Source organism: Falco biarmicus, chromosome 18, assembly GCF_023638135.1.
Source record: "Falco biarmicus isolate bFalBia1 chromosome 18, bFalBia1.pri, whole genome shotgun sequence".
Lineage (NCBI taxonomy): Eukaryota > Metazoa > Chordata > Aves > Falconiformes > Falconidae > Falco > Falco biarmicus.
Window position 1 is genome coordinate 5,902,635 of NC_079305.1, and position 143,719 is coordinate 6,046,353.

General features: G+C 50.7%; 2 protein-coding genes across 4 annotated transcripts in view; both read right to left on the bottom strand.

The window, feature by feature from the left end:
- Window positions 1–16,347: 16,347 nt before the first annotated feature.
- ZMAT4 (zinc finger matrin-type 4) lies at window positions 16,348–83,368 on the bottom strand. 3 transcript variants are annotated; one of them, XM_056321704.1, is made up of 7 exons: window positions 83,120–83,368; window positions 64,572–64,673; window positions 50,101–50,190; window positions 42,179–42,335; window positions 33,667–33,894; window positions 25,045–25,141; window positions 16,348–16,787 (listed from the first exon to the last, which is right to left on the bottom strand). In XM_056321704.1, exons 2-7 carry the CDS (start codon window positions 64,671–64,673, stop codon window positions 16,772–16,774), a joined length of 690 nt encoding a protein of 229 aa, XP_056177679.1. In that variant the 5' UTR covers window positions 83,120–83,368; the 3' UTR covers window positions 16,348–16,771. The 3 variants fall into 3 exon arrangements, with proteins under 3 accessions (XP_056177679.1, XP_056177678.1, XP_056177680.1); XM_056321703.1 differs by having other exon boundaries at window positions 83,172–83,366; XM_056321705.1 differs by lacking the exon at window positions 50,101–50,190 and having other exon boundaries at window positions 83,172–83,368.
- Window positions 83,369–130,173: 46,805 nt separating this feature from the next.
- SFRP1 (secreted frizzled related protein 1) overlaps window positions 130,174–143,719 on the bottom strand; it is an 18,445-nt gene continuing 4,899 nt past the window's right edge. The window contains exons 2-3 of the mRNA XM_056363102.1: window positions 141,513–141,590; window positions 130,174–132,253 (exon numbers count right to left, since the gene is read on the bottom strand). Of these exons, the coding sequence (XP_056219077.1) occupies window positions 131,931–132,253; window positions 141,513–141,590 (401 nt within the window). The 3' untranslated portion in view covers window positions 130,174–131,930. The remainder of the gene's footprint in view (window positions 132,254–141,512; window positions 141,591–143,719) is intronic.

Genomic DNA, 143,719 nt, shown 5'->3' on the forward strand with positions numbered 1-143,719 from the left:
CGCCTGACCTTACACAGGCTCTCATCTCACTCTTTATACCCCTACCAACAGACACCACCTCTCCTCCTTCCTCTCATTGGGTTCCAGTACTCTGCTGCTGAAATGCCCTTGACAGTCTGTTTCTCTGTAGACCATTAATATTTACATTAATGTTATAATAGGAACTTGGATACTGACTAGGTAATAAAGCAGAGTTGCTTAAGAGGTGCACAGCAGGTAACAAAGTTCTGGAGACAGGTCCCCTTTATTTCTATCATAAATCACCAGCTCCCTGACTCCTGCTGGTGCCAGCCCCAGAAGCTGCACCATACCCCAGTGCCCAGGTCACCTGGAAACATTGGGGCATCTGCCACCGGGCAGGACCGTGTGCAGGTGCCCATGCTGCGGCTCCCCACAGACAGACACTGCGCTAGGGAGGGTGACTCACCTCCCGGGACCAGTGCCACCCCCAAGGGTGATGCTGGTGCTGCCTGTGAGCTCACACAGACCAGGCAGAACCCAAGTCAGTTCCTGCTTTTTTGCTCAGTGAGTAGGAGGGAGCAACAACCTGGCGACCTGTTACGGTGCAGAGGAGCCACAGAGCATCCCTCTGCAAGTTGTATATATTCTTTAACTGTGTGTTTAATTAAATAGAATACTTGTGCTTTATACTAAAATTGCACAGAGCTGACTATTTAAAACACATATACTGAAGGCAGCCAACAGGGGAATGGCTCCAGAGCTGTTCAACTTCTGAGAGAAAACACTGCTAAATTTCTCTGAGGTCTTTCCAAATGACCCTCCCGGGACCGACAGCCTGGTGTTGCTATGCAAAGAGAAATGGGTCAGAGCCATCAGTTTTGAATTTAAAATATTACTTTATTGCTCACTGTGAATATACGGAGGCTACTGGCAAAGCGAGGGGTGGCGGGGCTGGGCAGAGGGGTTGCTGTCTCAGGGTGTTTGCCACGGTGCCCTCAGCGCTGGGAGGGCAGTGGATTATTTCTGAGCTCCACTTGCTATTCCCAGCACTGCCTTCCCCTCTCTCCTCCTGCCGTGGGCTCTGCCCTTGCCAGACAGTGACTCACTGAGCTGCCTGCGCGCTGCCGGCCCCTGGCACCGGGCTGTGCCTCGGTGGGCGCTGGCTGGTGCCGTGGCACTGCTGAGCCCTGCGCCAGGTCTGGTGGCTGGTAGGAGCCCACTGCTCCCACTCCCCACACAGACGCTGAGGCTGTGGCTGCGGCCCTGGCTGAAATCAGCTCCCTGACACCACAGACCTCAGCTGCTGCCACGTCCTATGTACCTGCGGAGCCTCTGCTCTCTCTGGAGATAAAACCCACCCCAACCTAAAATACATGTTGGGAGCAAAAGGTACCGGCTAGGCTTGGTGCTGCAGCAGTTCACGAGGTGGCCAGAGCATCGCGCAGCACAAAGCAGCAGTGCGGTGCTGGGGTCGTGGTCTTGGTGCTGACGGTGCCCCCGGCAGTGCCACAGTGAGGCAGCCCATGAGGGAAGCACCGGGGTAGTCTGGTCACGGTTTTCGTCTTCCAGCCCTCCAAGCAACTGCTGGGTCCATCAGAATGGTGAATGGGACCCGTGATAAGCCCTGTGTTAAACCCCAGCAGGGTAAGCAGGTCCAAAGGAAGGTGCTGTCGGCAGAGGGGGTGATGCTGGAGCCTGGGTGGGGTGTCTCTCATTTGTGGGTGAACTGGGGCTGGAAGATTAACGTGCTTTTCCAAATTGCTTTTCTTTTGACCTGTGCTAGCACTGTGAAGTTCAGAGGGAATGGCACAGGTTTGTTTTGCTGTTCTGGCAGGAGGCGAGGCGCGTTCATAGAGCGGGTGCGAATGCCAAAGGGCACGGAGTGTGGAGGGTGCCCAGGGAAGGCATCTCAGCTGGTGGGCGCGCACGGAGCTGGTGGGTGAAACTGCCTGGGCCCATCAGGGAGGTGCCAGCCCCAGTTCACACTGGTCACCCCCCTGCACCTCCCACCCCAGGCACTGCTCCCTGCTCCCAGACCCCAGCCCCGTGCCGGGGATGCTGTGCGACATCACCCAGAGCACAAAGGGGCTCCTTGGGCATGAGGCACCCGGCTGCGCAGGGGATAGACTGCTCCTCTGCCCAACACGAGTCCCACGGGCAGGGCTTTCTCCATTCTCCTGTCACATATTCCCTCCAGAGCTGGGACAGGTGCAGGTGACACAAGTGGAGTTCCCATTTTAATCACAGAGGAAACATGGGAGAGGTGCGGGTGGGAGAGGGCAAGGCTGGAGGCTACAAGGCGTCTGTGTGAACCAACCAGACATCCCACTGCCCCAGAGCATCTCCTAGGTGAACAATGTTTGGCTGGTGAAAAAAAAATGGCAACTGAAATAAATCCTAAAAAAAAAAAATAATACAAAACCATCCAACTATATAGCACAGATTTCAAGTAATTTATTTTTAACATTCCTTTTGAAATACACGTCTATGATTGTGCTCACTTTAGAAATGGTACATACACAAATGTCCTGTTCTCAGAACAGAAATTACTGGGTTAGGCACTCATGTACAAAACACACAATGCTGAATGGCAACAGAGAGGATTGTACAAAACCCCCTAAACACAAACCACAACAAGTGCGATTCACATCTGTCAAGTGACAGTTCCAATTTTCTGTCCAATGCAAAATAATAAATTTATTTCAAATCCTGTGAAATTAGGTGATGGCTGTAACACTATTTAAAGCTCTCAAATTTGAAATATTACATAGGGTTTATACTACTTAATTTTACAGGTGCTTACTACCTTTCTCCTCCAAAATGTCTAATTTCTTGCCATAATTACGTTAAACTGAAGCTGAAATTCTTTCCAGTCTGCATCTAGCTTGAAGCTTCTTGTTCCTATTTCAGACCCAGAAGAATCTGTGTGCCCTAAAGCTTGTCTGTTTTCTGACTATATTGGATAGTCTAATAAAAAAGCAGTACATTTCACTACAAACTTTAATTAGCCTATATCCTTAGATCACCACTACTACAACACTAAATCACATAGAACCGATTACGAAGGTGAAAGTCAACAGGAACTCTAACAGGCATCACTATTGCTAAGATTACAGCCAGAAAGAAATCAGTGAGTAGAAACCTGTGTCCCAAAGGCAGCTGCGTGTCTGCCAGCCAGCACCGAGCCCCTCGCTGCGTGGCAGGGACCATGGGACAGCTGGCCGTGGGAGGCTGGTGCTGACTTTATTTCTGTGCTCTGCTGTGGAGGCCCTTGGCTCTGCATCCCTCACAGGTCATTTCTAGCAGGTTACCAGTGGAACTAGTGCAAGAGCATGAGCAGATCTGACCCGGAGCTAGTATGAGGCAGCTGGGTCTTTGGAAGCATCCCGGCTGCACAAGTGCACGCAGTGTTTTTAGTTAGCAGGAGGAGCAGGCTTTCTGCATAGCAGCCTGTTCCCAAGCTGAGCGTGGTGCCACAAGCATGAATAATCACCAGCTGGTGCCTTCCCTGCCACTGGCCACCAACCTGCACGCAGCTGAGCGCCGGGATGCAGCGGTAGGCAGCCCCCCACCCCAACCCATGCCAGCCATGGGGGCTGCCCCCACCCCACGGCAGGGCCGCCTGCCGGGACCCGACTCTGTCCTGCCGGCACCACCCCTCGCGTGACTGCACAGTCCAGGCTCAGAGGGCTTCACATTGGAGTCCCAGAAAGAAACGCTCAGCATCTGATGCTGCTGTTGTTTCACTTGTGCTGCGCTCACCACATTGCATTTGATTATGTCGCTGCCCTTCTCCAGAAGCAGTACCAAAAATGACTGGGGCAGATGCCGCAGCCAAAGTCAAGTGTGAAATAACAGAGATCCTGTGGGCAACATCTTTGGATCAAGCAGTGTTAGTGTATTGTCCTCTTAAACAAAATGAAAGACCCTGCCCAGCACAGAAGCCAGGAGGGCTTCCTCAACCAGTCCCAGCTCTGCCAGGCCACAGAAGGGTTGAGGCTGGAAGGGACCTTCACCTTGTCCAACCCCTGCTCAGACAGGGCCACCTAGAGCCGGCTGCCCCGAGGGCTTCTGAACATCTCCAGGGATGGAGGCTCCGCCAGCTGCCAGCTCCCCGGGCAACCTGTGTTATCGCTGAGTGTGGGTTTTGTGGTGGGAGTCACAGCTGCTCTCCAAGGCCGGGATGCCTTCATTCACCAGCATCTTTCAACAGAAAAGCACTATACAAATGCAAAGCATTACTTACTGTTCCTGTCCTGCAGGGCGCTGGCAGCACACGTGGATGTGCTGCGGAAGGGTGCTGGGCCAGTCCCCTGTCCCTGCCCCGGGGACTGCAGTGGCTTTGTCAGTGGGGCTGGGGCAGCATTGCATCGGAGAGCATGGAGGAATGCACAGAGGAGTGCACGGAGGGGTGCACGGGCTGCCTAGCCCTCCGCAGAGCTCACTCCTAGAAAACATTAGCAGTGTCCCACCCAAGAAGTGTTGGGGAAAAGCTGAAGCTGGGGTATTTGGAGAAGGAAAGAAACAGGCCTTTGGTCACAAGAGCAGAAAGTCTGTGATTTTGCCTTCTTGTTTTCAGAGCTTGTAGGCACTTACTGGTAAGTGGCCATAGATGTAATGTTCAGGAAAACATACAAAATAAAAATGTTTTACCAAAGTGCTGGTTCATGCTGGTAAAGCAGGGCTTGTCTGCTTTTCTCATACAAATGATTTAATAGCTTGGCTTAAGGAGCTTTCCAGGTCACTTCAGTGCATGCTGAGTTGTATCAGAGACTCTGCTGATTTATGCTGCCCTGCTTACCAACGGTGCTTCACTGCCCACTGAGTAAAATCGCTAGAAAAGAGCATGTCATCTCGCCTTTTAGCTCAGTCCGTAAGGTCTTAGCACAGTGGTGATTTTGGTTTCCTCTACAAGTTGCTTTGCTTTAGCTCTTGCCAGCCAAGAAGGCATACATGTCCTCACTTTTACATTGCCTTTTCCCATTTGATTCAGTGGAGTAACAGACCACAAATCATCTAATTCCATCAGTGCTAAAGCAAAACACGGTGGCCATTCAGTCACCTTTCGGTCTCGTTCCAGACCATGGATCTTGAAGTCAGCACAGCGCCAACAGACATACAGTCCTCAGGGCTGGACAGGGTGGCACAGCGAGCACCAGCTGACAGCTCAAGCAATTGCAGCCTAATGCAGTGAACCTCCAGCCAGGGGAGTCCCTCCTGCCACCAGTCTGGGCAGCAGCCCCTGGCTCAGCATTCAGAAGCCATTTGGCTGCACCAAGCTCCAGCCGGGATCTGGACACAATTTTGCAGAACATTGGCCCTTCCCTCTGCCCAAGCCAAGGCAAAACCAAGCCCGAGAATGTGTGTCTGTGTGTGGAAATTATTTGCTTTTTTTCTTAAATTAGAATCGCCTTTTTACCGAGATTCATTTTAATGCATCACTGCACTAATGAACTAAAAATCTGCATTAGGAAGTGACTCATATGGGGTGGGGAGCAATCAAGACAGCACTCCTGGTGATTTAAAGATGCATGATCTAAGATGGACTCAGGCCAGACCTCTCTAAAGGTACACACTGCTTAAACCTGCAGCAAGGGTGGAAGGCATAGATGTGAGCAGTCTGTGCCTCACACCGCTATCAAGGGCAGGGTCAAGCAATAATACGCAGCGGCACCTATTAAAACCAGAGCCTCCCTCCTGGCACCCTAAACCAGAATGCCCAGTGGCACCAGCATCTTTGTCTTCGCACTCTGCCAGGCCAGCCATAAAGGAAGCATCCTCACAGAGCCCATCTGAGGGCCCCTCTCATCTCTGGCACTGCACCATCGTATTCCTGGCACTAGCAAAGTTACTTTTTCATTATTTAATACTGTGCACCTGCTAGATTCCACATTCCCTAACAAAGATAATAATTTGCTCATTAAGAGAAGGAAGCTATTGAATCAATAGCACAGAGCTGTGAGTGAATTGAGGTCATTTGTCTGTTAAGACCAGCACCAGTCTCATTAAAGTGTATGTGTGAGCGGGACTTTACAGGGGATGCTATTCTGAACCAGCTTTTCACTATTTCTTCCTTTCTGGACGGAAAGGCTTGCTCTGATCTATTTCTGAACACCAGCTATCTCCAGGCCTTTTAAACCTACCCACCCCCACCCGCCCTTCCAAGCCCAATGCATTCATCTCACCTCACAGAGCCATGTTTTTCTGCCACAGCCCACCTGCACAGGGCCTGGAGACCGCGGCAGGGGGGGCATTGTGCTCCAGCAAAGGGAGCAGCCCCCACCCCAGCAGAGCACAGACAGACAGCATGGGGTCTGCTGTACTCTGCACCAGGAGATGCTGCTGCAGTGGCTCTGCAGACACCCTGGCTGGTGTGTGGGGCTGCTTTACCTGCCCCCCGCCTCACACGGCCCGGGTCCCACTTCCAGCACCCACGGAGGCGCAGAGTGGGAATCTGGATGGACACTGAAGTCCCCATCAGACCGGACCCAAGGCAAACCTCTGCTAGCAACTGTGGGGTCTGCTCTCCTGCAGACGGTGCTAATTAGAAAGGATGCTTCCTCAGCCAGGTGAGGTGGGTTGTGGCTGTGACACCAGTCTTGGATGCCGCTGAGGGCTGCCACATGCTATAAAAAATAAATTAAGGTTAGCCTGGATATTTGTTGCTTTGGGCTGACAAGGTACAAAACAGCTTTTTTTGTATTTTCACCATAACGTTATTGCTATTGTTACAGGCTATAAGCGATGCACTAAGAGGCAACCTGCCAAACTGTCACATTTTTTGATTCAAGTAATTTCTTAAAACATGAACTTGTAGGAGGCTTTATGCTTTGGAGACTATAGCCCTCATTTCCAAGAGTGAGAAAAATCACAAAATATGTGCTTAACTAAATGCCTGAATGGTTGTTTAAAACATTATTGGATTGTCTGATAAAACAAAGGCTTTCCGCAAGAATTCAGTGTGTATTCACAAAGAGCCAGTGTTGTCAAATACTAAATCTGAACTCATTCAGTTATTTACATTTACTATGATAACAACTATGATTATATAAATGGATTGAAGCCCTGGAGTGAAACATCCATCCCACACCTTTCCTTGGTCTCATTCCTCCAGCCACTTTCCTTACAGCAAATGCTCACAGGCTTTTTTTCTACCTCATACTGTTCCTTTTGTCCCGCACAGTCTGCAGTGGGTGGCTGCAGAAGCTGCAGACTGATTTCAGATCAGCAGCCACGCTTCTTTTCTTCTGGAGCTGGTGTGATTGAAAACCCCTAATTCCGCACTGCCTCCCTGCTCACAGATCGCTGAAAGGTTTCTCTTTCAAAATATTGTCACTCAATATTTATATAGCGCTCACACGAGCAGTGCCTATTCTGGTCTCCAGTCACATGCCTGCTGCTGTCATTTTGCACAGCAAACAGGGATGCTCCAGAGAGGACTGACAGTGGCTTTCCCCATCTTCTACTCTGCTCTTCCCAGAGCAATAGGAGGCAGAAGCAGGAAACAAGGTTTTCTTCCTTGTTTCCTGCTGCAGGAGCCTGTTGTCCCCCCTTGCTACTTATCAGGACCAGCAAGGGCAGCTTTGCTGGCAGAGGAGAATGGAGAGAAAAGAGATACATATACATCTCCCCTGCTCTCCTTTCCAAATGCCCTTTACTGTCTGTGTCCTTTGATCCCGGATTAGGAAAGCACACTTAAAATTTAGTGATGCTAAACTTGAACTTGTGCCCCCAGCAGCACTCGGCATGCTCCCCTACCACCCACCCTCGCTGGCCAGCAAGCGTTGCTTTTCCTCCAGCCCCCTTCTCTGGCAGGGAGCTAGGTAGGCAATTAGTGGAGCCAGGCTGGTGGCCATGTGCTTTTCCCTCTGGATTTTTTTTTTTCCCCGTTTCCTATTTCTTTAGTTTCTCTTCTCATCTCTCCCCTTTCAGTCTTGGCTTTTTGCCTCCGGGCCATTTTCCTGCCGAGACACGGGGGAGGGAAGGTGGAGCGTAAAAGCAGAGGACAGAAAATCACCTCCCAAAGCTGAAAGCGGGGAGAGCCCCGGGAAGTGGCTGTGCTGAAGGTCTGAGCATATGGAACAGCAGGGAAGAGTCAAGGAAGGGGCTAGAAAAGGCAGAAAGAAAACAAGAGAATCAACCTCCTCATGCTGTGATCTGCAGAACAGCTGGGGGGGGATTTGGGATTAAGCATGGACAGTGGGGGAGGAGAGTCGGAAGCCTGTGGCGCTCCGGAACATTGTCCCTCTCCCCAGCCTGAGGACCTGGGAGAAGAACATTGCGGCTTGTACAAGGTGAAGGTGTAGGAAACGCTGCCAACACCAGGACCTCGTAGTCAGGGCTTGTTGTGAGCCATTCCAGGAGGCCTCGCTGGCCGCAATGCCCCCACGGCCGTGGGACTGTCACAGGCGGCTCCGGCGCCACATCGCAGCTGCTGGCACCCGGCTTCGGCGCCTACGGAGTGGTGAAGTGCTGAAGCCTGGAGAGTGAGCGGTGCCATTATTCATTACTGGCATTTTAATTGTTCTGCCAGGGTCAGCTGCAATAAATGGATTCCTAGACTGGGTCAACCTTTTGCCATTTTACAAGTCAAAAATGCCCAGCAAAAATGCGATATTTAGGCTAGCTTCGAGCTGTCACAACAGGCACAAAATCCTCTCTTACTCCGCTGTTAAATGATCCTTGTTCTAAGGAAAGAAAAAGAGATTAATGAATGCATCCATATGTGCTATTAAGAGAAAAATAAAGGCAGAGATAAAGAAAGATAGAGGCAGAGAATGGTAGATCCTAAAACATGTGTTTTCTGCAATTTCATTTTTTATACAATAGATGCAGTTTCTTTCCCCAGACTGCAAAGATAGGCTTGACAACCATCTCAACAACAGCAGTGTATAATAACATCTCCTTGCTATTAATATGCAAATTGAAATGCACACACTGATTAAAAAATATTAGACAAAGGCTATTGTCAAAGACCCGTGAGCACACTACAAAGCTCGGTTAGTGAGCAGTGGCCCACGGAGGGGACGCTGCTTCAGCTGCTCCCTTTCAAGCACTAGCATGGCAAGCCCGGCTCACACCACTGAGGCAAGCGAGTGGTTACTGTCACTGCTGTACCAGCATAAGCAAAGCCTCCAGGAAAGTATCTGCAAATATAGTCTTCCTGTCCGGGCTTCTTACAGAGACCGACAAAAACTCACCGAGCTCTGCCTCTGAGCTCCGGTCCTGCTGGCAGGACCTGCCGCAACCACCAGCCCTGCCTGGGGACTGTCTCTGCGGGAGATGATGCCACCCCTCCTGCGCAGCCGGGTGCCTGCAGCCCCCTCTGGTTCCTTCCTGGGGAGCAGCCTGGCTCCAGTAGCTCCCAGCCGTTGGCTCGAGGAAGGGCTGGGAGGGCAGATGGACCTTAAATGCAGCTCCAGGGCCAACAGGCTGGGGATGCGTGGGGGCTGGGGGTCCAGGTGAGGCTGGCTGGGGCAATTAAGGACCCTGGTGCATTTGGGGCATGTTGTATTGATGACATCAAGCACAGTGTGTGATAATAGCCCCACCAAAGACAAGATGGAATTAATGTGTTTTACATCTAAGGCTTGGCACTTGTGGTCACCACATCAAAGTGGGGGTGAAAGAGGACAAGACCATCATGGAGAGATATCCTGGACAACTGTTCAGCATCAGCTGCTCGCGTTGGGCCCTGTGCCTTTAGCAAAACCCTGATCTGCAACCCCTCTATTGAAGGGTATGAAACAAGGTTCTGGCAAGAATACAAGCCTTCTGCACTCAGAGATGATTTTTAGTATTACTGGCAGGATTATGAGATGCACAAAGGTGCTGGGAAAATGAGGATATGATATAGAGAAATAATTTTACAGAGTTTGCTTTAGCTCTCCTGTGACTTAGGGTATGAGTAATATGTAAGAGAGCAGTATAAAAGTGCAATGCATTGCTCTGGCTTGAAGAGTTCTGCAGCCGTCTCCTGACCCTGCTCCCCAAAGCCAGCAGAACACGCTTAGCGAAGATAAACATCACCGAGTTGACAGAACCAGCTCCATCATCCCTATTCTGACACTGGAAACAGAAATTAGACTAGAAAATTTATCCTAAAGTCTTGCAGTTGAGCTCCGTGCAGTAATTGAAGCAAAGAACACTTTGCAATGTTAACGGGTATTTGCTTTGTCTTGAGATCCTAAATGTTTAACCACCAAATTGGCTCCTCCCCGTCTTGCAGATCTGCAACAGATCTGGAGGTTCCCAACAGCCTTTCATGGGTGGGAGAGGACTTTCAGCTGGTCCCACGCGTGAGGAGTTCAAATGAATCCAGACAAGAGCAGAAAGCTGCTGGCACAGCCAGGAGGAGATACGCAGACTTTCACATACATAATTTGAAGATTATGGAAGGTGATTTTAAAGGTCAGGACTTGCTAATTAAGTTGATGCAATAGGAAGTTAACAAAGAAAGCACCACTTACGTTACTAGGAGCATTCTTCTCCTGTGATTAATTTCTTTGTATTAAGTAGCATGTCTCAGGGTAGAGTCACTTTACACACTGTTACCATAGAGCTCTATGGCCTTCGCACAAGGAGCCAGTTAAAAAACATGTATTATTTCGTGCTGTATTATGTCTGAGCATAAAACACCACAGAAAATTAGTGTCTCGCCTCCCGAAACATAACCTAATGCATTTGCACCAGAGCCTAAAGAACTATATTAGTATGTGCTGCAACACTCCAATGAAACATGTCTAAAAGAATATGGTTTTGGTGTTAATAATTGCATTTTGACCTGTCTCCCAGTGCCAGCGGTATTCCAGTGCCAGTGACATTCCAGTTAGCACTGCCCATTAGAAGTGTGTGTGTGGCAAGACACAACCAAACTGACAAATATGGAGATTTACGTTCTTTACAGAGTACCTTGCACCGAATTTTAAGTTGGGAAAATGTTTGGCCAGAACAGACAAAATTAAATTTTGTAACGTATAGATGTTCTGCATGAGAACATGCAGACTATGTTTTGGGGTTTTTTTAAATGAAGAAAATATATGCAAATGTTTTCACCCTTTCAATTTAAAGTAACCTTGGGGGATGCAATTACTGCACTGCATCCATTTTCAAAGATCTTTAATATATCTGCACACAGCATTTGAGCCTGGGGTGGTGTACTACTCTCAACATCAGAGAAGAGCCATGCAATCTGGAGGCATTTCTGCAGGGATCGCTGACTTACCGCTAGAAGATTTGTCTTTTTATGTCTTTCTTTGAAGACCTAATGAACTTAGGAAAAGCAAGAGATTAGAAGGATTTATGGACCAAAGCCTGATTGACTGGACCAGGACAATATTGGCAACAAATGCAAATATTGCACTGCTTTAGTTTCTCTGGTTTGCAACAGAACAGGGCAGGGGGATGTGATGGGGCATCTCATTCTCGCCTCGCACACCTCTTGCTCACCAGAGCCGGGTGGCATGGGACACGGCAACCTCACCTGCAGCACTGACCCTCCTGCTCTTGCACGTGTACATCTTTGCATCACCCCTGCAGTGTCATGGGAGAAACCATCCACACGAACGCTGCCAGAGTGGCATAAAAATCTAGATTTTTCTAAACGAGAGACAGGCCCTCTGTCTGTGGTCATTCTTGTAGACCAAGTAAGTCACCAGCTGCAGGCCAAGCCAGACAGCCAGGGGAAAAGGGCAGACAGACTCGTACGGGCTGAGTATTGGAGGCTGAGTTCAACCCCGCTCACTGCAGCACCATCAGAGCTGTCTACACACCTGCCTAGGGAAAGAAATTGTGTTTGTGCTGTAATTAATTTGCTGCAATTAGCTTGTAGCGATTACTTGAGCACACAACTTAGAAGGGTTTTTTTTCTCTCCTGACAGAATCACCTCTGCAGCACCCTGGGTGCAGCTTGGAGGAAGGTGCATGGGCTGCGGGAGGGAAGAATCTGAGGGAAAGGAGGCTCAGAAAAGTCAGGCTGCACATGCATGAATGATGTGCCCTGTTTCTGTAAATCATTCTCTCTGTAAAGAGGCAGTTTAGCTTCAGAAACCCTGCCATCTTATGTTACTACCCAAAACACAATAAACAAAACAGCCCCACAGCTACGAAACCTAAGGGGATGCTTACTCATCTGTGAACAAGCCATTCTCCTCCACACATGAAAGGCATCGATGCAAGAGCACAAATTAATCATACAGAGCATCTTCAGGATCTGTTATTGCCCCCAGAGAGTAAACAATTAGGTCCTGCAGTGCATCTGACCCTTCCCTTCGCAAGGCTGGAGGCACAAGCACATCCTGCAGCCCAGCCGGGGCTCCCAGTGAGCAGAGCTCCAACAGGCACTGGGATGCAGAGAGCAAAGGTCTCTCTTCCAACTCGGCTCCTTCTCTCTGTTTACACCCCCTCAGCGAGGCCGAAGAAATGAGATGCACTGCAAAGCACAGCACAGGGGCTGACTCCATTTTGCAGGCACCTTCCCTCTGCCACGAGCTTTCAAACGGGAGAAAGCTGCTGGTGCAGGAGCCTCTGAGCACAACTGCCATGTCGTATACACAAAAACAACACAAGTGTGAGCATATGCAAAGAGAGGCACACAAGCTACCCCACTTGGATACACAACGGTTTTTAAGCATGTAGAAGGAAATTAGCAAGAGCTGGTGAAGAGGCGAGAGCACTGAAGGGACGAGGCATTGCGATGAGCTCCACAGATTCCCACTCTTCCCCCCCAGCAACGTAAGGGAGCAGGGTGAAAGGAAAAATCACCTCCACACAGACTGTACACTAGAAGCATTCACAAATTACTTCACTTGTCCCTTTTGTAAGCAGAAGATATTCTCCAAGCACATAGCAGCACCCTGTATGGCTACTTGAAACAAACCCCAGCACCTGAGTCGGTGCCTGCTGCTCTCAGGTGGCACCCAGGGCGTTAAGCATCCCCAGGGCCACGAAGTGCCACTGCTCACCCCACAGGTGAGCGGGGAGAGCTGTAAAAGCATTAAGTGCTGACTTCAAATAGGACTGGTGCTTCTCTCTCTTTCCATGTGCCACTTCAGCTAAATCAAACTAAGCACAAACAAAATGCAACAGGAAAGACTCTCAAAGCAGACAAAGACAGGCAAACTTTAAAATTCAATGTGAGTTTTGCATCTATGTCTCCTGCCTATCACAGCTCAAACATACTAGTCAGGGTCTTTGTCCCACATTGTCTGTAACCTCTGTCACTGCACATGATGAGATTCATGTTCATTTCACCAAATATGAAGATGAGCAATAGCATCACTCTGTTCTGTCAAGTCAATTAGCCCAGGTATTATACAGATGTGGCACGTCCCTTTGATTAAATGCCAAATGAAGATAAAGCACTGAACATTGCCTATTAAGTATATTTGCCAACAAATTTCATATGTTATGGCAAAAAAAACCCCCGAACCCAAGTCACTGGAGTCTCATTTCTTCCTAGACTAGAAGGGGTCTATTTAATCTTCACTGCTGGCAGGCAACATAACACAGGGTTCAGTGGAGCAACATTTATTATCGATCTTCCTCCTTATTTAGGAGAATTATTTCTCTTCTCTCCTGAAGGTTTGGAAAGAGTCTTTTAAAAATAAATCTATTCAATTTGGGCTTTTAATTGCCTTTGCAAGGTAACAGAGTCACTTCCACCGATAAAAATAGGTTTGTTTTCATTAAAAGGGTGACCCTAGCAGCGAGGTAGTGAGGGATTTCAGAGTCCCAGATGAGGTGGCAATCAAGAAGCCAGTTACACAACGTTATCATTGCAAAAGAAAGCCAAAAGCAGCTTTCTGTGGCACTGCTCCCTGCAGCACGCATCCCAGAGCTGCAGCAGGAACACCCTGCAGCTGCCTGCAGCCCATGCTCCGCACCAGCCAGCCACCGGAGATGAACTTCTTCCCACAGCAGGGAAAGATATGAAAAACAGAACCCTGTGAGCAGCAGACTAAGACTATTTTTCTTCCTCTGGCATCACAAGGTCCCCTCCACAAAAAGCCTGCTCCCACTTCATCCCACGGGCTCATTTGCAAGTAGAATTGCTTGTACTGACAGCGTCCTACAGGTACCAGCACTGGCTTCAGGACAATTACTTCTTAGCATGTGCTACCTTGTGACTTAATGACTTTATAAATATTGCCTTTCCTCCAAATATGGTTCAGCCCAGGCTGACAATGAAGCTGCCTTGATTTCACATGCACATCTGCCACTCAAGCCTGCTCTGCTGTACAAACCCTTCAGGTATTGCTTCCCTCAAAGGGAGACAGATCAAGGTTACTGAGCAGTGCCTACAGCATCCGCTGCTACTGAACCTGGTTATCCTATGGGCTACCATATTACAAATATACAATAGTAATAATTCTATGAACATATAAAGTGACATTTGCATCACAACTGCAGTTTTCCAAGTGACGTGCCCAAATGTGTCCCATCTGAGACACAGAGCACTACTTAACAGCAAAATGCAGAGCAACACACCTCGCTTTGCTTTGGCTTATTAAGGTGCAGAGAAGCAGACGGAGGACGCAGACTAATCATCTACGTACAATTTGTTCACTCGGCAGAAAATTCACAAACCTGCAGGCCACAGTGGTGAGCTGTGGATTAAATTAAAAGTTTCTGCGATGCAGAGCCAGCAGCAGCAGGTCACTGCTCTTCCTTGAGACGCTGGCGAAGTGGACGTGCACGTTGCTGGGATTCCTGGTAAATGAACTGATGGATCCGCACACATCACTGCTCCCTTCCAAAGACACAAGAGAGCCTCTAGCCAAGTGTGCACAACAAGGAAATGTCAGAGCCTGTTATTTCGGAGTTGCAGAACCAGGGAAATGGCCACAGCCTCAGAAGAATTGTGTTACTACACACACATAAACCAACCAGATTGCGCTTTAAAGAAGTGGTGCTTAATCTCTAGCAGCATGCACAAGACAGGTTCTCTGCATGCAAAGTGCACTCACCGAGTTTGTCTAACAGGGCACAGCGCTGTTTGTTTTGCATTGCTTGTAGTACCTATGTGAAACCGGACCATGTTTATTGCAGCTCTTTTTGCATTGCAGCGGGTTGGGTAAGAAGCCTGGTCTCTTTGTGCTGACTGTAGTAGGAAAACTAAAATCTTCATGAGCTCCCTCCTTCCAGTGGACAGAGTTACTTTTGTTTCCACTCCCCCCAAAGCCAGTAAGGAATAAACACCTTCCTTATGGCCAAGCACCGAACGGCTGCAGACTGGGACCCGGCTGGGGTCTGCACAAACACTGATCCTTTGGGACAGTTAAGGCTGGTTTTCTGTTAATTTTTTCTTCCTTCAAATCCTTTGAGTTTTCTCCTCCCTGTGAGCACGGACCCCCACGAGCCACAGTCTGCCACGGAGCTGCTGGCGGCGGTGCTGTCGGACGGGGTGCTCCGTGGGCGGCGGGACCCCGGCTGGAGGAGCTGCCAGCGACACCCAGCACCCGCAGGGTCTCCACCATGTCCAGCTCCCGAGGCTCCCTGCAGACCCGACCCTGCCGAACGCTTCGCCGCTCGCAGTGCCAACACGGCTGCAACACACTGGGTCTTCTGATACGGGAACAGCCTTCACCTGAACCCCCTGCCCATGGGGAGGGAAGGGCCAGAGCTCAGCGGGAGATGCGCGGCTCTGCAGACCCAGGCCCCAGCAGCGAGTGCATGGGGGGCTGTGCTGTGCCGTGTCGTGCCGTGCCAGGCAGTGCCTGGGCAGAGGTCTGCCGTTGGTGCGGCTCTGGGAGCGCTGGGCCCCCCATCCTGGGGCACAAAGATTTCTGCCCCAGCGCAAAACTCACCGGTGCGGCCGTGCTGGTAATGCCCAGATGCCGGCGAGGGCTCACTCCACCACGGCCACGGGTCCCAGCCTGGCACCCGCTGCATAGTGAGGGCAGCTCCGGGGACAGTTGGCCTCGGTGTCCTGAAACCAGCCTCCGCAAGCCGCCTCTCCACTGTCCCCATCACCGGTCCCCGCTGCCTCTCCACCATCTCCCTGCAGGTGCGCAGGTAACACGCTCGCAGCCAGTGCCCCCAGTGCGGGGCGGGATGGACGGGGTGGCCCAGCGAGCTCAGCCACGGCCACTGCTCCAGTCCCACTGTCCCGCATCTCTCCGGGAGGGCTGCAGCACCCCGGGACGGCGGGCAGAGCAGCGTCTGGCTGTGGGTTTGCCTCAGCAAAGTCGGTAGAGCGAACAGCTTCCGTCTAGCCTGTAGGAATCCTACCAGCAGGAAAAGTTAAGACTTTCATTTTAGTTTTCTTTGCTCAGTGAACCATTTGTTTCTCTGAAGACAAAGAGGAAAGTTAAAAATTCATCTGTTATACAATCCCCGTGATTCATTTTTTGCTGCTCTTTATGTGTTGACACAAACCATGCTGGAGAAGGTGAAGAAAGTATGTTTATTTCTGATTGAAGGCTGATTACATCACTATCATGGGTAATGTAATAGAATAATTTTATACTCTTGGGAGAAATCTAAGAATAAATATGAAAAAGTAAAATATTTTGTTTCCACTGTCTCTGAAGATGAGTGATGATTAAGTGCTGTATTTACAGGATAGTTATCATACTCTAGACTCTGTGCTGAATAAATACTATCTTGAAAGGGTAAAAAAATCCATTGAAATATTTTAACTCACCACAAAATTAAAAAAAAAAATCCATGTATTTGTCCAAAGCGAAGGTTAGTTACATGTTAATTATTGAATCCACACAGGATCACTGTCCAAGAAAGCATTCTCTCCTCGCTGGCCAGTTCCTCTCTGCAGGATCTGCCTCGGTGGTGCTCCTCGCCTGTGGGGCTACTACTGGTTCTTCAAGCTGCAAGACAGGAACAAGCAGAAGTCACTCTCTGCCCTGCGTTCCCAGTTCAGAGCTGGTTTCTGAGCATCTCCTGAGGTCTGCCCATGCCTCTGCCTCCACCCTTGCCCGGGCAGCCCCAGGACCATCTGGCTCCCCTTCCCCAGCAGACGGTGCCCACCCCCGCCACCGCCCTTCAGCAGCCAAAGCTCCAGAGAGACTCAGTGCCCGAGGCAGACCCTGGGCCAAGCAGGACCGGACAAACCTGCAACCCTTCTCATAATGACTAAGAAACTTTTTAATGTGAGCAATGAAGAGATGTCAGTTCTAAAAAATCCCATATAAATAAACTCTTTCTACCTAAAGCACCCTTGCAATTTTAAGGACAGTTTTGTATTTTATGAAAGAAAACTGCTGTAACAATTTGCAAAAAGCGTACTTTCTGTAGGTCTTCAGTTTCATTTTGTTCGAGAGCCTACCAAACCCTGCAAAACTTGCCTTATTTGTGACCCAACGTATACGTGAGGAATTTCTCATTCGTTTGGCGATCTCAGGCTTACACTTTGGGAAATGGGTCCAATGCTGATGCTTCACATTAAAGTAATAATCTGTACACCTGACACCACAAAGCAAAGTTGCACGAGCCATTCTGGGGCTTTCAAATTGTGATCAAAACAGAAGATACCAGAGATACCTTTATTTTCACTTACATTTAAAGGGAAGAGAGAATATTTAATTCTTTAACAAGAGAAAGTATTACACACTCTCTCTTCATAGGTAGTGCAATTATTCAGCTGCTCTCTGGAACTGAAATAATGACAAATTAAAATGCCTTTCAATTCCATCTACCTTTTATAACTATTCATCTTCTGGAGTTATTATCACTCTAAAGGCTTTTTCATATTTTAGGCATCAGCCACTATACAGTACAGAGAGCACATGGAAAGCGTTAGCGCTACCAATAAAAGTTGCGGTCATTAAGGTAAGAAAAAAAAATAATTTGGCTTGGTTGTGAAGGATATGGTACAACTCACGTATTTACTATAATTTCCTGAAATTTATTAGAAATCTTATATCAAAGAGTGCATTCATTCTGGGTGAGGATGTGTAGGCGGGAGCTCAGCCTCCCATCACTTGGGATGGAGCTGGAAAAATCCAGGGGAAACAGAAATAACATTTTGCATAAAACCTGACACAGTTGAAGCCAGGCCAGGAATCACCAAAGCCTTCCTCTAGGCACATCTTGCCTCTGGGCAGATTAATTAACTTCCAAGGCCCCGAGCAGGGACAGCCGCAGATGCCACCCAAGGAGGGTGGGCAGAGCACCCAGGACCTGCCTGCGCCATGCCCACTGCCTGCGCCTTTGCCACCCCAAACACCGCAACCAGGAGCACGTTTCAGCCACAACGGGCTCTAAATGCTTGTTTACACTTTCTTAAATAGATTGAAAAAAATATGGAAATGCAATCATGGTGAAGGGTGACATTTCTCCAGGCACGATATTTACAGTATTTTGATTAGCTCCGACTTCTGAATAGCCAAGCAGCTTATGTTAATAAATACCCTATTCCAATTAGACATCTGTGTTCTCAATCAGGGAAAATAAAAAAAAAAAAAAAAGAAAAGAAAAAAACTGCAGAGGCACCACGCCTGCTGTCACTTGCTCCTCAGCAGGCCATTAATCATCTGGGCTTTCACAGGGTGCAACCCAGTGACTAGGTGAAGGGCTGTGCAGAAAGGTCTTCAGAGCACACCTTCCAAATCAGAAAGGACCGTTTTCAACCACAAAAATTTCATCTCAACTGAATACTTCTCTCCTTTGGTAGGTTGGATGGATTTTACCCCAATGATAGCTGCAGGATTGGGTCCCCTCTCTGCGAAAATCCTAAAATTAATCAGAAAGCATGACTTTGAAAGAGAAACCTAGACGGGTATTAGCATCTATGAATGTGTAAATGAGTGGTTATAAAATGCCAGCATACATTTGTGAGCTCTAGATGTGGCAGAGAGGTCTGGCTGATCAAAGAGACAAAATAAAGGCGAGAAGATAAAATTCTTCTTTATGGAAGTGGGAATCATTATCCCCATATAGTCAGACTCTTAATTACTAGGGCTGGATCTCAGCCTCCAATTGCTGACAGCCAGAACGGTGGAGGATAGCTCTCAGCTCTCACTATCCGGCACATTATTACAGCGTTTAATATATTTGCAACCAGCCCAGAGATGGCACTTACATCAAACGTGGGTCTGGGCTCTGGTACTCTGCCAACAGCATCTTTCATCCTTTCATCCACAAGCCCCTGAGGAGCTACTTCAGAGCTGGAGCTGGGTCCTCCGGTGCAACTCACCCCAAACACAGCTATCTTCTCCAGGACGTAGCCATGACCACAGCACCCTGGTCCCACCCCCGCCGCCTGCCCGCGCTAATTAAAGGAGGGAAGTGCCTTTTGCAAAGCCCGAAGTCAATATTGCACATGAGCCTTTCTTTGAGCCCAGAATTTGAATGTCTTCTGGCTTCTTTCACAACTACCCAGGACTTAATTCTCTGTTGTTTGTTGCAAATCACTTTTAGCAGCAATCTTTCATCTTGCAGTTTACAGAAGCCAGAAAAGAGGGAAGATTTGTTTCCTTCAGCCTATTGCAAGCAGCAAGGAGCAAGGCTGGCATGTGATTCTCTCCCGGTATTTCAGAGACAACGTGCCCTCCTCCTTGCAGCCCCGCACCAGCCAGTGTTTTGGCTGCCACCAGTCCCCATAGAAAGGTGCTGGTGCTGACCACATCCAGCCAAAGCGGGCATTAGCACCGCTGCTTGCCTGGCACCTTGCTCGTCATTCTGCTGCTCTTCTGATCACTGCGGGGAGGAGGGAGGGAGAAGGGGAGATTAAAAAAACCCACATCTATTTCTGGAAAGCAAGTCAAACAATGACTCAATCATCTCTACACAGTTCATAAATCCCTAATTAAAGGTTTAGTGCTCCTCCCCGCTGCAGATGTTCCAGAGTCCAGCCTCATTTCAAAACCTGCTTCTGTGCTGGCGCGTGTGTGTGCCGCCACCGCGTCACTCCTTGGAGCCCCGGGCCGGAGCACTGCTCCCCCTGCACATTTAGAAGCAGCCCCTGCTCAGCTGCTCTGTGCGAACGCGCATTCCCATCGGAGCGGTGATGAACACTGCCTGACCCCTGATGTGAACAGACTGGATGCCAGATTTGCGAGGCTTTGAAAGAAATATTCTCCTGTATCTGACTCTCGCTCCAATTCCTGACTTTACGACAGGATAAAAAAAGGATGCATTTTTCCTTTATTTTCAAATATACAGGTTAAAGTAGCTGCACCCCAGGGAAAAAATGGGAGCTAGCAGACATTATCTTGCCTTGCATATTCATTGATCAGAGGGATAAGGACTAGCTCGCATTCGCCACCTCCTCCTGCCCCTTTTACTCAACACCAAAATACCAGCCAAGGCACTTGCAGCTCTCCCCCTCCAACCCTTGTTTTCCCCATCTTTTGGTCAAACAGACTGAGTTGGAGGCATTCAGGTGAGCCCCTGAAATTCCTGTAAGCAAACAGCTGAGCCCTCCCCACCAGACACCCCGAAGGAAGAGCAGGCCGGCTGCAGGGGCCGCAGCCTCCAGCTCCTGCGCCGCTAACGGAGCTCCAGCACTGTCGGTGCCCGCACAGAGCGGGGACGAAGGCTCAAGCAACGTGGCCCTCTAAGCAGTAGTTCAAGGGCTGTATATGGTGGATTATTTAAAGCAACTGTAGCAGTGGCTCAGTTGTGTGTTGCGCTCTGGAGCGCTCTCAAGGACCATAATAAATACCCACAACTTGACTCGTTCCTCACAAAAGGTCTTTTCTCCTAATGCAGCTTTTCAGAAGGCTCAACTGCCCGGTATTTTTGGGCAGCTTCCCACCTGCAATCACCTTCCCTGCTAATCTGTCCCAGAGCAAAATCCCTTTCCTTTACAAACTGCTCCCCGCCTTTTACACACACACACATATATATATATATTTAATTATATGAAGTATGGCAGCTACATAAAATGTTTTGTTGCCTTGGCAACTGCAATCCACTGGCTTCAGACTGAGTTATAGGGAAGAGGGCAGTCTTGACACTAACCAACAATAATGAGAACAACAAAAAGCAGCGGACAAAACACTCGCCGAGGTCCACAGGAGGGCTGCAGGAGGGACGGCTTCCTCCCCTGGCACCCCAATGCCAAGCACACTCGCATCTGCCTCACCCTGCGCTCTCCAGCCAAGGTGCTGCCACGACCCAGCCTTGCTCAGCGCAAACTCGACAGCAGCACCGGCTCTGGGTTTCAAAATTAACTTTCTTTGTATAGAAGAGGCAATCATTTGTAGAAAGCTACAAAAACATAGATGCAGCCCTGTCAAAATCTGCTGTGTCTCTGCTGCCCTGCACATCCCTTTGTTCTGGAAACAGGGCTGAGCTGACGGCCGGCACACCTTCAGTCACTCATACAACAGTCAAAACACATTTTAGAGTAACTTGCCATAATGTGTTAATTTACAGCACTAGACATGAAGATTTCTTCCTCTTTGTCTGCACTACAGACAATTTCTGTACCCAGGAACGTTAGCTGTATAAACTGTATTTACCTTCTTGAATTCTTCTGCTACCTGCTACTATCACAAGCACCCAACCTGTGCAGCCAGCTCTGTACAAACACCACGGGCAAGGTCATCACTGTGCGGGGCAAACAGAGGAACTATCCTAAGACCTCCCCCAGACTCATGCTGGGGCTGCCCGCTGGGTCCGGCCCACTGAGCAGCCTATATGGCTGTTACAGACCCCTCAGGCTATGGGGGCAGAACTGATTCAGGACAACAGATTCGGGTAACTCACCCCCTCAGTCCCACAGAGAGGACAATGAAGCTGCAAAGGCAGCTTTAAACAAGGAGAGTAAAATCTGGTTACATCCTAATTACAGGGTGGAAAAAGCTTTTGTTGTGCACAAACCCAAGCTGCCAACCTATTGTCTCCCATGCTTCTGCACTTTCCTATAGGCGCTGGAGAGATCTCTGCCGCGCTGGGATACTTAGCCTCAAAGAAAATTGTATAAGAATGAACAACGAATGGAGGAAATAGAATAATCTGAGCAATTTCCCATAGAAATTGGTCAGACGAATGTCTCTAATTGGCATTCCATTATTACATTTGTAACATACTTTCTGTTGAATTTATTACTTTGTTTCCTCTTGTACTGAATGCCCATGAAAATCTCTTGGGACCAGATTTAAGTCATTATGAATAAATGATAAGAAACTAAATATAGAAAGACTGATAAGAATATTAATTTGCAGAAGAGGAAGGTCCTTATAAAAAAAAAAAAAGCAGGAGTCCTGCAGGCCTCTGCACTACTCTGGTGTTCCCTGCACAGGCTGGCTTGATCCTCACCAAGATGAAAGAGAAATGTGCCTTCCTATCAATAATTCACATGCTTTCAGAGCTCCGGAAAGCTCTGGGAATGACTGCAACTTCCACCAAGCCTTGGCACTAAAATACCGTGGTGACATTTGGCTGAATGGCATCCCAGTGAGACGGGCTGGGATGCTGGGAGCCTCCCCAAACCCAGCGCAGCCCTCACCACGCCGGGTGCTGCTCCCTTCCCGGCCGCCCCATGTGTTCGGGACAGGATCCGGCTGTACCCTCCTGCTCACCGGCACCCCCGGCACCCCAGCGCTCTGCTCTCCCAGGTCTGAACGGCTGCGGGAGGTTCATCAGCCAAACAGCAGCAATGCCTCCCGCCACGGAATGGGGACTCCTCCAGCTCCCCATCCCGCAGCCTGGCCTCCCGCCACGCCTGCCCTGCAGGGAGCTGAGGGTCTCCACCCGATGGGCAGCGATAAACCACTGTGAATTATTGTCTCGACTCGTGCTGATCCTTTACCCAGACATCCCTTTCGATCTTGAGCTCTGTGGTAACACACTCCCCGTTCGGCTCCTACTCCAGCTACAGAATGAGACGAAGTAGAAAGACCCCGAGTCTTTGCAGTTTTTGTTGCAGGGAGCTGGAAGAAAATATTTGGGAAAGCAGCAGATGCAGAAGGAATGATCCTTCTGCAGAACCATCTATGTGTGGAGATGACACTCAGCTAGCTGCAGGTGACTGAGCACCGAAAGCGGAAGGTGTAGGTATAAACCAGGGTGAGGCACCCTCCCAATGCTGAGAAGTAGCAGCACACCTTTCCTGCACATCTCTATCCCTGTCCACGAGGCTGCTCTGATTTGAAATGAACTCCTTTATCCCTTGCAATAATACCAGCAGCAACAACAGCAGTAATAACACAAACTCAGAAGGACTGGCAGGGGAAGGATAAATTACAGCTCTGTGCCTGGGCAGCACATCACAGCTGCTCTCATTCCAGGTTTCCGACGGGGAAAGCTGTCAGCTCTACTTTCCAGCAGTGGGAATCTGTGGCGCTGGCTACGGACACCGACCCTGTCTGCACCGTCCTGCACGCTGCACATGTAACCTGCTGGAGCCGGGATGGGCAGCCAGTTAGACGTGCTAAAAGAGGAAGGGGGTGGAGGCAGAAGGGGCTTACTGGAGGTCCCAGACTGCCTGCAGCACAGCCTAAGCCCACGTCTCGCTTGCCTGACCCCAGCCCTCTCCTCCACAAAACATGGAGGCTGGTAGGTGTGCTGCATCACTACAGCCGCTCGACAATCGCCTCTCCTTCCACTTCACCCACCCTTCGCAAGGAGCGGGAGGAAGAACACCACCTCATTAGAAAATCAGTTCCTTCTGCTAATTGGGATCCTGAATATGACTACATGCTCAGGTCCAGAAAGGGTAGCATCTGGAAGACATTCAAACGCTCTGTGAATAAATAGGATAGAGGCAACACGAATAATACTGGGGATCTTTGAAGGTCTAACATCATCTGGGGAAGGTCTGCGTTTATCCTTTGGTAGCTTAAGTAAAATTAGACATTGACATTAGTACATATTGCTGGTTCTGATCATCCTGCCTCATCTTTCAGACTGCCCTTAAAGCTACCTGAAATATTTCAGTAACTAATGACACCTTTTATATCCTTCCTCTAATCTGGGCAGTCCTGAGTGCTTCAGCCTGAAACGGTTCCCAAAGCTCACACATAAGTGTATTAAGAGAGATTAGTTGATTAATCTCCTCTCTGGTAACATGTATCTTTATCACTTCATTTTAATAATTTGTACTAATTGACAGAGCAGACTCCCTCCAATTCTCAAAGTTGGGTAATACATAATTGCTCTAAATCACAGCATAAACATTTTCATTTGGAAACACCTAATCCCATTACACTCCCAGTATCTCTTCCAAGGTTTAACACATGAAAGATGCTGCAAACTCGGTGTCATTAAGCACAAATGCCTGTGACATCAGGACCAGAAGTTGTTAACATCTTGGGTCACTGTTGCCCATTCCTTCTTCACCCTTCCCAAACCAGCAGGCACCGCGCAGTTTGAGGAGAGGATGGGCAGCTATTTGGGTTTCCCAGCATGCATCTTCTGGCATGGTTCAGCAGGGAGGGACAGAAAACCCATCACTGGGCTGAGGACGTGGGGAAGAGACACGCAGGGCTCCACGGTAATCTGTGCTGCAAATGCCTGCAGCACTGGGCACCGTTGTGAGCAGGATTAAAGGAGTGCTCCTGCCCCAAAGCTGATAACCTATGAAGGACAAGCTGAGGACGAGGGGCATCCCTGAGGATGTGCAGGACAACAGCCAGGGGAATGGGGGGGATAGGGGGTGTCCTGAGAAGGAGCGGCTAGAGGAGGGGTCTGCGGGAGAGAAGGAAGATGCTCAGGAAAGCAGGACAACCCCTTAGCACCCTTCACCTCTCCAGGCAGGAGCCCCATCCACGGGACATTTGCGGGCTCAGGGCTCTGCAGGACAACCCCAGAGCCTCGGGCAGAAACGCGGGAAGGCAGGAGCAGCACCCAGCAGCCGGTACGGAGGCTGCATGGGACACATCACGTGGGACACATCATGGCCCGATGGTGGGTTTCCTGGGGCATGCTGTGGCTGGTGGGAGATTGCCAGCAAACAGCAGAACTGCCCTCCGCACCTCGGTGGGACGCTGGGACACCCAGCTGGGCTCAGCCCTGCACGCCCCAAGCTGGAGGGGCCACCCCTATCTGTGTTAGCAAAACACCCAGAGCTCCTCAGATGACGGGGTTATCGGAGCGTAAGCATTACAGTACGTGTGCGTTCACGTAGGCAGGCACAGGCAGGCGGGAGGCCACCAGGAAAAGCACGCAGGTACCCACTTGGTCTGATGCTTGGAGCCCTTCAGGTGCGCATGGTACTGCTCTATCGAGTTCAGGGTGACATTGCAGATGTTGCACGTGTAGCTGCGCTTCAGGCCTGCAAAGAAAACCTGGAGTCATTAACTGTGCACTGCCCTCAGCACCAGCCGTGTGTGTCGGTGCAGGCTGAGGGCAAGCTCAGGGCTGCACTGGGAGGAAAAACATCTTCGTGTCGGGGCTACAGACTACTCAGAATCAACATGGCAGCTGGAAAGTACAACTGAGTGATAATGGCTTAAGAAAGGGGAGGGGGGGGAGAAAAAAAAAAACAACAACAAAAAAAGCAGTAACCCTTGCTCCCAGCCAACTTTTAATTAATTAGAAGATACTCGGATCTCAAATTTCATTTCCAGTTGCCCAGACATTTCTCTTTACAGTTACCCATCTATTTACTTTTCCAGGCCAGGGTATCCAAGCATTAGTGAAGCCTAAAGAAATATTCTTAAGAGGCACAGTCTGAGCAGAATGAAGCAGGTTTCACAGGCAAATACTTCCTGGACACCGCAGTCCCCACAGTTCCTCAGCGCCCACATCCCTCTCCTGTGACTCTCACAAGGCACCACTGCGCTCAAGACTAACCAGCACATGAGGCCCTACTCATTCCCCTGGGTTCTGATAGTGATCAAATTCAGGGCAGTTCCTCATTAGTGTATTTAGGAGCTAGGTCACTTAGGATCTTATTTTTCTTCCCCCAGAGGGACCCACCCTGATTTATCCACCAAAGCAAACACCATGTTTGCTGGGAGCTGCTGATCACTGAGAGCTGGTGACTCGGCAGCCTTTGTCTGAAGGTCAAAGCTGGAAGCCTGGCGTGGGTACCAAGTGGCCATACAAAAGCTGGATGCCAGGAGCTCATTTGCCTGACAGATTTATTCTTGGCTACGATACCTGTCTACAGCCCCTGACCGCAAAGCAGCCCTTGCTTTGCTAATTTTAGCCCTTCACAGACACAATAACAACCAACTATTTATATAGCTGTTGCTCTTGCTGCTGGCCAACTGAGTACCACTGAACTAGAAAGAACATCTCAGTGGGTTCACAGTAGAAACGTTATGAAATTCAGTTGGCTTTGGTTTTGGGGAGGTTTGGGGGGTTTTGTTTGTTTATTTTTTACTTTCTAACAAATCTCTTAGCTGCCTCTGCTACTTTCCACTTCATTGTTTATTGGATTGCCACAGTTACAAGTGATTTGCTAGGTAACTATGCTGCATTTCATTGGATTGTGATGCAAACTGCAGAGAAGCTACCTAAGTGCAGCAGTGCTGTCAGCCGAGCAAGTTAAGGCAGGACCAGACCAGGCAGGCGACCGTGCAACACTGGAGATGTGCACGGGTCGTATGCACGCAAGGTCTGTCTATCTGCTAGCAAAAAGGAGACAAATGGTGTCAGCAGCACTGAACCAAACCACACAAACACTTCCAGAGCAACAGAAGTGTGGACTATGGCCTGTCCCGCTCCCTGGGTCAGGACAGGGCAAAGGCTGCACCTCGGAAGAGGCTGCTGGACCCACGGGAAAGACACCCCCCACCCCAAGGAGCACCACCCATGGCTCCCTGCATGGGAAAAGCACTTGGTTTAAACAGCATTTCTCCCCTAATTCACTGCTCTGCCTCTGGGCACAGATTGCAGGGAAGAAAAAACCCAGGCAATTAAGCAGATTCATGCACATCTCAAACAGAAACTGCAAAGCAATTTATAAGCAAAGTCAGAGAAAGTCCCTCAGCACGTTCACTGGAAAAATCCGAGCTGAAGAACTAAACCCAACAAGATCAGCCTGTGTTTTGTCTATTCAGCTAAGATCAGACTTCACATCTCTGAGACATCCACAGCAGACAAGACATTTATTCACCTAAGAGCATGCACGCACAGAACATGAACAGGAGACTTTGCAGAATTATATCTGCAGGCACTGCTGACCATGGCACGATAATAAGAGAAGAGCCACGTTTCTCTGTATGCAACTTAGAAACATCTTCAAACTGGGTTCAACTACCACCTCTGGAAAACTGAAAATCTGGAAACAGGGACCCAGCAGACAGGCAGCAGTCAGAATTGGAGGTGAAGGAGAAAAGACCTTTTTCCAAGGCAGCATGCTGCCCAGCAGCTGCTGGGAACAGCTGATAATTCGTGTCAGTTTGTCTCCTGGAAAAACGTTTGGTCCAGTTCTGAGGCATTTACTCTGAGTGCCCTGGCACACTCCTCCCTCCCTCTGGAGAGGACACTAGCCTGCTTAGCACAGGATAGATCATGTAATTATTTACACATTAATGTTCTATTTTGACTTTCTCAACAAGCTTTCACCCAAAACATTCCTCACAACTTTCTGTAATCACAGACCACCACAATGCTACTGGGGAAGTTCCTCCACACCTGCAAAACCTGCAAAAGCAGATCCAATTAGTTTCTTTCTTTCTTTTCTTTTCTTTTTTTTTTTTTTTCTTCATTATCCTTCCATAAGTGACCTGGGCCAAGAGATGGACCGCTAGCTGGGTGGTCCCATCTATTTCTTGTGGGAGAAATGAGAAGCCTCTTCTAAGAACCAGAGCAGCAACAAAACCAGGTCCTGCAGAAGGGAACGGAGTGCAGCTGAACGTACATTGAATGCCTGTTTCTCTTCTGGACATCCCTGAGAGGTAGAGCAGTCTGAGGGCTCTTGTTCCTGGTATGCAGGCCAAAACCTGACATGAATTAAGCATTTAAATGCAGACATAAGTGTTTCAGACCCTGATTCTGTTGTCTCCCTTACTATGCTGAGTGTCAGAGAGTGGTTTCTTCTGCCCTCCTCTCTCTTGTATTTTAACATCCTAATAATTCCCTTGGCATCACAGACTGCATTAGCATCACTGACATTACATGTCCATCAGCATCACAGCAAACCATTGATGCTAAAGTAATTTCTGCCCTGTACTCCTAGGAAAAAGAGAATTGCGATTTTAGAGTCTCTGTGGTGAGGTCTCTGCTCTGCACTGATTCACTTTCATGAAGATCTGAACAGATCATTTCAAGCTTAATTGAAGGGATCCACTTAAAAATACCAGAGTTGTGGGATTCTCAGCATGGGCTGCTGTGCTCTTTAGAAACAGTTTTAATGTACCATATCATAGTCTCTTTTGACTTTCTGCAGTATTATTTCTTTGCAGAAATTGTTAAAACAATTCATTTAGAACAAATAATGCACGGCATTCTTGAATTTGATCAGTTTATGCATACCATAATCAGCTGCAAAGGCTATATACAAACTTACCATTTCCCAGCTGCACCTACAGACTCCAAAAAAAATAACTTGTCTTTTTTTGAACTTCAGACACAAGCTATACTACCCACCCCACTTTTCTCAAACACTTCATACATCTCTCACCTAGGAATCTGGCCCAACATGAAGTTAAACATCTTCTCTAAGAAATACTTCAAAAAAATTCAGATGAGTACTTGAGAATAGCAAGCAAGCGATTATGCGTAAGTATTTAAATAGTCACCTCTATTTTTGTGTGTTATGATGTGGCACAGAACAAAACTCAAATTGCAAATATGCTTATGGATGCTCTCCTTACTGAATTTATTCTTGGTGCAGTAGCAATGGTTTTATAGTCAAACCCTCTGTCCGTAGCTGGCAGCTCCTGCTTCCTTTATTAAGGCAACAGGCATCAGAAACCCCCTACACACATGCCACAGCACAGGGGAGAGCATGGAAAAGGCAGTGCATGGCTGACACAGGCGCTGCGTTAGCACCTTGCTGCAGACCAAGCCCTCAGACCATGCCGTGATTGCTGCACGGCAGAGATCAGGGCTGGGGAACGAAAAACCTGGTAATACTTTAAATTAAGGTAATAAGGTTCTAATGCTCAGCAGCTAATTTAACAGCGTACATTAACAGCAGCCTTATTGAATCTTAATTACTTGTGTAGGTGGAAACGCCATCAGCAATTACAGTTTTTAACTCAGGACACTGTTTTTTTTCCCACCAGCGTGTCACAGCTGCACATGATGATGAACAAGGGGGGAACCCTGTCCCCCACGCCCAGCACCGGCAGCACGCAGCACTGCTCCACCACAGCAGCTCTTCCCACTGGCTGATGCTATGAACTCATTTGCGCTCAGCGGAATCACACACCTGCTAGTGTGCACAGATAGGTTTGAGATGGATGGCAATGTCACTGGGGCTGGACCAGCGCCAATCTGCACCTGCGGCAGGACGAGGACTGCAGGACCCCTTGGCTGAGTCCCCCATCCTGGATGGGCTTGTACAGGGAGAGTCTTGGGTGTGACATGAACTCCACCGAAACGAGACACGGAGAAAGGAAACTAGCCTGAGATGAGCTGCAAGATGAAACCAGCGGCAATAATCACCTCCATAACATCAAAATTAACAGTATGTGATCTCACTGGAGCTCACCAAAGCTGCCAACTTGGCTGAAACTGTGGTTCCATAAAACGCTACCAACCAAAGCATGTTGGAGTTGAGTATTAGCACAGCAAGCACTCTGCAACGGGAAGGTGGTCCCAACCAGAGCAGTCTGTGCTAGGAAATGCTGGGCTCTGTCTGTATTCACACCGACTTTTGTACCCTCACGACACATCAGCATTCCCTCCCTTACATCATGACATGCATTCATGTAAAATGGAATGTGCTCTTTTATCCATTAAATAAAATATTAGCAAGTAAAGTCATTAATGTCATTCTGCATAAAATGCACTAAAATACATTCCAGGGAAGGACTTGTTAATAACATCGCTTTTTACTAACCAAACGTGACAGCACAGAATGAAAAATATTTATAAGGCACACAAAGAAATTATAGGCTGAGAAGGAAAAGAAAACTCAGCTCTTGCCTGATTTCACAAGATGGCACCTGCGACTGTGACAATTCACCTGAAAACACAAAGGCTTCAGGTGACAACATCCCTGTGCAGCCCTCCCGATCCTGCTTTATGGAGAGGCAGCTGCATTTTATTTTAGGGATCCACAGTGTAATGCCCTTGAGAGGCACCAGCCTCTGCCCCAGGGCATGGTGCTTTTCCTATTCTCCAGGGACTGAGTGTCCTGGGAAGAAGACCAATGTTCCTGCATGGGGAGGATCTTACAGGATCCCATCTAATCAGCTCCAGGCTGGCCCAGAATCTGTCTCCATCACTATGTAAAATTCAGGTTCTACTAGCAGGCACCAAAGAGAGCCCAGGGTGCCTGGGCAAGTTGTTTGCTGTCACGCGAAAAGGTGCTGAAGCGCAGGTTATAAACACCAACGAGATGAAGGGAGGTCCGCCCTGTACGTAAAGCCTTGTGCTCATTTTATTCATTCAAAGGCGTACATACAGGAAAGGGCAACACTGAATCCATGTGACGAAGCCCAGACTTTCAAACACTGCGCCAGCCTTCACAGAGAGACCATTTTGCTGCGGGGTTTTGGCTCAGCACCAGCAATAAGCAGAGTTCGTTATTAATTAAATTCCCCACGACTGAGATATGCCAGTCTCTGTTGCAAGGCCCCTGCCCCTGCCGAGCCCACCTGCGTCAGAGCAGGAACAAGAGAACTCCGTGATGGATAACGCCAACATGAAGTCACACTGGTGAAATGTGAGCTGATGGAGCAAAAACGCAATTCCCTCGCCGCCTGGTGCAGGCTGCGGGGAGGCGAGAGCCGCCAGACGGAGCCGCACCGGTGCCTCCGATGGAGCAGCTTCAGCTCCGTGTTGCTGAACAGGTGCAAGCTGTGGGGGCAGAGCCCAGAACTCAGGGCTTGTCACCATCCCCACCTCGTTCCGTCTTCGCACGATCTGCTCCAGGGTTGGCTGGGCACCGCGGCAGCCAGAGGCGGCAGCTCTGCAGCAGGAAAACTCTCTTCTTCCTCTTCCAGGGGCTGTCCTCCAGCTCCCCTGGTGTCCAGCCCATCCCTGGGAGCAGGGGGTCCAGGACCGGCTCTGCTGTCCAGGCTGGAAAGCCCCACGAAGCTGCTCAGCGAGGCTGGGTCGGACCCCGCAGAGTGGCTGTGGGCACTACTGGCAAACCCGCAACGCGCCCTCTGCTCGGCCAAGGCAGCTGGCCGTGCCACCATGCGTACTGCAGCTTTAACTCTGTACAGACAAGAGAAAAGGTGCTGTTAATGAGGTTTCTTTTTCCTTCTTTTTTTTCTCCTCTTTCTCATGTCTGAGTAGAAAACAAGACTTCAAAATTGCAGGATGAGCACTTGGCGAGAAGAACCAATGCTTTTGTTTCCTATAAATATCAGTTGTCCAAAAATATATTTCTATTCTTATTTCTCCAAATACACATTCATATTTATCAATAAATATTTTATCATAGCCATTATCAAAACATCAAAGGCTGCTGAAATGTTGTACTTCAACTGACACTGCTTGTTCCAGGCTCACACAATGCATCAAATGCTCATCTCCCACAGCAGTCAAAATAGAATTAATATTTATATTAAGTTGTGATGGGAGAAGCAACCGGGAGCAGCATGGAAAGGAAGTGACTTTGCATTCTAGTGAATACCAAGGTAGCAAAACAAGAGCAGAGCAGGGAGAGCTCACAGCTGGAATTCCCACCAGGTACTGCCAAACCCACCGGACATCGGCAGCGACGGTCAGACAAGGTGCTGCTGCTGAGCTGGGATAGATCGCCACTGGCTACCTCTGAACTGCCACCATTGCCATTTCTCTTGAAGCCAGAAATGCCTTTACCTGCTAAGGCACAGCTGTTTTCTCAGACAGAAGGTGGATCTCCTCCCATGTTGGCCATTGCAGGGATCTGCCTCCTGCCTCTGCAGGCATCTGCTCCAGCCTCACAGCTAAATGCACACAGGAGAGCATCTCACACCCCTAGTTAAGAACAACTGTGAGAAAGAGGATTTCTCAAGCTCTGCCGGACACCATCAGCAGGCTCAAGGACATCTCCCTCAGCTCACCGAGTCTGGCTGCGCAGCTCACTGGGGAGCCCTGGACACCTGTGAGCCGCAGGCTCCAAAGCAAGGGCCTGGAAGGGCCCGACTGGAGGAGCAAAGCTGGCTCCCCCCCGCACCTGGGGATGCGCCCAGCCGCAGCACAGCACCGCAGCCCCCCTCCCCAGCGATCAACGGGCACCGGCAGCACCACGTTAGGTTCAGCTGCAAATCCCAACCATGCACAGAACTGTCGTAAAGTTAAAAACCAACACAGGCTGACGAGTATGTAAAGCCCTCCAATTTCAACTCTCCTAGGCACAAGCTAAATGAATAAAACACTTCACAACTGATTTATTTACAGTTAATGATATCCTCAGCCACTCTTGAGCTTGGCACAGTTCAAAGTACTAAGCACTTCCATGTTATTGTCCCAGGTTTTATTTCCCCACATATTTTCAACAGCGGGCAGTGACTCAGTCCCATGAATCATTTATGGCATTGTGAGTCACACTAGGTAGCACACGAAGGACCTGGATAACTATTACAAGGTTTGTTTGAGATCAAGAAACGCACAATATACTGCACAGTCATTAGTATTTAAAGGAAAATTATTTCATTTAGCAAGAAAAAAAGAAAAGGTATTTTAAAATGTTAATGCAACATCTTGCTGGCAAACCAGACTTCCTCTCCCGCACGGTTTTGAAAATCAAACCTGCACTTTTTCCTCTGCCTACTTCAGTCAAATACATTGTGTGCATACAGAATTGTAATCAAGACCACAGAGAAAACTTCCAACAGGAGGCTCGCACCTCTTCTCCTGTAATTACACCTCTATATTAAAAAGGCACTTTCTTCAGAATTCAGCCTGAGCCACATCCTCAGCCGGTATAAATTAGCACATCTCCATCAACAGGCGCAGTGTGGCGGAACCGGCCCTTCATCTGCACCAGGCAGGGGCTGCAGCTGGGGGGACCAGGGACGTGCGGGGGCTCCAGCAGCCATGGCCACTGGCTGTGGCTCCACTCTGCACGTGGGGGGCTCCCAGAGGGGTGCAAAGCCCAAATCTGGGTGAGCCTGGGGCCCCCTGGGTGTCAGAGCCCCTCCTGGCAGGGCACGGCCAGGATGGATAGACAGACAGATGGATGGACGGATGGCTGCTCTCCCTTCAGTGGGAACACAGAAAACTTGTGTTTAACATAGCCATAGCAAGTGCTCGGTTCCTCTCTGCTGCTGCTGACCCAGGGCCATTGCAGCCTTTTACAAGCACTAATTAAATCACAGAAGACAGCTAATGCCTTGCTCTCCATCAGGGAGATGTAGGGAGTGCTCTGCCTCCAGCAAAAAACATCCCATCCCCACGTCCCTGTGGGGCTGAGCACTTTAACGTCTCCTCCTCTCTCAGCTCACAGGGACAGTCCACATTTGCTCAAGGACAGAAGTGTGTGCTAATCGAAGGCACTATTTTAGGAAGAGGCAAAAGAAACACCCAGGAAATAACTCTTAAAGGATACTGCCAAAATCACAGAGCGCCATTGCAGAGGCGAGGATTTTTGTTACAGTAGTAGGAACCTCATAAAGCAGCGAGAGCAACATGGTCTCCCCTGCACCACCTGACCAGAGGAACCACAGCAGGCAAGGGCTGCATCACTGTGGCCACTGGGTCCCACGGGAGCAGGTCCTTGCTCTCTGGAACTGGTGCTCTCACCTCTCAGCTCTCCCAGGTCCAGGGTCTTCCCCAGCTGCTCCAGCAGGTCAGCCCTGGCCGCGTTCTTCTTGTGCTTTTTGCCGTCATAGTGCTGCTGTGCCATCATGGGGTTGTTGAACCAGGCTGCGCAGAGCTGGCAGTACCTGTCCGAGTCTCGCCGCTGATGTGGTGATGGTACCACCGGGGCACTATCCGTGTGCGGCGGCTTTAGGGAGCTCAGAGCAGTTTCTGTAAAATGAAAACATTAAGACATGAGCCTTTCCCGGCTGGTGTTGCTGTCTGAGTAACAGCAGAGCCTGAGGCAGATCCCACATTAGACACGGGGAGTAATTAGCAGCAGTTACAGGGTCCCACTGGATATTCTGGATGGCACTGCTTGGAAATCTACCATTTCTCATAAAAAAAGCAGCATGAAAGGCTAGCATAGGGCTGTTCCTCAGCTAGCTGCACTTCACTAGCTGGGAAAGGAAGACGGTCTCATTACGCATCCTACCACTGTTGTGACTAAACTTGCTAAACTTACCCTGCTTAAATTGCTACTTCCAGGAAAAACTGCCAGCAGAGAATAAACAAAACATGCAAAGCCATCTACTTCTCAAGACAGACAGATTTATCATCACATCAGGATTCTTCTTTTTCAATGTATTTGAAAAAGCTCTCAGAAAGAATAGGGAAAGCTGCAGTAATTGTAAATTGTCACAGATGAAGAAAATAATTTAATAGTCAGCACCCTCATTTAAATATCTTCACATTGTGAATTGACAGGTACCAGCAACCCACAATCTGAATTTAATCTCATTTCCCTTCAGATTCATCATGAGGCCACCCGGGAACACAAACATGATCCCCAAATGATTTCAAAGAAAAACGGGTAATTAGTCTTTACATAATGGAGCTGCACCTTGTTTGCTACAGTTTTCCTACTTTGTAAAAAATAAGTCACAAAGCCACGGAAAAACAGTAAAATAAAGTTCAGGTAACACTGGGATACAAAAATATACGGTGACTAGCACTTAATTATCACACCTCATTCAAAAATTCCCTTTCATGTGGTTTTCCTTTTCTTTTCCAGATGAAACATCTGTTATCTAAATAATTAACAAACCACTCTCTCTCTGACACAAGAATAGGCAAATTTTCAGGTGGTGAAGAGGAGCTCGGTCACTCTCCTTTGATCAAGGGGCTCAACGCTACTCCAGCCGAGTCCTGATGAGAACACAGGTTGGCAAGTGCCGAACCCACCTCAGCGTCTGATACCAGGAGCAGCAGCACTGAGCAAAACAGGGATATAATTAGACATGTAATTGCGACTGAAGCCCGCCGTGATTGGCTCCATCGCTCGAGAAAGTTAATATTGTTACGAATCTTCTGCTGACCTGCTCTGGAATGGATGTCTATTAACTTTCCTCAGGAAACTCTATCTTACGTATAGCATTACTTACAACCTCATCGATTTCCAGGGGTTTACAAGCATCTATTGTTTTTGATGACAACTGCCAAGGTATCAGAGTTTCACAGCCCGGACGGTGGGCTGGGGCTTTGTCACCCTCCTCGCCCGACTGCTTCTGCAGACACGCCTGGAGAGGAGCATCCTCTCTGCTGCTGCTGCCACCAGCGCTCTGCACAGCACCAGCAAACCAGCTCTTTGGGGGATTAGTTAATAAAGTGATTACACAACTGGCTTCTGCAGAAGATATTTCTTCTCCTCATTCTGCTGTCTCGCGAACCGCCCGCCTGCTCGTTTGGATTCATTTCACCCCACCAGAGGATTCCACTGCCTAATCTCTGCCCGCCCTCCATTTAACCAGCCCAGTTAGACACCGAGCACAACACCAACAGGGGAAACCTCTTCCCTTTGCCTGGGGCCTCACTGCAGCATGCCGGGCCCGGAGCATCACTCGCACATGCGCCGGCTCTGCCGGTGCAGCCCAGGTTGGTGGTGGCCGCGCTGCTGCCCCAGACACACTCCCAGCACAGCTGACGGGCAGCAGGCAGCACTCAGGACGGACACGGCTCTATTTTGCTCCTAAAAACATCATCTTTTCCAACACCTACGGTGCCAGCAGAAGACATATCCCCAGCCCTGCCGAGGTGCAGGCAACACGAACAACAGGACAAGTACACTGAAGAGCGGAGCCGGGGGCCTGCAGGCTGATTAAGAATAAAATTAGGAGATAGCAATATCACGCATCCAAACTAAGACTATGCAGACTTAGCATACACCTGACTCATGAAAAGTGAGCACAGCTTGCCTATTGTTCACATGTTCCTGTGACCACCCGCAGGTGCTCCCCGAGCAGCCTTGCTGGGGGGGGGGGGGCGGGTCAGTGCCCAGGGGTGCGGGGACCGCGCACAGCCTGGGGATGCTGCAGGGACCGCGCACAGCCCGGGGATGCTGCAGGGACCCGCTCCTGTGCCCCGCGACAGGGCTGAGTGGCTCCAGAGCACTGCGAGGCGCCGGGACGGGGCTGTAGCGATGCCTGGGCATCTGGACCATTGCAAACAACCAGTTATTACAGCGGTCCAGGAGCTCTGTGATATATCTGACTTGCTGCTCTGCAGGCCCTAGGCTATAAAGTTAAATCTATCAGATCTTTCAGTCAGCTTTCTCCTTGTTTATATGTTAGCTGCTGCCAGAGGGGAACCAGGGAGGCTGAAGTTCGCAGAGCTGGTGGTGTCCGCAGGAGTTATATCTCTCACTCACTAAAGAAATACGACAGAAGCATCCCCTGCTGCTCAGCCATCAGCTGGACTGGTGGCCCCATGGCTGTGCATCCAAGTCCCTCTTGATGAGCTTGGTGGCTTGTGCTCACCCAAACATGGTGCAGGAAGGAGGCTGGCAGCGCTCCTGCTTCGAGAGATTGCGCCAGAGCCCCCCCCTCCACCCCAGCCCTGCATCGAGCCCACCATGCCTGCCTCCCCTCCCTGCAGGCTGCAGCCCCCATGGCAGGGACCCTCTGCCCGCATCACATGGGTGCTCCTGCATGGCAGGGATTTCCTCTTGGCACTCAGAATACCAAGTACTTTCTTGCAAAGCCACAATCCCCAGGTTCCATTTACAACTCCCACCAGTCCTAAGGCACGTTGAACCCAGCCTGACAATTAACAAAAACATCCCATGTCTTCCAAATCCTCCTGAAGAGAAACAGCTGAAAGTTGACTTCTCTGCACATGTCGATTTATCATTTTGATATGCACTGCATAACTACTACAGAACAGAGAACATGATCGTTCCCTGAGCAGCGACACAAAAATTAATAATAAACACTCACAAAACAGCAAATGTTAAAAATGTTTCTCCATCTAAAACACAAACATAAAAGCTGCTAGTTTGACTATTTCAAGTATTTCAAAATGCTAAATAGCTCTTGACAGTCTGCCTTACGTTCCCTTTTGCTGTGGGAGGGAAGTGAGAAAGTCTTACTTTGCTGCAAGAAGCAAAATACAAAGTTAGAAACACTTTAGCACTCTTGCAATGAACTAATGTTTGACATTTCTTGCATGCAAAGCTTTTTATTCATAGCTGTATTTAAATGGCACCCAACTTTTTATCATTGCCACTCTCCAGGAACTGTGCATGAGAATGACGAAGTAACTGAGCCACGACAGTGGGGCAATGGAGAAACTCAGTTTTCTTCAACAGACAAATCTGGGACTTTTGCAGAGTCCAGCTGCTGCTGGGGGCACCCTTGCACCCAAACCTGAAAGCCATTTACTCTGTCCCCTTGAATGCAAACCCTGCTCTAGGAACTAGAGAACAGGAAGGTAAAAGAAGCCAAGGTAACTTTTCCTGCTGGCAAAATCCTGCCCTTGTACCTCACCCCAAACGCAGGGGACCCCCGTGCAGGCACCTGCCCCCACAGAGCCATGACTCACGCCGCAGCACTACCGGTGCTGAGGGGCCGATTTCCACCTTCCTGAAACAATGCCTGCAGGTACCCGCACTTCGATCAATGAAAGCAGCAGCTATTTCCCCCCACAATTCTTTGTTTTATAACTCATAGTGATGACTGGATGCAAGCTGACGGAAGATGTTGGAAATGACTAGAGAAATTCATCAGCAATAGTGGTGAGATAAAGCCTCTGAGAGGGCTACAACCTTGTGCAGCAGAAGCAACGGAAAAGATCACGAATATTTCACTGTAGTGAGGAGACATCGCTTTCCTACTGCAAAAAAAACCAACTGTTAAGGCACTTCTCCATTTCCTGAAAACACCAGCTGAGAAATGAGAGATGTGTACTTCATTAAAATGATAAAATTGAAAGGGAAGGTGTAACACTAAGACAGAAAACTCAGAATATCAAGCAGCAGTCCGTTCGGAGGCAGAACGTGTCCACATGCATCCACCAAACAGACCCAAGCCCTCCCAAAGGCAGGTGACGGATGCTACAGCTTCAGGTGATCAGAAAGCACATCTGGATTATCCGGCAGGAATTGGGGGCGGGGGGGTGGGCGGGAACAGAACTGTTGGGGCACAGAGTAGGACATAGGCTCGCATCTTCCAACGCTGCGCAGAGCACAGGTTGCTTCAGTTTAGGACTGATGCAACCTCCATGATGAGGGCAGGGAAGTCTGTTCTTTCCCAATTCAGCAGAGCAGACATAATAAACATCTCACCTCGTGACACAAAACCCCTTGGGAAGTGCCTGAGCTGCTCTCAGGTACAATATGAAGCAGCGCTCTTGCACAACACCGCTGGCAGGGAAGAACGCTCAGCACTCAGACCCATGCGGGATGTCAGCAGCAGGGGAGGTATCTGCAGAATCCTGTCCCTCTGCCGCTTCCCGGCTGGAAACAGATGCCAGGCCAGGGCGAAGTTCGGCGTTTGGAGAGGAGCTGCTCTGCAGAGTGAAGCCTCGGGGAATTTCTGGCTACCAGCAGTGGCTCCAGGTCCCACCACAGCCTGGCAGCAGAGCGTGTTTCAGAGCTGCTGCCTCCAGGAACCATCACCAGGATCAGAATTCCGGTTGCAGATATTTTTCAAATTTTTCACCTTCGCTGAGAGTATTACGTATTTTTCAATGCTTTTTTTTTTTTTTCTTTTCCTTTTACTGGATAACACTGCTCTTCCAACAGCTCAAGAATTCTTCCTGAATTTCCCTTGCAGTTTCAACTGCATTCATTAGTCTTAATTTTGTCCCCTAAATACATTTTGTTACTGTGCAATTTAAAGAGATGCTATGCTCCACAGAGGCAATTGTATGCCTGTGTGAACAAAATGACTCCTGCAAAGACAGCTGGGCAAAGAATTTCGCCATTTCTTTCCTCCCTTTACACAAAGACCGCTAATTAAACAAATGGTCAACATGGAAATTCACAACAATTTAGAGTAGCAGGATAAATTCTTGTGCAAAGCTGAAAATCAGACGTTGAAAACTGGAGGTTATTACTGACTTTTACTTGCCTATTGGCACTAAAAATACCTTTTCAGATTAACTGTGTTTAATCTCAGCTACAATCAGAGCACTTGGGGAACTTTGAAAACATTTTATGCTTTTTTTTTTTTTAATTTAAAGATTATGAGAGTTCAAGTATTTGTAGAGAGTCTTTCTCATTTTTTTTTGATCACATGTGAAAGTTAAAAAACACTTTACTTTTAGGAGCATAGGGAAACACCAACAAAACATTCAAGCCATTTAACCATCTGAAGGATTACCGTGTGACGATCAGAACAGCAGCTTGACCCCTTTTAAAGATGCTAACCAGTCAGGCTGCAGGCATGAGCTCCTGCCTCCTGAATTGCCAGCGCCCGCTCCTTGATCACTGGGCTCAGCTTCCAGGTCCCTGGAATGTCAGAAGGTGCTGGATCCCTCCGCAGCAACACACAGGTGATTATCAATACCTCTTAATTGCTGCAAGTTAGCAGCTTACTTCTGAGCAGATTAATTTTAAATGTTATCGATCTCCTTTATGAAAATGAAAGGGAAAGCGAGCCACCACTGGTCCCAGCACAGGGCGTACAAGAGCCTCTGGAATGCCCTTCCATGGAGCTGGGGAAGAAAAATAGCTGGAAAATACATCTTCCTATTGAAAAGAGTGCAGCCACCACTCCCCTGCAGAGCCACCCGCAGCCTGGCTGCTCTGCTGTCACAGACATGTGAAGCCCCCAGGACAGGACCCTCCTCCCCGGGAGCATTCAGCATGCTCAGGGCTGTGTGTGGTCAGCTCCCAGGACTCATGAGCCCTGGACCTTCCGAAGCTCTGTCTATGAAACTAAAAGCTCCCTAGTGCCAGCCATGAAGGACTGAGACAAAAAACCCAGTGGAAAAATGCTGGGTGACTCTGTAGGAAGCCCAGGAAAATGTGTCCAAAGGGCACGTTTCTGAGAACTACTGGAGAGCGAGGAGGTGCTTATTAATGTATTCCTGCAGCTCAGCCCCATCTTCCAGATCAAGTGTCTGGAAGAGCTGATGAGTCCTTGAGTTAGTTACTCTTTCCTAGTGATTACAACAGCTGAAGAGCCCATCACTCTCGGAGCACACGGTGTGGCTCACTTAGAGCCTCTGCGAGGCTGATCCAGGTGATTAAAAAATTAGACAACACTACAACACAAAGCTGCAGCTCTTGGAAAGCCCTGCCCTGACAGAGCCCTACAGCCCCTGCATCCACAGGCAGCACGTCAGGGCTGGCCCCAGCACCATCCTGCACAGAGCCCACAGCAAGTCAGCCTCAGCACCCCTGCAGGGGTCTCTAACAACGGAGGGTGTATAGCTGGTTCTCATCTACCTATGCCAGCCTACACCTCTCCGATTTTGTTAATGGAAACACTGGTTCACCAGTAACTGAGCTCTCCGCTGGCACCTGCTGCACCCAGATCCGTTCCCTCCTGCCCACAGCCTGTCCATCTGCCCTTGCAGGACTCCAGCACTGCAGGCAGACCCCTGGCTCCTGGCTGCTTCCCCCACCTGCCCCAACAGCACCAGACCCCCAGGGTCCTGCCTGCAACAATGGCCCCACAGGTAAAAACAGCAACTCCTTCCCTGCTGGCAGGGGAATCCGAATTGTTGACTTATGTGGGAATTGGTCCATGCGCTATTCCCTGGTCACTCCTGTGACCCTCAGAGACTCACCTGGATTTAAGCAGAAATACTAGGGTTTGTGCCAGGTCCTTTGTGCCAGAGGAGAAACCACTGGAAGGCTGCACACAAGGGATGGGGTTCTGAGCACCAATGCAAGCACTGGACAATTACATACCATAAACGAGTACACTACTTCTCTCTGTGCCGTTGCAATTATTTGCCAGCTGCAGAGAACAGCCTAAGGAGCCCTCACTCAGCTGCAAATTACCACATCAGTTCATGTCAGATCCATCCTCCCAGCTCTCCACGGGGACGGTCAGGAGCTGCCAGCACCCCCTGCCACCCGCAGCTGCACCCTCGCCTCCTGCAGGGTCTGTGCCAAGCACCTGGAGCACCGGGCACTTTTCGGATGCACCTCAGCAACTGGCAAACTCTGCTGCACCTTCCCTGTTAGTTAAAACACGCAAGCCACCACCTAAAGCGATACCCTGTGCTCCCTCAGGCCAAGGGGATAATGTTTACCAAGCCAGTCCTGGTAAAGGACAGACTATATTCTATACACATAAGCACCTACAGCCTGTAAAGTTAAAAAAGCGACACACGCACACACATGCACGCACAGCCAGCCCCCCTTATTTAATCACATCTAGGATTCATGCACTCTGTGTTAGGCAGGATGCACAACGCACAGCTGAATTTATATTCTGCTCTGAAGGAAGTGCCACTGGTAGCAATACTAAAATACAACTGTCTGCAGAACCACAGCCCAGTCATCCCGCCTGGTCAGCAAGAAAAACAGTTTGTTCAAGTATCCTCTGGCCTGACAACCACAGAGGAAGTTTTGTTTCTCAGTAAATTAGCACTTTGCAGGTGCTTTATGGTTAAGCAAACAATAAGATGGTTAAATTATCCGATTCCAACATTTGACTTTTTAAATGTGAAAGTTAATAGGCTTGCATTATTGGAATCACCGTGGAGGAAAGCATGAATACCCATCTGGGCAAAAATCAAAAGACGATCGATCCAACAGTTTTTAAAGACCAGATTTCCCTCTAAGGTAAAAGCAAATGATATGCTGCTCTGTACAGTAGCACGAAAGGTTTATTAAACATATTAGCTGAGCTGTCGAATAACTTCTGATAATTAAAGCGAGGCTTGGCTATTTGTGCCCAGAGGAGATATTATCTTCCACTGAGCAAAACATTTCAGAAGCATGGAGCCAGAGATAGGACTCTCGTACAAAGGCCAGCCTGGCTGATAAACCATTAATCTATGTGAACAAAGCAGGCAATAATGAGCATCAGCAATTTTTAAAGGTTGTTATGACAGCAACACAAATGAATAGCTGCTTCTGCCGGCCATCACCACTCAGCTATCCATTCTCTGCCGCGCAGGCACCAAGCCGGCGCCTTGGCCGTGCCTCCTCGGCACAGCGAGCCCGCGTCGCCCCGCGCCGGACCCTCCTGCTCCGGCTCGCTGCCTCTGGACCTACCTGTGGCCTTTAATGCCGGTTGTTCACCTAGCAACAGTTTTAACCTTTTGGCATGGATTTTCCCTTGGTAATGCGATTCGGCCACCACTGCTGAGGTAAAGGACATGTTACATAGTGTGCAGCATTTGTTCTTATCCACTGAGTCACCATCACTGCCCTGGGTGGAGACAAAAACACAGAAAAAAAAAAAAAAAAAAAAAGAGGTGTATAAGCCCACCAAGCACAGTCACGGAGAAAGAAGAGAGAGGGACCCAGGCTGTTATGCCAAGGTCGCAGTTTCCAAGGGGATTCCCTTCCTCGTCTCCCACAGACTCGCTCCTGCCTGGTCCCAGCCCTGCTCAGCCTGGGGGTGACTCCGACCCGCGGGGCACTCCCGAGCCCCCAGCCCCTCCACTCTCATTCGTGCACGGGAAGCTCACCCTTGCGCTCCCCACGGCCGTGCAGCTCACCCCTCGCATCCACCAGCCAGCCTGCCTGCCTTTAGTCCTTATTCCTGTACTCCAGCTGAGGGAATCCTACAAAGCTGGTGCTTTCCCTGCCAGCAGACACCAGTGCTTCCTCCAGCCACACTTCTGTCAGAGACCCCAGAGCACTGGGGGGACAGGGTGGAGGGCTGCCCTCTCTGCAGGTGGGAGAAGCAAACAAACCAGCAGGACTCGCGCAGGTCCCCCAAGCCAGCCCTGGCCACCTCCTGCCCCTCCGCCTTTGCTCTGCTGTTCATGAGGCCCTGGTGGAGACCCCTTTACCCCTCCCATCATGCAGAGACCAAGGGGAGACCGGCCGGTGGAGCGGGGATCCCTGGCTGCACCCTCTCTGCAGCCCATCAGCTCCATGAGCCACCTGGCCACCCTGGGCTGCCTGCCCGCTGCCCCTCACCGGGCAGCCAGGCTCGTACCTCGCCACAACAATTTACTATGAACTGCTGACAAGATAAACCTGAAGGCAAGAGCAGCCTTGTGGCACATACTGAAGACAGGAAAAAACGCTCGCTGCAAGGTTTGCACAAGGAAAAAAACCAGCAAAACACCTAAAAAAACACATGTATGTTCTGTTCCTTTCCTAGAGACTGTTTTTGGGCTCTTGAACACTACCAGATGAAAAAACAGGCAATCATAACAGTCCAAGACACTTTGCACACACCAGGAAAAAACACATCCCAGAAACTGATGCTGCCTAAAGCAAACTCAGAGCTGCAGCCCATAGTCCTGTTGGAGGATCTGTACAATGAAACTCCCTGGTGCAAAGCGGGGGTTTGCGAGATCCTAGTGTCAGCTAAGAGGTGACTGGAAAAGTGAAGAAGTTAAGAACATCACCATTCAGTATTTCAGTGCCAGCAAGGGGCCATCCTTCACAGTTACTAATCACTGCATCTTTATTTTTACAAGTAAACCCTGATTTAATGACAATATTGTCTCCAACCTTCCTTACTCTTCATTATTCTTCTAAGAATAAAAGCCAGCGACCTCTGCCCAGCTGGGTGCTGAGCTTAGACCTTCTGCTCTAAGCAAAGCCCACGAGGAGGGGTTGCTGTGGCTCCAGGCTGCCGGTTTCCCCCACGGCAGGAGTGGTGCCGCTGCCCGTGCCACCACACGTCCTGGACCCTGCAGCAGCTCCTGGCACTGTTCCCTCTCACCCAGGCACCCATCACCCCGGGGGGTACAGAGCATCCTGTTACCCCCCGGCAGAGGCTGAGCGCAGAGGCACCGGTGCCCGGCGGGGAGAAGCTGAGCCACGGGGAGGGCTTGGGAGAAGAGAGAGCTCACCAACAGCCCCTGGGCTGAACATCTGTGAGCAAAACCTGACTGCAGCTGCCAGCAAGGGCTTAGAATAAACAGGTTCCATAGACACAAGGGTACCAACAACGAGCAAGCAGGGGGAAAAGCACGCTTGCACTATTAGTCACAACTAATTATTCAACCCATTCCACAAAGGAAATGGGAATCACGTTTAGGGGTGCATATACGTGGCCTTGCTTTTCCAAAGATCTCAGTATGTTGTGTTTGCCATTGAGTACAATTTATAAATGATGTCTTTTGAAAATACTCCTCCGTGCAGAGCAAGACCTTTCAAAAGCTGGAAAATGACCTGCTTTGTGCAGGTCGTTAGCATCCCAGCTCATTCCCTGGATGAGATGGACAGACCTGGCCCCAGACCCACCCCCAGTGACAAGCCATCTAGAGACAGCTGTGCACTTTTTTTTTTTTTTTAAGCGAATATTCCAAATGCTGGTGTACAGTCAAAACAGCAAACAGACTGCTTTAGGAGCTGCAGTCTTCATTTTACAAGAACTTCACAACAAGCCGTAACCACATTCTGGTTCATCTCCGCACAAAGATTCAGGCACTGGTGGGAGCAACACCACCAGCCCCTCGCCACTGCCCCTGCGGGACCGTGCCCCTGAGTGCCCAAAGCACGTCTGCCAGCTGGGACCGATGGCACCGCTGCGAAAGGACAGCACAGGCCAAGGGAAAACCAGAGAGCATCCAAAAGCCAGCTCCCTTCTGCAAATGTCACGCTCATCTTCAGACACAGAATGCAGAGCACAGCTCTTCAGCTTCTCCACATAAACAAACGGGTGAATCAGCACCAGCACCAGCGGCCACCCCGCTGTCCCCCACCAAAGCACAGCCTGAGCCCAGGCCAACGCACCCGACCCAGCCGCCAGCGGTGCCGGGGCAGCATGGCAAGCCCCAGCCGTGCCCCCACACATCCCCACCATGGCAGGGCAGGAGACGAGCTCTGCAACGCTTGGGAGCAGGAACTGACCACACAGCTGACACCCAACCCACTGTGTAAAGGTCATTTTCTCCCCCAAAATAAGCACCATTGGAAAAAGGACCAATTTTCACCCCTTTGATGCTGCTGTTAACTATAAATCAACTTAAACCTTAGAGAAACATCTCCAGGGGTGATTAGTACTGTTCTGAGTGTAATTTGCACTTCTTTTAAATAGGTTTCTCTCAAGATATTTTACATCTTCAAAGGGAAATCACTTGAAAGTTAAGAGCAGCGTAAAAAATTCCCAGACTCTATTGATCATCTGCGGTGGCAACATATAAAGAGCCTCCAACAGAGTTCGTTTGAAACGCTGATACACTTCAGTGCTTATGTACCAGGGTCCCCTCCTCTGCCTGGTCTGCTCTTCAGTGACATTTCTCTTTTGCAACCTACTTTCACAGACAGACTGCAGTTAAAAAAAATAAATTGTAAGATGTTAAACTCCCTCAAACAACCCTCAGACACTCCACTTAGAGCCCAAGGCTCCATTTACACCGATCCACAGTTTGCTGCGCAGCTCATCCAAGCGCACCCAGGTCTCTGGGCGCATCTCGGAGGGGATTTGGCCACCAGAGCCTCACCCGTGGGCAGGACGGGATGTCCCCAATTGCTTGGTTGGCCTGAGTGTCCCAGCCTCTGTGCAAACCCCACAGACCTTCGCTCTCCAACAGCCAGCCGTTTTTCATGCTCTTTGTTAGTGGGATGCAGGAGGTGTTCAGATTCAAGTGTTATTAAGCGCTGGCCTAAGCCTGGTGCATCCATTCATCAGCAGAATCGCTGCCCTCCCCTCCACCCCCCCCCGATGCCCCACACAGAGCTGCCCAGCACCCGAGGCCAGATCCAGCCCTGAAGGGTAATTATGCCTTCTCATTTGTCGGTGGCTGTTTTACCTGTAACCAGATGGGCTGGGGGGAACCCAAGCTGGGTGTCTTTTGTCACCCGTTGAAAGACACCGCGTTGACAGGATCGTACACAGCCAGCTGGTAAAATAACATCACGTGTCGATCAGGATGCCCAGGCGAGCCCAGCCCGAGTCGGGGCACAAGGCTCAGTCGACCTGCAGCCTGCTTGGGGCAGACGCCCGCTCTCCAGGGATGCTCTGCACCCACGCGTGCACTCATCCATCACTCCTCGCTGCTTCCCTGGCTCCCACACCCAGCTCAGTCTAAAGCAGCAGCAGTAAATAGGCACTAACATCTCAATTTAGTTTCCACAAAACCCACACAAGCAACTCTCTAACCCCACGCTGCATAAAGCCAGCCAACGCACAAGGAATACTTCTACCATTTGTTTTTGCAATCTTCTCCAGATGATCCCTTCTTGCTAACCTTTGCAGGGATGCAGCACTGACAGGGGTGAATGGCCTCGCATAAACTGAAGCACCATGGAACACACCACGAGCTCGGAGATAAAGCATCCGCTTCCCAACACTGGCATTGCTCATCCTCCCCCAGCTCCACAGACATGCTGGGCCAGCCTAGTTTATAGGCCTTCTTTTTGTAATATTATAAACTTCAAAGCAAGTCTTGTACATCCAACAGAATTGAGTTCAGTTATTCAGATGCCTGTTAACAAGCTGCTAAAAGGCATAATCTTCGCACAGGACCATGCAGTTACAGTCCCTTGCTGCATGCTCCTTAAGCAATCCTCAGGAAAAGTAAGGATTTTTATTCCACAAATACAAATCTGCTGTCTTCCTTTCTTAGGTTTTACTAAGAAGAAAATATCATACAGACACTTGAAATATAGCAATATAAAACACAGCACTCAAGGCACTGTGAAGTGTCTTTTAAATTTGAGTTAATTTTCTGCATGTGAAGAGGGTGTTGCTGTTAAAGAGCTATTTTCTGTAACGCTCTGTGTGAAATTTAGACTACTTCCATTTCAGAGTATGCTTTTCTTGTGGCACAAGAGCAAGCACCAGTTTATGGCCATCTAAATCTGAAACGCCTGCTCAAAGTCTCAGAGCATCTTAGGACCGATACGCTCTCTGAGGAAAAGCCAGCCCTAAGGTCAGTGAGGGGGGTGTGTGACATGGCACGCACACATCCCAGGTCCCGCTCTGGCAGGGACAGAGCCACAGGCAGCTGGGCAAGGACGAGGGCAACTCCTCTGCCAGAGACCCCAGCTCCCACCACGCAGCTGTGGCTCCGTGGGTGTTTAAAACCACACAGGACAAAGCCCTGGAGAAGAGGGAGGACAAGGGGCACAGAGCCTGTCACAGCAACAGCAGCCCTCACAGAGCCAGTCCCAGCCTTTGGTCCAAGAATAAATTCAACTCTTCCATCACTAATTCCTTTCACTGACACTAATACCTGACCTTTTGGTTGAAAATCGCTGATCAGGTGCAAAACACACAGTAAGAATGCTGGCCCTGAACCCAGCCATTTCATCTTGGTTTCAGTGTAATCACTGAAGATTTAAGTTACAGCACACAGTAAATGCTGTCCCACAAGCTATAAAAGCTGCGATTTCCTTGCTGACTGGGAAGTGAAGGCGAGCCTCCCAAGGCAGCCGTCGGCACGCTTCTGCCTCCGAGAGGCACAGCTCTTGGCTTTACTGTCTCCAGAGCCACCTTGCAGGACATGCATTACCCTCAGCAACAAAACCTAATAACCTGCTATTTTCCCTCAGAGAATTTATCCTTGCTATTAAGATCCCTTTCTTTTTTTAAGGAAGATGATGCTGGTCAAAGCAGTTTACCATCTTACAGTACAAGTAGGGCTAGAAAGAATTTGAAGGCTTTTCTCCCATCCCAAAAAACACATTTCATAGCACATAAGAAGTTTTCATCACATATGTCCTGATAGTAAATAGGGGTCCTATTTTCTGAAGGTAGTGAGACAGGGCTCGTTAAACCTGATTCACCAACCCTGGTACTTGAGGATCTGACTCTCAGTTTCTGTGGGGCCCTGGCACAGCCTGCAACCTTCTCCAATTACTTTCAGCTGAAATGTTAAGCGGAAATTTAAAATGAAAGGTCAACAATCCCTCAGCACACCAAAGACATGAGGGTTTTTTCCCCTCCTCCACAAAAAAATAAAACGATAATGAACAGCCCAACAACTGAGTCGTTATCCAGGGCAAGACTAACTGTATAAGCCTCCTACTTCTTACTAGGAAAGGATAACAGGTGTTTTGGGAATGCAGAGTGGTTTTATAGTCCACAAACAACAGCAAACACTACCCTTCGCCTCACTGAAAGGTCAGGTAGCAAACGCTGGTTTTAAGCCTGTTGCAGTGAGTGTCTGCAGCTGCTTCTCCTTCCTACTGCCATTTGCAAGAAAGACAAGGTGTTTAGTTTGGCGGTCCAAAGGCTACACGTCAAATGGCATAGAGTCATGTAACAGTGCAGGTTTTGATGGATAAAAAAAGGCTAACACTCCCTTCTTAGTTGCAGACGCTTCTGCACAGAAATTTAACTGGTTTTCACAGATTGTTTCCAATACTCATTAAAGTCGGTGTGCCATAGCTTGACTAACACTGCTGGATACCTGGATCGGGCAACGCAGCTGCACTCTGCACGCAGCAATGATGGTATCATGCAGCGTTAGAGATGTCCTAAATATTTCTGTTCTCTTTAAATGCAAAGGCTTGGATAATATCCACCTATCTAGCAATAGGCCTACGTTGAGCTGTAAATGTTGGCAGGTTTTCCCTGCTATATTTTCATAACAAATAATTTCAGAAGGTAGATCTCGTATAGCTTATCATTCACCTAGTGCACAAGGACTTGTTAATCCATCCCCCTCCAAGGGCTGCCCTGTGCAATCAAGAATTGCTGAGCAAACTACATTGCTTCTCATTATTGCCTTCCACAACAGAGACAGGAAGTAGTTCAGCTTCAATTTCTTTGAGGTCTCTTTGATTCTCGGTCCACCACATCCCTGTACTACGGTGTACGCACAGCTATGCCGTTTCTTGTTAGATGTAACTAAGCTCTATAGAGGACCATGTTCCAAGTCTACACGTGCATGTCCACTGTACCTTTCGTGCTCTGTAACTAATAACTTGATAAAAATACTGTGAGGTTCTGTTGTTAAGGGGTAGATCGCATCTGCAATTACCCTGTGGGCAACATAAAAGTTCCACTAAAATTTTAATTACCGTGTCAAGGAGCTTTCAGTTTCCTTTGGCAAAACTTGCATGCTTCTCCCTTTAATTAGAAGACATCTCACTAAATATTGATAGCATTAAGCCACAGTCACACTCCCATAGATCTGAAATGGTTTGGATGCTATCTGCCGGGAACCTCATCAACAGCTCTCACACCAGCCTCAGAATATGGGAAAGAGCTGAATGAATAATTCACTGTGAATCAGTCCCTTATAAATTTAGTCTCCTTTTATTGCCTGACAAATGGCTGCGAGCTGGTCCAATTTCCACACATTCATTTGTTTATCTGAATGCAACCAAGGAACCCAGCTGCCAATTTTTAAAACTGCAGACTGACCACAAACCTTTGTGGGGAGCCTTTTGGATCCAGCACTCTCGTTTTCATCAACTCTCAGGAAAAAACTGGGTCTGAAGACACCTCCAGAGGTGATGATGCTCTCCAATGACCTCCCCGGGGGCGGGGGGGTCAGCAACACCGTGCCGGGGGCACGTGCACCAGCACCACTGCCCGGGCAGCAAAGCCCTGCCCAGCGACCCTCACCTTCGGGAACGGCATCACATAGAGAGTTGGGAGAACGTGTCTGGAAGCGACTGGAGTGCTGCTCCAAGCAGAGCCTCTCCACAGCCAGTGCCAGAGCTGCTGCAGAGCAGCCTTCGCCGTTACCCAGCCGCCCAAAGGCACCAGCCTCCCACTGCCATCATCCTGCCTCGCCTGCATGCCAGAGCTCACCAGCACAAAACTAGCCACTGCACTTAAACTGAATAAATGCTGGGTATTTGCTAGCAGCATATTTCTTTTTCCCATGAAAGAACATTCAAATAACTAAAAATGCAATTACCGTTGCTGATGCACATAATATTTCTTGTATAGTTTATTGAAAATTATTTCCAGTTACTTAGCATTTCAGCTAATCTAAATGTTACCTCTGGGTACCTGATCATCTGTGGCTGTAACAGAAAAAATGTTGTAGCAGAGAGTCAATGATTCACAAAGCAGCTGAGCAAACAGGGACTTAAAGTATACCCACGTTTTCTGACCGGAGCTTTTTAGCTGGACAGCCTCCATCTATGGGATGAAGCATATAATAAAGGCGAACTTTGCTGGCATGTTTCCGGCTCTGGAAAAAAAAAAAAAAAAAGAAAGAAAAAAAAAAAAAGAAAAAGGAAGAAATGACATTAAAAAAAGTGAGAGGCTCTATTGCTGTGCATACAACACCTATCTGCCGTAAGATTTCACATCCCCTTGATACATGTATCTGACATGGGAGGAGAAAAGGGGGAAAGACCCAGGTGAGGAACATTTGCATTTCACAGAGGTTTCACAGAGCTCTCCCCCGAGCTGAAATGAACTGTGGAATGATTATGACACCTGCTATTAGCAGGAGAAATGGTCCACTCTTGCTGCTCTCTGCTAAGTCCTGCTGCCTGCAGCCCCCTGAAGACAGAGCGGGAAGGAAGGTGGCGAGAGCAGAGCAACATTTGTCATCAAGGCCATTTCCATAGCGGGAGAGATTGCAAAGATCAGGGGTATTTAGCTTCAGGCAGAGACAGGACGGCATCATGAGGGATCAGACGCACACACAAACCGAAACCCACGGTTCCTAAGCTTCCAGAAGAATAAAATACATAAAGGGTATAAAAACTCACTCTCCAGGAAATAAGCCAACTGACAGCTGCCAAAGGTTTGAAAGAAATTTCTCCCACAGGTAAATTACCAGATAATTGTGCATTATGAAATCTAATGCCTTCCTCATGCAGAGAGAGGAATAAGGACTACACGCGTCCCCAGCCTAAGCCCCATCTCCTCCCTCGAGGTTTTATGGGAGCAGAAGAGCAAAACCTCCCGGAGCACAACAACGGGGTTTGTGCTCCAGGTTAAGCAGCAGGAGCCGGGGAAAGCCCAGGCTCGACCTGATGCTCCCTGCTGCAGAATCCTGCCCCGGGAGCTCGGGCACCGCTGCAAGGTCCTTCTGCTTCCCCGAGTGCTGCCCAGCACCACGGGCGGAGGACGGGTGCAGCCCATGTGTTCCAGCACCGACAGCGGTTGCTGGTCCCAAGCACACTCTGCCCCTCCACACCCAACTCCTGGCAGCAGCCCCCATCCAGCCAGGGGGCTGGACCCCCCCGCAAGGTGGGCCAGGGACTTCTCGTGTTTTTCTCCTTCAAGAAGAGCACTGAGCAGGCAGGTACTTCTCAAGCATTGTTTATACCACGGGAAAGTTTTCAGGGGACCTGTATTTTTCTAGAGGGGTGAGGAAGAGCTGAGGGATGCCCGGAGGAGACTCTTCATGTGAGGGACACAGCAAGGGCAGGTTTCCCACTGCCTTCGGGCACGCCTGGAGCTTACCAGCAGGTGAGGACAAGGAAAGACAGGGAGATGTCCTGCTCACACCAGCACCAACAGACAAAGCAATCCTCATAACTTGCAAAATGTAAAGGGAGATTTAAAAGCTTCTACAGCAGAGGCACAGACATAAACCTTCAAAAGACTAACTTACAGCCAGCTCTGGTCTTCCAGTAGCTGTAAAGGGGAGGGGGAAAGACTGCAGCTACTAAATACCTGCATCCAGCACCCAGACATGCACAGCAGCTATTATTATGCAAATGTTTTCTCTGAATCTCCATTTCTGATTGCCTCACAGAACAACAGCACTGTAATATTATAATTTCAGATCACGGATTTGCAATTTTAAAATATTAAATTATCATTAGCATGTTCTGGAACATTCTTTTTCCTGTGGTGTGAACTTGGAGCTAAATTTGAAGAGCACTGTTATTTGTATGTGTAAATGTAACTATGCAATAATTTTTTTTTAATAGAGCAAATCAGTCAAGATAAATAATGTCAAATACCTTTCCCTAAGTTGTCTTCCTGCACGCATTTAGAAAGCATGACCTGCTGTAGTCAGAGCTAAATGCAGGAAACCCCAGACCTTCAGCTATCAGTGACCAACAGTCCAGACAGCAATGGCGTAATTAAAAAATGACAAAATAAATGTTTGAAATGCAAAGGACAGATGTGCGAGGTCAGTCTCAGAGTCTGGCAGCACTCCTACTTTCTGCCTGAAGCGACGCTCGGCTCGTCCAGTTTCACCTCAGGAAGGTTTGCACACCAGGGAGCCCCTGCCACGGACAGGCCACCACGGTCCTCCCTCGCACCACATGCTTGGGATGGAGGAGAGTCAAACGCACCGTAAAGGCGACATGGACAGAGCTTTTCAGCTTAATTCCTTCACTGAGTATTTACACCCCTCGGAGCAGCCAGCCAGCCTCAAGTCATCCTTCTCGCAGTCCTGGGGGTCTTCCCTCAGGTGAGCTAACCCAGCACCTCACCATGCCGACCCGCACCCAGCCACAGCCTGCTCAATTTAGAGGTTACAAAGTTTGTGGGCTTTCTGTTGGTTTTTCATAAGATGAAAAGGCAAGATTTTAACAGTAACCATTTTTAGTGTTCTTTTCCATGGCACTCAGCTGTGCCATAAATGATGTCCAAATGTCAGCATTAAAAGGCAGCGAAGCTTCAGACTTCTGTAAAACACCTCTCACCTTTATTTATGCATTTGTTTGAATTTATGAAAGCTAAAGCAAAGAAATAACTTATGTTTGGCATAATTTAAAACTACACGGCTCCTTATGCAGCCTTATTATCCTATGGTTATAAAAGCAGAGCTTAAAATCATCCCTGGCCTTTGCAAGTATGTAGTGAGCATCTCATCCCCTCGCAGGGAGCGGAGGTAGCACAGCCCATTTGTCACCCATTTTATCTCTGGTATTTTCTACATTTACATGTGTATTTATCATCCTAACACCACGGCAAGAGCAAAGTGATTATTCTTAGCATGCTGCTCACAAACAGCCCTGCGGGTTATCTTTTCCCCTCTGCAAAAGCAACTTGAAATCCACAGCTCCAAGGGGCGAGAAGGGCAAGTGCCCAGGAGGGGGTGGCACAGCCCCCCTCACTCACTCACTCCAGCATCCATGGGATGGTCAGAGGTCCCGCCTGTCTGAAGGAGCTCTGGAGGACACATCTGTAAACCCATGGTCTGGAACAAGAACGCTGCCTTCGGAGATACCTGCCCACCCATCAACAGCCACCCCAACTTTACCTTAGGGTGACTCAGAGTATTTCTGTGCCCGTGCATATTTCTTCTGTAGCTTTACAAAACGTTATGCTAAAGGCATTTTCACTTAAATTCTCTGTCCCTACTGTCTGGAAACAGCTCCTTCAGAAGGCAAGAAGTCTAGCTTAACACTATGTGCTGTAAAAACAACACTCTCTATGCAGGGAGCAGGGGGAAGCTGAGAAAGAGCCTGTTTTCACATAGCAACTGCAGACCTCTGCACTGCAAGCTCATGTGCTATTATTAAGAACGCTCATCAATAAAAGTAAATAAATGGATCATTTCTATCTATATCAAATCTATTTTAATACAGAAGATTGTGGCAGAGGCAGCAGAGTTCTGGTAATTCAACCCTAAAACATAAAAAGGGCAAAGCAGACCTAAATTGTGCTATGAAATGCAATTTGATTTTGCATAAATCAAGTTTTGCAGCACACTTCTGCCCAGAGCGAGCAGCAGCACAGCAAGAGGAGACAATCACGGCTCTGTGGCGGCAGCGGCAGCTGGCAGGACCCTGGTAGCCACAGACAAGGCTGGTTCAGACACTGCAGCCCTGCTGGCCCTGGCTGATGGAGGGGTTGCTCACTGCCACCATAACTTCACGGATTCTCTACCAATCTACCAACAGCAGTGACATCCCTGGGGAGGACCAAGACACATCTCCCTTCACAAGGCCAGAAGTCCCCAGGGGAGGCTCTAGCCCAGGGTCTGCCGGGCTGCAGAGACGCACACAGATCCCTCCCTCCCCGAGCGCTGCCCGGGGGTGTAGGAGAAGCCCCCACCAGCACCAGCTCCACAGCCTGCTGCAGCCCCGGGATCCGCTGCCACTTTGCACCACTGATTTAAGCTGACCTGACAGTCTAAAACATTTCACCATCTTGTAAGGGACTTCCTCCCACATCCCCAACCACCTTGCCAGGTTCAAATCAACCATTTCTGCTGCTCTCCTCATGCTGTGCTTGCATCTGATCCAATTTCTGTATTCCCCATAGCTCCCTTTATCATCCGCTTGTTCACTCCTCCGCTGGCAGCATCACGTTTTCAGTCAGTCTGCCTCTCCTCTCCTGCTCTCCCTCCTCTGTGCCCTGTCCTCCAGCCAAAACCCAGGGACCTACCACAGTGGGGGACACGTGGCCGTGCCAAGCACAGGCAGAGACAGCCAGGTGGGAGATGAAGAATGGAACTGTAATGGCACCCTGAATGGCCGTGGCTTCTCCTAGTTTGCAATAAATTCTTTTTCAGAAGCCTGTTGGTTGGATTTTAATCCCTTTAGTCTGTACTGTGTTGATTTTTTGTATGCTGGCATTTTCTTAATTAAATTGCCATGAAACATGCAGTCATATGATTACACCAACTTTATTATCTGTATTGGCCCTACTTGTAATCTCATCAAAAGAGATAAAAGTTATTTTGGCTAGACCCAGTTCTCTAAACCTGATGCAGAATACCAATTGCACTGTCCTGAAGCTACGTACTCCAGTCCCTTCCCAGAGCCTGCTTTGTTCAGGAGCCATGCCAAGCTGGGAGGGCTCTGACTCCCGCACTGGTCCCCGGTGCTGCCATGCCCAGCTCCGCGCTCGCCTTCCTCCTAGAAACTTCCTCCACTTCCCAAGTCCCATGAAGGATCAGCAGTGATGATGCAGAGCACGTGGCCTGCTCTTTTCAGGCACTTGCCCGCAAATTACTGGACCTGCTGACTCAAAAAACAACATTCTAGATTTCATAATCGCTGCCTAACAAACTTCCAGATTTCTACTGGAACAGAACCAATTTACCCATCATTCTGTGATATAACAACATCCTCTGCTTTTTTTAATAGAGGACAGAAGTATTTTCAGCAAACGCCTTCCCTTTTTTGCCTCTTCTACCCACACGACCAGCAAACACTATTGTCGAGATCCCCGTTGTTCGCCACAGAGACAAACTCCCGTCTGTTATTCCAGACGCTGCTGGGTGCCAATGTCCTTTTTCTCCTTTTGTAATTTTTGCAAAGCCTCATTTATAATTTATGGTCATTTCTATCCACTTCCCCTTTTTCCTCTGTGAATTAATTTTTTAAAAAGTGTCTGCTCATGCTTGTGACTTTCCGGGCACACAGATACGTGTCCGTAATTCCCAGCTGCACACAGCTGAATCTTCACCCCCATGAAACTGGCTTCTTCAAAGCAACAAGTAGACACATTACTGATTTGGATGTTGGTTTGCTTACACATAAAGGCAATTACTGATGATCTATTCAGCCAAGCAACCACTAAGCTCACTTTGTTTTCTCTAAACCTGTGATCATTTCTCCCTGCTTGCCAGCCAAGCACGGATCCCTTCACTCGGGTCACCAACAACCTTAAAGATGTCCCATGTGGCCAGAAGCATTTCACAGGCCCCAGCAGCTTTTCCCAAATCTTGATCACTGCAATTTTTAAAATGCAAAAACAAGACTTCAGAAGCTCCAAGTAAAACACATAGCAGCAACCTGCTGCACCCAAAGGGAGGATAAGGGGCTGCTGCATCTACAGTTCTGCAGTCGCAGGGGGTCAAAGCATCCAGTCCAAGCATGGCAATTTAATTACAATCAACACTGTTGCTTTAGTCACCTTCATAAGAGAAAAATCTCACCTGCTAGATCCTTCTTTGCAGTGTGAACTCAGAGCTCCCGTAGCCACAAGAAAAACATTTCCTCCAGGAGAGCTCAGAAATACCCTTTTCCCATCCTCCCTCGTGCTGCGCTTGACATCTCGAAGCTGCAAAGAGCTGGAGAGGGCTCAGACTGACAGCCCAGGGGGGCCTTGAGAAAAGGGTTTCTAAACCACCCCTGTTCAAGGGAAAAGAAAATACCACCTTTGGTTTTTCCCCTTGGTGCAGTCCCCATCACACAGACAAAGCAGGAGGATGGCACTGGTAGCCCACCAGCATGGGTACCACGGGTATCCACAGGGTACCACTGCCCCCGGGGACTCAGCCCTGCCTCTCACAACTGGCCATGCAGACAGATCCAGCCTTGGCTCTGCAGCTCCCGGTGTGACAGACACCTGCAGACCTCCAGAACGGCAAGGCATGAATTTTCTGTTGCAGGAACCGCTATTTCAGCTACATGATCTTTAACTTTACCACTTCCTATATTGATTTTGACTGTAGTCAAATTATCTCTTGTCCTATGCACCATTGTGTACCCTGTGAAGAGGAAAATAACTCTCTTTACAGCCTGTTGCTGGAGCAGCATGGCACGAGCAGCAGGGCTCAGCACCCAGCTCGCAGGCTGCTGGCACCCTGCAGACGCCCTGCCTCCCAGCACCCGCGATCGCCCGCAGGCTTCTGTTCCTCCCCAAATGCACAGAGCATTCCTTCCCACTTCACATCCTCACGCTTCTTCTGTGTGCGGATCCTACACCTAGACTAATGCAACCACAAATTTACTTTTCCACTGGTGTTTCGGGATTTTTTCAAGGCCACAGACCTCCCTGCAAACATACCAAGGGCATGGGGACATGGGGGATGGAGCAAGCAGGGCGTGAACCTCCAAAATGTGCTTCGCACAGCAGGATAAACCCTTGTTGTTCGCCTGCAGCCAACTGATGTCATGCAGCTGCAGCTCGGGTTTCTCAGCTCAGGCCACTCTGCAGTTGGGTAACGGTGCTCAAGGGGCAGATGACCTTCACTGCTGGTACAGAACCATCACCCTGGTGTCAACAGGGAACAGAAGAGTTAGCACAAACACAATGTCTCCTCCGCACACGGGCTGGCCAGCACCAGCTCTGCAGCATGGCACACGCTGGCAGCACCGCCGTTGCTCCCATTTTACCTTTACGTGTCTGAAACCAAACGCTTTTAAAGCCAGTGCCAGCCGCTTCCGAGACCCCGCTCAGCCCCGTCACAGCACGCGGACGGCTCCTGTCACAGCACATGAGGATAACTAAAGACTCTGCCTTCGAACACCTGGCATCCAAATCCAAACACCGGTTGCAAGTTTAAAATATTAAAGAAAACGAAGAGTGAATACCTGGAACAAAGAGGTGCCCTCCCATGCATCTGGAGCAGGAAGGGGCTGCTGCAGGAAAGCGGTAGCTGCGGGGCTTCTCCCGGGGACGGCTCGGCCACGGCGCACCTGTCTTGGCTAACAGCAACGTGTCATCGCTTTTAGTCCATGTCGGCTTAATGTGACATCCCCTGTGCCCCTCCACTGCTGCCAGCCCCAGGGTCTCATCCTAGGTTCATTCTGTTACTGCTCTGAAAGTACCTTTGAACTGCAACTATTTTTAGCCAGAAAAGGGACTCTGCACAGAGGTACCTTGGAAGGGAGCTGTATGACAGGGCTTTATCTGCTCTGCTGTTGCTGCTACGTCATGATAGATTTTGCCACTGGGAGTGCATTAAAAATAACGTTTAGCCATTAATGTTGACAACAGAGTAGTAACACGGAGCTTGGTAAAGTATCATTTAATCTACATTGCTTTCCTGAAGCACGCTGCAATCCAGCAGCTAATGCTGCCCTGGTGAGTCCATACTTGCTGTATGCAGGAAAGGGAAGAGGCAGCACGAGCACCTTGCCATAAAACACCAACATCCACTTATCTCTTTCGTATACAATGTGTGGCCACATTTAATTCAACATACCTTCATTGCTGCTGTTAGCACAGGTAAAAGGGTACCGGGGCAATCTCCAGAAGGTCAGTATGTGCATATATGAAAAACAGAACAGCATCTTCATCATCTTTGTAACCGAACCACAACAAAGCTTTCTTTAGCCTGGTATTTTTTTTCCTCCTCAAGCCAAGGTTCTCCTACCAAACACCAGCACAATCTGCAGAACAGTAACGTCTGAGCAGCTGCTAAAAACCATATAGAGTGCACACACCACGGCAGAGCAGATTCTCAGCAGTTACGGTGAAGGATGTGGGAACAACAGGTGGGACATCCCCTCCTCCTTCACCCTCTGAAGTATTTACAGGTTACTGCCACCAAAGCAAGCCAAAACTTGGCAGGTTAAGTAGCAGCAGTGGCAGAACACATGAGAGCAAGCATTGCTAGCAAACATTGCATTCCCTTCGATAACACCCAATTAACATCAGCAGACTGCCTGACACACGAGAGCCCTGGGCAGTCTTTATTTCCAGCTGAAGCACTTCCTTTCCACCCCCCCATCCTGGAAATGCCTGCAGCACCTCGTGCGGGGAGCTGGCACCAGACACGGAATATTCCAGCTCCTTGTGTTCTAGTGCAGCATTTATTTTGTTAAATAGAGTATGTGCTCTTCCACTGCATTAATATTTCAGGCACAGAATTGCCTTTCTGAGCACACACATCTTGATCCTTAAGGCGCTAATGTGCCAATAGTAAACAATGTTTATTATTCCTTCAGACAAGCCATCATTTTATGCAGTTTCCCAGAGAAGGACAGCCCAGCTGGAAGCAGATTAACCCGAGTACCACCCCAGCCCCACACAGACAAGGAGTATTGATGAGGCTGTCGATACCACTCACCCGCTTCGCTCCAGAGACAGGGCGAGACATTCCAAAGAGCACTCAGCTCTGGAGACAAGCCAAAGGGCACGGCACTTTATTTGTTCTCCCCAGTTTCCTCTGCATTTGAATTTTAATACACTTTGCCTCTGCCCTACCCCTGCTGCTCAGGCTCCACCACATGCATTCAGGCATGGTGCCTTCATCTCACAAGGTAAGCCAGCATCGCGGGACACCTTCCCAGGCTTCTCTTCCTACAGAGCCAGTGTATTTCTTCATTTTAAATGAAAAAGCAAAGTACCATCTGAACACCTGAAGCAATAAAGATTACAATGGAGAAAAACATTATAGCAGCTTAAGGAGCAAATGTGGTGATGAATATGCAGCTCAGGGTGGAATCTGAGAGCAACTTTGCATATTTGGTAATTTTCCTGCAGGATTTTCAAGGAGAAACTTGAAAATAAATGGTAACATCTTCCTAATGGCTGTGAACACTTCTACATAGAGATGAGGATGCGGAGCCAACTAAGAAAGCTTAGCTTTTTAAATTTATGGAGCAGCTCACCAAAGTGATTGATACGGCCTCTCTCAAAGACAGAGCTGGAAGGAAGTTTTAAATTACAGGTGATCTAGAGAGTATCCAGCAGCAAAGAGGCTTCCCACTCCAGAGGAAGGTGAGATGCAGACATTCAGAAAAGGAAAAACTCATCTCTGGGGCACAGACTTTCAATCGCATTGCAGCAAGTACAGTACTTTTTAATTTTTTTCTCCTGTTCAGCAAACTCCCTGGCACCGGCCACTTCCCAAATCACTGGTGCCCTCTGACCCTCCCCGATGCCTCCCACACTCTTCCCCATGCAGGGCAGCAGCCACTGTTGAGCATATTAAGCAGCTGGTAAAGCGGCCACACAAAACCTAGAGCTTCTGATCACAGGGCAGGAGCCCCAGTTATTTCTTTGCAATACCTTTGAGGCATGAATAGCATTTGAATAGCGATGCTTTGTTGATAAAAGTCTCCGGAGCCTGATGTAGATGTAGCAGAAACCATGTGCTCAGAATCCCAGCCTTTGACAGGCTCTCTGTCTCCTCAAACAGGGCTCTGCGCGAAGGTGCAGACGCTGGGTAGCTGCCTTCTGGTTCTCCCACCCACAGATGTCATTTAAAAACACACACACAAAAAATTTTAAAAAAATCAATCCCTTCATTTCAAAGTTGTGCTTGAAAGACACACACCGTCTGTGCCATTGAAGCAGAGCAGAAAGGTTGATAGCTGCGAGACACTCCCCATCTCCACGGCCAGCACAGAAGGTGCTCCAGAGGATGGTGCTGGCAGACATGCCCTCCCCCCCTTCCCTGCCACCCAGGGCACTACGAGGAGGTGGCCAAGGAGGGAGCTGCCATGGCACAGCCCAGGCATCCCCCCGCTCCACATATGCCACAGGAGCCAGCTGATGCTGATGGCCATTAAAGAGTGTCAGGAGGATGCTGGTCCCAACCTCGTGCAGACCAAGCATCCTGTCTGGAAGGGGTCTGCCTGCTGTGCCCCCACGCCTGGCAGCGAGCAAGCCAGGAGCCTTGGAATGCCCTCCCTGCACCAGATGGCACCCCACGTTTGGCCACCACTTGCCTGATGCAGCCAGCTATAGTTTAGAATGTTCTGCATCACTCTGCCCTTCTTTGTGATTCTTTATCTAATCAGTCATCCCGTTTCCTCTGTGCTCCTCCAAGGGGGAAAGGAGAGCCAGCGCACGTGAGGAAAGCCTGGCACATCACTGCAGCAAAGTGAGCTATCACCACACAGGGATTTTATCAGGCATCCATACTTGCATGCTTTATTCCAGCAGCAGAAATGGGAAGGGAGTTTTCTGATACTTCAGGGGACAAATTAAGATATTCACTTACTTTAAGAGTTAAAATATCCAAACGCATGATCTTTCAGGCATCAACAACAACCAGTAAGATTCGTTCTCATCTCTTTCTTACCACTGTATGGAAGCTAACCGATACCTTTAAAGCAACCTCCCAGGATATTCAGCACCACAGCACACAGAGAGCTTGTGAAGGCTTTTTCTCATTTGGTTGCCTGCAACTTCATTACGAGTCAGTATCCCAAGGCCAGCACCTCAGATCAGCTCTGCCCTAAGGTGAATCCTGGACAGGAGAGCGGTACCTGGCAGTTTCACAGGGATGGAAAGGAGAGCAAAGGTGCAGACATATCAAAGCCAGAGACACAGTTGCACAAAGCACACAAGGGCAGTATTTTGCTGTATGTCAAGCTGGAACTAAAAATATGCTGTGAACACCCTGATTCTTTTGTCATTTTTCCACTACACTTGCCCTTGGAAATAATACCACTTAATATTGGGCGACTGACATCAAATTATTTTTTATTCCTGGCAAAGTAGTGCAGAAGTAGGAAAGAGTTATTGGTTGATGATTTGGAGAGGGAAACGAGACAGCGATTGGAACTGACTATTCCTGTTTGGCAAGATAAAAACATCCCCCTTTCATACACTGTTTCCCTCTATTTTCTTACAGAGAAATGTCTTATTTTGCATGCACAAAGGAGCCAAGATTTCAGTGCCTGGCACAAAGGCTGCAGATCTTATTTGCTGTGCTAGAGAGGCAGCAGATAATTTCCCTTTCTCTCCAAGCTCTGGCTCAGCAAGGGTAAGGGCGCTGCTGATCAAAACAAACCATGCCACAGAGGGAGAAGATGCATTACCAGCACAGTCCAGCAGCTTGTGATCGCTGGTTTCCAGTACAGTCTTCTGCAGTTACCTTCACCAGCTCTGAGCGCCAGGCTCGGTGCGTTTGGCACGCTGCTTGGCTTGCTCCACACGCCTCTTGGCAAAGGCAGACAGACCCCTGGTGCCCCAGCAGACCCCAGAGCTGCACCAGCACGGAGGTCCACCGGTGCCCGCGGGTGGCCAGGCTGGCACCAGCCCCGGGTGCTCCCCGTCCGCTGGTCCCTCCTTCAGCCGACCAAAGGAAACAAATGCTCAGGAGCACAGGGGTCCGGGCTGGGCAAGAAGTTGCCCCAGGCAGCTCTCCCGATGTCAGTGAGCACACTGAGCTGGCTGCAGACGCTGAACTGTTCTGATTAAACCGTATATACCACACCAGTATGTAATTTCTGTTTTGCAGTATTTCGCTTTTCTCCATACAGTTCAAGTCAATTCAAAATGAAAAGTTTTGCTCTGTGCAAAAAGATCATTTACATTGTGGTTTTATTGTGTGCTTTGTTACTGACAGTTGTTAGCATTCTTCCCAATCAAAAAGCTGAAACAAAGTAGCTTTAGAAGATGAAATGAAAATTAATTTGCAGAAAATTTAGCCTTCTGAAGTTGATATCTACCCTATGAAAATAATCACTTTTGACCATAGACTGCTTTTTAAAAGAAGAAAAAGAAAAAAGAAAGGTGTGAAAATTGTGACCAGCTGCTTTTTGATTAGGAAGAAACAGTGAATTTTACATTCCTCTATTAACTAACAGGCTTGCAGCAGGGGCCGGCGTTCTCAGACAGGATGGAGCTTGGGGACATTCAGCGCCACAGTTTTGTCTCCTTTGTGGGGCAGATGCTCGGACCAAACTCCTTACGAAACAGCGTCAGAGCAAGAATTATTTGCAGAAATTATCTTCCAATAATTTTCCATGATTAATGTACACAGGGAAATCACACGCACGCTGCTCGTTCGATGTCTGACTACAAAAAGAGGCCAAGTTCACCTAACAAGTGACTCACTGCAAATGACTTGCTCAGGTCTCTGGAAACCCCGTCCAGCTCGCATTGGGAAGGAGCTGGGAGCACTGCAGAGCGGTTTCCCATTCACATTTGCAGTCAAGGCACACGGACTCAGAAGCCTCCCCCACAAGGCTCCATGCTGCACTGAGCTGCCAGCAGCCCAAAGGTTCTGTCGGTCGCCTGCGTGGAGGAAAACACTGGGGCACGGCTGCGCCCGGACGGGGCTCCTCGTGGGCACGCCTGGCACCCCGCACCACCTTCCCTGTAAAACCTTGGGGCAGGTTTCCAGCCCTCGCTGCATCTGTGGGTCTCTTGGGACCAGGTATGAGGAGGATGTGTGTCACGCCCCAGAGCAGTGACCAGAACAGACACTCCAAGGCGCTAAGCCGAGAGCAGAGGCAGCTGTGGGGCCACGGCAAAGCACGGCACAGCTGTGGGGCAGAGGCATCCCCAGCCTCTGGGGCCACCAGAGGAGACCCCCAGCCAGGGCGGGGCCCATCCCCCTGCCCTGCTCACCCTGTCCACCCCCCTGCTTTGCATTAGGCAAGCCAGCAGGCAAGGTCAGGAAACAACATTCTTGTGCCAAAAGTCTACAGCAGCTGCTGGGATTTCACAAGGGATGACAAATGAGCACAACACCTCACACTAGAAATACACAACAGAAACCCGTGTTGTTTTCCACATTTCAAAAACATCTATGAATTAATGATTCAGCTCATACCTACAATTACAGGACAGGCGCAGAAGAGAAGAGATTGGCTGAGCATCCCATTGCTCACCAGTCCCTACTCCCATTTCTGCGGCAATGCTTCTGCCTCCTGTAGACAAAATTTGGCATCCACATCCCCCGTTATCAAGATCTGGAAGATGTCCCTAAAACTGCAGCCTTAGACTTCACAGCGGCTGCCAGGGACCTCTGCTGCACACTGAGGGCAGCCAGAGGAGCATTTACAGGAGAGGTCTTAAGAAATTTACCGATATTTTTATTTATATATATATATATATATAAGTGCCTTACAAGTAAACGTGCATTATTGTTTGCACTGTTTATTAATGTGGCACAGCACCCTTGGATACCGTACATTGATTACGCTTCCCATATGTCTCCACTGGCCATCCTGAGACAAATGTCTCCCTCGCATATCCATTGCTAAACGCTCGAATTGGAGCAAAAGTTTAAGGAAACTTAAATCTTCCAGGCCTCTTACCACAGATTCTGGTTTTGCTGAAATACTACAGACACTGATAGTATCCGTGTATCCAAAAGCAGGGGCAAAATGTAGCTAAGCTCCCCAGATTCTCCACATGCATCACTGCTCCAGGAGTCCTCCAGGAGAGACTGGACCATAGCATGAGTGCTTCTGCCACCTGGCACGGCTGACACAGCCAGGCAGCACTGGGGGGAGAGTCCTCTGCTCCCTGCACAACCAGCACACAGCGCGAGCCTGCACCCTCCTCTCCACCCCAACGTGAATGAGAAAACGTCTGTTCTCCTGTGGGGCTAACATCCAGCAGCCACTCACCGTGACAAGGACCGTTTCCCACGGCCAAGGGAGCCCGTGCCGCGGCACAGACCGGCAGCAGGTCTCCCTTCTCGAAGGACTTTGCAGCAGCATATCCCTCAGTAATTTCCTCCCTTGTTTAACAAGAAGTTACTTAATTTTGTTTTGAAGATACGCAGTGCTGTTAATTGCAGTTCTAACACGTCTCTAATAATATATCCTTTCTAATTGTTTATTGCTTACCTACCTTAAATACATTCACAAATACTAATGTATTCTCTGCACAATCAGTGATTCCTACTCAAAGCATACTGCGGCACATTTAACACAAAACCTTGAGTTCATTTTGCTGAACTCTTAATTGATGCCCTTTCTAACCGTGCTCCTTTGAAAACTAGCTTTCAGTCACATTCAAATTGCAGCCTGACTTTGTAAATCAAGGCAGAAGAAAAATACAGTCGTGCAGCAGACAACATTGCAGTGACATCATCTGCAGAGTAAGAGGCCACCAGTAAAAATAGTATTTTGAATCTTGAGTTTTCAGAAAGGAACTTTAACTGCTGGCGCAGCTACTTGCTGGGGAGGCAGTAGCTGATGCCACCCCATAAAACAGGCAGCTGGAAGCAGCAGTGATGGAGGAGTTACAAACTGGCAGAGTTACCAAAGAGCATCCTACCTCGTAATGGGCCACGCGCTGGGACTCTGATATTAGCTGAGCGCTGCACACTTTGCAGTAGCTTTCAGTGAATAATTCCTGGTCGATGTCAGAGGATTTCATCTGTTCACAACAGAGAGAAGAGACAACAAGCAGAATCAGTTACAAAAGGCAGGCAGAACAGGACACATTTGGTGAGGGTCCCTGAAGAGATGAGCAAAACAACGTCCCAGGTGAGCGGTTCTTGCCACCACAAGGGAACAAAACCAGCATTATACAGGTGCAAGTGTTAAACACGGATGGTTGCCACCATCCCCAACATCTACAGTTCAGAGTCCCCGGGTTCATGCACAACCAGCCTGTGCCGAGCGTTCATTCCTCACCCTGCAAGAGCTCTGGGCACAGCTGGAGACCAGTGATGTGCCAGAGCGGCCGAACACACACCTGTGCCCGAGGACCCCAACCCACTGTACGCCCGCAGATACGGCGAGATTCCTCTGCAGCTCTGCAATCATATTTACTATGTGAGCTACAGTTGTAAGTGGCTGTTCTTCTCCATTACCTTTCATATCTAGAAATCCCACATACCTAACCAGCTATAGCATGTATCACTCACAGCTCAAAGCACACTTAACCATTTGTTATACAACACCAAAGAGTTGCTAAAGAGTTTTATAGAAAACACAAACATTGCCACAACCTGGAGGAAGGTGTTTTTAAGCTGGAAGGGTGCTCTGCTATATTTCTCAATTTAGACACGGAAGGAAATTGCTTGTGTGATTTACTGGGCTGTGCTGTTCTCAAGCAGCTGTTTAAATATTTGTGCATTCCCCCCAACTTCCAGCAAGGACACTACTTACAAAACCAGCTTGCTGAGTGACCTGGCTCACAGGAATACTTTAGTTCTCTGTTCACCCGTTCGTGTTAAGCAAGCAACTGTAGGTACCCAGCTCTGAACCGATAACAAAGACACTATCAGGAAAGTTGTTGCTTATAATAGACCGAACCCAGGCAGAGCCAGAAAACAGCAGAAGTAGCTTCATAGGGTATTTTTTAAAAAACACCAAAAACCAACAAAGAAACAATTTTTTTGTTTCAAGAGGGAAATTCAAGAGGGAAAACAGAAGCCAATGCCTTCTAACTAATGCCAAAATAAAGTCTATTAATTCACAATCATAACAAACCTGGGCATATTGAAGACTGATGACACAGTTTTTATAGAGTTTATCCCACTGACTGGGAATAAAAACAACATGGAAATGAACAAGTTATGAGATATGATTAGCAGAAAAACAATCAGGTGGAGAAAGACCTGGCATTGGTGGGCTGTGCAGCGGAGCTCAGGCTGGGTACATCCCAGACCTCTCTTGGATGCCGCTCCGGCCTGACAGCACATTCCCTGGGCTCAGCAAATGAAGCTTTCTGTGCACACCTGCCTGCCAGCCCACACAGCAAGAGCTGCTGACTGGAGGTGGTTGCACAGAACCCCTAGATCAGAGGTCCTCAAACGACGGCCCGCAGGCCAGATACGGACCCCCAGGGTCCTCCATCCGGCCCCCGGTATTTACAGACACACACCCCGCCCCCCCACCCCACCCCCGCCAGGGGTTGTGGGGGGAAACCAAGCAGCCGCAGATGACTGCCTGCCACTTCATCCGCGCGCTGGCCCCCTGGTTAAAAAGTTTGAGGACCCCTGCCCTAGATGCATTGCTGCCTCACAATTATTAAGAACCCTGCACGTTTTATGAAAACAAGCAGCTGAGTGGACAACAGAGGTCCTGGTGAGACTGACCTGACCCTGGCTCCAGGAAAAGGTTTATTTGGGTGTTCATGGTCTATGGACAAAAGACACAGATCTCAGAGCTCCTCTGACGGTGCCCTTGCTCTCCGATTCTGCAAAGACATCTGCTTGTTTTCTTTTGCTGTCTGCCTAGGTTTAATCTTCATTTATCCTGCCTACAGAAACGCTGCATTGAGAAGCTTTCAAAGACACCCAAAGACCCTTTTAAGAGTACAAGATGTGTTGCAAAATTGCATCAAAGGCAAAATAAAGTGGGGGGAAGAAATCTTGCTTAAACACAACAGATTGACACAAGGCAAACCAAAGAATCTCATTAAACCTCAATCCAGCAACCAAGGCAGAGGCAGGTAGCATCGCCTTCATTTGCATGCGGTTTGCAACGCTCACCATATAAACTCTCATTGCAAAAATCAGAGTAAATCAAAAGCTGCTCAGTATTAGCTTAGCCCTTCTTGTTCTGATAATAGATCCCAACTCTGTTCTTCCTCGAACACATGTATCTCCCGAAGGAAGGGCTGTCTCTCACCACGTGCCCTTTGTTTACCCATGCAGCAAACTCACAGCTGTGGCTCGGGGCAACAGCTGCTTTGCTCCCATTCTCCTGCCCCACTCCCAGAACTGGGTGCATCATCCCCACTGGCAGGACCACGTTGCTCTGCCCAGCCGTCACTTGAGCACCTCAGCAAGGAGCAGCTCTTTCTTGGCTGCTTTCACCCTGCTCTCTGCAGCGGGACAGCTGGGCACCACGTTGCTTTGACCTCCTTGAGCAGTTGGCTGGGTCCCACTGTTGTCTCGTTGCCATAGTCCAATTGAACTGCCGGTGAAAACTGCTGCTCGGGGACCAAGTCTTTTTGCTTGACTTCAAGCACTGGATGCACAAGCAAGCACCGATGCCACAGGAGATGGTGGTTCCCCGAAAGCCCTCCGTGCCCCTGGGAAGCACAGCGAGCCCAGGATCACTAGAGCTTGCAGGGCAGCAGAGCCTCTTGTCAGGGAGCAGAAATGTGTCCTCCTCATACCTGGGATCCTGGCAGAGGGTTTCACTGCTTGTTTTTGAATGCATTGCTTTTTAATAGTGATGAAAAGCACAGCAAGGCAGAGGAGTGAGGGATGCGGATTAGGGAGAACAGGAGAACAAATGAAAGCAAAGCCTCCTTCATGCTTCTGCATGAATATATTAGGCTAAACTGTAGAGAGGATTCAAGCATATGTAAGCTTGGCTACTTAAAATGATTAGAAAGCTCTGGTAACAATAACTGCTTCAGGCAAAATTTATTATGAAAGGTTTGACAAAAATAATAGATTCACCTTAGCAAGGAAGATTTCCACATAAGCAATCCACTACCAGCACCCATTTATACAAAACACCCTTGCAAAGCTGCAACTAAAACCTACACAGCCTAAGAACAAGTTAAAACCCAGGTACCAGCTATTGCCTTGAGAAAACATACTTTCGCTTGTCCCACATAAATGCAATAGAAGAGCAAAAGCCTCTTCCCCTTCTCAGTAGCCTCCTAATTATCTCTCTGCTGCTGGAGAGCCCCCAGATAGCTTTCCTCCCCTGAGTCCCTTCCAGAGGACTGAATTTGGCTGCTGCAACCTTTTACGTTTGGTGGCTGGTTCCTTTGCTTTTCTTAAAATACATTTTTTTCTGGACTTTTCTGTTTTCCTTTCTAAGGTAACATGCTAGAGCAGTACATCAAACGGACCTCAAGGTAATACTCAGTGAAATGAATACACGAACACGCATCTCTCCCTGCCATGTGTTTTACAGCAGTCTCTCTCTCTCTCTCTCTGCAACTGTCCCCAGGGTGCAACTGGCTGGTCTTGCATGTAGACCATAGGAAAGGTCCAGGGCTGGTATCTCCCCTGGGATCTGCGCAGAGACCCGTTTATGATGCCAGAACCAAACGAGGGGCCTGCCTGCTGCCTACGAAGGGGTTGGTACAGCGGTTAGCAGCGAGGCAGCCGCAGGTGGCCAGCTGATGGCATCTGTGCAGAACTGCAAGGGCTCCCCACTGCAGGGAGAGGCAGGCTCCAGGCACGAAGCCCTGGGAAAAACAGAACAGCCTTGTGTGGGTACCTGACCTAAAAGCAGCACTTTCTCCTGCACCAGAAAAGCTCCCTTTCCCCCGCCCTCCCTGTTAGCCTTGTCTCAGCTACACTCTGCATTATTGTTTTGTGGGTCAGCCTTAGCAGTGATTTACTCATTTCTTCCACCTGCAAATGTCATAAAAGGAGTTCATAAGCAATTAATATTTATATTTTTTTAATCACTTAATTCTACTCTGACTCTCCCTGCCTATAAGTGCCTAACAGCTCCTAGAACTGACTAGCCTTTGGCTGATCCTCACCACGCCGCCCATCTTTGTCAAAAAGCAGAATGGAACGAAGGGTTTTCTCCACCGCCAGCCATTGCCGCGTACAGGGCTGCGAAGCACCACGTGCCTCCGGGACACCTGGGGGAGACCTGCAGGTGCTGAGCACCGAGGGACATGTGCCCTGCACGGTCTCAGAGGCTTTTCTTGCTGACAGCTGAGAACGAACACGCGATTGCAGCCTTCCAGCCAAGCTCAAACTGCTCAGCTGAGCAGAAGCACTTGGTCTGCACACTAAGGTCTAAACATCTAAAACTCTTTATCTCCCGCTCCTCAGGTGGGGTCATGAGCAGGGGGCCTCCACCACGCACACGGATCGCTATCTCCTTTCAGAGGGGTTTATTATTGCCTGTCATGCTGGCACTCAAGTGTCGAGGCTCCCCCTCCCTGCCTCAGACCTGTAACCTCTGCACATGTCAGCTCAGCATCTCCAGGAATGGCAAACTGTGTCATAAGAGACTTCATTTTAAATACCTTGTGCCATATGGCTATGATTCTTCTCAGCAGTTTCAGTGACTATAACAGCTTAATGAAAATCAATTTGATGAGGCTGACTCCAGTTTTTGGCAACTGTTAGAAAGATGCTAACTAAGTTGCATTAAATTTCAGAGGACAGCAATTCACATATTGACATCAGAGACATATTCAAAGCCAAATTCCTTTTTAAGGATATGCTTTGCACCAGCTGAACCCCACCAGACATGGACACGCGCTGAATGCATACCTGTTACAAAGGAGAGCAGTGGAAGCACACCTGTAGTAAGTGCTTTTGCAATCCAGACCCAGCCAGGACACCAGAAGTGCTACAGGACCTCAGTTCGGTCTAAAGTGCCAGCTGGGTGGGTCCCAGTCGCAGCAGCCTTTTGCTGCTGTAACAGCCCTGGGGGTCCTCATTCGCAAGGCAGGAGCAGAAGCACAATCTGCAGTCACTGCTAGCAAATGCTTCCCCACCATGCTTCTGACAAATACTGTTGCAGCCTCCTTTCTGGCAATCTTCCCCCAGCAAACTGCTTCTATTTTTATTGTTGTATACTCCCTGTTATCACGTTCATCGCCCCCTTTTTTTGAGCGATGAGCTCAGTGAATAGGAAAATAAGTTCTTTCAGTAATGGGAAATTCACGACTGGTAGCAAAAGTTCCAGAGTACACAACAAAGAGGAACAAGACAGAGGTTTTCTAATTCTGAGTTTTGCCTTTTATATCACTTCACAGACCACCCTTGCTGTTGTTCACTGCCAATTATTTCCGTATTTCAACAATAAGCAGAAACCCATGAAAACCCCAAGAAGCTGCAGATGACTTCATACCACTTTGGGGTAGGGAGTTTGAAAACGCAGCACCACCGCTCGCCTGGCCAGCAAACGCAGCACCACCGCTTGCCTGGCCAGCAAACGCAGCACCACCACTCGCCTGGCCAGCAAACGCAGCACCACCGCTCGCCTGGCCAGCAAACGCAGCACCACCGCTCGCCTGGCCAGCAAACGCAGCACCACCGCTCGCCTGGCCAGCCCGCTGTCGGAAGCAGGTACCTTGCAGCTTCTCCAAATTCTCTTCCTGTGCTGCTGCTGGCGGATCCCGTGGCACCTACAGCAACTGCTCAGGAGGGGACATGTTAAGTGGAGGCAGCAAATGAAGGATCTAAATCTGAGATTACAGCCAAGTCCCTGGGTAACCGTTGTCTGAACTTTACAACACGTCTCAGGTACAGGGATAAAAGTTACAGGCAGACATCCCAGAAGCTGCCGACTCAGCTGCTGCAACCACAGACCCACACCCCAACCCTGCCCTCACCCGGCTGAGACCCTGCAGACCCAGAGGACTCTGAGCAGGAGGCAGCAGTGACCTGTGGACACCATCCAGACCGAGCAGGAGAGGCGACCCCCGCCCTGCTGCGGGCACTGCCTCACCACGCTCTGCCGAGAGCACCCAGTGCCAGCGGGAAGGCAACCGCTTCCCACCCTCTCTGCTGGCTCTGCCTCCCTCTGGTTGCTTCCAGCTGTATTTCTGCCTTTCCAATTGAACTTTTTAATTTATTTATTTTTTAAATCACTGTTTCTCAGTGCCAGATTTTCCCCCTAGCCCACGCCCAAACACTGCCACCAGGTTTAGGGGAGCATCCCCCCAGCTACCCTCTGCTCAGGGCTGCTCTCCCCGACGCAGCTCGGACCCACACCCCTGCCTGCAACCACACCGGGGAAAATCCACCCGGAGCAGCCACACCGAGACCATCAGCTGATGAAAGAAGACTGGCTTTGCACCGTCATTTAACCAGCAGGTATCTGAGAGCTTGGGACACATCAGCCCCTCGGTCTGGCCCACCCGTGGTGCTGGGCACATGCCAGCGTGCTTCACCCTGTGCCAGAGCTGCCCCGTGTGGGTGCTCATTCAACCACGTGCTTGTTGCACTGCACCAGGAATTTCTGCACCGTTCATTTCCCTTACTGTACAACCAAGGACAAAGAGCACTATATGATAAAGCACGGAATTCAGCAACTCTGTTTCTCCCAGCCAAGTGGAAAAAAAAATAATTGTGGCCCCTTATCCAATTTACTCTCAAGAGCCTTAATCACCTTTCCCAGAATTAACAGCTTCTGAAACCTCCGTATTGGAGCACTAGAGAAATGGCAACTGAGCATGTGCATAAATGCCAAATGCAAACGATCCAAAACCCAAATGTCCCGATTTTCATGTTATCTATTATTTGTGCCTTTTGCTGCTGTCACTCTCTCATGGATCAACACCTTGTGTAACACTTCCTGGTTTCTTCTGTTGTTTAATTTGTCTTGCAATAAAAAGGAAAAAAAGTCTTTACTAATAATTAATGTGCTTTCAGCAACTCTGTCACTGCACTTACAACAAGGCATCTGAAGACATGCAAAATACTGCCTTTTGAAGTGCCTCATTTCCCACCACTATCAGCATGATGGATGGTTGAGCCTGTTCCACAAGTGCAATTCTCCTCCTGCATTTATTGCCTTGAGAAAGGAGCACTCTGGGCGCCGGAGACCACAGCAGCATCCCACCACAGAGAGCACCACTGGCTACCGAGAGAAAAAGGCAGGGGCCGGGGCAGTACATCAGAGCAGCGCTGCCCTGCCAGCTTTCCCCAGGGAAGAGCATCAGGCAGCAGACACGGCGGGATGTCCCGCAGCAATGGTGGGACCCTGTGCAGCCCACCCCGAGCCTAGTGCAAGAGGGCAAATATGCAGCTGCGGGGTCTGCAGCCCCTGCCTGTACCAGCACCTGGATTTGCCTGCTCTCCTTTCACAGCCCCGGCGGAAGCAGGATGGGGCCCGCACCAGCAAGTGACATGACGGAGCCTGGCAATCCTGCATCCCGATGGTGATGGTGGCAGCGTCCCTACCCACAAAGGCCTCACTACAAGCCGTGCGTGCTATTTTCAGTTTCTCCTGTTCTCCTGCCAAACCAAAAATTCTCCGTGCCCATCCAGCTGTGCTGCACATCTGCCACCTCTGCCACACATTGTCTTCCCTGTGTTTTTTGGTTGGTTTGGGGGTTATCTGTCATCTCCCTGCTCCCTCCGCTCCTGAAATCCTCTCTCGAGTCAGTTTGCTTCCCTTCTGCATTCAGCCTCTGATGCATTTTGACACACTTTATTGGAGCCTTGAAAATCAGAACAAGATTGTGTGTGGCACGAGCTGGGGAGCAGGAGAGAACCCTGCACGTGGCCACTGCATGTGTCAAAACACAGAGGAGAGGCTGCAGAGAGCAACACGGAGGAGACGGAGCATCAGTGCCGACCAGTCTTAAGCTAAGCATCCCGAACACACAACTGCGCACTGCCTCCCCCAGCATAAGCAGCCAAACTGCTCCTTCGTTGGGATCCTTCTTGATGTTTGCCAGGACTAAGGGACACTCAGACAGCAACAGTGTCCTCTCAGTGGAGGAGACGATGTTTTTGAAGGGAGCCTGGCAGCACCCACGTTGTGGAGAGGAGAATACCCGTGCTGGTGCCTGTCCCCGCCGCAGAGAGCGAGGAACACCACACAGGACGAAGAGTGCAGGCACACAGAGAGAGACCGGCTGCACGCTCCTCCGCACAGGATTCAGCTGCAAGCGCAGGATCCCACCAGCAATGTCTCACCAAATTCCCCTGAGACTCATGAGCAGGGTGGGGAAAGCTACCAGATGTTCCCACCTCCTCACCTTATCACAGGTGCTACCCAGGTTACCATTTAGAAATAGCAGAACCAAATAGCATAAAAAAACTGATGAGCATTCAGGAAAAAGTGCCCTCCGGCCAGAGCAAAGCCACAAAATGCAGATGATGCCTCCCAGGCAGAAAAGCAGCAAGGCCAAGGCTGCGGGTGCACCCGGTGTTCTGCATCCCCCAGCCAGCACCACGCCACACAGCATGGCACCCACTTGGCACGGGAGTGACAGACGTGCAAGCTCACGCATGGCAGTAAAACGCAGCTGGTGCCTTTTTGACTGACTGACTGTCTGAGGTGGGAACAAAGGGCAAGCCGAGGAAGTTACAGGTGGGTAGATTTAGAGAGCAAAGGAAAGACCTGTGCAAGCAGCAGAGAGCAAACCCTCATGCTGCAAATTGCCTTGGGGGATGATGAAAAAAGGATGCTGCCAGGTTTAAAGGGAGCTACACCACAGTTCTGAGGGTGGCACCATTCCTTCCCTACAAATGAGTGTACCGGGTTACACACATGAATTGTTCTAACTATTCACACTACATCGTGTGGCAGGATTTAATTGCAAACATGTGCTGACTTGAATAAAAATATATTTTTAAGAGGAAGTTGATATATTGTGACAGCTTTAATAAAGTTTGTAGGAGCTGAACAAAAAGCAATCACATTTTGTGCCTCAGGGCATCGATTCTACATCCTGTACACTTCAAGGATAGGGCTCTGGCACTCGCTCCAGCAAGGCTGGGTGGCACAGCTTGGCTGCTTAGCAGCAGGGACAGCCCAGAAACCTCCTGAAAGAAGGAGTTAAAACCCATGAAGGCTTCCACAGAGGCTATACTGAGACACAGAAGTTGATGTAGTCAGATGGCAGAGCAGAGGGACTCACTTGTATGGGGATGCGGAGAACTGGGATGGCTAAGAAACGAGGAACCCTGGCCTGGGACATCTCTGCCACTGGTGCCTCCCTGCAGCAACAGATTCCCCTCAACTAAGCCTGGCCAACCCCCCACCCCTCCAACACAGCCTGGCATGAAGCCCTGGCACCCGCTCCTTTCCCTCCTGCTCGCCTCCCCTTTTAAATCCTCCCACCGCTCCCTGCTCCGCACTTCTTCCCACCCCTGCCACCCAGGGATGCAATTCTGGCAGCTCTCATGGTGCCCAGCCACAAGCACCATGCTCCCCCAGCCCCTCTGAGGACCCACACCCCCCAGGGACCCCGCGAGGCGTCAGGGCATCGCAGGGCCGGGAGCATGGGGTGCAGCAAGGCACCTTGCGGCTAACATGCTGCAGCGCCAGGGCTACCATGTGATGCTTGTGGTTGCCATGGGAACAGTGGCTTCTCACAAAAAGATGCATAAATAGTCTCGGAGCCTCCACGGAGTGCAGTTCACGCCGCGGGCACCCTGAAAGTCAGGGGGGTGCTGCTGCCATGCCCCAGTCCCTGTCCGCGGGCCGGTGCCAGGGCTGCGCTGCAGCACAAGCCGCTGCAGGGGGAGAAGCCGATGAGCAGCTCCTGCGCAGCCTTTCTCTGCAATTACAATCAGGATGCCACGTTTATTTTTGGATAAGCAGGACCTACTTTTTCCTGTGGCTCCCTAATAATGTACAAAACAGTAGGAAGCGAGTCAAGCTGAATCCCGTGCCTGCAGCTCGTAGCCTCTGGTACTTTGCATAATCAGGGCTTGTCATTCCCCATCAGCTTCAGCTCAGAAACCCAAGAGGCAAAGCCAAGTAAGGTGGCAACAAGCTTAGAAGAAGCCTTCAGAGAACAAATTTACCCATCGCTAATGGAGGATTATTTTAATACTGCATTCCTTGATAAAAGCCTGCATGCTGGCCTAACTAGCGAAGCTAAAGCATCTCTTACCAAAACCAGCTTCAGCCCTAACAACACTAACCCCAAATCAGTTTAATGTCACTGCTTGCTAGCCGACAGCATTAAAAGCTCCCTGCCCAGCAAAGGTTAACAAAGTTAGCGACAGCAGAAGCAGAGATGTTGCTGGTTATCCTCACTGTCATCCGAGGCTGAGCTCCTTTCCCTCCACACATATAGTATTTGCCAGCCAGAGCTGCCTCGCCAAGAGCCACCCAGTGAGGATTTATAGGAGCCCAGGTCTTCCCGAGGCAGCCAAGCAGCGCTGGCCAGGAACCCTCCCTACTTGTCATGATTGATGGACTCTGTTCCCTTCAGCTACAGCTCCCCTGCCATAGCAGGGCTTTTTGTAATCAATGAAATGATTTAGAAACAAGACACCAGGAATGCAAATGCTTTCTATCTAAGTCCCCTAAGTTAGCAGGGAGCAGCTAAACCCCTGGCCTAATTTAATTGCACATCCAAATTCCACATCCTTTAAAGGGTATCAGCAGATCTCATTAAACTTCTTCATACTATCGTGTCATCTGTCAATTAGCTTTGTGTGCAGCAGCAACCAACAAGGAGCTTTATCTTAAGTAAAACATAAAACATTTACATGTCTCCTACAGTCTTTTCTTTTTCTTTGCCTATCTTTGATTTAAAAAAGAAAAACCACAACCCTTTTTTGGTTTGCATTTGTTCTCTTCTAAGAGGCATCTCCCAGGCTCATCCACACAGAGCAGCAGCATGCTGGACTTTTATCTCAGACCTGCCTTATATTTGGGAGCATTTCAGCAGCAAGCCACTTGGATAATTCGTGCTTCATTTTCCCCTCTAGAAAAAAATCCACAGCACTATTCTGTCCCTTACCAACAGACAAGCAATGAGAAATGGTTTATCAATGCCCACTGTAGTGCTCCTGCTCCACATGTGAAAGGGTCTCCAGAAATGCAAATTATTCTATTTCATCAGTGAGAAATTAAACTGCTGTTGCAGAAGGGCCGGAGTCGGCACACTCCAGGCTGGGCCCCAGCTGCTCCTTTTGGAGACTGGCTCTGTTGCCAGGGTTTGGAAAGGTCTCCCTCTCTCTGCATAGTCTGGGGACTCCTGTTCCTACAGTATTTATCAGGCATCCCCTGTGGTAGCAAGAAGCAACAGAAAGGCATTAAAACAAGGTAATGTGTTTCATACAACATCGGTTTTCAAATTGGGGTTTCTAAGTTAGCCTTCAGTCATGGCCATCAGCCTTCCTTTTCTGGCTAAAGAGGAAATAAGGCTGAAAAATGCTTTTTGTATGTTCTGCAAAACAAGAAAAAATCCCTGTGCTTTGGTAGAGCCATGAAAATACCTTTATAAGTACGCACACACAGACCCAAAACTTCTAAAATGGTGCAGACTTTTCCAGAAAAGCAAACTGAAGAGACATCTCAGCTATACCACCTACCAGAAGCAAAGAGGTCAAGACCTGGCAGTAAAGGATTTCTGCGAAACAGGAAAGCATCCATCAGGTAACACCAAATTCCCAAAGCAAAGCATCACCTGGTACAATCAGAGCCAGATGAGAACTGAACGCTCGTTAAAACACGCCTTATTCCTGAGAAAACTGAATGTAATGGGGTTCACCATGATCTGCATCACTGGCAACGATGACACAAAACAGTCCCATGACCTCCCAGCACAAACAGCAACAGAGCTCACTCTGAAACAGTAACAGAGCTCGGTAATTGGAAAAACCCTGGAATACAAACCAGCCTGCATTGCAGAAAGAGACTGTGAAACTCCTGAAGAGTTTCATAAATATGAATTAGTGAAGATAACTGTAGATGGCACCCAGAACTCAGTTCCATCCTGCTTTGCAATGTCATTTCTTGCCCAGCATCAGAGCAGTGCACTATGAATCAGCTCCTCGCACGCCTCTGTCCTCACACCCCATCCAAGCACATCCCATCCCCACGTGCCAGGCATCCCCCGTGAGCCCCCTGCCTGCGCCGGAAGCAGCCAGGGCCCGGGCATGGGCAGCGCTGCAATGCACAGGAGCTGCAGCCCAGCACATTGAAATTGCAGTAAAAACATCTGACAATTAAAGAGAGAAAAATAACAGGTTCCCACACTCCGTGTGGCTCCTGTCCCTGCCAGACTCCTGCAAACTACAGCCACGTGCTTGAACATTAGACAGATTAATATTGCTACAATTAGTAGTATCATGAAGCATCTCTGGCAACAGGAAATAACATTGTCATAAACTTGTGTAACACTTAATATTTTCAAATGAACAGTTGGATCCACAGTTATCATCCTGATGCTTTCACCAGTGACACTGTAGGACAGAAAACACAGAAATGATTAATTAGTTTTCATTTTAAGTCAAGCTAAACTCCAGCTCTCTGCCACGTGCTGCCACCGAAGCCCAGGCTCCGCAGAGCTCACAGAGGCAGTAAGCATGGATGTGGAGAGCACCAGCCTCCCGTGACACATGGTTACGGCTGCCAGCAGCTGAAATTCTCCCGGGTTCAGCCCAGCTCTGACCACAGGAACACAGGCACCACCAGCCAGCACCAGGCGCAGTCTGTGACCCCAGCGTGGCCCCAGCCCCCTGCCACCACTTGGTGTGGCCACCGGAGGAGCCCAGGCTGCGAGCCATGCCAGACCCACAGCCACCGCAGGACCCAACCACAGAGCCCACGCGGCCGGCTAACGTGCCCCACCCACGAACATTTCAGCTTGGTTTTTTGCATGGTGGGAAGGAAAAATCCCGCTAACCGATCCGTTCTCCCGCTTCTTCACCAAGAGCGCGTGGGTGCAGCCACAGACCCCAGAGCACTTCGAGGTATGGGCACGGCGGGCAGCACCTCCATGCTGCAATCCGGATCGAAGCCCAGGGGCTATGCCAGCCTGAACACCTTGGCCGTGCAAGTTTCTGCTTCTTACTAATACCATCAGCTCACACGTGCTTATTACACATCCAATAACAAAGGAGCTTGCACAGCATCCCATGCAACAGGGGCTTTAACCGATTAATTTGTGGTTTAAAAAGCAGTGGGTGTTCAATTGCATCCTGCTCCTGGGGCTTCTGACAAGCTGCTCTGGGTGCTGTAGATCCAGTGCTCAGAGTTTTTCCCATTTTCTTTACGTAATTTTGAAAGCAGTGCGTGCCTCATATCCAGAGCTAGCTGCTGGGTGTCATGTCTGTGGCTGTATCCTCTAAGAAAGCTTTAAATACCAATGTCTCACTTTGCCACCAAGTCCACCCACCGTTTTTAAGCAGCTGGATCAAATTTAGGAGTGGTTTTAAGTTCACAGCGCAGTTCCTTGCATCTCCTAGTGTTGATACTGTGCTCTGAGAGCGCACATGCAGCTCTATCACATCCAGCTCATGGGCAGTCAGGGCCTTTTTCAGGTACTCTATGTGACACACAGCTAACACGTATGTAATACATAAGCAAGTCGATCAATGGGGGACACAGGTGACACCTCTAAGGCCTCTATTGCAGAGGCTGACATACTGGAAAGATTGATTTATACTCTCCTGCCTTCAGAATTTGTTTCACCAACAAATATCTATTGGCAAGAAGCAGGTCCAAGCTTAACTACATCTTCTACACCATTTTCCCTTTAACCAGACAAAATAAATGTATTTCTGCTTTGGAATTAAGAGGAGCAACATTCTACCCCCCTATCACTTTCCAAATGAAGCTCCTGAAAGCCCTTTTTGAAGCTTTGTGGTTGTATTTCCAGACCTGCTCCCCCTCCGTGCTCTGGAGAAATGCATTAAATGAGCCCTTTGAAGTGCTGCTGCACATGAGCCACTGGTGTGAGCTCAGCTCAGCTTTCGTCGTGCCCTGGAAGGAAGGCAGCAACCACCACTCACCTTCCCATTTCCCTCTCATCCCACAGATGCCAAGGGGCACCGGGGCTGGAGCTGGCACAGGTCCCCAGCAGGGACACAGTGCTCCCCCCACAGCAGTCCTCACCACCCACCACCTCCCTCCAAAAGCGACATCCAGCTCCAGAGCAAGCCCCTCGCAACTGGTGCAAGCCCCCTCCCCTCTTGCCGCATCCCACCCTCCACTCGGCACAAGGGCAGTGCCCTGCGAGCTGCCCCATCTGCCCAGGTGCCCTGCAGTGGTGCACGGCTGGCGACCCCCTGCATGAGCACCTGCAGCAATGCTGCCCAGTGGAGGGGACCAACCGTACTGCACCCACAGGCCAAAAGACCCTCGACTTGGTGCCACCAGATCTGCACATTCCAGCAAAAACTCCCAGAACCAAACCTTTTACATAGGGGCAAACCATCATCATGGGGTGAATGCCAAGCACACACATGAATTCCCCCTGCACAGGGAGCCGGGCAGGGTGGGCCACCAGCATCCCCCACCAGCACATTAAAGGCCTAAAAGCTGTCAAGCATCACACAACAGGCAAGTTTTAATATAGAGAATATTCATCTCCAGCCATTTCTAGTTAATGGAACAAAGCAAACTGTCAAGAAAAATGGGAACATTACAGTAAAAACAACAACAAATTAAACTCTAATGCAATCAGAGAGCAATTAGGGATCTATCCTCAGGGAGCATTTTGGAACTCTGGGTCTTTCTCAAAATCTGATCTCTCTGCAACTTTATTCCTTTCTAATCAATAAATGAAGAAGCGGGTGGCATGGCTACCCCCTCCCTGTCCCCTGCAAAATGCCATGTCTTGCTCTGCAGGAGCAGAAGGTGGTGGCAGGTAGAAGCATTCACACCTCTGAGCTGAGGAGAAATGCAGCTGTCAGCAGAACAAGGTGCAAAGGCAGGGAGAACAGAAATCACTGCCTGTGTCTCTTGCAAGGTGACCAAAAACGCAAAGACCCAAATGCTCTTGTCCAAGAGCCAGGCTGAGGAGACAGCAGAGCATGAGAGACCCTGGAAAACCCTCTGGTTTCCTATACACAGCTCCCACAAAAGCTACTGCCCAGAAAATAAGTATTTAATTCCTCTTGACTTTTTAAACTTACCCACGTACATGCATACAAACACCTGCTTAACCGAATTGCTCGAGTATGCTGCAGAAAGGAGCAGGATGCCACTTGGGCATCGGTCTCTGCTGTGTCTGGAGTACAAGGAGCCTTCGGCAGTCCACGGTGGCACGGGTGCCCCATGACCTGTGCATTGCCTGGGCTGGCCTCTCCACCACGCCAGTAAGTCTGGAAAGGAGCGTTTGGCACATCCTTCCCTGCAGGGCAGGGCACACTGAGTGTGGTGACCAAGAAACTGCAGAACTGAAACAAAGGGACAAAGACGCACCATCCCATTAAGCCAGCGCCCACCCAGCCTCATCTACAAGCTGCCCGAAGGTCACAGCTGCAGAACCGACACAGCAAAGCCTGGCTCTGTAAAACCTTCCTTCAGGGGACGCAAACACAGTACACGCTCTCTGCAGAAGAGAGGGTGGCATGGCATGGAGGAAAGCCTTCCTCCTCATTCCCTGAAGCTGCTGCTGTTCCTGAGGGCAGCCCCATCTGCACTGCGCAGCTCCAGTACTTTTCAGCAAGGGGTGTTTTTCACACTTGGTAAGGAATAACAGAACTCCCGTATGTCCTGCTACCTGCCTGGCAGCTGTCAGGGAGGCGACCCCCTCCACCTTCAGCCAGAGAAGGCACCTGTGCAACAGAGGGAGGTGGAAGCCTTGACCTTCATCGGTTTCCATACTCAAATCCACTCTGAGGAACATCAGCAGCCCCGTTTTGGCCTAGAAATTGGCCCAGTTCTGATCTCTCAAACCAGTTCTGGATCTCCAGTCGCACCTCCTTCCTTGGGAGCTTAGCCCAGATAAAGCGAGACACCCAGATCTGACAGTGCCCAGTGCCAGGAGCAGCCCCAGGAGCCCCAGCCTTGCCCGGATCGTCTCAGACCCTACAGTGATTTTGGAGGGACTTCTGGGAGCCCTCCCAACCCTGAAGAGCACCTTGCAATGAAAAAGGGTCTGATTAGAGACTCACGGGTCTGAAAAAGATGTTGACTTTTGGTGAAAAGTCACTTCTTGCAAAGGAATAATCCTCAAAATATCCCCACTGTTAGTGTCTGCATCTGATCACTGACGTGGGGGATAAGGGCTGTTTGTTGGTGGGACTGGAGATTTTTCCTCCCCCCAACAGCAAAACCCCTGCACGGAGGGATGATAAATCCATAGCTGGACCAGACTGGCCATCAGCATTCCCAGGCAGGTCTCTGGGCATGACAGGGGGGAGCTTGGTGGTGCAGTGCCACACAGCGAGCCATAAATCCCCCAGGAGAGAGAAAGCTGGGCTGCTCACTGGGAGCAAGGTGCTAAGTCAGCAAGGATCAACTGGCTGCCCTAATTCTTTTGCAAACTGGAAGCAGCAAATAAACCAGATCCAGGCAAATATCAGCAAAACATGTCCATACACAGAGAACGCCTTTTCAAGAAGGGCTCATCAGCAATGCTGTGAATAGCTAGGGAGGCCTGTCAGGGGTGCAGTACGTGCTCTATAGCACACCTGGTAAAGTGGAAACGCAGCAGCAGTCCACCTCCTCTGGGCTTTTCAGCACAGGAGAGGGCAGAAAAGCCTGAGGGAGGAAGGCTGGATGCGGGAGGAAAGTTAAGACAGCACAATTCAGAGCCAAGAGAAGTGACTTCTGAAACCTGCACACACAAACCAGCCAGGTACACACAGAAATGCGATGTGGACTGCAATGTGTGGGCAAGGATTCGTTATTTGTAGTGACTTGGAAGGGACTAAGAATAATCAGATAAAATCAGTTGGGAGGGGTGGAAATCGATCTGAATTTTGGGACAGTCCCATCCCAGGATGTGGCCAGAAGGCAGGATCCTCCCTAGGGAAAGGGATGCAGGAGGTGCCAGAGCAGGTGCAGGGGCACTGGGATTTAGGAGGCTTATAATCGACAGGTCCACACTGCTCTGGGAGTAGTAAAGGATTCCTGCACTCCTGCCCTTGATAAAATCAGGGGGAAAGACCCATTTTTACTCTAGAAAGCTCCTGTGCTGCCCCTCCCTCCTGTCCCTTCCTACAGCAGATGAGTCACTGTCTAGAACCTTTATCAAAAATACCTCTTACAAAATTGTTTGTCGAGTCCCTGCCATTCCCCGCCTCACAGCACAGCGCAAGGAGAAGTAGCAGGAGATGCTCCAAGTCACTGTCCCTTTCCTGTGGAATGATGAGGGCCCCAGAGCTGAAACCCCTCTGCCCAGTGTCCCCCTGCCCCTCTCCAGCAGCAGCCCCCTGCTCCCCCAGGCTCACCCCTTCCATTCCAGGGCCAGTTGTTTGTGTTTTGCAGAGAGATTGCACGTGCTCATGCGAGAACCAACAGCACAATCTCACTCGGAAAATGCAAACTGGTGATTTTGAACTGCCTCCTCAACGTATTGCAAACCTTGTTCTTCACCCAGCTGAACGCTAAGGTCACTTCAACGTCAGAGGAGGGCAAAAGGAGCTTGTGGCTGCCCAAAGGGCTGCAGTGGGAGCAAGTCTGGCATCAGGAACTGAAGGAGCACTGCCCAGGTGTGGCATCACTAATCAATGCATACAGATCGCCTGCTCAGGGATCAGTTACCAGAGATCTTTCATGCAGCCCAAAACAGCAGTCACCTCGGTCATGCTGCATGAAGACCCCTTTTGCTTAGGCTCTCAGACCCATGGGCAACTCCGTCACAACACAGGGGGTCTGCCAGCCCCACGGAGACCACAAACTGAACCCCCTTGGCCAGCCAGGAAGCAGCCGTGCAGGCCAGCCGCTGCGGCCAGTCGGGCCAGGGGTGTCCCCAGGGATGGCAGCCCCAAGTGCTCGCTGCCTCCCTGGAAACCGGCTTTTGGTCTCCAAGCGGCGCTGACTTGGGAAGTTCTCCAAACTTCCTAAACAGAGAGAATGGGCTCGTCTTCCTGCATCTGCAGACAGCCGTGCCCCATCCCACAGCAGCTCCCGTTCCCACGCTGCTGTGGAGCCGCCTGTGCCCAGTCCTTTCATTAAAAGCACCCTGAGCTGCGAGGGGCTGCCCGGCACGGGGGGCTACCCGCACCGCCAGGCCTGCCCGGCTCACAGGTGGATGCAGCGCTCAGCGAAACTCCGCCAGCAGCGCACGGCCCGCCCGGCGCGGGGCCGGAGCCCTCGCACAGCCGCCGCGGGTGAGCCCGGAGCACCGCCGCGGGTCCAGGCGGGCACAGCCGCCGGGTGGGACCCCCGACCCCAGCTCCCCCTCCGCGGCAGCGCCTGCGTTACCCAAACCGCTCCGGCAGCCTGGCTGCACCTGGCAACTGATGCCAGCAAGCGCAACGGATCACCTCCCACCGCTCTCCCGCAAACGCTGCAATTAAACAGCTCCGATTTCCCGGCAAACTTTCCTCCAACTCTCACCAACAGATCCCAGCAACAAGCAACGCGCGGGCGGGCGGGGACGCGCCGGTACCTTGGTGCCACCGGCCGGGCTGCGGCGCGGCGGCCGGCGGGGCCGCTCCAGCGATGCCGCCGGGGAAGGCGCAGGGCCGGGGCTGCGAGCGCGGCGCCCCCCGCCCGGCTGCTCCCGCCGCCCAGGCCGGCTGTGCCGGGAAGGCGCCGGGCGCCGCTCGCTGCGGCTCCAGCTCCGCCCCCGGCGGCGGCGATTGGCTCCGCCGCGCTCCGCAAGGCCGCGCCGCCCGCAGCCCCCCCGCCGCAGCAGCCCCCGCCACCGGCGCCACCGGGAGCGACCCCCGCGGCCCCGGGCGGGCTCGCAGGTGGGGGGAGGGCAGAGCCGCCGGGGGGGGGCGGGGGAGGGGATGGTGGTGGTGGTGGTGCTGCTCCTTGCGGTGGAAACGGAAGGATGCGCAAATCCGGTGTGCAGGGCACGGGCTGCGAAGGATATCGCAGGCTCGGGGGGGGGGGGGGGGGGGGGGGGTTGGGGGAACGTATTTACTCTCAGATTCGTACTTTTGCGGATGACGCACTTATTTTAATACCCTGGATTTATGGAGTGAGCACGCCTCGCGCTGCAGGCGCCCGCCGCGTGCGGCACGGCGGGGGTAAGCCCCCCACGCAAGGATGGAGGGCAGGATCAGCTCTCAAAGCAGCGGCCAGAGGAGAGCAGATGCCAGAGGGAATGGGATGGAGGGCAGGATCAGCTCTCAAAGAAGTGGCCAGAGGAGAGCGGATACCAGAGGGAATGGGACAGGTTCATGATCAGCTATAGGTAGTGGTGGCCTCCCTCAGGCAGGACCAGATGGGCCGCAGGAGCCAGCAACCAAGTGCCCAAGGCCAGGGGCAGAACAGAAGAGGGCATGGCAGTGAACAGGGGAAGGAGAAATAGTGGGGGATGCAGACCCCTGCAAACCATACGCAAGGAGACAACCCCTAATACAGCACCACGCACACATGCCCAGGAGTCTGCATTGCACAGCCAGGCTTAAACCAAATCGATCTCCCCACTCTGAAATCCAGTAACAGCTGAATTCAGAAAGAGGGTGGACTTTCCTTATTTTTTGTGCACAATATCCTCCAGGCAAAGCCACTTCAGAGTTTGGACTGAAAGTCCTGAACACCGGGGTGTAGACGAGCAGAATCCCATACATCTTCCTTCTGCCAACACAGAACTTCAGAGGCAATGTCTTCTCACCACCCTTCTTTCTGCTCATAACAAAATAAGGAGGGCGAGGACTGGCTTGGTACCATGCAGGGTTTGTGTCCCAGCTTTGCTGAATCGGCAGGCACTTCGCTTGCCAGCACGTGGGCCTTACGGGGACATGATGGAGCAGAGAGAGGTTGTGCTCCAAGCCTTGGGAGGTGAAATTGCAGTTAATCTGGCTCCGCTCCACCTCCCTCTTCCCATAACATTTCTCAGCAGAGAAGAGGGTGCTGGGTCTCTGCAGGGAAGGAGAGATGTCTCAAAGGTCTGTGCAGTGCAAGGCAATAGGGGGTTGCACCCTGGAGGAGCTGGGGGATGCTCATCTTGCATGCAGAGATATGGAAATGCTCCTTTAGGCCTTCACTTCCAAAGCCAGGTAAAATGAAGCATGCTTCATTCCCCTTCTGAATAACTGGCTAATCAAAGTGATTACGGGCCTCCCTCTTTTCTCTTGAAAGAGCTCTGCTGTCCAGGTATCACCTTTCCCAGAGCCTGATAAAAATGCTGCATCTTAAGCAAAATGCCTCATTAGAAAGTGTATGTTGTATAGGTAACAAGAGTAACAGCAAAATCTGACCGGTGCCCTGGGTGAGAGGTCTCCAGGCACTTACAGGTCAGCTGGTGGGTGGTCACTGGAGCACCTGTAAGAAGTGAGTCTGTTTAGTTTGATTTGTTTCTGTTACGGAGAGTCTCATGGATTTTGTATGTGCAGAGTGGCTGGCTGAGCCACACGGCTGCACTTTTGCTACCAGGTATCTGGAGCCTCAACTAGGTGGTGAAATAGACTTTAAATCACCTTCTATCAAACAAACATTAGAAAGAAGAGAAAAGACTTCACCAGCAATTTTTCCATTTCCAGCTTAACCTGCTTGACAGCAGTTTTGCAAACTACCCGAGCTGTGATGCTTCAGGATCCTGCTTGGCTCTTTAGCTGTAAAAAAAGTAACTGCTAAAGAGCATTTAAGCCATGCATCTAAGCCTCCAAAATTGACACAAACCCCTTAGAGCTGCCACCTGGAGCCTCAGATACTTCGGTCCTAAGAAGGGCAGATGAGCCAGTATTTGCAATGATGCAGCTGCCATCCAGGGAAGAGATATTTCTTAGATTTCTTCCTCAGGTTTTTTTGGTTTTTTTTTTAGGATTACATAATTCCCAGGAGCATCCCATGCTCCCTTGTAATGGCAGCATCAGCACAAGAAATGTTGGAAATAACTTACAAATTAATAAATCTTTTACATTTTTTCAAGGTGCACCCTCTCACCTTCTAATGCACTTGCCGCTGTCTGTCGCGGAGCACTAGCTGCCTTTCTTTGTGATTGCCTGTGGCTCCTTGACCCAGCAAGCATTTCAGGATGCTGCCTGTTCCCCAGCCGCCGGAAAGGGACACGAGGGTTCATGCACCACACCATTGCTGGGAAAAGCCCTGTGCCAGCATGAAGCAGCAGCTTTGGGGACACTCAGCTGCCTTGGTGATACAGCTGCGGGGCCAGGCCACCCTGTCGCCCCAAACACGGCAGGTGGGGAAGCTCCAAACCAGTCCAGAGACCAAGCTCTGTACTCTCAGCAGAGAGATGGACAGAGGTAACCAAACGCTGGAGGAGCAGGCTGCACAGCTCCCCACCGCTGGGTCCCCAACAGCTGGGAGAAAGCATGCCAGCTGCACACAGCCTGCTGTTGCCACGCAGGCACCAGGAACCTTTCCTCTCTCTCCCTGGGGCTGCAATGCCCCTAACACTCCTGGAGAGCCTGGCAGCATCCCTGCAGCACGGCTCAGCATGGCACAGCCCCAGGGGGCCCACACAAGGCTCCCTGGACAAAAAGCCTCCGATCAGAACTCCCTTTTGCAGAAAAAGATGGCAAGAATGAGTAACTCATTACTGCCCTCCTTTGTGCCAAAGAAAAGAGCTGCCCCATGGCTCTCCCATATAGGCTTCGGCAGCCTTGGATTTGAACAAAGTGCAGGACTGGAAAATTCAGCTTTTGCTCCATTCCCAGCATCCTGCCAGGGCTCAGGAATGCGTTTACTGGCCTTGAGCTGGGCTAACTTTGGAACAACCTGAAACACATCAAAACAAGGATCTGTAAAGCAGCAGCTGTGATTGATTAATCACAGTAGTGAAGCTGAAGGGTTTGATCATTTTCAAAAGCTCTTTAACATCTTATTCTGTAAAGGAGGGAGAGGTTACCACAGCCAAGAATAAAGCAGAGCACAAGCTGGAGCTGTTTTGTTCCAGGAAAGGCTCTAGACAGGCTTTGCTGCCTCGCACGGTGCCTCTGGGAAGCAGGCGATCCAGACAGATGAGCGAACCTGCCACGCTGCTGCTGGCTGGGAAGGAAACAGCCTGACCCAGGTGTTCACGCGCCACCTGCACGGGCAGACCGCTCGCCAGCACACACAGCCTGATCCTGCACAGGCTGCGCCCCTCAGCATTTTACGCGCCCTGAGCCTGATGGACACAGCATTGCAAGAGCCAGCAGGGGTGGTTTTCCCCCCTCAGAACAGCCCAGCCAGGGCAGGTCCAGCCTGTTTCGGTCACTGGGCACTGTCTGGGAGTCCTCTTCACTCTCATACCTCATCAGCCCACATCCTCACTGCCAGAGGGCTGCCCGGGACGAGAGCATGCACAGCCTCTGCTAAAAATCCCAACCCACGAAGGGCATCAGTTCCTCTCTGCCTCAAGAGGGAGGCACAAAACCTTCCTTGGCTTGCAGAGACACCGACAGCCCTGCAGCAGAGTAACTGAATGGAAATGAGGAAAACCTCCTCACCCAGAATAAGCTTCCCCTTCCTCTCACACATGATGGCTATGAAATATTTCAGATTCCTTGTATTTTATGGGAAGACTACATTTCTCCCTTCCAAAAAGAAAAAAAAATATCTCTAATTTGACTCTGGTGGGCAGTCACATTGATTAATTTGCCTGTTCCACGAGCTCTGCTTCCTCCCAAAGGCCAAGCTCAGTGCTGTCCAAAGCAACCACGTGGTACAGTAACCATCACCCCATGGGGCTGTTCAGCAAAATATTTTTCAACCATGAATTAAATACAGAACCATTATCTGGTCAGCAATTAATTGGCATAAATGTCAGGGTGTGCAGAGAGCCAAGTCCCCCACAGTGATGCTAAGGAACAGCCCTTGCACAGCATGCAGCACTGCGCGGGTCCAGCTGCACAGGAGCCCACAGCCCCCAGGCAGCCGCCGGCTTCATGCACCCACCAAACCAGGAGCGGCAGCAGGGACAATTAAATACACCTGCCCTGGTACCCAGAGGCTCTGAGCTCACATCCTTGCTCTTGCCTCTGTGCTGGCAACAGGAACGCCTCTTCCCGGGTGGCTTCCCCTCCACACCGGCACACTCAAGATACAAGAACCAGTCACTCAACTCTCAAATGTTCTCACTTGCTTAGGTGCACCAAACGTGGTCGTGCTGGTCCAGCCCAAAGCACACTTGATGAACACTGGGCATTTACATGGCATTTCATGCTTCCAGACTGGTGTAATTACCTGCAGCAACCTTTGCAGCACTGACACAGGCTAAAGAGACAGACAACACAAACGCCCCAGGGAACTGAGAGTCACAGCCTCAAGGTGCCTGAATAACCCCACACCCATCACCTTCCTTCTCACCAGAGAAGGCAAACCCCTTGCTTTCCAACACCTCCAAGCAGACCTCACTTACACAGGGACAAGGGGCAGCGCCGGTGCAGGAGGGCATGAGGGTGACCACGAAGCCCAGTGCTGTCAGGCAGGACACCTTCTGCACCGGCGTGAGCACACATAGCTGGCTGCCGGGCACCTGGGATGCTCTGCTCCCAGTGCTGCTGCTAGACTTGTGACCTACCCAAACTGGAAACCAGACTTTCCCCAGTGAAACCCTGGGTCTGACTGCTAGTAATCTGCTTTGCTGTGACATCCAGCTCCTGAGGCACTACATAGCTCAGTGAATAATTATAAAAATCTCCAGAAATAAACAAGATTCTTGGCACAGCTGTAAGCACAGCTCCATGTTGCTCTGCTGCCCGGGAGAATACACCATTGCTTTGGTTCTCTCTTATGCTGAGACTACACGTTAGCACTACAGCAAGTGTGGAAGCGTAACTTGTGGCATGATGTGGCCAGAGGATAAATGAGAACCAGGCCCTGCAGGACTATTGATCTACACTTGGTGTAAAAGCTCAGGTCTTACTCCCCTTTCCCCAAAAGAAGAAAACCAGAAACCTGCTGTCTTCAAAGCCATTTTCCTAATGAGCAGTCACTGCACAGGTCATGGCAAAGGCACCGCATGGAAGGGAAATAAGTAAGAATAGGATTTAGGTTTTTGACAAGGCACAGGCAGCCCCAGCTCCTTTGTGCGTTCACAGCTCAGCACCTGCACATCAGAACATGTTGAAGGACACTGCAATCTGCCCAAGCATATCATAACCAGGACTAGCTAGGTCTAGGTCACCTTGTTAGACAGAGGGGAGATTGCCGGAAGTAGCTGCATTTTGCACTTTAAAATCTACTTTCTGCCTCGTTCTGGTAAAACATTTGACATGTGGCCAATGCCATGCTATCCAGGGGACAGCGGAGGGCATCATTTCAGGCCTTCCCTTGAAACGCCACTAACTGGACATCATCAGCCTGTGGATTCAGATTGAATTCAGGAGAGAAGACAAATGGTGCTCTACTGTGCAATGCAGCTGGCGTCCCTCTCAGCATCTGCTATTTCCCTTCCCTCCCTTGGGCTATATGGTGCTATCCATGTTCCATTTTTTGAGCTGGCTGGCATTAGGGAATGAATAGGAAAGGAAACTGTGGGCAAAGGCATGGTCACCTCCACATTATAAGACACCCTTGCAGCAAACTCTGCCTGAACTGGGACCTCATTTCCAATGAGACACAGGACAAACAAAGCTGCTGGCACGGTGCTCCCCCTGCTTCCAGGTGTGCCACCCGCACAGGAGGCTGCAGGCGGGTGAAAGCTGCTGCACTCACCAGAGCAGCCTCCGGTTTTGCTGCAGCTCCTCTCCCAAATCCAATTCCCGTCTCAGATTAGAGCAGAGATCGCAGTCTGATGCAGAGCACAAAGCAGCGCTGGCTCAGAGAGCAGCAGCTACACAGCATACCTGGGGAAAAGAGACACTGTCTTGAGCAAAGCTTCAGATCACAGTTCACAAACCCTGCAGCCACACACATGCAGGATGAGGCCATTCTTGCAGCGAGGCCAGTGTGCAAAGCTAAATCAAGGCAAAACGTTACCCTGATTGTGCTGCCCCTGTTGCCCACCTCCTCCAGCAGCTGAGGACCTGCCCTGGGAGAAAATGCTGTTTGGCATCCTAAGAGGGTCGGGCTCCCAGACAAGCCCCTGCAGTTCCCAACAGACAGGGCTGTGCCTTGACCACATGTTTTACACTTCTGCCCCCAGCCCCTCCCAGGCTGTTCCCGCTCTGCCCTGCCACTCCACAGCTCTCTCTTCTGGACACGGCAGTCCCTATTCCCTTGGGATGGTAACAGCCCAGATTCCCTTCTGAGGCATGACACCCTTTAGAATTCTCCTTTCCTGACATTCAGCAGTGAAATCAGAGCAGGCAGCAGCAGGGTTTTTGCAAAACAAAGTTTGCCAAGCATGGTTAAAGTGCTACGTGCTTCTTCACTGAGGTTTGTGGGCCCTTCTGCCAGCTCATGCCGTTTGAAACAACCTGAACGAGTGGCTGACCCTGGCTCCATCACACTGTTAAACATGCCTGTGGGATGTCCCTAGATAGGTTACTTTGATTTTGTTAGCTCATCCTCAACTGCAGTTTTTAATCCTTGGGATAACAAAAGGCTGAACTGTAGCTGCCTTCCAGGATCTCAGGCTCTGGCAGAGCATCTTAAGTTCAGTGCATAAGAATTGCAGCACCCAGGGAGCTTAAACAAAGAGCCCCAGGCAGCCCCAGCCTGAAACACTGGGAATAATGCCATCACTCACAGACAGGGAAAGATGTTTGGAAATGCAATTTCCGAGGTCACCTTTTATCATCCAGGCAAACCATAGGCACCATGCAGAGCCTGAACGCTGCTTTTGTCAGCCAAGGCCAGCACTGGGGACTTCCTGCAATTACAGAACAGTGGTCACCACGTTTTCAAGAGGTCCTCTCCCACCTCCCTGCTGCACGGCCCAGCAGCTGAACCCCAGGCGAGGCAGAGGGGAGCCAGCTACCCAGCAGGACTCTATGCCAGGGATTTCAGTCCTGTCCCTGAGGACGGAAAGGCTTGGTCCACTAATTCAGAGGCTAAAATAATTCTACACTTTCTTCTGTGAAATCCTCACAGCAAAGCCTGGAAGATGCAGTGAGCCCAGACAGAAACGTATTTCTCCTGTGGTTACCCTGATGCCTGACCGCCAGCACACCAACATGCAATTTATGCCTCACTAGGCAAAACCCAGTGAAGTGTTTAAACTTGACAACAGGAGCATTTCTCTGAACACTGCCACCTCAACTGACCCCTCAACATCACAGGCTCCCCAGCACCTTGCCAACACTTACTCCTGCTGCTGCCTGCAACACTCTGCTTCCCACTGACCATTACCTCTATGCCAGTTCTGCAGGCTCCTCACGCACTATTTAACATCCAGCAGTCCCTCATTGCACCTGCTTTTTGCTGCTTCAGAAAATCAGGAGTTTCTCCCAGCCCCTCTTACTGCAGATGAGCACACAAGCTGCCCCTGTGCCACCGAGTGGGCAGCGGAGCTCCAGCACAGAGGTCAAAGCCCAGGCGCTGGGGGACAGCGTGGAGATGAAGCCCCCTCAAGTGGAAAGGCTGCCAGAAAGATTGGCTCTTGCATAGGGAAAACATGGACCTTAGCCCAGGCTGAGCTGCATCTCAGAGGCTTGTAAATAACAGCCTTGCTCGGCCTGTAGCTCTCTAAGCATTGCTAGCACCCTAGTTTTTCCTCTGGCTTAGAGGACCAATCTCTCTGCCCACACCACTAGCGTTAATCTAGAGTTAGAGAGCGATAACACACAGACTGGAGCAGATACAGCTCTCGCAGGAGCCCCTGAGTGGAAAGAGAGGCGAGTAACTAACCCTTACCTGCCAAAGCATCCTGAAAACTCCCTGATGGCTGAGCCAGGCGTGAGGAGATGGTGGGTGGAAACTGGACAAACTACCAGCTCCAAGCACAAGCACAGATATAGAGGTGCGCTCCCAGCTCGCACTGCCTGCTGCTCTGCTCCCCCCTGCCCTCCACTGCTGCAGCGCTGCCAGCACAAGGAGCAGCTGCGGCTGGGGAAAATTGGTAGCAGTGGCTACCAGTGGTCTGCCAGGATTGCTCACAGTGATGGGAGATGCAGAGCAGCTGGGCAGGCACCCAGCGGAGCCTTCCTCCCAAGAAAGCCTGACAGAGAGCACACCTGTGGCTGGTCATCCTGGTTGCACCTGGGTGCTCAAGACTGCACAGGAGAAGGAAGCAGTGCTAACTGCTTTAATGGATTCCAGTTACCCCGTAACTGGTTACCGTAGATAGGTGCAGTGCTGTAGAGGATCACCCTGCAATGGACCGGCAGAGCTGGCTCAGCAGGGAAATGGAGCAACCTGCTTAGGAAGGGAGCACATTACAACACAGCTCTGCCCGCAGATCCCTCTGTGCAAAACCTGACATCAGGTCCACACATGCTGCGCTGCTGCAGAGGTCCCTTTGGGCACCGGGCTGTCAGTATCGGTGTTTTCCCAACACTGAATGAGGCTCACCTGCACCTCTGTGCAGTGGCGCAGCGCATTTGGCTTGCTCTAGATGCAGCTACATGAACACTCGCTCCATTATCCTCCCCAGGCAGGCTCAAGTGTTCGCCAACTTTGTCTTCCATGTATCAGTTGCTAAGGGTGCTCTGCACTGTTTGACACTATTTAAACCAGTGACCAGGGCTCTCCAGCTCCATGGACAAGAGCTGAACACACATCAGCAAAGAGCCAGCCCAGTCTCAAGGTGTAAGTATTAACAACAGGCTGTCATATGCTGTGTGTCACTGCTAATTTATCAGAAGGGCCACTTTGATTGGTTTCAATGCCTTTCCCCAGGGACACTGAGGAAAAGGAGAGTTGAGCTGGTTCCTTACTGTTTGTTGATTGAGATCTGCTCAGCCTTGGGCTCTGCATTGGCTGCTGGTGGGTCCCAGTGGTGGAGGGGCCCCGTGGGCACAGGCAGGACAGGACCCTCACCAGGATCTCAAAGCCTAGGATGGTGACAGCCTACAGGGAATGTCCAAAGTGATCCCCTGTGGTAAGTTCAGGGGGTGATACCTTGGTCAGAGCAGACGGTTTGCATATGGCTGCATATGGCCAGAAAGGGAATTTCCCTCCCAGAAGCAAATCACTTTCTCTGATTTGCACCCCACTATACATACCAGCACCAGGAGTAATTACCATGCCCACCCTAGCCCAATATGCAGGGTACTGTTTGTCTGCCTTGCTATAAATAGTTTACAGCACTGCTGAGCAAGGATTAATGACTTTTCTAATTATGCCTCCTTCAGCTGGTGACAGGGGAATGATACTGTGCAGATGTCTGAGCCCACTCACCCAAGGCATGGCTGGATTGCTCTCTGCAGGACATGCCCATATGCTACTTCATAATTCCAAGGAATATCAAGTCACGACTGCAGCAAAGCAAGGAAAAAGGTATTTCTTAATATTAAATAAGACACATCTGGAAACCATATCTACTCCAAGCTACTAAGAGGAATCATATTGGTTTTAGGTGGCATCTCACAAAGCTGCATTTCCACATAAACATTATCTGCGATTTGTACCACCTCAAAGTACCACTCCTTCTGAGTATGCAGAAGATCTGTTTCATATCAACTTGCTAATTAACCCTTGATTTTAATTTGTCTTGCCTTATTTACTAGGCAACTGCTTGCTTTGTCCTACTGAAAAGGAGCATTTTTCCCATGCCTGCACTACTCAGCTGCAGCAAGACTGATCCCTGCAGCGCTACACAGCTGCTCACGTTTCACCAGCTTGTGGCAGCCCTTGCAGGCCCAAGCTATAAAAGTGGTTGTCCTTTTTCCAAACGTTCCTTTTCCACATGACTTGCTAATAGCACACACAATTTCTGTAGAAGGGCTCTTACTTCAAAAAATGCTAATAAAAGGAAAAAGCATGCCCTGCAACACTTGACGGTACTTTCAGTCCTCATTTTGCGCTTTAAGTTTTCCTATTTTACAACAGCATGAATATGATGCAGTTTCAGCAGGGAGTATGACATTTTGGTGCCAAAATAACTCTCCATTTTCTGAGCAGTCGATGGCTATGGAAAAAATGTTTTCCCCTGAGGCTGTGGCAGGTGCATAATTTGCCTGGGAAATTTATTGGGAAAGTTCACAGCCAAGGAGCGCTTAGTTCAGCAGCTGCAGCACTGCAAGTTTCAACCTGGACAATGTGGCAGGGGCAGGTGAGCCTGGCTCCCCTCTGCTGCCTGGGCTCCAGAAGCAAGATTTTTCTATCCACCGTGCTGGAGGCTAAGCACTTCTCAGTGAGTTCTGCTGGGATTCTGAAACAGCATTTCTTTGCAAGAGCTATCAGAAGGGAAAGGATCAGGCAAGTTATTTTGCCCAGTCATTTGGAAACAATACAAGTCACTCCTTGCAGCAGAAATCCTGCCCTTTGTCAGGTCTAATTTAAGGCATTAACAATTCTATCAGTTCCACAAGGCAATACCTCGGTCCTGCAGCTCAGGTTAAAGCAATTGCTGTGGGTTTCGGATGTCGGCACAGGGAAACAGTCCCTGCAGTCCATGCACCTGGCTCCCGAGGGGCATCGCCCTGCCAGCACCCTCCAGGTGACACCTCCAACTCAGAGCCACCCGGCACGATGCCAGGAAGGGCCAACACAGCCAGAGAGAGCTGCGCTGCTCGGGCTTCGAGGAAAGCAAGCACAAGGGCCAGCCATCCCACAGACTTGCACCACCACATTTCACGTGCCTTTCCCAGCAAGCTGCGATGCATGGCCACTGGCCTCACTGCTGCCGAGAAGCTCAGCCCCCACCACCATATGGCAGCTCCTGTCCTCCGGCTCCGAAGTGTTGCTTCATTTCTGTTCCACCGCCAACCTCATCAGAGTGCCCCAGAAACCACTGCTGCTATTTTTAGAGGATAAACAAATACCTCTAGGAAAAAACAATCCACTTGTACATGACTCCCCTTCAGTCCAACACTCGACACACAGCCACAGCATCAGTCCAGTAGCTGTAAAAGATGAAGTGAGAACGGATGATCTTCACCACCCCTCACCCACCTGCCTGTAGTGAGAAATCAACTAACCTTCTATTTGGTTGCCAAGGTTTCTCATTTTTGCGTGTAACTGTGTATTTATAGTGCCCCTTGCTATCAAGAATGAGCAAAGGGAACAGCAGATAAGACAGCCCAGCAGAATTGTTTCCCAACAGAATGTTTTTCAGTTTTCCACAAGGCGTCAGCAGCTCTTTAAAGTCTTTTTATTACATCCGGCATTAGATGCAAAATCATATTTCAAAGACACTTTAACTTTGAAAAAACAAAATGCAGATTCTGTGCTGTGCCACCTGCAAACAGCAGAGGCATGACCCACATCAGAGGGAAACTTCTCATGGGGAGAGGGAGCTTTGCAGCCCAGACTGGGCCATGTAAAACACTTTCAAAATGAAAGGTCACAGGGAAATCCCTACCTTCCAAAGTATAGCATTCACTCTAGTGTTACCATGCCACAGCTCAGGGTCCTAATTTAAATTGTTATTAAGCCCTGCTGCAGGCCCCATAACTTAATGGCTTTGGGTATGATAGCCTGCCTTCCACCAAGGAGTTGAAGAGCACATGTGCATCAGAGGATGGGGTGAGGAGAAACAGCACACGGAGCTAATAAGGATCAAAATCACAGCGCATCACAGGGGCACTATACCCACAGGACAAGCTTTTCTTCCCATATGCACACATGGCTGCCCCAAGGGGTGTCAGAGGAGCACTGATGCTCTGGCACAGTACCCCACCTACAAGTCAGGCTTCACAGGGATAAGTGGCCTGATCCTGACTGGCTTTGAGAAGGTACTGGGGGACCACTCTAAAGAAGCTGGCTGCAGGGGGACAGCAGCCACAGCAGTGCAGTGGCTTTAGCTGCAGACTGTGTCTTCTCCTTGTGTTGCAGGAAAAGGCAAGGGCTCTGGGGGAGCCCACAGCAGAGAAGCTCAGCAGGGGTTGTTCACTGCCTGCCCACTCCCCGGCTCGACCCCGGGTGCAGGCAAAGTGCTCCAGAGGCTGCTGCCAGAGCCCCAATGGGCTGGCTGTTTGCAGACAGAACCCACGTGGACACCAGCCCCGTTCCCAGCTCAGGGCTCCCATCGCAGCTCATCTTCGTAATGGCACAGAGCAGAAACCCACAGACTCGAACAGGCAGCCAGGCATTGCTCAAACTTTTAGGGGAGACCAAAACTTTTATGTTAGTTTATGTTAGTTATGTTAGTTATGTTATGTTAGTTGGAGTATATAGATTGCAACTCCTTCACGCAGTTCCAGCAAACACCCAAGTCACTACCCTGAGCCGCCCCTGGCCTGGCCAGGCTGTGGGCAAGACATGCCCTGGCTGCAGTATCCCCCTTTTCCCAAGGGACCCGGTTTCCCTGCTGAGCATCCTGCTCTTCGGGGTGGGCCCCTAGACTCCTGCCCCTCTCACCTGCCAACACACCAGGCACCCAGCCCCCCAGTCTCCCCTCTGGGTTACGATGGGATGGGGAGGTCTGCAGTCAGTGTGCAATTAGCATTTAAAGCCACGTAGGAAAAATTAACTAACTTATGTTTTCTGTTAATGTTAAATAAAACCAGCAAAGCTTCTGTTATTTTTTGTTTCTTCCTAATTAGTTTATTGCACTACAGATTATAAATCAAAAGTCTTCTCATCTCCATTCCTTCCAGCATAGAGACTATCATCAATTTCTGAATTTTCTGGGGATTGACTTTTACCTTTTTCAGCTTTTTTTTTTAAAGTATGAAAAGCCTTAACGGCTGCGAGCAATTAGCTAAATGAATCAAGCAGCAGCTTGTATGTCCAGATCGGTTATGCCATAAAGAGGCACCATCCTAATTGGACCAGAATGGAAGCTTTTGACTGCTGCACCTGATACTACAAAACAGGAGATGTGCAAAAATTCAGAAGCAATTTCTCCCCAGCATCACAATGCGCTCAGCATAAATCATTTCACACGTTATTAAACGAGCAGAGGACATGCAAAGAGCTACTTCTAGCATTTTGAATTATTCTTGTAAAAAATGCAGCATTTAGGGCAAATGACTCTTGCAAAGGTTCTCTCAAGAGCTGCAACTGAAAATAATAAAAATTTTAAAAATTACAAAGGCCCCATACGGAGGAGGAGGGCTCCGCCGGAGCGGGACTGCGGTGCCTCCCAGCTCCCGCGGGACCATCGCTCGCCCCCGGCGGGGCCGCAGCTGGCGCCGGGCCGGGGCTGCTCCAGGAGCGCGGCGGCACACGGCGGGAGGGGGGGGCGGCACACGGCGGGAGGGGGGGGGCGGCACACGGCCGGGCGGGGGGGGGGAGGCGGCACACGGCGGGAGGGGGGGGCGGCACACGGCGGGGGGGGGGGGGCGGCACACGGCGGGAGGGGGGGGCGGCACACGGCGGGGGGGGGGGGGGCGGCACACGGCGGGGGGGGGGGGCGGCACACGGCGGGAGGGGGGGGGGGGGGGTGGGGGGGGCGGCCCCACTCCCGAGCCGACCGCGCCACCCCGCGGCGGCCGGCCGCGCTGGGCAGGGGAGCGCGTTCCGCAGCAGCCGGCGGCGCAGAGCCCGGAGGGGGGGGGGGGGGGCGCGGGGGGAAGCCGGGGCAGAGCCCCCGGGGATGGGGGAGAGGAGGGGAGACCAGAGCCCCCGGGAGAGAACGGGACAGAGCCCCCGGGGTGGACGGGGCAGAGCCCCCGAGGGGACTGCGCAGAGCCCCCGGGGAGGCGGACATCGGTCTGCCTGCACCCTGCCAGGGCTCCCCGAGCGCGGCTGAGGCCCCCCCGCAGCCTTACAGACGTTGTAACCGGACAGGGAAGCTGGAGAGGGGTTTTCCACAAGGGCAAGTAGTGGTAGGACAGATGGGGATGGCTTTACCCTGACAGAGGGCAGATCTAAATGAGATATCAGGAAGAAATTCTTCCCCGTGAGGGCGGCGAGGCGCTGGCCCGGGCTGCCCAGAGCAGCTGTGGGTGCCCCATCCCTGGCAGTGCCCAGGGCCAGGCTGGACGGGGCTGGGGGCACCCTGGGCTGGTGGGAGGGGTCCCAGTCCATGGCAGGGGGTAGAACTGGGTGGTCTGTAAGGTCCCTTGCAACACAAACTATTTTATGAAAATCTCCACTGCACCAGGAGGTGCAGCTTCCCCGGGGGGGCAGGGGGGCTGAGTGCCTTCACCCTCCAGACCTTCACCCACTCCCACATAAGCAGCTTAAAAACTAGGAAATGGCTTCTGCAGCAAGCCTGGCATCGGCTTCAGGTGGCATCGTGACGCCCGAAGTGCAGCCTTGCAAGACAATACGGTAAACTAACAGAAGTTACAAACCAAATTTCTAGTCTCTTTGCTTAAGTCTTTAAGCAGATCTCTCCAGCAGGATTTGTGAGAATCGGGGGTGCTGGCCAGAGTTGTAAGCATCAAAGCCCCAGCTACACAAGGGACCAGAGTCAAACGCTGCAGTGTAATTAAGGGCAAACCACATTTGACTGCTCATATGCTTTCCTGCTGTTAAAGAATTCCTCCTCCTACATGCCTTAAACACAGAAAATTGTATTTTGGATGGTCAAACATAAACGAGAAAGTTTACTCTGCTTTAGTGCAGTTTACCAGCTGCATGCCACCCATTCCCCTAGCAGCTCACCCACAACCCAGCATCTGCTTCCAGCCAGCCAGCACCTTGCCAAGCTGGGAGAAGCATCTCGGAGTGCCAGGATCACTCTCAGTCCTGGAGTGCAGCTCCAGCAGCATTCACGCCTGTTTTTTCTAAGCACACATACTTCAGGAGGAGCTCCTCTTATAAAGTAAGGTGATCTACAGGGAATTAATTTTGGGCTCCATCCCAAAGCTGAAAGCAGGAGCAGATCAAATTTTGTACCACTCTGCAAGACACAACAGTGCTTTTCTGAGACCAAACTGAAGAAATTTTACTATCTGCAGGCAAACAAAGACCCTCGTTCATATTTTAGGTGCTGCTGTCTGTCTTCCCTTTAATTCAGTCACATAATTGCAGACATTTTGGTTTCTAGACTGTAATCTGATATTTGCACAAAAGCGATACAAGTATCCTGCCATTAAGTCCCTTTTACGTTGAGGAAACAGTTCAGGTATTATGAGATGCTTATCAAAGAGCAGGACCTCTGGGTTCCCAGCCAGAGCTAAGCTATTCGTCTGCAGGAGCAAGGACCTTGTTCAGGTGGGGAAGGGCACTTGTGTGCCTGCCTGGGTAAGCAGGGGATGCCATTCTCCTTTCCAGAAGTATTTCTGCCTGCACTAAACATAGGCAGCAGCAGCCAAAAGAGCCGTACAAGGGCACTGGAAAGAAGCCCCAGGTAAGACAGGGTGACTACAGATGATGGAGGACGTGTAATTACAGAGAACAAGGAGCTTCAAGGATCAGATATGGTTTGGGAAGTACACTATAGGGATTTTGGAAGCAACTCAAGTTCTCAGTTGGACCAGTCTGTCTGCTCCTGCCATGTATCAGTTATCAGACTATCTCATCACTGAGTGGAACAGAAGGACCACTGAAGAAAAACAAGGTGGAAAAATGAAACTGGGTTTCAGTTCTCCCATTGTACAGCCTTCTTGATCTTGCAGATTTTCTAAGGCAAGCACCAGTTTCACAAGAGTGGAAAAGTATTTTGTCACACAGGCCAGCAGAAACAATGCAAAACCTTACAGTCATGAACAGAACAAGAAAATCCATAGCCCATGCTGTGCTGGGACTTGCACAGCCATTCTGTCAAGGAGAGAAACAATAGCTCATAACTTGCCAGCACAGTACAAATTCCAGACTGCCACCTGGGAAAGGTCACTGTGCTGCCAACTGTAAATAGCTACAGAGCGAGGCTCCTCCGCTGAAAACTTTCACCAGCCATCTGGGAGAACAAGCACAATGTGTAGCTTCTTACCACGTGAGGGAAGGAGCAAAGATAATGTCCGTTTTCATTCGGTTTGCTATTCAGTCATCTCCAGTCATACGTTCCAGGAACTGTGCTGCGACAAAATGAAAAATCCTCCTCGGCTAATGCAAGGAGGGTGTGCTGTGCATTGAGGTAGCACCTCACTTATCTCTATCGTTCTTATCTCAGCAGATGCTGCTATCCAAGGAAACAAGGCATGGTTTCATTGTTATGGCTAAGCACAGAAACACCCCTGTCCTGGGGACCCTGTGTGCTACACTGACACATCAAAGGGCGTGAGAAAGATGCATTCACAGCAAGATCAGGCGCTGGCTCCACGCTGGACAGGAAGGAAGCGCTTAGTACATCCAAAATAAAGGGCAGAGCCACCACTTGCAGGTTTAGAGGTGATGCTGCATCGTGCTTTTGGACACAAGACAATCCCATCCCAAAATGCTCAGTATCTGGTGAACCTGACCGAGCCCTGACTCACAGCATTGCTGCACTGGCTTTGTGTCGGATGTGCTTGCCAGGGCCTTGGTGAGCTGCGGGAAAGCTGCAGGCACACACCCCAGCCACTGCTTCTACCAAGAAAAGCACACTACCCCCTTCCTCCAGCCCCTCCTGTTGCTTGACACTGATTTTACCACAGTCAGACTGTCATCCCGGCCTTGCAGGGTGGGGATTTCACGCTTCAGCATAAAGGTGATAAATAGGATTCTGGGCAGGGCACGTTGGGTTTGGTTATTGATGATGCACATTCCAGCTTTGGGAAGTCCTTGGAAGCCTGGTGTTCAGATTTCAGTTGAGATTTATATCCAGGAGAACAATGCTCTGTTATAGGAGGGCTTTGGTCTCCCAGACACGACAGTAATTCTCAGCAGCTTTTTCCTGAGCTCTTTTCTGGCTCCCCACTTTGACTCATTGTCTATTGTTGCACATCTGTCAGGCGTAACAAGGAAAGCTGTGTACATGCCTCATCCACTACAAGGGAGTTTCTTTATGCGCTGAAATGTCAGTGCTCTGCTCTCTTAACCCCTACAGTGCCATCGTATATGTGCATAGGAAAAACTGGTGAGAACGAAGTAGAGCAAGTAGACATTCCTTTGCCTCCTTTCCATAGTCCTTACTTAAAAGTAAAATCCCTTAAAAAGCATTAAATGTGCTCGTATGTCACAGTACAAGCTTAACCAGAACAACATGACAGTGTGCAGTGCATCTATGGGGACAGAGCTCCCCGCCACTGTCCATGGGAGTGCAGACCTCCAGTCTGATCCCATCCTCCAAACTCACTGAACACAGCGTCTGCTGCATCTTGCCACACCTTTTAGTGATCCCAGCCAGAGCTTTGTTCAACATTTGGTTAAACACCAGCTTGCTCCCATGGTTTTATAAACAAGCTACGGACTTCAGCAGAATTATTAGTATAATTTATGGGCATAGTTCATACAATTATTTTAGCAGACTTCACTCTCACACGATGACTTCTTTGTACCACTCAGAAAAAACTTGTCACTATTTCTAGGCAGTTCCCTTTAATATACGTGCTGTCAGTCCTCGACTGGGCATTTTCCCCACTGCCCCACACTTTTTCCTACCTGTGAAGGACCTCATGGTGCAAGCTGTAAAGCCTTAGGCTTCAGTGGCCACTGGCAGCAGCAAGGCTCTCACAGACCAGCCTCCCTGGGACCGTCTGCCCCTGGTTTGCTTCAGAAACAGGTCCCTGGTGGGGCTTGTAGTCTCGGTCTGTGCAGGCAAATGGGGTTCTTTCCACTGTGGTATGGGGAAACTGCAGTACAGAAAGAGGCTGGGCATTCCTCTCCTTTAGCATGCAGTTCTTTCCCCTGGTCCTGTAGCAAATCAGAGATTAAGGTAGAATAACCCAAGGCCACCCTTCCTCCTTAGCTGCTTTGTATCTCTATCACTTCATTTGTACAAGGTTTTATATGGAAGCTGGTAACTGCACCGTTTCCCAACAGCAGGAGATTCTTGTGCAGTTTTCTGACAGCTACCAAGCATAATTTCACTGCTGCTGACTTTTCCCCTGCTTGCACCATGAGAACTGGGAGCTGCCTCCCCTCCAATGCACGCTGGGTTCCCAGACCTTGCTTGCAGCCAGTAAGACTCCCACCAAACCCGGATCTCATCACAAGGACCCCTTGCCCAAAAGATGCAGCTTTGGCTACTTGTCTGCAGAGAGGTTCTGCTACACTTGGAGCCCAGCCCAAAGCATTTATTTGCCTGTGTGGAAGGGTATGACAAACATCGCAGATCCACAACCCAAAAATGTATTTCCAGGCCATTCTGAAGAAGGTGTATTTCAGTAACTGAAAATTGGCTTAGCAAGTACTTTCTCCTGCAGAAACATACCGCTGTAACATACCGGCTGATGTTAGTGCGTGGAAGGTGACCATCCTTCAGAGAGCAATTTGTTTCCACCTTTGCACAGAATCAATCTGAAATTTGTCCAGAGCATCTGCCTTGTCACAAATGATGCTCCAAACCCAACTGCTTCTGCTTTTCACAGTGTTCATTTTCTTCTCCCATATACCTTGTCAAAAAGAAACCATGAGTTCAGTCACTATGGCTCTCTTGCTTATGTTTTTCATTCAGAGATTTTAATCTTCCAGAATCTAGCTCCATGCTCTACTTGCACTGCCCAAAAAGGTGCAGACCTTTGGTTGCTCAGAAAGAAAAGTCTGCCAGGACCCCAGTCTGCAAGGAGACCCAGTAAACTTCTTGCCAGGAAACAGCAACAGCTGTTCAGAGAGCATAGTGCAGGAAAGCAGGTTTTTCACAAGTTTCCCACTGCAGAGAGTTCCCTCAAGCCAGCTCCAGACTCAGCGTGGGTTTTAACCACCGCGTCCCCAGGGCCCTGCAAGTCACGCAATGCCAGAGACAAAGTTGTGCAATCAGCTGTTCCAGCTCAGGAGAAGCCAAGTCTCGTGTATAATAAGCAGTTTTCAGGGAGGGAGTTACATACAAGCAGCAAGACTTCAACATGGAGCAGAACCCTAACAGAAGTCAGCGAAGCCGTGACCGGAGCCAAGCTATTTCAAGCCAGGCCAGCGCTGCTTTTCCAAAGGGCACGGTCAGTTTTCCCACTTCAAGCAGGACCTTTACTTTCAGCCACCTTTAACAAGGAGGTTCAAAGCAGTCGCCGGCAATACTTCAGCAGCCAGGATGCTTTTGCCACCCCTGCCCCACAGGTGCACCCACACCCCTGCAGTGGGTGCGCACGGAGCAGAGCCCAGGGGAGCACACAGGGACCCCAGCGCTGCACCAGCCGACAGCAGCGGGAGCCACCCCACCTTCCATAGCGATGGACCGTGAAAGAGAGTTTAATTATTCCAGCGCTGTTTTACAGCAAGCAAAAGGGATCCAGGAAAATGTTTTCCTGTGAGTAAATGATTGCAAGAAGCTGGCTGTAAACACAGTTCTTGGAGCCCAAACAACATGAAGCCGAATGTTACCTGTCACAATAAACTGTCAGCCTCAGCCTGCCTGTTCTGGGAGGAGCTGGCTGGGGGAGCAGGCACCTGGCATGCTGTTGTTTGGGCAACACAACCGTGTTAATTCTCTAAAGGAGGGAAGAGACTGCAGCCCTCTGCTATTTGGGAAGAATAACATGCAGACAAATCACAGAGCTTTTCTTTATGCTGCCATGATATACAAATAAGAGGCTTAAGTATAATTATAGGTTGCATAATCAGTGTGAATAAAGAAATATGTAGTAATTGATGCCATATTTTATAAATATCCTCACTGTTTAAGAAACTGAAAATGTTTTCAAAAGAAATACTTCAGCGTAATGATTATAAAGCCCTTTAATGTGAGTGAGCTGCTTTCTGAAGCCAGTTTTAGATTCAGTCTCATGAACATAAATAGAGTTAATTGCCCTTCTGTGCGAGCTGGATGTTAGCACATTCCAGCAAAGTGTGCATTTTCCAAAGTGCCAATTCCAACACATTCCACCTCGTGCAATTTCTGCCTTTTTACGTGCAGTACGTAAAATGCAGGCACATCTGGGCAAGGGTAAAGTTAAGTGCTTATAGCAGTAAGCCTTGGAAATGGATTGAGACATCAACTGCTTGCCCATATGTTATTTGGATATTCAAGTGCAAATGTGGCTTCTCTGAATTCACCCCACAAGGGAAAGCACATTGATGTGCAAATCGGGACAGTGGGGAGAAGGGATGCAGGGTGGCTCCGAGGGTGTACATGGCTCCCCCTCCCTCTTCCCTTTCGAAAATAAGCAGCTGCACCACAGGGGCAGAGCAAGGGGAGGATGGTGAAAAGGGGAGATCCTTTACCAGAGGGACCTCCTCAGCTGAACAGCTCCCCGGGGCAGTGTGCCTGCAGGTGCAGGATGCTGACACCACTAGGAAAGGATGCTTAAGGAAAACTGCCCAGGTGCATGCTCTGCCTCATCCCTGGTGCATCACAGGTGTGCCCAGCCATCTCATCAGTCCCCTCTGCCAGGCCAGTTCTTCGCCGAACTGCCAGTCCTGCTCTGATCCCATCCAGGCCACAGTAACAGGGTAAGGGACACTCCCCACCCCGCCCAGGCCATGCACACTTGCAAAACACAAAGCTCATTTTCTCTATATGACTCACATACCAAGTCATACATGAAAAATGCAAATGAAAATACAACACAACTCTATCAAGAGACCTTACAGAAACAAAGCATTTACATCTCCAAAAGCAAACACCACCTCTGGTTTGGTCCTACAGGATGAAAATAGGGGATACTTTGTAAGTAACTCTAAAAATAATAAAAACATCCCAATTTGGACATGGCTTCGGGGCACAGCACAATGTGCAGTCACAACTGCCAAATCCCAGCTGCGGAGGCGTTTGCACAGATGACCCGTTGCAGAGGGCTGTCTCAGAGCATGGCCCTCCCCGGGGTTTTGGGTTTCTGCATTTAACGAGCTGGTGATGAGTGACCCCTCCCTCAGCCCTCCTTCGCTCCTGGGCCTTCTCCCAGGAGTCAGGCAGAACAATTTTAAATCAAATTTCCTCTTACAGATTTTCTGAGACTGGGGGTGAAGCGCACTGCTGAGCAAGCATGAGTCCTGGCTCTGTGCTGCAGCCTCGCGACCTAATCCAAGCATCTGTCACCACAAAGGACAGCCACACATGGCACTGGAGTCGCATTTCTGCCCCCATTTCAAATCCCAACCCCACCACCAACCCAGGGCCTTGTGAAGGTTGCATTTTCCCAGGCATACAGGCTTAGGGCTCTTTCTGGTGTCAGGCTCTTTAGCAAAGAGCAGGGACGGCCACCCCCATCCACAGGCTGTTGGCACAGGGCAGGGTGCAGTCCCTGCTGCTAGCTGATGCAGAGCCACAGCCACTCTGCTCCTTGCAAGCAAACACTCAGCAGCATGGCAGAGACGGGGCGATGCACCAGCGACTGTCCTCTGCTTGTCTTGGTTTGGTCCACCTCTGCTGCCCTGCAGCTTCGTTCCAGCTCAGGGCTCCCACCACCATAACTGCCAGACCCATTACAACCTGCTGCAACTCTCTTTGCTCTTGCAAAGGAGATAATATTGGCTCTTCAGGCACCTCCCTCCCAATCAACGTAGCATGTGTCTCACGCTCTGCGTGCTGAAAACAGCCTTGTGCCCACTAATTGCTTTGGCATGTGGGCAGGGGGAAAACAGCCAGGCTCTGCATTGAATTAAACCATTACTCCTCTCTCCTTGGAATCACTCTCCTGTCTCCGTGCCTTCATAGTAGCCTTTCTGCAGCAATGCAGGAGGGATTAATTGCTGCATGGTATATCCCAAAAAAAATGTCTGATGCTTATCGAAACAGAGCCAGCTTCCCTTTTCCCAAAGACCAGAGCATAAGCCAGGGCCTTGGTGCAGCAACACATCTGCTGATCAGCAGCCTGGGGCTGAAAGGGTCCCACCGATCACAGTGTCTATTCGCATTCACATCCTTGAGCACCTTTCTCAGCCTTTTTAAATAGACACAGTGCAGTCAGCTTCTTTCTTGGCCCTCAAAAGCCTGCAATGCCCATTAGCAGGCTGCTGAAACCGCACCACCCCTTCTGCTCCCTTCAGCTTGCAAAGTCCACAAGAGGCTTTAAGCTCTGGCACCTGTAAATACAGCAGGCTGCATCTGGACAGCAAGATCGTGGCAGCCTCCAGAAAGCCATAGCTCAGCTCCTAGCTTTAGTTTTGCTAGCCCTCCAAAACTAAACAGCAGAAATGTTGCCGATCCCAGGAGATCCTTCTAGAGACACATTGTCCTTCTGACCACAGGAGCCAAGTCAGTAACTCTAGTGCTGGAGGCACATCCTGAGTGTCAGGGAGACTGCAGTACTGCCCTCATCCACCTCCCGGCTCTGCTGCCAAGGAGGATGCTTTGCTGGTGGCTGGGGCTGCAGTGGTACTCAAGCTAAAGGAAGACAAAGCAAGGTCCTGTCCCTGCTGCTACCAGGCTGCCCAGTGCTGCTACCGAGAGCCCACCATGAGCCAGTAAGCCAGCCTTTGAGGCAGGGGGGCTAGAGTGTAGCAGCCTGTGACGAGTCATGCTGCCATAACTGGGCAGCTATACCCACCCTCAAATGAGCCAGCATCAGCGCTACCACTTGACTGCAATGTACATACACATTAAGCCTATGCTGTGAAATGCTGCTGCAGCAGAGGTGAAATGCAGAGACGCAGTACACACTCCAGCTAGGTCATGTTCTGTTCATAGCCAGGCTCTTCTGGACCTGAACATGGGTTTGTGTTCTCAGCCATCAGCGACACTACTGTTTGTGAAGGACAGCATTACATTTGGCTCCATGCCTGAGCTAAACACTGCCCTATCCATCAGCAGTTTGGCTTCTCATTCATATGATGGGCTTGATCCTGAAACCATCTGTTTTCCCTCATCTTGCATCCAGCTTTCACTTGGACAGCAGAGCCTTTTCCAGCTACAGCCCCTGGGCATGGGGGCAGGAAAGCCACTTCACTTGCTGCTCTCTGCAGCTAAAAAACCAAGTTTGGCTGGAAACACACACCAATGACCCTTCTTTTGCAGGTAGAGGTGAGACTGGCAGGACTCGCTAGCGAGGAAGACCAGAGAAATAGCCCAGGGACAGAGCTCAGAGAATGCAGCTGGGGCTGCTTGGGCTGGATCCTTGCAGCAGAGCAGATCCCATGCAGCTTGGAAAGACTCCACTCACACAGGCCCTACAGTGCCCAGAAAAGGTCTCTAGGAAAAAGGTTCTTGGTCCAGCACAGAGCTCTAGAAAAGAAAGATGCTCTCATTAGTTGGAAGAAACCTTCAGCAGTCTAAGAGCCTGCAATGAGTACTTTCCTTCTTGTAATACTTTTTTTAATCTGTCAGTGTTTTCTGCTCCCAAACAAACACCCTGTGGGTTCTGTCACCAAGAGGCTACAAGCACACTGGTTGTGGCCTGGGGCTTTGTTTCTTCTCCAGGGAGTGGAACCAATGTGAATTTCACTGACTGGGACCTTCCCTTCCTCCCCTTGGGATGCTTTTTCTTTATTTCAAGGCTATTATTAACCAACAGGCTGGTGTAAACACACCTTTTGAAAGGCACTAGCAGACAGCAGTGCCTCTCTGCACTGCACATACAGCACTTGTGCATCTCCACAGCAGAGACCACAGCAACAATTCATTGTGCGCCCCAGTCAGCAGGTCATGGCTCCAGCATCCAGGCAGGGAGGAAGGATCAGGGCTCTGGACTGCACCTCTCACATGGGCTCACCTGGGAAACAAGCGGCCTCCAGGCCTGCAAAACAGAGGCCATGGGCAACGTTGCCTTCTGACCACTTCCCTGTGGGGACCACCTCCCTGCCCAGGCCCAACCTGCAGCACCATGCCATCACTGGAAAGGGGCTTTTGGCACCCTGGAAAAGGCTGATCCACAGGTCCTGGAGAATGCCCATGAGCAGGGGACCTGGCACTGCTTTATTAAGGGCCCTCTCCTCCAGGCTGGAGCTTATTTTGAGCCCCAGCTCCCGAAAGTGCTGCAAAGCAAGGCAGAGGGACAGAGCTGTGCACATCCATCAGCCTGTCTCTTTGCTTTGGACCAAGTGGAGTCTTGCCAGCTGAACTGCACAAGCCAGCTCTAAAATCCACAGAAATGAACTGCAGAACCCATGTTCACTTATAGTGCTGCAGGAGGGGAAAAAAAAGACCGGTTCCTGCACGTGTTTCCCATTCTCTGGGCCAAATCTAGACCTGGCATAAGCTGGAGCAATGCACAGAGGAGCTGTATTAGAAAGAGCCTCCCATGCTGACACCCAGTGCAATAACTCCTGTCCAGCCTGGTGGAGACACCATGTGATACTCCTTGAGTCCCTGGGTAGCTTACAGTGCCAAGTCTGCAAGAGCAGGTGAGGTACCACATAGTGACGATAATGAAAACCAGCTGCCGAGGAAGTGTCTGGAGACAGCAACAAACTGTCAGGCTCAGGATAAGTAGTCTCCTAAAGCACGGAGACAAGATAGCTGCATCTCTGGGAGGGCCCTGCAGAGGTCATTTTGAAGGAATGGATATGGAGGAGATTTTTGTATTAACCCTTGGATTGACTTGAAATTACACGGTTAAAATCCTGTTTGTTGTTGCCGAGCCATTTGGAAGTTCAGCTGGTAAATGCTGCCCAGCCAAGCCCTCTCCTCGCTGGAAGAGCCACTGGGGAGCACACCTGCCACCACCCCCCGATGCACTGTAGGATACATCTCCATCCTCGAGAGACAGCACGACCGCTGGCGCAGGGCCTGCGACTCAGGGCAGCGCTGGGTGCTTGTGCCTGGAGCAGCCTTCGGGCGCTGCTGGAGGACGCGCCGCCGCAGCCCCGGCGGGCACGGACGGGGCGGCCCCGTCCCGCCTGCACCAAGGCAGGAGCCGCTGCCCCGGGCCGCGGCGATGCTCCACCCGGGGCGATCCCTCCCCGACCCGTTCCCTCCGCCACCGTGAGATGGCAGCCGCTCCCCGCGACTGCTGCGGCGGGGGAAGCAGCCGGTCACCCCCTCGCTCCCCCGGCAAGGCACAAGCTGCTTTTCCGCAGTTCGCCGTTGGTGCTGGAACCGCCGCAGCCGCCGGCGGCGGCGCAGCGCCCAGGGAGGGCAGAGCGCGGCGGCCGCCCCCGCACGGCACCGCTCGACCCTCCCGGCTCCGGTGCCCCGGGGGAAAGCTGGCGGGGTTTTGTGTGAGCCTGGTCGTAACGAGAGCAACGGCACAAAAGTCTGCTCAAGAGCTCCCCTCTGCTCTGCGCGAGTCACCTTGTAGTGGGCTCGTGTGAGTCTCTGGTAACTCGAAGAAGGGGAAAAAGAAAAAAAAAATCCAAACCACGGCACGTGCTTTCAACCCCCGCATAGTCCGCTGGCAGCAGGCACCCAAGCCATTCCACTTATGTTTCTGGCAGCCGAGAAACACCGTTTGGAAAGTGAGAGCATCTCTGCTCCTGCTTAGTCATATATGATGAATCCAGGTGCTTGGAGGACACAAACCAGGACCTCTAGACTCAAAAAACTGATTCAAAATCCTGAATCCTCTATATTTTAAATGAATCTTTTCCCTTTTAGCCTTTGCGTGACTTTGTTCAGCTTTCCTAGCCTTCCTGCTGGAGCAGTTTCCTCCTCCAGGAAACAGAGAAAATGAGAACTTTCTGCACCAGATGCCTGCGGCAGCTGAGGCACTGGGAGTTTCCTGACCAAACTGGACAGGGTGACAACAGAACAGCCACATATGTGCACAGGAAAAAGCTACTGAGTGCCACCAGCTGCCCAGTCAAGGGTATGTCTGGCCATATGGCATCTCCCTCTGCACCTTCCCCTGCAGCACATCTCTGCCCCGAGCACAGCCACCGGCAATGGAGCATCCTCCCAAAAGGGCTGACTTCAGGAGGGCATGTCAACAGAGAGCATGCAGACATCTCAGCCCTGGCACCAGCAGCAACCACATCAGCTTAACATTTCCCATAGACTAGAAAAGCAAGCACAGCTCAGACATTTACCAAGGAGAACCTAGGTCTTGAAAAGTCTCTTCCTTTGGCCAACTGAAGTAAGCCAGGACAGCAGCTGGGAGAGCCAGGTGTGCTTTGCAGGCCACGGTGCTGACTTGGGAATGACACCTTGTCTGTGCAACACACCAGCCCAGGCAGCAACAGTGAAACGCATTAAACCAGTTCTTTTGTGCTTAACCTCCTGTCGAGAAAAACAATGACATTTGTATCTGCTACAAGCCAAGCAAAGCCAGAGAGTCTGCTGGGAAAGCAAAAAAAAAAAAAAAAAAAAAAAAAAGAAAATTGGAGGGCTGAGCTGTATTTTGGGCTGTAGTTGGGGCTGAATCCCTCCTGATTTTCCTTTCAGCCTGTACAAACCTGTGCGTGTTCCTCAGGGACTGGGAAAGGGCTGCTTGTGAGGACACCCTTGATGCATGGTACCTGACAGGAAGCTTTTCTGACTGTGCTAATGGCAGAGAGCTTGTGGGAATCTGCATGAAACTTGCCTGTACACAGCGACTGAGGTGCTTAAGCCTGGAAGGCAATTTATGGGGAATTGTAAACTGGGCATTTTGGTAAGACACCATGCATTTCCAACAGGATGGTAACGTGCTATCTAGGTGCCAGCCTAGATATGTTTAGCATAAACATGCTGTTTAATGATCTATGCAAACAGCATGTCAGGCTCTCTCAGCAGCAGCACGTAACGGGTCTTCAGATCACTGCACTATACAAGGCCATGCTGAACTGTATACCCAGCTCAGAGCCAGGGCTTCAGCTAATCTTGGGACTCACATCGGCATGTAGGAACCCAACTGCCCATTTAATGCCTCCCCATTCCTCCTGATGTCCTCCATCCTTCTGCAGGAAGGCAGAGGAAGCACTCCATCCTCTTCAGCAGATTTTGCCCTAGACAGCTGAAAACCCTTGTAGTTCAGGAGGGATAAGATGTTTCCTTGTGTGTGTACCTGGGCACCCAACACTTAAATACCTGACTTCAAGAGGTGACAGGCAGCCAGAGGCCATGCAGAAAGAAGTGCTGGCTGAGCAAGCTGGTATCTCATCCATCAGTCAGTGCCATCCTCTGAGCCCTGGTCCACAGTCACACGTGATGCAGGGCACAGATCTCCTGTTGCACAGGACCAGCCCTGCAAGCCTGAGACCTGGTGCTGTATGCTGCCCTGCAAGTTTACTGCACTTTCTATCCCAACACAGCACTGTCCCCGTTTAACAAGTCAGGACAGCTTTCAGCTCAGATATACTTATTTCTGCAGCTGGTAGGACAGCTTTCTTTGCCCTAGATGCCTTGTCAAGCTCCCCACCACATCCCTCACAGCCCCACATCTCTGCAGCAGCCCCATCACCAGCACTGAGCCCCCCTGGGAGCCATCATTCAGCAGGATGCCCCAGGCCAGGCAGTTTCCAAGCAGATGAGGAACGAGGGAATTAAAAACTGAGAAATATTTCTAATAGGCATGAATAGCCTTATTGAGAGAAGGCAGGCGCACACTGCCTCTGATCCAGCTGCACTCAGCACATCCCCAATCCTGTCCGTCCTCCCAGCTGGGCTCTGCACCAGCTCAATTGGGTTTGTCAGAACTTCCAGCCCCTGTCACCTCTGCATTTGACTTGTCACTATCTCATCAACACTCCTCAGCCTGATCTTGCCCATCTGTCCCCTGTCAGCTGCATTTCCAACTCCCTAGTCCTGCACCATTTCCTTCTCCAGACTGCAGCTCCTGCTCCATCAATGCCCAGATGCTGCCAGGGGCTGTACGGCTCCTTTACTCTTCTACTGCTCCCCAGGTGTGTCCAAAACACCACAACATTACTGCAAGGACCTGGGGCAAACCACGGGCAGCACCATCCTCCCTCCCCAAAAACTGACTGTCATCAGAAACACTCAACACATGAGCAGAAAGCAGTGCAGATGATATTTTATAAGGAAAAATAAAATCAAGTGTGAAGCATGGGGTTATTGCATTTTAGAAATTACTAAAGGATTGCTTGCTCTGTGTGTAGTAGGAAATGTCATCACTAGAGTAGTTTCTAACTGTAACCCGCTAGGAGTAAAAGCAATTTATGCATGTGATCCTTTATGTTAGGGCCCAAACTTGGGCAAGATCACCCTATGGAGAAAGAAAGCATTGCTTAGAGCAAGCAACAGGAGGAGAACTACCAATCACCAGCTAATTATTGCAAAGAATTTTGAGTGAAATTACCAACAAAAAGATCAATATGAACCAGCTAGATTTATTGCTTTGGGGCACTGTGGGAAGCAGGCTGGCTGAAGCTCATGCATGCTCTCCATCTTCTCCCTTTGTATCTTGTTTTAAAAAAACACATTAGAATATTTTTTTTTGGTGAACAGGTCAGTGACGCTGAACAGAAATAATTACGGCCAGTGAATCACAAATCAATGTAGTGCAGTTGTTATACACAAGGCAGTCCAGAATCCTAATGCTTCTGATCTCACCCGAGTCCTGGGGGATTTATGGCTCTGGCAACACAAGTAACATTCTCCTCTGGGAGCTCAGTCAAGGGTTGTCTGTGCTGCTGCTGGAAAGCCTCCTTGCTGGCTTATTACCCCATCGTCTGTGACTTGTGCAATTTGAAAAGGTCAAAGACAGGCGGTGGAGGGCAGAGCCAGCATCAGCTCTCTTCCCGTACACAGACCAGCCTCGTGCCAGCGGGACGCTGCCTGCAGAGCCCTCCCCAGGCTCATGAGACCTTGCCTGTGTGGCCTGGCAGCACCGATCCCTGCTCGCAGTTATGGACAGTGGAGCTGCTCCACACAGCCATGCTGATGCTTGGCCAGACAGGAACCCAGGAGCAGGTCGGCTCACACTGCCCCGCTGGCTGGAAGGCATTTTTTTGGCCACATACTGTGTTTCTGTGGGTAGGGAAAAGGACAGGAAGACCACACAGCAACGTTTCACTTCAGGAGCTTTTCTAGAAAAGCTCCACCACAAGTCTCCTCCTTAGAAAACCATCTTTGTCTTAACACAGAAGTGCCATGTATGTACTGCTGAGCTGTCCCCTCCTCCTGAGAGGAAGACCTGCCACACAGCTGCTCCTGCTCATCTGAGCTAAATGCTCTCTGCTGACAGATCCCATCACCATGCCCACCCGGTAAGATCCAGCAAAGGCAGTGGGGCAGCACTTGTTGGGGCTCAGGAAGCCAGGAGAACCTCAGAGCCTGCACATGCCCCAAAACCTCACTCTCCAAGGTCGACCTGTCCATGTTGCCTGGTGGGGTGACATCCCTCTCCCCACCCTCCTCTTCTACAGCGCCTTGCTCTGCAGGGAGCAGGTTCCTCCACAGGACCCAAATCTGCAGGGGGTGCCAGCGGTGCACAGGGAAGCTCAGGGGCCTCGAGGAGGGCAGGGAGAGAGTCCCACCGTGATGGCTGTGGGCAGTCTGCAGGGAGCATCCCAGCATCTGCAGGGAGCATCCCAGCATCTGCAGGGAGCATCCCAGCATCTGCAGGGAGCTTGAGATGCCACAGCGCCTAAGTACCATCAGAGGACAACATGACATAAGGGATGGGGTCTGGCAGGAATTAGCCCCTCCTTATTCATTGCCGCTAATAAGAACAACTCTTGGGTCAGCACAAATTCTTTCATGTTCACTTGCAACATCTATTTATAACATCAACAAAACCACAGGACATAACAGCCTCAGACACGCTCAAGAGCTTCCAAGAGCTTGAGGCAGAAGAAGGTTTCCAGCAGCAGCAATTCCCTGGCAGAGGTGATAGGTTTTTGTAGTTCGTGGATGGAGGCGCCAGACCTGGCTCAGTCAGCTGCCACGGTGGCCCCAGCTGCGCTGTGGGTCTCACGAGACACAGCCCCATCACAGGGACACAGCTCAGGTGTCTGTGGGCAGTGGCCACACTTGCTGGAGGGAGCCGGGCTGCATCGCCAGGGCATTGCCCAGCCAAAGCCGCTGCCGCCTCCGCCTGCCCGGACAGAACGCAGCCCCAGCCCAGTCCTCGCCCAAGCATCACCTTCACACCTCCCTCCCCAGCGAGTTTTCCACTAGGTCCTGCACCAACAGCTTTTCCCTGTCTCCCTCCCCCCTGCTTTTCATCTTTACAAATCAAATGGTAACAATGAAAAAATGTTTCTTTCTGCTTGGAGCCAGAGGTCTTTGACCAGCGGCTGGGTTTAAAGCAACTTCTGTATCTGCCAGACCCTATGGAGCAAGGGGTCCTTTTTCCAAGAGTCCTACCAAAGCTAGGGCACATAAAAGCAAGTATAGTTGCAGAAATAAATGTTTCCTTGGGATCCCTGAGCCCAGACACAACCAAGTTCCTTGAGGGTTTTAGGCCTGGCAGGACTCCTCCTTGCATTTCACATTTCTGAATCATAATATCCCATTGCTTTGAAATACCAGTGGATTTCCAGCATCTGCTGGAGCCCCAGGTGTTCACAGAAAGGCACTGCCACTTCTCTAGTTTTCCAGCAGCTGCTAAAACCAGTAGCTTGCACCCACACCATGAAGCCCTTCAGTATGCTCGTTTCTTGCATTGCCTTCGTCTCTGCACAGCGAGCAGACAGCCCTCCTCACCGAGGGGTGCCAGGGGAGCGGGGCTCCAGGTCTGCTCCAGCTGCTCCTGTCTCAGCCAGGCAGCCTGCAAGGTGGCTCCTGCTGCTGGATACCCTAACCCCTCTGGAAAGCCTTCTTGTTTCTCGTTGGTACCTGCACCCCAGAGCCTGCAGGGGAGCGTGAGCAGCCCCCAGGACACCTCGACGTCTGTATTGCAAGGTAATGATGCTGGGATTCCCGGAAAAAAACATTTTTTTAACCCCCAGATGTATTCAGGATCATCCAGGGGACTGCTGCTGGCACAGAGCCGGGTGGTTTGGCAGATACAGCTCTAAAGAAAAAGAGGGGGGGAGGGAGGAATGGTGGAAAAATGTCCCCTCCAGCCCTCTTGTTAAATTAAACCACATGTATATTTTTTAAAATACAGCGGAAAGGAACGACTCTCCAGCACATGTTCAAGAGCAGAGTCTTATTTCAGAGATTTCAAAAAATTAGTGGCTGAGCACTGAAACAATATAGCCTTTAGACGAGGGCATTTGGAAGTGATTAACGAGTCTGAACTCATGCATTCAAAATAAAAAGTTAGTACCTCACACTGGTAACAACTGTCAGCTACTAAAAATCCAAGGAGGGGGGAAGAAATCAAACTAAATCCTGTATAATCTAATGCTCCAAATCAGCAGGAGACCACTAGGAAGGCCACTGGCCTGTGCCTTCCCTGGCAGCATTGCCCCCAGACCCCGTGCTAGCTGCTGCCAGACAGATGGTCCCGCTCTGACAGGGGGGGTTCGGAGGGCCATGCACCCCAGATCCCACAGCCCCATTCTGTCACACCTTCCCAGGGTGAGCAGACCAAGCTGGCAGCCCCCGTGCCATGGGAGCTGCTGACCGACCACTGCATGGGGCACAGCCCCGGCCAGCCACCATGGGAGCAGGCGAGGGACTGAGCCACAAGGGCTGCAGTTTGCAAGGAACAGCCTGCTTCTGCTTCCAGTCTTCCTGCCTTTTAAGTGATAAAAAGTGAAAGAGCACTCAAACCTGGCTGCCCTGTGCCCCGATAGGAAGCCCTGCTGGCTGCGCACTTGGGCAGTAAGTGGTGCAGGAGAGAGCTCAGGGTCCCTTTGAACATTAAATTTGCTCTGCTTTTCAGGGACTTTTCAGCTTAGCATCAAGAAACTACAGCAGACTTGTGTTGGTGGTGTCAAGACCGAACAGGTCAGGAAGTCTTAGTTAAGCAAAAAAAAAAAAAATTAAAAAAAATTAAAAAAAAAAAATCACACCTCACACTACAATGTAGAAGCTGCTTCTCACACCCCCAGACTTAAAGCGAGTAAGAAGGACATTTGTCCTCTGTGGCTGCCAGCCCCAGCACAGACCACCTGCCCAGGCACACCAAGGGGCTTGACCCCGCTGCACGCATGCTCCAAAAGCTTCTTCTGCACCTGTACGACCAGCAACATCCACCGCAAAAAGATGCAAAGCCCAGAGCTCTTGGCAGATTTTCCTTCTATGACCAAGACCAAGGTGAATTCCCACAGGAGCAGGTGACAGCAGACTGCATCGATGGCACACCAGTACCGCTGCACAGAGCATCTCACCCCGCTTCTGGTGCTGCTCAGAGAGTGGCTGGAGGATGAGGACAATGGGGAAACCCTGCAGCATGGGAACACCCCCAGATACAGCCAGGCCCCCACTCATGTGCCAAGCTCTGAGCTGCAGGGCCACCCTTGAGACCTGGTTCTCAGCCACATGGGATTTGGAGAGCTGCAGTTGGAGGGGACTGCTGGGGGCTCATCTGCCTGCCCTCCACAGACAGGCTACAGAGGCAAGAGCCAGCCAGACTGCCAGAGCATGCTGTCCCAGCAGAGATGTTTGTGTGCATCCTGGGCTGCCCACCCCATGCCAGAGGCACCCAGACCTGTAGACCCTGTGCACAAACTGGGGGGAGATGATCTGCCATGGCACGTCGCTGCCGGGCCAGGGCCAGTCTGCGCTTTGTGTTGGGAGCTATACAGAAACAGACTTCCCCATGTCTCGTGTCTGAGAACTTAAAGAAAAAAATAGATGTTTAGGAATTGCTTCAGTAAAAAAAAATGTTGGTAACATGACCAACATCTGGGAGCTTAAAACAAAACCAAACTCTTCCTCCTCTGCAAGGAGAAAAGGCATCCTTAACCCAGGGAGCCTGGCAGCCCTGTCACACACAACTGGGCACAGTGGGTGCACCAGTGACGGGAGCCTCGGGCTGAGCAGCTGCTGTCCTCTGTCATGGAATGAGGCCTTGGACTCTGCCTGCATCCCCTGCCACACATTTTCTCCTTGCCTTAACAAAGACTAGGCTATTTCAGCAGCACCCAGAAATTCATGGCATTTTAGAAACTAGCCCAGGATTTTCCATCCTTCTCGTTCCTTTGTTTAGTTCTCAGGTCTGTCTGAATCACACACTGCTCTTCACTGGTTTTTCCTGGGCTGGGCAACAGTCAGGAGCTAGCAACAGTGTGTGCGTGCTTTCACACACATGTGCACTGGTACTGCCATTAGCCAAAGAGACCACAATAGATTTCACATCCCCAGAGCAGACCAGATGCTCTGGCAGAACAATCCCAAACCCTTGCTAGCTCAACCAGGCCCAGCTTCCTGAAACCCCAACCTGCCCTCATCCCTGAGAGCATCTCTCCACACTGCAGCAGGCAGACCCACGGTGCTGAGCAGACTCTCCTGCCATCAGGAGGTTCCTCCTTGTCCTTTCTCTCTCACAAGCCTGATGATCAGCTCCCTCCAGCCCACACTTGCAGACACAGCATATGGTGTCCTTCCTATCAATGGGAACATGTTGCAAACGCAGCCAACAGGCCAAGCTGCAGCCCCTTGCCAGCACCGCAGCCAGGAAAGCAGGGGATCAGAAGCACTGGGTGGCAGGAGGGACACCCTTGCACACTACAGGAGACAGGCACAACAGATCTCAGCAGCACACTTAGAGAAACAGTTGCCTGCAGAAGAGCAGGCAGCCTTTCCAATTTTTTTAAACTCAGCTATACTGTGCTTTCGGCCAGCGCTGCGGAGCTGCAACACGTTTGTCTGCACAGGGCGCTCAAAGGTTTCTGCAGTCAGGTTCCCACTGGACCTTTTGTTTCGGATATAGAAAAACACAAGCTGACAGCAGCACACAGTACACGCTGCTTCTAGCTAAGAGCCCTTCACATAATCCTTGCATGCTGCAGCACACCTTTGTGTTACACCAGGCCACACATTGCAGAGCTAGGCTTTGGTACCAGCCAGGAGCTAGGAGAGGAGAGGTTTCCAGCAATGAGATGGAGAGCAACAGCAGCCATGCACAGCATGCTTTACAACCACACTATAGCACAGCTGCATCCCCTGTGCTCTAGACTTGCCATGCACTTTCACCTTTTGCACTTGCCTCAAAGTTTCCCACTGAAGAGTCTCATCCTTTGGGCATGAAAGTTGTCCCGGGGAGGGTCTCAGCCCTGTGTTAGTTATCTTGCTGTGAACAGGGAGAGCATCTCCATATCAGCAAGCAGACCAGCTGCCAGGACCTGCACCTCATGGCTTCTCTTGACAACAGGCATCTGTCTCTTACATTCACAGAAAAGACCCAGCCTATCTCTGCATCAGATGCACACCTCCATCTCTTCCCAAAGGCGAAGATCCATGTCCAAGCAGAGGAGCGTACAGTGGGGAACAGGAATTGGTGCTGCTAGGAGAAGAGAGCACAGAAAGCTCTCAGAGCCAGGGGACGCAACCCCTGTTCATCTCCTAAGGCTGAAGCATGAAGAGCTTTCTTAGCCGAAAGGCATTGAATGCAGCGTTCCTGAACGCAGATCATTACTATTATTATTTTCTTGTTTCTTTAATGACGTTGAACATACTTCAAGACCCTTAATCACAGAGGAGATTACAGCAGACTCCCGGAGGGCTGACAAATGGGCTGAGGAAGGCCAAGAATAGCTGCGCTGACAGCATGCCTGCCAGGAGCAGATGGAGGGATCGGGGAGGAGAGCAGCCCCTTCCCTGCGCCCCAGGCAGGAGGCTCCCACCCACCCGGCTCCCTCTGCACCACGGGAAGGGTGGAAGGAGCCAGCCGTGGGGGGACCCCCCTCCAGCCTGCGGGGTAGCCCATGCTGTGACCACAAGCCTGTCCCAGTGTTTCCCGAGCATGCCTTCCCAGGCACACACCATGCAGCAGCCCCTCTCGCACTGCTGCTCATCGCTGCCCCAGGCAGGCATCCATCACTTCCACCAGCACCAGTTACTCTGGAGCTGGGGAAAGCAAGAACAGAGCATTCTGCTCCCACGGCTGTTCCAGCAGCCACCAGGACGTGCTGGGGTGCCACAGGGGCTGCCCCGCCAGCTCGGGAGAGGTGCTGGTGCACAGCAGCTCATCTGCAGCTGCCCGCCCCATCTTAAAGAGATTTCAATGCTTTGAGCACTGTGTTGGGGACAATTTTCATGTTTTGGAGCATGATGTAAAAAGAGCAGGATGTCGTGGCCAAAAGGATTTGCCCCTCTGGGCACGGCATGGAAAGCAGCAAGGGAACAGCTTCGCAGCCCTCTTCCTCCCCAGACCAGCCCTTGCCTGCTCACAGGCTTTTGTGTGGGGAAACCCAGGTCTCGCTCTTTGCAGAGCACAAGGCATTTTCCATTGATATCAATCTCATGGGTTATCCTATAATTTTGTAAAATAAAAATTATGAATATTTTAAATGAAATATATTCCTTTGTATGACACCAGGAACTATGAATTGATAAAGATTTCCTGTTATCTTATAAAATCTACCATGCTAATCCTTTAGCAAGGCTGTGCCCATAATTGCAAGCAGATGTCTTTCTCTGCTGACACGTTAAATAGAAGCAGAAAGGCCCGTTGCTATCTCCCATCAACAATTTGCACTAAAGCAGAGAACAGATTTGCACAGAACAGGACTGCTGGAGGAAAAGGGAGATTAAGTTCCTGCAGATCAGGCGTCTAAGCATTACAGCAAAACAAGGCAGCTCAGAAAAACAATGAACTCTAAACAGTCCCTAATCCCAAAGTAACCAAAAGCTTTTGTGAAGGAAAGTGAATTTGCTGAAACTAATACTGCCAGAGCACAAGGAGAGCCCAGAGACTGAGGTAACGCCCTGTGAAGGCAAGATTATCCAGCTGATGAGTCCTCACGTTAGCTCTCCACATATGCTGTCTGTGCAATATCGGCTTTTGGATGTCTGTATTAGCCTGTGTAAAACCAGAGGGGAGAGGGAGAGCAACACATCCCTGAGGGCAGAGCAGCTGCTCACCCCACACAGCAGCAGCTCTCCCAGCCCCAGGGTGCTCACCAGGTCCCCAAGCCACCCGGCGCAGACAAGGGGTGCACAACCCTGACACGCACCCTCGGAACCCTTTGCAGCAGCTCCCCGCCAAGCCCAGCCTGCCGGACCCCAGTAGCCAACTCCCCACAGCTCATCCCGACTGGGTCTGGCTGCTCCGAGCCTCCCCGTTAGTTCTGCTCCCGGGGGGCGGCCAGGCTCCTGGCCCCCAGGGGACGCAGATGCGTGGCCAGAAGCTGACCGGTCCCCTGGCACAGCTTTCGGGCAGAGCAGAGCCTGCTTACCATGCAGCAGCCCAGGAATTATCCATAGAAGTGGAAGTGACAGGGTGTTTAGCAAACATTAAACCCAGGAAGCTTAAAAGGTCTTTCAGGATTATTAAATAAACATTTAGGGTGAGTGAGAGGAAAGAACATGAAATGGTGAAGAAATTATAAACACTCCGGAGCAGGCGGTTAGGGGCTACACTAGTTCAGCTGGGCAGCACAATGTTTAAAGTAATATCACCCATAATTATGCCTCAGTTCTCCAGCAAGCATTAATTCAAGGGGAGAGATTTTTATAAACATTTAGCCCGATATTAACATTTTATTAAGGCCATTTAACATACAACTTTGCACGTGCCATCGCAGCCTGCCTGCAGCCGCAGCCTACTGGCTCGGCAGAGCAGGGTCACCAGCAGCCCAACAAGCTCAGACTTCTCCAAACTGGTGACTTACCCTTGCTGTAAAACGACTAGGGAGACTGACTGGCCTGAGTGTGACCACTCGCCCTTGAAGATGACCAGTTTAAAGGTATCACATTTGCATTTGCTAAAAAGGTTGCAGTTCATTATTTGTGGGGTTTGATGTAGTTCTGAGCACTGCACTTGAGAGACTGCACACGTGCCTACCCAAAACAAATGCCCTGATCTCTTAATTTCTTGTCAAGTAACAGCAGAGATACTCACTCTCCACCATCCTTCTGGGGCTATAACTTATTCATACACAACCCTACACCTCCTAGTAAATTAATCTCTCAGCCACATTAATAACTCAAGAGTTTGGAGGAAGTCAGAGTGAGGTAATGAACTGCAAGAGTAGAGGTTGCTAATAGCGTAACGTACCCCAAGCTGAGCTAAGCAAAAGAAAAAAGCAGGATGGTTTTAGTAACTGTACCGAGGTACCTTCTCATTTAGGGTTCCTCATGAAGATTTTGGAGCAGCAGGGGAGCACCTGCCTGCCAGCAGCTCTGGGCCCAGATACATACACAAGCATGCAGCCAATCATCTCTCATTTTATCATCATCCTTTCCTATTAGTGCTTATGAAACACCCCATGCTGTGGCACAGAGCACCCCTTCAGTATTTGCTCTGTGGCACATGCCCCTGCACAGAACATGGGCTGTGGTTTCAGAACAATCCATCCTGGCCGTAAAAATCCATAAACTTGGATTTGTACAGATCAGAGCCCAGAGAAAAGGTCAGCAGTTCAGTCCTCCAAAGCTCAGGTCAGGCCTGGCACTGAGAGTAGCCGCGGGAGGGATGTTACCCCTGTAGGTGATGCCTGTCTGCAATCAGAGTGCATTCCCTGCCTCAGCCGCAGCACCATACCAGGGCACAGGCTACCATTTAGGAGATAGGTCACAATATGACCACTCCACATTTTTCCCACGTTGTAGGGAATAATATCCTTAAACAAGCACGAGGACCCACAAATGCAGTCGGGACAGGCAAGTTGGAACATCTTTTCCAGGCACACGCTGGACTGAGGCAGAGCACACCCACAAACACCACCCACCATATCATCAAATGCTGCTTTCTATTGCCCTCAACAGACTTTTCTTCTGTGAATTGGGTCTAACGCATGCAAGGCAGTGACACAGGGTCTCAGACAGAGCTGTTCCCTGCACCTCCAGGATGGGAGCAGAGAGCTGGATCCCAAAGACTGCACGCAGCCCCAGCCCACGTTGGCTGCTGTCAGGTACGGCTCCTTCCAGCCATGTCCTGGCTTTCCTCCCCCTCTGTTCTAGAGCAATGGCTTGGCAAGCATCTCCTGGTTGTCTCCAAAGGAAAAATGTTACAGACAGCAGCGAATTTCCAGGCTGTGTGTGCACAATTCTGCAGAAAAGGGGGACTGTTTGCCAATTGCTCGTGGCTCTCGGGATCTTGGCAGGCTATGGGCGAAGCCCGCTGTGCAGCAGCATGCCGATGCCCCCGCGCTGGCGAGCGGAGACAGATCCACCACCCTGATGCCCCCAGAAGAGACGGGGCCAGGCCTCCCCCAGCACTCGTGGTCTCTGGCACATCCCACACCAGACAGCAGGGGTGCAGCAGACCCTGCTCCTGCCACGCAGACAGAATTCTTGTGGCAGGCTGCTGGTCCAGAGGAGATTCCAGTCTCCGCTGGGAAGGTCTTGAAACAAAGCCCCCATTTTACAGAGGCTGGGAGGCTTCCACGGAGCAGCTGGCCACCCTGACAGGTTGACCTGCACTCCCTCCCTCCAGTTCTCCGGGATGTGGCTTTGCTTAGGGAAGCCATGTGCTGCAGAGCCCCTGGTCCCTGCGCGTGGGTCTGTCTGCAGCACGGGCAAGCAGCCTCACAGCAAAGGAGCCAGCAGCTTGCTGTTGCCCTCCCAAGAAGGGCATTTGAGCATGACTTGGACACCTACAGACTATCAAAAGATAGCGGCTCAGCCAATGGGTAGCACACAAAGGCTCAGATGGAATTAGCTGGGGAAGAAATAGTAATAAGAAAAATGCCGATTCCTTTGAAAAACAGTGATTTTAAAAGCACTTGCTAAAGATGCTGGAAGGCTTTTTTCCCCACTTGATCTAACAAAGGCCTTCCTCAGTGGCAGCACCGCTGCGGTGTGCACAGGGTTTGGCTGGGTATTGCCTGGCTGGAATGGAAAAAAAGAGCCTCTGCGTCAGGGAACAACCATTTCCAAACACAGCTCTGGCCTTGGGGTAGAGATTGGCTTTAATTATATGTGTGTGTGTGTCTTTTTAAAGGGTCATCCAACATGATTCAGTGAGAAAGCAGAGGCAGCCACTGGAACACAGCAGAGCGTTTTCTCTGCAATGCTACTGGTGTTGGGACGGGGAGTGTTTCACTGTGGCTTCGGAGAACATGTCAGAAGAGACCTCCCCTGTTCACCCAGCAGCGCTCACTGCCCGGCCCATCTCTTTAGCTGCAGGGGGCTCAGGAGTCCATCCCTGTCGTCGTGGTCGTCCCCACCCCCGGGCACTGCACCCTGCACAGAGCAGCGATCACTGTAATTGCAGTCTGCCAGCAAAAGGAAGGAGCTTGTTATTTCTGTTATTTTTCTGTTATTTCTGCTATTATTCCTGCAGGATCCAGGTTACCTGTTTGTAGAAAAGCTGATTAAATAGGGAACTTGCACAGAATGGTGGCTGGCTGGCTGGCGACCCCAGATCAGCTGCCTATGAGCTAATGACAAGCCAGCTCTAGTCCCAGACTTACCTAGAGGACCCCACCAGCCCCTTGCTCCCAGCCCCCCTCGTGGCTCAGCTGATGCTGCCCACAGCTTCAGATTCACTCACAACCCACAAACCCTCTGCAGTTCAAGCACAATGTAGCCATTACATGGCTGCTGCCCCTGAGGAACCATGTTCCTCCCGACTCCTTGGAGGGATAAGTGATGGCCAACACACCAGTACTGGTGGCTGCTCAAGTTGGGACAGAGGCCCCTCACCCACCACTCACCCCCAGCCACGTAGCAGGGGAGGGAGCTGCGGGAGCACAGAGCAGCGCTTCCCACGTCCATGCCCTCCCGCGGCTTGGGGGTTTGCTTAGTCAGAGGTGGGACCTTGACATCCATCTGCTCATGATGGATCTTTTCTCCACAAAAGTGTCTGAAAGAAAAGGAACCATTTCTCTCCCACGTCCTGCTCTGCTCATCATCTCAGGAGAGCACAAGCCCCCTGTTCGCACTCTGTACATCTTGCCTGGTCTATGCTTCGCATGGCCACATGCAGAAAGACACCTCTTGGTTTGCAGGGGTTTATCTCCATATTACAGCATAAACAACTTCCCTGTTTGTGAAAATGATCTGCAGAGCTCTCCGCCACTCCTGGAGGTTATTAGATCCTCAGTCAAAAGTGTGAAAAGGCAGAGTTGGCATTTTGCAGGACCAGACTGCAACACCAGTGTGTGCCCTAGCACGGGCTGAGGGCCTCCAAAAGGGAGGAGAACTTTGATGCGAGTTACTGTTAAGCCCTGCTGAGAGGGAAGCAGCTCTGCATTGGGACCGAGCTAATGCTCACAGAGGAGCAGGAAAACACAGGAGTTGTTTTCCCTTCCAGACACCGCATCAGGCTGCCTGGAGCAACTGGTGTGCCTCAGCCCCTTGCCCTGCACAGTAGTAATAGAGCCCCACATCAGACACGCTAAGCTGGAATCTGCTCTTCTCCAAGTGAAGAAATCCTCCCTAATTCCTCAACTGTTCTTTCCAGCCTTGCATTTCCCAGCAGGGGTCAAAGCAGAATGCAGACTGCCAGCAACGTAAAAAATTAATTGAGGGATGGAAGATGACTTTTTGTATAGCATGAAAGGAAACTGCATTTGTTTATAACTTAACTTCAAACTGGAGGCCAGAAACTCAATTAACAGGCTGTACTCAACAGAAGGAATGCTGGAGCAAACAAGATAAACATTATTGGGAGGATAAACTGAGTCACAAAAAGATGATATTTTGTTTTGTGCAAGATTCATACTTCAGACAAGCCCAGGCTGATACCAAGCCTGAGTGTCCTTGTCCTCCCAGACTAGCCGCTGCAACTCTCACATGAGTCAGCAGCAGTTTTCTGTGGGGGACAACCCCAAGACACGACACATGCACTGCTGGGAGTCTCAGTGCTCTGCAAAGTGGCCCAGCAAGACCCAAGCATCACTGAGTCTCATTCTCAGCCTCCTTGAATACTAAAACTTGTTTCAGAGTCAAGCCTTGCTCCCACTGAGCATGGGAGCCTAAAACCAAGTGCATTCAGGCTTCAGTTGCTGATCAGCAAAGAGCTGAAGCTCTTCTCGAACTTCAGGCATTTCTTTCCACCCCCAGTTCAGCAGGATCCAAGCACACACCGTGCTTTGCGCAGCCATAATCTCCCTGAAAGTACTCACACAGACAGGGCGTACATAACATACACATTAAATTCAGCCCCCATTCATTATACAGCAGAGCTTCAAAAAGAAGCAGGTACATCCAAAACAATACAAGCAGAGCATTGCATCCTATGGGCAGCACACTCCTGTCTCTCCAAACACCCTCTGCCCTAGTGAGGCAAAATTAGAAGTTGTGTCCCAGCAAAACAAGGCACGTCTTAGTTTAGACTAAGCATTTATGCAAATGCTTGTAAGTTAAACTAGAACTCATTAGAACAATCAGTATTTGAATAATTTATAGTGTAAAATGCATGGTATTTGCACATAAACTGTAAAATGCATGACATGCACAGCCACCAGTCCTTCTGCCACTGGGGAACACTGTCAGCAGACACGCAATTTCCGATTTAAGCAGCCTATCATGCTCTCATGTTTCAGTATATGCCTGTTTGCTCCTCCGTACAGCTCTGCACAAGCGTACCTCCAGACTCTTAGGTGCTTTCCCCATAGTTCATGCTTACCACATTTCAGGTTTCAGTAGACTCTTCTTGTCAGAGAGTAAAACAACAAATAGAAAGACAGCAAACACACCCACGTGGAATGGTTGACTGCTCATCTCACTCTTTACGTGACCTAAAGATACTTCAAGAATTGCCAGTTCCCATTTCCAGGCAGATGTTACTATAAGTTAGTAAATGAACCTAGTTTGTAAACGCTCAGTAAACACATGGACTAGCTTCCTGCACCTCTTCAAACCCGCCTGGTGCTCATACCTTGGTTAATACCTACAGAAGACCCAGCAGTAAAATGCCAGCAGCAGGAAAGCACAAAGCAAAGAGCCATCAGCCTTCCCCCCAGCTTCTAAACTAACCCAGACACCAACTCTGATCTGAGAAAAGGAGACCCCAAGCAGCAGACCCCTGACCTTACCTGCCCTCATGGTGACAATACTGCTGCAACCAGCTCCTCTGGCCAGAAGCACAATAGAAATAGAGCTTGCTGGTTCCCCTGAGGTATCAAACCTCCCCAGGCACCTGGGACCTAACCCCAGGCTGCAAAGCGTTCACACCACTTGGCCATTCCTTACCTGACTGGGGGGGGTGGGGGGGGTGGGGTGGGGGGTGGGGGGGTGGGGTTGGGTGGGAGTGGTGGTAATTACTTTGATTAAAATCACCTGAGAGCTGAAGCCAGGACCAGCTGGCCAAAGCAGGCCAGAGTTTTCCAGAAAGAATACCTGCTTTCCTTACAACCAGCTACAACAACAGCAGGCTTTCCCTAGGAGGGAAGAGGAAGGTGATTCCTGTTTGCTCCAAGGGCTTCACTACTCTCCTTTCTTTGCATTGGTGTAGGCTAAAAGGAGGTTCAGCTAGTTAGTGTACAACAGGGATACTTAGCAGAGAACAACCATATAAATAAAATAACTGTAATCCAGCAGTAGCGATTTGACAATAGAATTTTCTGTCTCCAGCGTTGTGGATCTAAGATTTAAACTTCTATGTCGTCCCTTGCTAGGCAGCAGTGGTGAGATGTTGCATCTCAGAAGGAGACAACACACTGGGGCCCCAGGATATCAGCAACACATGGAACAAGTAATGCAATTGATATGGAAAAGGCAATAATAAAAACAACTTTCAAAGAAAAAAGGCATTTTTATTGAGGGGTTTCTTGTTCCAATCACAGAAGAGAGAAAACAGAAGCCATAACGTGTTTATATTGACCACAAGTTTAAAACAAAGTAAAACAATCAAGTACAGATTTATTCATCAAGATACACTGTGAGAAAAGCAAGCAGTGCTCTGTTTTAACAAGCGTGCTCATGCAAGAGGTTCCCACAGGCAGCAAAGTCTTGCTCTGCTCATGTGCTTTTGCCTGCTTTGGGGCACTTACACGACACCAGTGCTCCTCACCAGGGCCAGTGCGCTTCCACGCACTCCAGCACAATTATATTTTGAGTATTTGCCCTTCAAGAAAGACTTTGCATGTAGCTTGAGAAGTTCTCACATCTCTGAGGTAAATGCCCTTAAATGAGAGCAGAGCTCTGCTGAGTGCGTAACAGCCTCTCCTCCCCTTTTATTCCCGATACCCACTGGTGCATTCGCACAGACTGGACATGTCAGGGGAAGGTGGGCAGCTCCCCGTGCCCACTGTTCCCTCACTGCCCTCCTGGCCCCGCCTGCCACTGTTGATCTCTGCCGTGCATTGGTCCTGCTTGGCAGCGCCTCCCCAGAAGCCCAGGAGCCAAGTACTTTCCCAAAAAGTAAAGCCAAATTGCAAGCCCTGAAGCATTTAGGAACACAGCTGTCCTCTGCTCGCTACCCAGGCTGCCCATGTTGGTTTTGGAAGACAGCCTTTGGGCAAGAATACGCCCTTTTACCCAAGCTGTGTGTGGCACAGACCCTCAGCAAGAGTGGGAACCCACCACCCCTCGACCTGCTGGCAGCAGCCTGCATCCCACTGCGCTGCTCAGCAGCCCCAGTCCCTCCCCACCGGCTCACCCAAGTGCCTTCCTCCCTTTTTGGGTGCTCCAGTGAAACCACCCAGCGTGCCAGGTGCAGCCAGAGAAGCAAAACCACCACAACCCCACTGCACCTCGATCTTGTACTTGCACAGCTGCGAAGCAGTGACAGCAACATGCTGAAAGCTGGCATGTGCCAACTCTCCACATGGCAATGCAGTTGTTAACTGCTGGGCTTTGCTCCCCTTGATCCCAGCTGTGCACTATCTGCCCCATGTGGCTCTCACATTCCCCAAACCTCTTTGGAGACCTGATGAGTGGCAGGCTGCGCCACAAGACAAAGTCTCCTGGCCTTGGCTCCCGCAGCAAGGATGGATCATTGAGGAGTTTGTGGCTTGGCCTGTGAAAAGCATCTTCCCTTCTCCATGTCCAGAAAGTTACAGCTGTATGGACATACTGGCCTACAGCAGGATGCTCTTTCAGGCTCAGGATCACGGGAGGCTCTGGCAGCATCATCTGGTGTCTGTGGACCGGAGGGGTACCCACTGGCACTGTCCATCACCACTGGTCTTATGGATTCTCATGAACTCAGCAACTGCCAGATTTTGCCCCAACATCTTATTGAAAAGCTATGTCAGTCTTCCCTCAATAAACCAAAACTTTAGCACCGGCAGCATGATGCCCCAGTACTTTTCACTGACATGAAGTCAAAGAGAACAGGACAGTAACAAGAGAGGTTGAATGGCTAAAGGTCTCTGTGTGTAAGAATGCTGAATGCAAGAGCAGAACACACCAAAAAGCTCACGTGAGGATTTCCCTGAACAGGACCAACAGTCTCAATCTTAGCACCTGTGTGCCAAATGATGCCGGTGTCATGCCCAGAGCATCGCTGCTGCGAGCAGGCAGCACACACCCCCCCCGTGGGACCACTGACAGCATCCTGGGGTCTGGCTCACCCCAGCACACCCTCCAGCCAGTCACCCTGCAGCAAAGCACCAATGCAGGTTAGAAAACAACGTGTCTTCGTAAAAAAGGGGAGGGGGGGAACCACACTGTAATTGATTAATTCAGTGATTTTAGTTAAGTGAATATTGATAAATGGAAGAAAAAGCATTAAAAAAACAGAACCAATGTTAGACTTGAAAATAAACATTAAGTCATAACATCAACAACAACAGCCTAAATAATGTAACATTGAACACACTGCTGAAATTTGTTGGGTTAAAAACCAAAAGCACCCAACATTCTCACAGTGTCTGAGCTTTTGTATGTGTCAGAGAAGTGTAAGCTGATGCTGATTTTGCAGAGTCAAGCTTGTTACTGCAGTCCTGAATTAAACCCGCTGGCACTGGGGGTCTCCAGTGCCCCCAGGCATGCAGATTAAGGTGCACTGTGGCTGTGGTGAGGGGTCCCGTGTGGCAGCCTAGCCCCGAGCTGAGGCTGGCTCCTGCCCGTCCATCAGGGCATGCCAACGGGCATCACTGGGCAGACATCCACATGTCAGCTGTAGCCCTCAATGTGTCAATAGCTATTAACTAATTAATGTTCCCTAGAGGAGACAGAGATGTATTCTGGGGAGTGTGAAACTCACTGGACATTTTCTCTTACAGCTTCTTGGAAATGGAGCTGCTTCTGCTTTGCCAGTGCAGGAGCCACCGAACAAGGCAGCGCACATCCACGCCTCTGCAGCAGGAGCATTCACTGGCGCTGGGCACGCACACTGCAACCACCAGACCCTGCTTTCCTCCAAACTCATCCACGCATGCAGGGTCTCCTCCTGGTGCTGTTGTTCTGGTACCTGCCTCCTACTGACTCTACGTTTGCCTTCCTATGGATATATCTGTCAGCCTTTAAAAGGTGCAAGAATGCTCCTAGAAATAAAAAAATCATGCCTGACAGTAATGGAAAACCTCATGCTTTTCTTTGCTGCCAGAGAGGGCTGTTCTCCACAGTGCCAATTTTCACTGTTCTTTTACATTTTCTCTTTCTCAGAACTTCCAAACAGAACAACAGTCCCCTCTCATCTGCCACACTTTTCTAAATTATCTAAAGTTACATTGAAACATAACTGCCTACAACATGATGTTATATCAAACACATTTCTTTTAGTGCTGCTATTTTTATCAAAAGCCTCCAAATACCAAGAGAGCACAGGGGAAGCGGAGTGATGGCCAGTCAACCCACCCAATAGGTCCATGTAGGAGCAGCTGGCAGATCACAAAGCATTTTGGCAAGAGAATGGTAAAATCACTTTCCAGACACATGGAAATGTCCAAAATATCATGTCTGAAATACTACGTGCCAGTCTGCTCAGCAGCTCTGATTGGCCTTCCAAGCACAAATACATGAGGTCAGAGGGGTGTCTGAAGCAACTGATAGAGCAATTAGTAACATTCAATCATATTATGCTTTAAGTACTTAATTACAGTGGTAAATTGTTCTTCCCATGGGTAGCTCCAAGGTGTGGGGTTTCTTCAGCCCCAGGACGCAGCCTGAAGGATCGCACAGTCCTGGTGTGACATCTGCCACCCCAGGGCTGCCATCCCTCACGTCCTGGGATGCACGAGCACCGCAGGCAGAGGCTCCCCAGCAGGCCTGGCCAAGTCCATGGGATGGGGCGCGACACAATTGCAAAGAGCAAAACACATCACTCGTGGGCTCTCTCCTACTACTGGTTTTTCTGAACTACTTGCGCAGAAAAAAAGCACCAGTGGTATTGACAAACTCGTGGACATCGTTTCACACTCTGTATTAAGGAAAAGCCACTGCCCTATTCACTTTACCTGCCTCTGGATTCAAGCTCTCAGGCTCAAGATTCACAGGTGGAAATCAGGCTTTCTGAGCAGCAAAGGCTGCCAAGGGCTGAAAACGGCTCTAAGCACATGTGAACTTGCTTGCTCTTTGATCAGATGCTCCCTGTTGAAATGTGTGTTTTTGAAACAGCAAATCCGCAGCCTGGTACACGGTAGGTTTCTAGAGGTGGCCAACAGGATGCCCACCAGCAGCCCGGGTGACAGCATGAAAACCTCAGCCCAGTTAAGGGTTTAAGCATCCCTCTCATGCACAACCAACTCTCCTGCGCTGCTGCTCGCTGCAGGAGGCGAGCGGGAGGGGAGGGGGCAGAGGGCCCCTGCCCCATCCCTACGGGGCTTCGCCGGGCACCGCCACTGCAGGGCTCTAAGATAACCTCAACAGGTCCTGACTCCAGGTCACGACCTGTTTCTGACCAGGCTGGATCTGCCAGCCTTCCCCACCACTTCACCTCATCAATCCGTGATGTTAAAGCCCATGGTTTATTTATTTCTTTAATTCACTGATAAAGCACATTATCTAAAATGATTAATTTTGCAACAAAAAAACGACACTACTACAAATGGTGGTCTAAGACGACCTAGTGGGACTTTCTACGGAGTTCATGTCCTAAATGCATCTCTCTGTTAGCTGTGAAACATCATTCCTCAGTGTGCTTGGCTTCCTCATGGAATTCTTCTACAATCAAGTCTGTGGCTCTGCCCCCATGTGGGGAATAAACAGCACTCCCAAGGTAAAAAATAATTAATTTACCAGCTTTGAGTGGGGTTGGTTTAAACCTCAAAAACGAGGATTTGTTATTTCACTTAACTGCAATACAACAGGATTATCTCATATTGCAAGATATTAATTCTCTTAGAGTAATAGTGATTGATGAGAACATTGAATAGAAGCAGGATAGTATAATTAACGTGGAGCAATATGGGTCTATGGAAAAGAGAACTTGTCCAATTAACAGAATAATTAATTTCAGCTTAGTCGATAGATGTAATCATTTGGATGCAATGTTCTTTGTCTTTCATAAACTATTTCACCTCATATGAACATGACATTTTGATTAGGGAAAAAAACCAACAACCCACAGAACGATACAAAGCCAAGCTGTCACACATCAAACAGACAAAAACCTAGAAACCGATAGGTCCCACAGCAGCCGCAAAGAGGGAAAGGCAGAGATGATGCATTTCCCACGGTGCTCCATAGGGACAAGTCCTTGGCCTTCTGCAATCGGGTACTTTGCCAGCAGCCTGAAGAAACTATAAAAATATCACTGGTAAAATTAGGGAGTGACACAAGCTGGTGGAGCTGGCCACGAGCTCTCCCCTGATGGGGAGTCCCGGGCTGCTGGGCTGGCCAGCAAACAGTATGCATTTTCATGTGGCTAAAATGGAATTACACGTCTGGGCACAAGCAGCACCAGCCACACGTGCACAGCAACTCTGCCACGAAAAGGCTGATGCAGGAGGTGTGCGGGTGGGGGGCACTCAGCTGCGCTGGGGGTCCGCGCGAGGCCATCGAACGGGGCTCAGGCAGCTCGGCTTGGTATGGCGGGGGCCGGGGCAGGCGCCCCAGTGACACGTTACAAGAGATGCTGGTACGGGAAGGCTCCCCAGTTCAGCCGATCAAGGTATGGACAAGGCCCCCAGGGTTAAGGCTTAAACTAAGCAGGTTCAGACTACAACGGGATGTTTTTACAGTGAGGGCAATTAGCTATTAGGAGGTTGTAACGGGCTCTCCACTACTCATTTATTAACTTTTATAGTGAGGATGGGATATCCTTCTAACTGGCCGGCTCAGGTTCAAACAGGAATTAATTTAGGGTGATCCTGCAGCTACAAAGACAGGAGTAACATGGTCACAAGGGTCCTTTTTGTAAGCGTGTAATCTTTCGACACCCCTCTGCTTGCCCTCTTTACCTGACAGCTGCTATTTAAGTGAATGTACATATCCATACAGCAACAGGTCTTTGGATATTGCGGATGTACATTGTGTGTGACCTCAGCGACTGTCTGGTGCACGCGCGCCATGCCCGCACGCCTGGGCAATCAGGCAGATGCCGGCAGCAGGGAGGTGGGAGGGCTGGGGTCGGCAAGGAAAGCTCCGAGGACATGAGGGAGGAGGAGGGCTCAGCTCCAGCATCCCCACTGCAGAGAAGCGAGACCGAGCCGCCATGCTGGGCTGCGTGAGGTCCAGGTGGTGGCCCTCCCGCCGCCCACCGCATCACTTGAAGACGGACGGAAACGTTGGGCAGTCAGGAGACTTCATCTTCTTCATGAACTTCTTGAACTCTTTGTTCTTCTTGTCCCACTTGTAGATGGCCGTCAGCAGGTACTGGGTCTTCACCTGGCGGCCCATGATGAGGAAGTAGTGGCCCAGGTTGTCCAGCTGATGGCAGGGACAGTCAGCCCCATTCTTCAGGAACAGCACCAGCTTCTTCAGGTTCTTCTTCCGGATGGGCCCCAGCTTCAGTGCCTTCCTCTTCCGTGGGACAATCATCTTGTCCCCATTCTCCTTCTTCACTTCCTTTATGGTCATCTTAAGAGCTGAAAAACAAGCCAGAGAGAGGGGAAAAACAAAACAACTGCTGAGCAGCCTTTGCTAAGCGAGGCTGAGGGCCACCCGTGTCCCCGCATGGCAGCAATGCCCTGCCCAGCCGCAGATGCCCAGTGACCCACTCCCCCCCCGGCAGCTTCCCCAGGCAATGACTTGGCTCACCGACCCTCGCACCTGAAGCAGAGCCATCGCTGTGCCCAGGAGTGCATCAAGGTAAAACACTGATCTCTCCGTTTCCCCTGCCCCAGCAAAGCACAATGGGCACTTTCAGTTTGAGAGGGAGGCTGCTGCAGCCAGTGATATGCTCTTTGCTAGCAAAATGTTAGCTGAGTAAACAAGGTGATTTCCCTGCTCTAGGCGCATGGAGAGACTCTTGAAAGGGCTATTTAAAAGGTCAACTTGGCTTCTCAAGCATTTGTTTGCAGTCACTCCCAGCCCTTAGGTGCTTTCGACACAAGTTCCCAAGCACCAAACACCTCCATGTTCCAGCAGCGAAGCCTGGGAGCCGGTGCCAGAGGCAGCCGCACGCCTGCACCTTCCCCACGATAAGGGGAGTTAATTTGATACAACTTCCACGGAAAGTATTTTCCTCTTCGGGTTCAGCATTTTCCCTGAGCTAATCGCAACCAGAATAAAAAATTAAATTAATGTTCCTTTGCCACAACCATGAAAAGGAATTTAGTATACATGGGAAAAATGATGAAAATGTGTTGTACATTAAAGTATCAGTTCTGTGCCATTTGGCTCTGCCTCATTTTTGGGGAAAAGCACATATGGCCAAAAATTACTAACATATTTCCATCATTTGGGAGTTTACTTCAGAGCTGCAGATAAACAGTGCTCCAATAGGTGATTAATTGCCTGCTGTCCCCTCTCATTTGACTCTCGGAGCATGTGCAGTAGACAGCATGCAGAAGCCTCTGGCTCTGGCAGGGAGACAGATCCCCACAGCACTGTTCCTTGAAGTCTTGCTCTGCTGGAACTTGTAGCAATGAACACACATTGCTTTCTGGATGGCAACTCTGCTCACTGTTCCAGACACAAATGGCAGCAGGACAGCACGACGACAATCCCAAGAAGGCAGCAGTGTCTGTATTGCCCTCAGGCTCCCAGCCACTGCACTGGCAACAGAGGCAACAGTGTTTATCTGCCCATGTGCCAGAAACACCTGCTGTGTATGCCAAGAGCCCTGTCATGTTATACTGTTACTGCACGAGAAAGTAATCCAGCACTGGAAACTTAAGTGAAATTTTCATCCCATCTGTTTTCCAAATTCAGGATGTTTGAGGACCTGAAGAGACACACTTTAAGGAGCTAAAGACACTGAATCAGATCAGTTTGCAAATCTGGAAAACGAAGCAAGTAGTTTTCAGGCAGCTCTAAGCTCCATGACGTTAATTGGGCAGCAGCAGCATCCCTCAATGTGAACCTCAATTTCTTCATCCATTCTGACCTTGAACTCTTGCACTAAGCACACTGGTTTCCAGTGCAGGAGGAACAGCATAACACCAGTAATAAGAGGCTTTTTCAAAATGGCTTGTTTGCAAATTGCTTTGCTGTGATTGCTGTAGATCCTTGTTGCTAGAGGAAGAAAACAACCTGGCAGCTAGCAGAGTTGCTGTTCTACTCCAAGTATCACAGTCTACAGAAGACAAAGAGGGTCTGGTAATCCCGTGCCGTGGGAGTGCACAGCAGCAGTTATCTGTTCGCAAGCCAACGATGCAGGTTCAGGGAGCATGGGAGCCACCCAGGTGAACCATAAATCCAGATGTGAACTAAAAACTCATCCAAACCTCACCTGTGCAAAGCAGTACACAGAATCAAGATCAGATAACACCAAGGAAGACCAACAAGGAGGCTGACAAGGGGTGCAAATAGTCTGCGTAGGACTCTGCTCTTCCTAGTAGCTATGCCCTTCTGGTCATCAGCAACACAGGGAGTTTGCAGCGCTACCCAGGCAAAATGCAGCCAAGGACTACTGAGTTTCAGCTGCCTTGCTGTGGACTAAGGAGTCACACAAACAAACCAAACCAAAATTTAAAAAAAAAAAAAAAAAAAAAAGACATCTGGCTTCCCAGTCCCCCCTTGCTCCCCTACTTGGGCTGTGTTCCTTACGCTCAGACCCGCTTTTGGGGCACAAAAGGCACATTTCGCAGTGGCAGGGCTGGACATGCAGCTCTAACATTTTCCATGCACATCAGGAAAGCATTGTCTGAGGGCACATTTGTTCCCAGCTGCACACCCAGCTCTGAGAGCACACCACCACACAGCAGGAGGCATCCCCTTGGCTTGTGGCTTTTTTAAAACATAAAGGATTTGGCAGGGGGGAACCACTGTGCAACTTGCTGCTGCTGCAGCTCGCCTGGCATCTCCGCCGGCCCTGGGAACACTGCCGCCCCAGCAGCAGGCAGGCAGTGGGGAAAAGGCTGGAGCAGGATGGATTGAGTCTTGGCTCCATGATCTGGCCGAGCCGCCAAAGCAAACAGCTTTCTCCCTGGGAGCCCTGGCCTTTCCTCTCCCTCTGTGTCACGCCAAATCCATCTCAGTGCTGAGTGGAAGAAGAGCCGAAACTGTCCCCGAGACCCCAGGACACGCTTGCTCGCACAGACTAAACCTTCAGCTGTCACTGCCAGGAGGGAGCTGACCCCAGGAAGAGACCTGGAGGGTTATTCATAGCTTGCAAGCGCATGCAGCTCACCCAGCCCAGCAGCTGCAGCCTGCACCACAGCTGCAGGACTGCCCCAGCATTAGCCATAGCACCTGCTGCAGCATCGACCCATGCCACCCCACACGCTGCAGCAGCTCTGCATTGCTGCAGAGGAAGATGCCAGCCGCAAGCCTGTCCTCCCCTTTGCTCTCAAGTGACACATGTTCCAGCACAACCTCTTATCCCACTCACACTCCCTCACTACATTGCAGGCACATCTCCTCACCCAACACACTCAACATCTTCCACTTTCATCCAAGCTCCTGTCAACTGAAGCATCCACTGTGTTCCTGAAGATGCTGGCTGACACGCTCACAGGGAAAAGCCATTGCTCCCTCCACTGCGAGCTCCCTCAGACAGACAGCAGCCTCCGGGGCTGCAGAGAGACCATGAACCTTCCTGTGCACGGGAGCACCAGTGGGACCAGGAGCCAACTCCCAGCCATACCATGAGAGAGGGGATGGCAGAGCAGCCCCGTCCCCTGCTGCTGGCTGGCTGCAGCCAGGACCAGCCATAAAACCAGGAAAGGTCTTTCCAGACAGGCATTGTGCCCTGGTTTCAACTGGGATGGAGTTAATTTTCCTCCTAGTAGCTGGTACAGTGCTGTGTTTTGGATTTAGGATGGGGCTAACGTTGGTCACTGCTGGTTCAGTTGTTGCTGAGCAGCATTTACACTAAGTCAAGGCCCTTTCAGCTTCTCACCCCACCCCACCAGTGAGCAGGCTGGGGGCACAAGGAGTCGGGAGGGGACGCGGCCAGCACGGCTGACCCAAACTGGCCAAAGGGATATTCCACATCATACGACATCACGCTCAGTGTACAAACTAGGAGGAGAGGTGGCTGGGGGCTGCTGCTCAGGAACTGACTGGGCATCAGCGACTCCATTGTGCATCACTTGTTTTGTATATTCTAATTCTTTTATCATTATTATTTTCGCTTCTGTTTCTTTCCTATTAAACTGTATTTCAACCCACAAATTCCACTTCCTCACCACCACCAACTCTGCTGTCCCACTGTGGGGGGAGAAGCAGCTGTGTGGCATTTACACCAGGACACGTTGTCTCAGCTCTGCTCACGACATCACCAGCACTGCCAAGATGCCGAGACGCAGTGCCAGATCCAGCACAGCACAGCACCAGAACTGCAGCCCCTTGGTGCCACGGCGGGAGGTAAGCAGCATCCCCAGGGACGCTGCGCACCCTGCTGGGACAGCCGTGCCCACAGGGTTGGGGACAGGGACAACCCTCCCTGCCATGAGGGACTGGCCAAGCAGGAGTCTCCCCCTCCTGCAGCGAATGTGCCCTGGGGTGTGCGGTGCTCGGGGCAGAGTGGGCTGCTGCACGGCACCAGGAGAGGTTTTACTTTCACACAATGCGTGGTCCCAAAACATCCTCCCTGAGAGCACTGCTGGTACATCTGCTTGCAGGCAAGTCGTGGCAGGAGACCTCCAGCACATGCCGGCATCCAGCCACCCACTTCAAAGGCTCTTCCCAGCAAACACAGAAGTGAAAGCATTAGTCAGGCTGGGAGGGAAAAGACAAAACACAACAAAGGCAAATTTCAGGATTTAATTCCGGACACAACAGCTCTCAGCTATGCCATTTCCAACAGCAGAAAATTCTCCCAGAGTGCTAAAGCCACACTTGCCCTTGCTCAGCCCTAGCGTTGAAAAGCTGCTGTCTGCCCCTGCACAAGCCACTCAACTAGCACTGCCATGGCTGGGAGAGCCAGCACCGGCACAGACCCTTTCAGCAGACACTGCCCACTGCCACAGCGAGCTGCCAGCAGGAGAATCAGATGTAGCTGAACTGCCCTCAAACAGCACAGAGACTCCTTCAAAGTGCCTGCAGGCACCAGCCGGCAGCTACGGCCAGCTTTCCCCCAGCATCCTTGCTCCTGATGCAACACCGCAGCATCAACCAGCCCTTCCTTCTCCCAAGGCATCGTCCAGCAGGACCAGGAGTGCTGGAGATATAAAAATGTCTTTTTTTATTTCTACTAATACGAAACAGGGTATATGAAAGTGTTTGCTCACTCAGAGTGAAATTACTTTTGGCAGCAGCAGCTCCAAGAGCAGCGAAGGCCCCACAGAGCTGGTCGGGGTCCAGCCTGACAAAGCACAACTCACATTTCATCACTCCAAACAATTCTTATTGATGTCCCTACAGCTCCAACTTCCAGTCCCAGCGTGAGGAAAGAGGAAACGCAGTCTCGCAGGCAAACTGGGAGCACCAACTAAGTGCCGCCCGAGGGCAACGCGCCCTCCTTCCCTGACACCAGCACCAGGGCTCCGGGACCCTCTCTGCCTCTCCAAGGGCTGCTGTACCTGGGTTGGCCACACGCTGTGATGCCCAAGCCCCTGCACCCTGCCCACTGCCCACCACCATGCACCCACCATGACTGTGCCCCACCGGCACCCCCAGTCCCTCTTTTTCAGCACGCAGCAGCCTGGGAGTGGGACGCCATCCCTGCTGTTCTCCTGCCTGCATGGGCAGGGGCCTCACACCGGCACTTCAGGGGCAGGGAAGGGAATATGAGAGAAGGGAAAGCTCTACTGTTCCTTTGGCCTCACTGCTCCTTCCTTTAGAAATCACTCAGGAGGAAACCTGCCAGAAGACACATTAGGGCTGTAACAGGAGAAGGCTGCAGGCAAGGAACTGTCAGTCACGGGATAAAATAAACAGCATGTATTGATTGTACTGCAGTCTCCAGTGCAGTGAGAGAAGCCTGTTCAGCAGGATCCCCTCAGACCCCAGAGAAAGGGCAGAAACAATAAATAAAATCACCAAGAGAAACAGACAGAGGAATGAACTCCAGGGCCAGGCCAGCCTGCACGAGGAGCAAGAAACAAACCCTGGCTGCAGCCCAGGGCAGCTGGGGGAGGCGGCTGTGGGGGCACAGGAGGGCCACCTCGCACTTCATCTTGCAACCCATCGCTGCCCCAGCACACCAGAGCTGCCCCAAAACCTATGCTGCACACCCGGCCCAGCCCCCCAGGCTGGTCCGTGCCCCCGGTGAGGATCCCTGCACCACTCGCTGACACCCCCTGCTCTGCACTCCCACAGCCCCGCTCTAAGCCACAGGCGACACTGCTGCTGCCCACTCCCAGCCCTGGCACCCAGGGAGGCAGGCGTGGAGCAGCACTCGCACAGCCAGAGGTGCAACAGGACCTTGCTGCACACCACAGGGACGGGAGGCTGCTGCTACAGCAAGGAAATGAGCAGCAAACGAGGTAGAATGCTGGGAGCTGCATGCAGAGATGCTGGGTCAAAAATGTTCCCCCCTTCCTAGGGGCACTTGGCTCGTGCTTCCAAGGAGAGAGTCAGGGCAGAGAAGAGAGGAGGCAGCTCCTGCATGCTGCTGAAATAAAGAAAGGAGAAGCTAACCTCCAAGTGCCTCCGGCAGTGCTGACCCAGGTCCCCTCCACCTACAAGCAGGACAGCCACAGTAGCAGGCAGACAGTGCTGAACACTTCACTGCAGGTACAGGAGCGCACACCACTCCCACAGTGCGGCTATCACACAGCCAGCCCCAGCCAGAGCCATGCGGCCAGCAAGACATGCTGCCACCCCAGAGCTGCATGGCTCTGAGGAGCTGCCAAGCTGCCAGCAGCCCAGCTGGGAGCAGCGATGCCCCAAACCAGCACTGGGAACCCACATTCACCACTGCTCAAACAAATGTCAACCCAGAGTCTTGCTGGCCCATGAGGCTGGCAGGCTCCTGGAACCCCTCTGACCCCCAAGCCATCTCCTGGGCCAGGGAAGAAAGGTCGCTTTTCCTCACAGCCTTCCTGTGTTCACAGCTGGATGCAGCTCTCTTCCTTTGCTGTCCTCGAGACTGGCATCGCTCCCAGGGCCATTACACAGCCACCTCCTGCCCTGGCACGTCTGCATATCAGCGGTGGGCAAAGTGCTCCTTGCATCTTGTCTGTAATGAGCCACCGGGATGCAAGTGAAACCCACAGTAACATTACTGCGGGAATCAGCACAGGACCCACCAACAGCTGCCCTGTGCAGCACACATTAGTTTAAACATTTATTGTATGTGTCTGGCTTTGATGAAGATCTGTAACCTCTCAGCTGCCAGTGTTTACCTTGGTGGATGTGCATGAGAAACCTCAGTCTGAAGGGTTGGGAGTTTATTTTAGTGCCAGATAAACAGCTCTCCTTGAGAAATCACCCCATGACAATAACCCCCCAAGACTAAACAAAGATCCAAGGGCCACGCACTGTGCTTTGAGAAAACTTCCAGAAGTCAATGCCTCCTCTGCTGGCTGCTCTCCACCACTGGGACATCCCGAGGAGCACCCCTGCACTGCCTTCACTTCCAGGGCACAGGCAAGACACAAGTCACATCTCTCCCCTTGCTGCAGCTCCCCAGCTGGCTACAGACCGGGCACGTCTGGAGGCAGCACTACGTGCACGCAGAACCCTCCTGGGTGGCGGAGGGAAAGCACAGTGACAGAAGGAAGAAAACAACAAATGCAGCTGCATGAAGCCTACACCACTGAAAATCCATGCCAGTGAGTTCCCACCACAACCGAGTCTGATGACCTCTGCTGCTCGTGGCGCACAGTAACACTGTCTCTGGCCACTAGCCACAGCCCTACCCAGGATGCCACCTGCCAAGAAATACTTCCATCCTCTACATGCTGTCACCACAAAATTTCCCAATGACCAACTTATTCTGTGGGCAAGCCAATGTCACAAGCCGCTCCACCAAGGCTGTGAATACTTCTGGTTTGGCCTCCTCTTTCCATTGTGTAACTGTCCCAGAGCACGAGGAGAATATTTAGCAGCTTAGGCTGATGACAAGCATGCGGTTAAGCTTGTATTTCCCTCCCCAGCACTTGCCCACCAGCAGGACGCTGCCTTGGGTTGCTCATCGCGCTCCTCCGGGGAGGCGACAGGTATTGCAGTGACCTGTCAGCAAGGGAGCCGCTGCTGCCACCCAGCTGGTGCCCCCCATTCCTCCTGCAGGACAGGGGTCCCTAAGCCCAGAGCCTCTGGGCTGGGGCGATGCCTCTGTGCCACTGCAAACCCAGGCACCGGCCCCTGCCCAAACCAGGTGCACTGGTCCCAGAGGCTGCTCGCTCTCCCCCCGCCAACTGGGAAGTTCTCTCGAGTCTCACCCCATGGACATGGTGGGGCAGAGGCAGCTCCTGTTCATCCCTCATCTCATGCCTGCCCGGGACTGAGCTCAGAACACACCAGCTCACCCGCCTCCGAGTGCTCAGCCCAACAACCGGGCAAGCAGCACCCCCGGCTCCCCAACCACATCGAATCCACGTGTCCACTACCCGATGCAGGCAGAAGTACACACATTCCTGGGAAACTATTACATGGGTGTTCCTGTTGATGCTTTTCCCTGTTAGAAAAAGTCTGTGCTGAACTTAGGACTTTTGGCATACCAAGTCTGCAGGAGAGTTGAGAATTCATTTCCAGCAGAAAGGGTAATACACCAGCATGCAGAGCTGGTTTGGGTTTGCATAGCACACTTTGGCACAGGGCGCATTCAAGTGCTAATCCCCAAGGAATGCACACCTTGTTCAATATGCCTTTAATAACCTTCCGGGAAAGTTACATACACCAGCAAGGATGTCAAAACCAGTTAATTCTGAGTTTGATCTGAGAAAGCTAATATTTTTCTCTGCAATACCTTTTTTTTTTGAAATGAAGTTCTGTTTACCTATGATTGCCTGACTTACTTACTCAGTCCTAATATATTTAGGAGACAGCTTTCAAGTAGCTCTGCATTTTTTAAGCTCACTGCTTGGCCCTAGCTAGAACAAGACTGGCTTTGGGGTTTTACACCTAGACTTGACAAGAGCAGCGTAACTTTTGCTAAAAAGAAACCCAGCAGCACAAGCAGTCAGGAAGGAGGAGGCTGGTTTGCTCCTTCATGATCGCAAGCAGAATAAGGGTCCATGCTATGCATCATTCCTGCAAGCACACATGGGCACAGGAACACCAGGGTTAAGTTATGAACCCCACCGAGCTCACCAAAGAACAGGCACTGCCACCTCTGCTCCATCGCCAGACTCCAGACCAACACCATCTGGCACTCCGCTCGCAGCAGTGGGGCCTCGCAGCCTGCAGCATTGCTGCTTCCACAGGTGAGCCCACGCTCCGGCCTCGTCCCCACTGGAGCTTCACCAGGCAAGGCAGGAGGGATGCTCAGCTCTGTGGCCAAGGCGATGCAGGAACACAGGCACCACCGCCAGGACCCTGCCTTCCCGGTCCCGCTGTCCCGGTTCCCGGGTGTGCTCGGCTGCAGGAGCCAGACCCATCCTAGACGCATCCAGTCCCGTCCCGGACACGGCCAGACCCATCCTGTCGCCTGCCTCCGCGCACCGACACTGACATCTAGAGGCACAGTGGCCTTGCCTTGGGGAAGGACAGCAGCTGCCCACGGGTAGTGTGGCCACACTGCTCTTGGAGCGGGCAGGGAAACGCAGTGGTCCAGGATCCGGCCCACACAGGAGCCACGCTGCCCTGTGGTCCCCAGGAAAGCCCCCCCATGCCCCCAGCGCTCCTCCTTACCAAACTCGCTGGCACACAGGTGCTCCACGATGGCCTCCGACTTCATCTCATTGTCACAAGGGGGACACACAGTCGTTCCTGGAAAGAGGAGAGAAGAGGTGGTGAGGAGCCAGCTCAAGAAGCACCACAGAGCCAGGCTGCCTGTGCTGTCAGACCACTGCCCTTGAGGGGGGCACATGCCCAGGCACCCTGCCATGGGCGTCCCAGGTCCCAGCCCCACAGGATGACAACCTGCCAGGGGTCAGGAGCCATCCACCAGCTCACAGGGCAGCACTGACCACGGGCAGCCTCCTGCCAACCCCGCTGCAGCACTGCCAGTGGCCCCAAGGCCGGGCACAGGCAGGGGCAGGCAGCTGCCAAGAGTGAGAGGACAGCGCTGGCACGGAGAGCAGTTTTCAGGGCCAGGCACTCAGCTGAGGGGAGCTACTCACTGCAGGGCATGGCCCACAGCCCACTGACGTGCCCTTCCCACGGCGTGCCAAGGCAGGCATGCGGTGCCCGAGCCTCGGCATGGCAGGGACACAGTTCCCCAGGGATGGCTCAGGCACCAAGGGGCTGCCCCAGCCAGGAGCTACCCCAGAGCTCAGGGCGGCTCAGGACTGGCACGGCCCAGCTCAGCACAGGTTTCCCCTTGGTGCCAGGGACCACCCTGCAGGCTGCCCAGGCATCGCATGGCAATGCACGCCTCGCCTCCCTCCATCCCACCCTGCCCCAGAGTGGCAGGGGTTGTTGATGGACCCACACATCTCTCCCATGCATTGCCCCCCTCCAGAAGCCACTCCAGCACAGCCCCAAGAACGGACATCTTCTCTTTTTTTGTTTTCAACCCAGCTATACCACAGGCCTGCGGGGGGTGGGGGGAGAGGCGGCATGACATCCTCCTCAGGAGATTTCATCGGGAACCATCATGGGAGGAAAGCTCGCTTCACCCAGAGAACAAAAAAATCTGTTTCCAGGTTTCTATCTCCAGCCAGAGTGGAGACCACCCAGCAGCACAGACGCAGATTTGTGCTACTGGCGGACAAATTTATTGAGCTGGGAGATGCTGCTTCTGTTCCTGGTCCAGCAGAACAGAGGGCTCTTTCCCACACAAGGGAGTTCCTCTCAGGGACAGTGCTGCAGCAAAACATCTGCTGGTTCCTACATGCAGACAGAGTGCCCACCCCTTCACAGCCATCAGCCAGGCCAGCAAAACCTGCAGCATGGCTGGACAGAAAAAAACAGAGGGGTCTCCAAAAAAGAGGGGTGCAGAGCCAGAACAGCCGTTGAGGGAGGCACAGCCACGACCCGCGCCAACCACAGAGCTGAGTCTCCTCAGTCACAGACGCCACACAGGGTTTCAGGCAAGACATTTGCTTTCTGTGGCTTGCTCTTCCCCTCTCACCCACCCTCCCCAAATCTGTTCTGTGCCAAATGCTAATCCCTGGGGTCATGCACCACGTCTTTATTAATTACACATGCAGAGCAACTGGCCTTCCAATCACCCTGATGTGCAAGTCACAAGGCAACCTTCCCAGCACCTGACACCTGACTTGGTCCTGCTCCCAGCACTCCATACCTGCAAGAGCCACCATCACGGGGGCAACCTCCCCTTCCAAAAAACTAGCACGCAATTGCCACTTTTACAGTCTTCACATAGAGTGACACAGGCAGAAGACGGCCTTTGGGGACATGATGTCCCCAGCACTTTATTTTTAAAATCATCAGTCAGAATATTTCCATCCAGGCTGCACATTTAATGAGCTCATGATGAGGGAGAGGGGATGCTTGCAGGAGGGTGACAGCCCCAGTGGTCTGTCTCTGCTGCAACGCCAGGAGTTAGTTACTGTGCTGGGGACCACCCTCAGGAGCGAGAGGGGCTACCTGCCACGCATTAGCTCATCTCTGCACATCCCAGTGTGCAAAGCACTTAAATGTGCCTCAGCAGCCAAAGTGTATGCTGAGAGACTGGCCAAGCCTACACAGGCCAAACACCCTAAAAGCCACTGCTGCTTTAAGCAGTCCACCCTAGGAGCTTTCCAGGCAACTAAAAGAAAAAAAACCTCGTTGCTCCCTTGTGAAAACACAAGCTTTGTTTTAGCTGTGTTACAGCAGCCCCTGGGAACGCTCCGGCACACCCGGGATGGCAGGGATCCCTGCCTCGCCAAGGGCCTGGAGCCAGCAGCATCCTGCGCAGGCTGGAGCTGCTGCAGCCAACCTGGGCAGCC

Excerpts from the sequence above, each read along its gene's own strand:
- ZMAT4 (XM_056321704.1), bottom strand. The coding sequence starts at position 64,673 with ATGAAATCCTCTGACATCGACCAGGAATTATTCACTGAAAGCTACTGC. Across the intron at positions 42,336-50,100 it reads AAAAGCTCCGGTCAGAAAAC|GGCAGTGATGGTGACTCAGT; the intron begins GTGGGTATACTT and ends GTCTCCACCCAG. Across the intron at positions 33,895-42,178 it reads ACCGGCATTAAAGGCCACAG|AAACTGCTCTGAGCTCCCTA; the intron begins GTAGGTCCAGAG and ends TTCATTTTACAG.